A 144,179-nucleotide genomic window follows, 5' to 3' on the forward strand; every position below is an offset into this window, starting at 1 on the left:
ATCAGCAGGAACTTCAGGTCTGTACAACAATATTGTTCACTAACAGTGACAAAAATCTTTCATAGACCAGTTCTCACAAGATTCCATTTTTTTCTTACTGGCTTTGAATTCGCAGTCTGCTCCAAAGATGCCGTGTTCCTTGCTTTTTTGCAGCCATGGCTTAGAAATCATTGTTATACAGCTGTTCCAACGCCCAACTGGATGCTCAATTCCTCCATTTTCTTGGCAAAGGAGCACATGTTGACATTGAGTAAACTGGGAACTGCTAGTCTATGTGGAGCCTGGTCGGTCTGTCCTCCACAGCCCCATGGTCTGGGTCTGCCATCAGCTTGGCCCCATTCCAGGTTCTTAGATGCACAAATAATCCATCTAGGCATCTCATGGATATACAGAAGACAGAATGTTCAGGTTACATTCTAGAGGACAGAATTTGGGAGCGTATGTATATTAAAAGGCTGGCGGGAGAGCTGATGGGACAGATGTTGCACCTCCTCGCACTGCCATCTTTAATCTTTGGTGGTTCAAGCAACAATATGCAGTTTTCATCGAAATTTTGTTCAAAAATATTTTACTAACCAGGTATAGAACCTCAGCTATCACTAACAAGCACAGCATTCTCACATTACGTTTAACGTGATTGAAGTTACACCTTCTGGTGAAGGGAAGACCCATCTATTGTGGTATGCAGCATCATATGTGAAACTGCCTCGTCGTTTTGGTTTTTTCCCCCTCACCATATGCACCATTTATCCATTGCAAGGCAGTCTGCTGGTAGTTTGAATGTGTAATGTGCTCTCTTTCCTTCAATTACTTCTAACTCATGTACTAGGCAGGGCGGGGCATGGAACTCGGTTAAATTCTATGGTCTTCAAAGCCTCCTGTTCTTCCACATTCTCTGATATCCAACCTTAAAAGCTCTTTTTCGTTTACAGCAAAGGAAAAATTCCAATAACAAGCCGACCGGGTGGTTTCCTTTCAGCAATCTGATCACTGAAATGTTAGCACTATTACAGTAAACTACTATACTTCAGCACTCCACTTGTTAAATGAGATATTTATCTTCTTTTTATTACTGAACAAATTGATAAAACAACCACTGTTTAGTGGAGGTAAAAAACCTGCATCTTCTCCACTCCAAGGCTTGAAGTGTTACTTCTGAATGATGCATGGAGGACAGAAAAGGTCATGATTCATTGAAACGGTTTAAAATATGTTTACACAACACATTATTTAATAGACGTCTTCCATTACCTACTCAACACATTTTTCTGTCATCTTTGCTTAGCGAACACAACCGTGTTCAGCGTGTTATGTCAGCTTCAAAATAATAAGTTAAAGATAAGGATAAATCAGGATTCTTTAACACCATTGTTTTCCTTTAAAACTTCTAAAAGGGGGTCTATAAATGAGGTAATAGGTACATTACAATCATTCTCACAGTCTTTGATATCTTTATCAAGCATTAAAACTGCAATAAATCTCTGGATTTTTACCAATTATTCATTTATTTTATGGAACTTCAGTGTGGAACTTTCCACTGTTTTCAGTGCCCAAATTATACAGGTCATAAAATCATAAGGAACTAAAGTCAGTAGTTTGGTAGACACACAGCTTTTGGACAAAACCAGGAACAAGCAGTCAAACTAACATCTGGGTCAGTGCAGATTAACCATCTTTGGTAATTCTGTTTTTCATTGTGTCCCCAAAGTCATGAGCTGCTATCCAGTATTGTTCCGCACAAGATTGAAACCAGCACAAAGAAAAAGCAAGAGCATCACAGCCCAGGCTGTGAAACTATTTATAACCGGTTCATGCTGGTGGCGTTTTTTTGTTTTTTTTCTTGAAAACTTCTGAGTGTTATTTTTCAGTTTGACGGAGGGGAACAATACAAGAACTGACAGAGAACGTGGGTCTCATCTCACACAGAAGAGTGGGCTCAAAAACATCTATAGGCAAATGAAATCTACAGAAGTGGTATGTTACAAGGGAAAAGACACTGTGGGTTGGAGACATTGTCTCCAACAGTTTCAGATGTCTCATTGCATAAGAAAAAAAAAAAAAACGTTTTCACAATTCAGGCAATTTTCTTATTGATGTTTTTCTAAGAACCCCGGAATATTCAATTTCAGTGCCTCCATTGTACTTTGTAATTCAAAGGCGTCAGAATAATTTGCACCTTTCAGGGTCATCTGTGTCAGTGTGTTGGATCCAGCTTGACTTTATTCAAGCTGTCATCTTCAGTGACCTTGAGCTGAAGATGATTGTCAGAGAAAATAAACCGGCAAGCTCACGGGCCCGTTTTGTAAAAGTGCAATTATGTGGCCTTTGTGTCAAAGATGACGCAACTGGAAAGTGCTTGTAAAATGATTTTGCATTTACGTAATAAGGATTATAATTCTATTTATCATGTCCTTATATTATACATATTGTCTCTCTCAACCTTTGTTTCACAGATTAGCAGCGTGTGAGAGGTCCACGCCGCCTTTCTCTGACTGCTCTGTTCATATCTGGCTTGTAAACCTAATAACACTATGTCATTTTGACATGTCAGAGAGGGACATCTATTGTAACTTGTAACCCCTGTCTATTTGGTGGAGGGTGTGGACACAGTACACACAGGAGGGTGTGGAAGACAGTATTTAAGAGATGTCGCTTATAAGATGTGAAAAAAGAAAAGGAGCCAACAGCAGAAAATGCCTGGAATGCCCTGGCAAAGCAGTGAAATCACATTCATTACGAAAATGAAAACACAAACCAAAGATCAAAGAAGATCAAAGAGAAATAACACGATGCAACAGTTTGCTGGTTCACCCATAAGTATCGGCATTTATCATGTTTAAGGTATAAAGATAACATTCACTTTATAATGGTCATAGGTATTTAGAAACAACCCTCATTAACCATTGCTTTATATTAGAATTACAATTATAAAGGTATTGCATTACCTGTTACATTTGGCGGCCATTGTTTTGTTTCATTCAGCGACCTGAGCAGCTGGATGACAGTGGCGCTGGGAACTGGCAGCTAGAAGCATTTTTCGAGATGACAAATTCCCGACTGACATTTACATTGTTTTACACAGAGGACAGCTGAGCTGACCTGCTACGATGCTATCTGCCCTGTTGCAGGTTCACACTGAGTCCTGCTCACTGATGTGGACTCGAATCAATAGCTAACATTACCTTTTCCTGTACAATAAAACCTTTGGCTAATGTTTAGTTTTCATGATCTAATTGAATTTGGCAATGGTGTCTGACTGTTGGGAGCTTTTAAGGGTTAGATTGTCCCAATATGACTGATTAAATAAAGCATCCTTAGCCTGGAAAAAAGTAACTATTTTTTCTTTCTAAAGGTTTTGTCCAAAGGTAGTGTAATATGTTATTTTGTAGTATGCTAATATAGCATATATCCAAATAACTTCACACCGTTATTTCATTTTTCTTATGTGTACTTTAATATTAATAGCTGGTGCTAATATTTGAACTTCAAATGCATTTCTAGGCAGAGCATTGTTTAAATTTATTTATCCATAGTAACAAACAGCAAAAACCTCAGCACACAGACAAACTCCATTTTTGCTACATTTAAACTCTCATCTCATTTGCGTCACTGGGATGTCTGAAGAAGAGTGGCAAAAAATGGTACAAACATGCTCACAAACCAGGAACAACCACATAAGAAAAAAAGATTGTTAAGTTATTTTCTCTTCTGTCAATAAAGTTTTAAGGTACACACATGAAGTTATAAAGCTTTTGTCTGGCAGCAAGCTTGTGCGGTTTCAGACTTCACTTGTCAAGACTGGAAACTGATGAGATTCAGCCTTGAGGTTATAAGATTCACAATGTTTTCTTACTGTGGTGACCCTGAGACAGAATCCCCTTCATTAAACAGTCACAGATGTGTAGCTGCACAAGGAAATGGGGTTTGTCTTTAGACTTTCCTTCCAATTCTTTAAATAATGCAGGTCAATTCTTCATCTTTCCTGGTGCAAATGAATAAAATTGATACTTGCCATCCCACCTCCATTCAAACAGACCAGTAATTGACGTCTAAGAAATATTTCCAGTCCGAGAGCCCAGCTAATCAACACAAAAGCATCAAAAAAGGTGTGTTTTAATTCTTGCCCTCATATATTTTATTCTGTTCGAGAAGGCAGTTTCAACATTGCAATTCCTGAAGTGAAAATCGGTAAATCAAAGTTAATTTTGATGTGCTTACCATATCCAGAGCAGGCAGCCATTATTTCCCCTGTAAAATGGTTAGAATGAGAATGAGTGGATATTTGAAGCTGCCACATTGGGATGTTTAGCTCACAAGTTATGGAGGTGAACAACATGAAGCATTTCTGTTGCTATGCGGGGATAACACAGCAGTACAACAGTAAAAAAAGTAGTACAACAGTATTAAGTTGCATTTAATACTTAAAGAAAAAAACACTCAGAAGTGGAATAAACCTGGAACAATATATGTGGATATTTGTTGCTGCATAAGCTGCATGAAGTTTGGGCTTTAAGACCTTTAAATTTCCGTGAAAGTTATGCCACACAAATTTAGCGGACGTATTTTAGACGTACAGTTTGGTATCACACAGCCTGAAATGTTTAATGCTGTGTGTCAGATATACAACCCGTGCTTTATACCCCCGAGCCTAATTTCGTTTATCTTGTAAACTTCAAGCCACATAAAGAACAACTCATTAACTGGCAAAGGAATGTGCACATTGTGGGTTTGCACTAATAAACAAACACGAGGTAAAAAAAAAAGCTCTATAATTCCTACATCAGATGTGAATCTAAGTGGATATGAATTACTTTATGAGTTTAGAATATGGCACCATTATGAATAAAATACCACCCATGACAGTTAATGTAATAATGTGTTGATGTAATTGCATTTTCTGGCCATCCTGAGGAACATTTTATTACATTGTGACATATTATTACACTATCCAACCGGTTTCACTTAATTGCTTGTTATAGTGTGCAGCAGAGACAGTGGATGAGATACTTATTAAGACTGATAGAAAGAATTCCGCTTCTGACACCAGATGAAATTAACTCTGGCAGATTCAAATTTCCTTTTGGGAATTGATGGAAAACTTTTCATGAGCCAGACGTCATTGTGAAGTAAAAACAGTGTATATCCAGCCATTACTTCCAAGGAATTGTTATAAATAATAATAATTCATGAGAATAATGAGTCTCATTTCTGTATTAGAGTACTGATGTAAAGGGAAAAGTAAGAGTTAAATGTTTAGCAAGGGGGGAAAAAAGGTTTTATATGACCTCTAAGGCTGTGTAATCTGCCTACAGGCTATGTTCAGGCATGAAATAGAAACATTTTAGGATTGTTGGGGTGCAAATGTGGCAACCATGAACCAAATCTTTATGCTACACCTCAGTCCAGGCTAAGATCTCATCACACATCTGCTACAGATATCCTCCACCACTCACTTCTCTCCTATCATATGTACGTCACAGTATTTTGGATTATTACCAGCATTGTTGAATTCACCCTGCAAAGGACCAGAAGTGAGGTTGTTTCCTGATTATTTGTCAGGGTTGTCGTGAGGTTCTGGAGGTCACAGCTTTGTATAAGAGGCTATTCATATTTGCTTATCCCTCTATGACTCTGTGTCTCTGTCCTGATGGCAGGAGGACAAGGACAGACTTGCAGAGTTGCTGCTAGCCCTCCTCTGGTGATGGCTCGGATGGAGCAGATTTGAAAGGTCCAGATTTTAAAGGAGACTTCCAGCAGTCGTGTTGGCAACCAGGTCAGGTTGTTCCTCAGCAGACGCTTTTGATTCAACTTTAGTGAAAATTCACCTGTAGCTCGGTGAGAGTCCGGATGGGACGATCTTCAATACCAAGACGGGCCTTTGTTGACATTACTTCAATTGTGGGCAGGTGTCATTTGAGTTTTGATCCAGGTGAGTGTCCAAACACCAGGGGAACACGTGGTTGAGCTCCTGCCAATACTGAAACTTGTCTTTGTCCAATCTGAGATTGGAAATGTTCCAATAATGTTCCAGGCATGGACAGGGGGTGATGTCATCTGAAAAGGTGCTGAGCTTAGCAAATCCTTACAGAGGGCACAGGTAAAGGTGTGTGCCGCCCCATTCTTAAGAGAGGATCATTTGGTTTGGATCAATCTCTACAATGTTGTGTGTTTCAGTCCACCTTTTGGGAGCTACCATAATGAAAATACAATGATGATTCACATGTGGAAATGTGTGCCATACCATACCAAGAAATACCAAAAGAAAAATAGTTCTGGAATGAAGTGTTGCTTTTTAAAAATTAAATAGACATATGCTATTAAGACACGGGCAAACAACTTCAGCTCCAAACTAAAACCATTGTATAGTCATAAATTAGCATACAACAAGTAAACAGATAGCGTGGACAGTAAATTCTTTATCTTGCAGATCTGTAAAACATTGTTGTTTATCCCCATCACATTGCATCATCAGTACTAAAAAAAGGAATAATGGGAAAATCAGTGTTAAAGTAAATACAACAGAGAACATGTAAAGCAGGTTTGTTTTTTCCCTTTAAAAGCTGGTCCATCGTAACACATTGTGTGTAAATAGTGGCGTCCGTGTTCAAAGGCGCTTGAATCCCTGGCAACTATTTAATGCTACACAAGCTTATCGCTTGTATTTAAAAAACTGTTATGCAGCCACGGCATGCAGCTAATTTGTACTACTCAATCATACAGCAGTTCCACTCCAGTGTGACTGTGTGTGGGTTTTTGAAATGTAAATATGATTATTATGTACAAATTTAAATGTAAATCTTAATGCTAAATGTAAATGTTAAATGTCTCATCAGGTACTAAACTAAAGCTCCACCTCAGGCACAGCCCCATTCATGGAGCCCAGCTCAAATCAGTTATGCTGGCCCTTAAAGCTCAAATGGTGTGCACTGCCCCGCCAAGAGCTGGCTCTGGATCGGTGGACAACATGGCTGTCGATTCTGGTGTTTTTTTCATTTCTGCTACTCTGTGGTTCAGCACCTGGGGCGTACCACGTACGTACCATTGTCTTTGCAACCCATTTTGACTCAAATTATGCAGAGAGCTAATATGTAGCCGACATGGAGGTATATTGGGTTTGGTCTTGAAAATCAAGATGGGATAATTGCGTCGATGGGAGCGTTAGTTGATGGGGAGCTGTTGTACTATCAAATATGTTCCCTCTAAAATATTGATTAGGCCATAGAAGAAAACCATATAACCATACATTGTCAATAGGGTATTTTTAGTGAGAGTAAATGTAAACACATCTAAGGTAAAAGCAGCAGTAGCAAAATTTAACAAGGCAGCAGAGTTTGGTCTATTTTACTTCAGGTTCCCTCCAGCAGTGTCCAGTGATCCAGAGTCAGTTGTGAGTGGGGCTTTGTGCCATTTGAGGTCTCTGAATCATAACTGACTCAGGATCAGCACCATAGGCAGAGCTGTTCCCTGATAGAGGTGGAGCTTTAGTTTTACACTCAACCAGACATTTAACATTTATGTTTAACATTTAGATTCATATTTGACATTTACATTTGACACTAACATTTAAATTTTATATTAATATCATATTTAGATTTCTTTTCTAGATTTCATACTACTTTAATGTGACTTTGTCACATTTCACTATTTATGAGGAAACTACTTCCTTGAGACAGTTTTACACTCGGCACACAATATGTGGCTGCCGTCAGTGAACTGGGAAGCAGAGCTTCATTTACAGAACCAAAATATTTGTTGTTTGTTTTGTTTTTTGTAGATCCTGTCATTAAGGTATTTTATACCCGATGGGCCTTTTGCTTCATGACTTTTCATTGTGACTAGATACAGTAGTATGGGCACAGCATCAGGCAGAGCTCATTTTAAATTTCTGTTTACATTAAACTCTCAAAGCACTATAGAATTGCCAGTAAAATGCCAACTCTTCCAAAATATTATCTGATATTTCAGCTCCAATAAGCCAGTTTACTAAACCCAAAGGTATAGTCTTGTTGCCAAGCTAACAACCGTCTGAAATGGTTCGCCCATTACTTAATAGCTCCTCGCTGCACTGCAATATAAATACCATGTCCGAGGCGTCTTAGCTGCCATATAAAGCAAAAGATGTTTGTGAACACCGTCTATCTCCCCTGAATGAGCTGATATCCAATGTAAAAACATCCCAGAATGTCAGAGAAAATTAAAAAAGAAAAAGAAAAATCAGCTGCTCTCCTCCACCAGTGTGTTGTCTGTCTCCCCTACTGCTCATCTTCTACACAACAGGCTGTCCACATGCTGCCTGACATTTAACTAAAGCACAGTTGATGCATATAGATTAAGTGTTCTCGAAGATGTTTGATGAATTTACATCCTAGCATAATGAGTTTAACGTCTTGAAAAGTGAAGAGATGCCGTGGCCTGTTCAGAGTCTTGTTAGGGGCCATGACATGAGTTATTTTAGTATATAGGCTGAACCATGATTGTCTAAAAGTGTTATTGATTGGGATTCAATTTCTGGTTGAGAATCAGTCCCTAGATGACAACAACGGATCGGAAGCTTTGGGGGAGCCAAACCCAACCTCATATCCTGTCTTACAGCAGTGTCTAGATGACCCTGCTCACACAAGAATTTGATCTTCTACCTTCAGGCCACAGTACCTGTGGTGAAGACAAAACAGAGTCAGCTCAATGTTCTGCCCTCTGCACTTCATTGTAACTTTCACTGGACATTTTACCTAGTTATCTTTTTCTCTGATCTGTTATCGATCTATGCTGGGTTTTTTTTTTTTGGGGTTTTTCCTCGATCTGCTGGCTGCAAATCAGTTTCTTGTGTGGATGAAAAGATGCCATTAACATTTGCAATTTCTATCGTTATCAAACCATCAAAAAATATTTCCAAATGTACATAACATGATAATCAGGATTAGCACAACTTTATAATAAACTACTTTCCTATCTGACATATAGCCTTCACAGAGACTAACAGATCCCTTAATTAAGACTAATTTTTGTTCCTAAAATGATTTAGGTGGGCTCTCTAAGGCAATAATATAACTGCTGCTAACTAGACAGTTTATTCGAATATATTTCCTCATCATCGCTGTCTGTGATTGCTACTTGTCAGGCTGTTTCTCTCTGCAGGATTCCATGTTTGACTGCTCTGTATTGTTGCTTGTCTGGGGTTAGGCCCTGGGATTCTGGAAAGCGCCTTGAAACAATTTTGATTGTATAAGACGCTATATAAATAAGCATAATAAGCATGTGTCATTCTGCTGCCAGCAGATTTCTCAGGCCAGACATGCCAAGTTATCAGACTTTTTCTCTCACACAATATCATCTCCATCTAAACATGTTTGAAAGCAAGATTGAAAGTGAATAGAATCACACGAGCATACACACACACAAAGAGTGTGTCCAAAAGTGACGTCAGTAACGTCAACAGCAAAGCTCCGTAGGTTGATGACCTGCGAAGGGACAGCGTTTTCACGTTTTGTAAATAGCAACCTGTAAAAAGGAATTGGAATTATTTTTTTCCCCCTGCATAACTCACTGTAACCATGGTAACCCAGTATGACACCGTGTCTTTCTACCCAGCCAGTGGGAACAATCACGGGTTCTTTTTCCCTTTCTGTCCATGGACAGCTACTGAAATACATGTGAAAGCAGCACAGAAAAGTGTGTTTTTTTCTCTCATAATCAGTATTTCTTCACAATTTAAAGATCTGAAATGATTTAATACACATTATTTTAATTTGTCGTACACACACAGTGTGGCATATACACCCAAACGATTATGTTCTACATAGATTTAAGCCATTCCCATCCATCAGTCACACTAATTGATGCACAGTTTCTCTGTCAGTGGTTATCACTGCCATTCAGCATTTATGGTGCATTTGTCTGTGGGCCTGCTGTTTTCCAGATGTTTGTAGCTGTTGGTACATGAAGGATGCCACTTCAGCTTCCTTTGTTTCTACCAAAGCTGGTTGTTGGAGGCGGATTTCGATGTTGGGTGTTTCCTCCAGAACCACCGGAAATTTCACAATTTGTAAATTCACGTTTAAAGTCGCATTTAATAAAGGAATCCATTCGGTCTGTTTTGAATCAACAAAATCTCTTACCTCTGTGGCGTTGGTGCATATGCTGGAAGCAAAACAATTGGAAAGTTTGTCATTATGAGACAGTACCTCATTATTAGGAGATATTATCCCATTAATAAAAGATAGCAAGTCATTATTATGAAATAGTATTTCACTTTGAGACGACAAGTCCTTCTTATGAGTAAACAAATCATTATCAGGTAGCCTTTCATTATTATGAGTTAGCAATTCTTTATTATGACATTGTATCTCATTATGACAGGAAGTCATCATTATGCCTTAGCAAGTCTTTATGAGATAATGTTTCATAATTATATGATAGCACGTCATTATGAGTAGGCAAGTCATTGTCAGATAATATCTCATTATAAGATAGCAAGTCATTATTATGAGTTATCAAATCTTTATTATAGTATGTCATCATTGTGAGTTAGCAATCCTTTATTGTGATTTAGTATCCCATTATTATGAGATAAAAAGTTATTATTATGACTTAGCAAGTCTTTATAAGTTAGTGTCTCAGTATTATAAGATATCAAGTCAATATTGAGCTAGCAAGTCATTGGTATGAGATCTCATTATTATGAGTAAACAAGTCATCAGTACGAGACAGTATCTCATTATTTTGAAAACTATCATCACAGTAACAGAAATGCACTTCCATATTGAGCAGCCTCCTAGCAGGTATTATATTAAACTGAAAGGGCATTTTGAACAGCTTTGTCTGGAAAAAGCTGTTACCAATCTTTGTACATTAAGCACCCAGTTGTCATGGGTCTCCTGAGTTTTCAGCGGGGGAATAGCTCCAACATATCACGCAACACTCGGCCCTTGTGGAGATTATATTTACTCTGTGCTGCCGTAAGCACCTTTCCTGACAGATTATATGAATTAAAGTCTTATCGTGGGCCCTTGCCTGGAGCTGTGCGTACCAATGATTTGTAATCAGGGCAATGTTGAGGTGAGTCAGCAGCAACTGGCCTGATTACAGCAGCTGGAGCTCAGCAGGACAACCTATTGCTCATCCGCAGCAATAGAGGAGAGGAAGGATACTCCTTTAGCTTCTCTGTACTTAATTAGAATTAACTTCATGTCTGTAAGGACAAGCATATTTATTATGTAGAAGGAAGGAAAGGAAAATAAGCACACTGACAGTTTGGGTCATTGGAATTGAACAATATTTTATATTTTTTTGTAGCAAAATGTCTTTACACAGAAACACTTTTTTTTAAATATACATATATATTTAATTTGCATTTTTGTCCTTTCCTCTGGTGAGAATCGCGACAATGTCAGATCAAGTTAACACTGAAGTTGTTTTCTTAGTTAGCAGCGAAAAAAATGGGAGTTACATGAAGCCACAGGCAGAGGGGAGACCAGAGTCGCACAATGAAGAAATTTAGAATGCGTTGATAAATATTGGGATCAAGAGTTTAACAATATCACAGACCTTCATTGAAACAAGTCTTTGACTTAATTGCTTCTATCAGTAAAGAAATGTCTCACTTTGAGCTACTTCCTGTGAATCAACAACGTTAGATTGTCTAAAGAACTCTTGAGTCTCCTCTCAAACAACACATCAATTCTCTTTCTAGAACGAGTCAACGATGTTTTCCATAACGTATTAAAGACTCCATTGCAATTATCAGTTGTTTCTTGCTGGGTAATCGGATCTGGAACTGGTCCTTAGTGCCTTGCGTCATGTAAAAACCCATTTTAGTAAGCCAACTAACAATGGCCAAGTTTGCACACAACAGTAAAGCACCTCGCTTCACAAGAAAATATATGTACTACTGCACGAACCACACCCCTCCCCCATTTTCTCACCTTGCTGTACAAAAAAAAATCCAAATATACAGAATAATACAGCCAGGGCTTTTCTTTCATCTTCTTTTTTTTTTTTTTTTAAAGAAAATACCAACCCACATCATGAAATGCAGCGTAAACCCAAAAGTATTGATAAAGGCATCACAATGTGTTGGGAAAGTTGGAGGCATCTATCTGAGCAGCCACGAGTTGATGTTACTGCAATGTACAAACAAATATGAACTGCAATGAGAAACTATGAACATTTCTCCGATGAGTCTATTCATTCATGCAACGTGGGCATTGAAATATACTTTTAAAGTGTTTAGCCCGTCAGCCCTTTTGGTGTGATCTGTTGCCAACGCGCTCAAGCCAAAAAAGGTTTGTACTCATTTGATTGGTTTATGTTTCCTAAATACAGCTGAATAAAATATCCCGCAGTGGCCAATTGATATCAAAGATTACTCATGTCTATTGGCTTGAATATGCGCTGATAGCATCTGAAACTGTAGCCTGGGGCAAATGCTTTGTTAACCTTAATGGGTATTAAGCCTGTAGGGACCTTCAGGAAACTGATGGGGAGAGAATCAGGGTTTGCAATCAAAACATCTACAGCAGGAATTTGACCTGAAGTAAAACCTATTGGCTGAAAGCTAAATAACTGTTTCAATCTTTTGCAACACAGCGTCTTGGGATCTATCTGGCGCAAGTGGGCTTTGTTTGTGTACATCCTTTTGATTTCCTACATGCCATAAGAAGTCGCCAACGATATTCAACCTGAGGTAGAACTTTGGACGTGTTGTTTCTGTGTCATCCTCTAGAGCATGGGCCATAGTCATATATAAAAAAATCAATTTGCATTTACTATGCAATGATTTGGTATACCTAAAGGGGCTGCATGTGTGCTTTCTTTTAGCTTATGGACAATACAAACCTCATTGAAAAAGCTATGCATGTGCCTGTTAATGAATCACCTCAAATAATAAATAGTAAAAATGCTTTTTTTAAAGGTGAACATAAAAATGTATATTGTTTCAATGTTCTCTGAATGTCTCTGGTCATTTGTGCTGTCAGAGTAGTCCCATGTTGTTTTGACAGAGACGTTTTGATGCATTTATGGTTAACTCCAGTCATGGAAACTTCTCTCCACAGTCCTCATGAAGAAGTTTTCGTAAATGAACTTTTTTCTTCTTGCTGTTTGCTCCAGTTTTATCAAAGGACGATGTGCACAATGTGGTTAGGAAAATATTCCATCTGTACAATCCAACACGCCGTGTTAGCATACCTACAGTATACTGTCAGAAGCTGTCAGATATTTGAGATCAGGGCTGGGAGAGTATTGATTTGGCTGTCCAATCACTGTTCAGATAATACTCATGATACACACAGGTAAGCTCCTGCTGGAGACTCCCTGTCCCTTCAATTACTGTTCAGGTCGAGCGGCACCAGTCACACTGTGCTTTCCATCACCCACTCAGAAGGCTCACAAGTGGGTTTCTCGTCCTCGCTTTCATCGTATTGCAGCAACATACCATTTACAGACAAGCTGCGCTTAGTCCAGATGTTACTAATCCTTCGTGGGTAGTTGATGCGACATTGTGCAACCCCGACGTGGCCCATGTCAAAAGAGTGGCTCCTCTTGGGCTTACCCTCCTGGGGAAGCCCCAGGAGACGTCCAAGCATGGTGGTAGACTCAGACCTCCCAAGCAAAGGTTCTTTATCTGATGGTGGAACCATAGCCACTGTCATCATGGTATTAGAAGTTGTGGCAGGGACTAAAGCCCCATGGTGGTCCTTTGCCGCCGCTCTCATCTCCAATGAAGTGAAGGCCCCTAAAAGGTGGTCTAGATTTGTTTTAGCGCCGTGCCTCCTGAACTTCCTGCTGGGCAACGTACTGCATTCGCTGCCCTGCATGCTGTAGCGGTCGCCGGTTCCCCTTCCGGTATGACTGTCCAATGAATTAGAAGAGGAAGAGGATGAAGACAGACTACTCTGGAGGGATCCACACTTGAACTCCACCATTTCTTCACGCATGACCACCACGGTAGACTTGACTTGTGGCGGTGCACCATTAAACCTATTCAACCCTCCGTTGGTCTGTGAGTAAGTGTTGCTCACGTTTGGTAACTTGGTAATCTGGATTCCACTGGTCACCTTATACCTCACCATAAGGATGACGATAAACACAAGGAGTATAGCAACAATGATGCCACCAATTACCAAGATCATGGTGCCACCCAGGAAGCCACTGTGGAGAGACTGACACTGTGGGTAGTCCTCACTGGTGACAAACTGGACGCAACCGACAATATTGGTGGCAGTGAGAGTGGTGGCAGTGTCCTCCCAGATGGCCAAGACACACAGGTCATACTGCATCCCGGGAACCAGATTTGTTACCACAAATGCCCTGTTAGTCATTGGAATCATCCTGAAAAAGACCAAGACATAGACAAAAATCAGTGCTTAAAATGCAGACAAGGGGTTTAAAGGCAGAAATTTTATATAACGCAGTACTGCCTGAGTCTTTCATGCCAAAGAAAATCCAAAATTAAGAATGCTAAATGGCTATTTGAGAAAGATGACAGTCCATTATAGCCCATTTGCTATGAATGAAGTGAGAGTAATGAGATAAATATTCATTGACCAGGTTGCGATTTTTTTTGGGGGGGGGGCCTGATTTCTTGCTCATTCTTTTCATTTCAAGTCTTTATTCTAGATGTTTACACATGGCTGATCAGCTGGGCTTGCAAGAACTTGAATGGCAAACAATAAGTTCTTCAATTGTGGCTTCCAATGAGTGAAAAGCTAGCACTTTATGAGAAGTAGTCAGTCAAACATGTCATTTCTTCAGCTTGCTACATGAGTTTCATTTCCAATTTCAATTTTCGCGAAAGTAAAATCCTACTTGGAGGGATTTCCTTGGTGCCACTATTATTATGGACATTTTGGATCAAATTTTAATGTTTTGATTTAAATTCTGCCAGCTGAGATCTACTGACTGACCTGAGAGTAGATCAGAGTATCAATATAAACAGATCTTTTTACGTTTTAATATTCAATTTGCAGGCAACGCCACCTTCGTAGAAACTGAATATCACCTAGCAGATCATGTACTGTTCTGCAACTAAAATTCGAATATTATTCTCCTAAATCTAATGTAAATAACAATAATAATCACGCACTCTAGGTGGAAATGAACATGTGGGTATTAATGCATTTGTCGGTACTTTATTGAGCTAATCCAGCACTGCTTTGATCCATGTGAAACTCCTTCACCACAGACCCAGACACCATGGGGCTGGACTCCATTATTCCTATTTTAATTGCCTTTTTGGTGAGCTAAGAAGAAGCTGCCTTGCCACACATGTATTTGAGAGAAGTCATGCAAATTGTCCCCTCCCCCATGTGCCTCTGATTGATTTTTAATCGTGCAGTGGCTTGAGTGCAGGCAGCGCCCTGGGAAACTGTGTCAGCCAACTAAAGGAGCACAGTAGGTGTGCATATGTGAGTAATGAAGTCATATCAATATTAATTTAGACACAGTAGTCGGGCTCTTTCTTCTCACTATCTTTTCCCTCCAGATCCTAGTTTTTCCTTAATTCCTTTTTTATTCTCTCATTCTCTCTCTTCTTTGACTGACAATTGCTCGCTGCAGTTTTAAGGTAAAGAGTCATCCTGCGTTGTCATTCATGTGAAGTACACATGCTGAAAACTCATATTGTCCAATTTTGTCTGACACGACCCACCGGCACAGTGTGAGCAAGCATGAAGATGAGATAAACACTACCGGTATTATTGAATTCAGTCATCCTACTTTGAATTCAAAGGGTGTGACTGCTAATCTCACATTCCAAGCTAATAACTGTTTTATTACTTTATCTCTAGTTGTCAGTTATATCTCATTAAATGGCTCTTGCCATTTTGGAAAATGCAAGATGTGATTTATGTGTGATCACAGCATAAACTGAGACAAGAAGACATGGGAGGGTTTTAAAAAATACTCGCCAGTTATTTACTCGTTTTGAATTCCATAGACAATGCTTTAGAAGTTAGTTGATTATTGCTGTTTGCCAAATACGTAGTTATCTACATTCTTCTTTTTCAGGTAGGTCTTGTGTGTGCACACAGCCTTCTAAGGACACCCAAAGTCCAGCTTAGCTTTTATGTGTACTAACTGTAATTCCTAATGGAAATAGTGTGCTTTAGGGTTTTTTGTAGTGGATTTGGGTGAATGCCAGTAGCCTGTCCTGAATATAGATTTATTGCCATGCTAATGTTGATGTTGACTAAATGTTATGGATCCCTCATCTGTGGATCACCTTTCTTCTTTTAATAAATAAATAAATTCGATTTGATTTTAATATGAGTTCTGCTCATCAGCAGGGGAGCGGAATCTTCAGTGTGACGTGCAACTTGAAGCCACTGGGCTTGGTGTGAGTAAACCCCCACATGCCCAGAGAAATCATACCGGCACAATGATGGGAAAGCACAAGTTTGCTATAAATACCTAAATATATGATAAGTATATATGTAAGTCAGTGGATGCACATTTTGTGCAAGGTCAGGTAGCGTTCATCACTATTTAATAAGACAATGTAAACAAGAATGTTATTTTTGGCTTAAAATTTCGTTTTAAAGACCAAACAGATGTGGTCCTGTTGGGATGGCTACGGATGCAGCTATTCTTTAGCTGTATCATAGCATCTGATAACAGACTTGGCTGTGGTGTAGTCATTGCCACTGTTCATCAAATTGATTCCGTTTAAAACAGCCATGCTGTTCTCTGTGATTTTAGCTCATTATCTTGGATGAATGGCATTATTTTCAATGTCTCACTCGAAATAGGAAATCGATTTCACAGAGCCCAAAGATCTTCAGCTGCACTTTGTGGAGTGGAGCAGCTTATGGAGAACTATAAGCCTTTTCTTCCTTGGTTGGTAATTAATAGCTCAGGGCAAGGATTTCACTTTTGGTTCCCCATTTAGGAATGAGCCTGAATGAGGTTGTTTATTCTTTTGGTGGATCTCTCAGAAATAGCAAAATTAATTCATTCACTATTCAGAATACAGACACACTGAAGATGTGTCTAACTTTATGAAAGAAAGGGTCATTATGTAGATGAACGCAGACAAAAATAATTTCTGCAAAGTTAAGATCTAGTTACCTGTAAATCAGGACCTCGTCCTCAGAACAGTTGTACTGAAGCTGATACATTTTGACCTTTGGGGTTGATTTGCTGGCAGTCCACTTTACCAGAGCAGAGACAGCCGTTATTTCTGATACAGACACAACCTTTTCTGGCACAGGTTTGGCCTCTCCTTTGTTGATCTTTGTGGAGCTAGTTATGTCTGACAGTCCCGACTTGGACTGTGTGGTGCGGTTTGTGTTATTGCTCAGATGCGGCAGTTGAATGATGGACAGTTCAATGGAAGCTGTGGATTCCCCTGCAGCATTGGCAGCTATACAAGTAAAGATGCCATAATCCTTAGAAGTTGTTATTGTAATATCCAGCGTGCCATTTTCATACACAGTTGCTCTCGATGAGTTGCTGATCAAACGGTCATCAGGAGTCACCCAATGGACGGTTGGCATTGGATCACCTACTGCTTTGCAGCGAAGGCTGGCTGTTTGTCCCTCCAGCACCAGCAACTTGTGTGTATGCTGAGTTATTAGAGGGGGCTCACAGACAAACTCCTCCTCACGGACAGACCAAAAGTAGCGGCCCTTTAGACTTGCCGGAGAGGCACACGTTTCCATGTCATCCTCCCGATCCAGCCGTCGAAGCCAAAGCACTTCACAATTGCAATGTAATGGGTTTCCACCAAAGCTAAGAGAGAGGAGAGGAGCATAGGGGGTGCTCATCACTATGCTGCTCTGGGATCGTGCAAAGATAGGGTCTGGAGGGAGCTTCTGAAGCCGGTTTGAAGTCAGATCCAAACGGGCCAGTTTTTCCAAATCCGTAAATGTCCCCTCCGGAATGAAGGCGATGAGATTATGATCCAGACTCATCTGATGAAGGTTGACCATCTTGCGAATGGCATCCCAAGGCACACTGCGTAAGTTGTTATATGACAAATCCAGATCCTCCAGAGTCAGCATTAAGTCATCAAATGTCGATTTAGAAATCCGATTCAACTGGTTGTTATTGAGAATCAGGTGCTGCAGGTTGACAAGTCCCCGGAGGTCATCTGATCCCAATTCGGTCAGCCGGTTACTGTCCAGATGCAGGGACCTCAGAGTCTCCAGGTCGATGAAAGAAAAAGGCTGGATGGTGCTGATGGTGTTACGAGACAACGTGAGATCTACCAGGCTTGTCATGTTGGCAAAGTCCTGATTAGATATCTTGAGAATGAAGTTGCCTCCTAGGCGGAGCTCCACAGTTCGCCTGTCAATGTCTGATGGTACAAACAACAGGCCTTTGGAAGGGCAAAGAGTCCCCAGAGACTCTGACAGGTTCTGGCAGACACAGTATTTGGGACACGCGTGGACCATTGCGACTGCGGTTCCCAAAAGCAGGAGACTGATGACCACTTTGTCCATGTTGGTTCGTACAAAGGGCCCCTGCAAACACATATGTCACAGAGCAGGTTAAGTGTGATGACGGGAGTTTCCTATTTCACATTATACTGTATTTCTCTACACTATACAAAAATTATTTTAGTATTCCCTGCTTAAGCTTACAAAAAAATGCAGTTCCTATATGGTTATCATGGTTTATCACTCCTTGCGCAGATTAAATAAACACTATTTCAAAATCGAATCTGCGTCTCTTTTGAAATGCATATGGGTGAATATGATATGCATACGTGAGAGAAGTGACAGGATGATCCCCAAAAGATTCGAGAGATTCACTTTTTTATAATGCAGATGCCTAAGCTGTCATTAAAAATACACATTGGAAATATAGACATACATCCAAACACACATCTGAAAAGCAGTGAGAGAACAAAAGAGTGGGTCCAAATAGCAGAATGCTCATTGTTCTTAATGTAAAATGTGCATGATTCGTCATCCATCTTGTATTCTCCTCTGTGTTTTCACATCCTGTCGTCGTTTCTTCAGTTGTATACCTCCACTGTTTTGGAAAATTAAAATGCGGTGGCAGTAATATTCCACAAGCCGCAGGTGCCAGAACGGACTAATGAAATCAGCATTCATCTGTGAATGTGTTCACACCTGGCTGACTCCTCTGAATGGATGACCACACTTGCTTTCATCGAGTGAGCTTTGGCTCTTACTCCTCTAGACATTTGTGACGCCAATTCTTAATAAAATGGAAAGCAGATTCTCTTTTTCCCCCCTCTCTCTCTTTCAGCGGTGGAAGAGGTTCTTTTAGACTCTATGATTTCCTGGAGATGGTTGATATGCTACAGTGTTTATTGTAACATTCATCATCACTCTCAAGTGTCTGAGATGCTGTCTCAGCATGAGGACTCTCTATCGTCAACTATGCCATAAGGGGGCTTCATTTGTAGACTCAATTTCTCAATGGTGCATAATTGGAAGAGGGAATATCATAAATAACCACTCTCATTTTTGAGGCAAGTTTGCAATTAAATCAAGAAGGGGCACTCCTTCCCCACGTGAAATGTGAAAGAAATGGCAGAGAGTAAAAAACTAATTCACCAAGGCCTTTGCTGCAGTCATTAGCACAATGAAAACAACTGTTTAAGAAAGAGATTATCTATTCACACCCCTGTGAACATAGTCAAAAGAGAATAGTATTTACGCGTAACCTCTTTAAAAGGCTCAATGATATTGCAACGCGGGAGTGCTTTCGGAGCAGGCCTTTCCCCCAGGACGCAGGGACACACAGGGGACATGTACAGGGACATGTACGCTTATTTTAGTGTTTATTTTATTTCTACCCCCAATTATCACTAGCAGCTGGGGTTTTTCTGTGACAGTACACGTCAGGAAAGGTCTCCATCTTGTACCTTGCACATTGGGTGTTGAACACATTTTTATTGGTTCTTAATTATATATGTATGTATTCACTTTATAATATATCACTGTGTAGCTCCATTATCGGTATAATAATCCATGATATTAATAAAAACTTAAAACTTAAGTTTTAAACTTTAAAAGTTAAAATCCCAGTATTTTGTTTGGAGTGGTTAGCCCAGGCAGTATCGTCGTACGCTTCTGTCTTTGTGATAACACGACAGAGTTTAGAGCATTAAGTCATATAGAAATTTATCAAAACTGATAATTAATCAGCAAAACTATCTCTGGGTTGCTAAATATCCAACATTGCCAAGCTTAAATACCTGCCCGACGCTACTCAGTATATTAATATCCACAGCACAGATGGTCAGTTTTAAAAATAAGCCATCTGAAACTTTAGCGCAGACAATAAAACTCCATGTGTGCAGCCAAAAACTGGTGAAAGATGTTTGTTTTAGCCAAATAATTGCCGGCTTCTTGCACACCGTTCTGTTCCTCTGAGCAATCCTCACCTCATCTTCATGAGGCTTCATGGTAAGAGCTACCAACCCTGACAGACCGCTTCTCAGGGCTTCCTTTTAATGGGCTGCTTTGACAACACAAAGCCCAGAATCCATTATTTTTCTAAATCTTTTGATCTCACTTTTTCCTTCGAAAATAAACAATAGTGGGTTGAGTGAGCATCACTAAAGACGGAGAAAATGGGATAGTTTGGAGAGGTGAAAGTCAGGAGATTAGTGGACGCAGCTGAAAAGTTCAGTGAACACCCAATCTTTCGTTAAACCGTGCATTATTTGCGGGCGGAACAGGAGAGCCAAAATAAAGTGGAGAAAGGAAGGAGTGACCTTTAGGGAATGGAAGAGTTTCAGTCGCCGCTGACATAGCATCCTTGTCTACACTTCTTTCTGTTTACAGAGTCAAATGTCTCGTGATTGGTGCGCATTACCGTGTGATGAGTGAAAACAAATAAAAAGCTTAATGTGTAAAACTGTTTCTTTTAAAGGTTTCAAGGGAAAATATCACTGCATAATAATTCTTTTGTGAAAACAAATACACAGGATGTTGCTTTCTTTCTTTGCATCTGAATTCTTTGCCTCCTTTGAATTCCTTAAATGAACACGGGACTTCCTGTGCAGCCAGCAAATTATTTCATTGCTTCCACCTTTGTGCACTCACAAAAATGTGCTGTTGTTGGCTTTTGTCAATATAAAAGTTCAGCACTTCTTCAGCAGTACTGGGACTTGTGAGCAATTCTATTTAAAAAAACCCCCAAAAAAAGCATCTAGCCACATTGCTCCTGTAACCATGTGAGCTAACTATGTTTGTTAAAGCATCTGATCATGAAGGATTACAGCATAAAAAGCACAATTGCACAAAGCAATTCACACAATATCCCAATATTTTTCATTACTACATTTCCCAAAGGCTTGTGTATGAAATTCATCAGTCCGTGTTTATTAATGGAATAATGAATAAGACATTCATTTACTGAAATGGTTTGCACTAAACAATTCCCAGAATGAAAAAAATAACATTCCTTCCTCTTTAGTAATCATCTAAGGATTTTTGTTTTACTTACATACTAAACATAACCCATATAAAGAAAATATCTTGTATACTGTCAGTCAAATTGCTGACATTCAGCAGGGAAAACACTGGAGAAATTGGAGAAAGAGGAAACACTCCTGTTGGAAGGCTTGCTTCATGAATGAAAAAGACTTAAAAGCCTGAAAGAGTGAGATCAACCTATTTAAAAATGCTCCTGGCTGAGGCGGATGAGCAGATCAGCGGGACTTGTGGACAGAACGGGCATGGTAACGTTGAAGCCCTGCTGTCTGGAAAAACACTCAAAGCAGCCAATAAAAAGATATTAATAGGAGAGAAACAGGAACAGCTGACAAGTGAAGGTATACTTGATGAGCCCTTTAAGCAGGGACAAAGCTAACCCACAGTGTATTTGTTCTTTCCTGCACGTCACCAACGTGTAATTAAGGGATCTGACTGACTCGTAGTTGTGGTAATGACCATATGCTGTCTTACATCTTTTTACCTTGGCAGGTGCTTTTTTCATGTCTGAAAGGTTTATTTATCACAAGTGGGCAATTAACATTAATACAAATTACTTGAATTTCTTCTATATTTGTATACCCTATACTGTACAGGTAATTTTCCCTAGTTTACAACATCCAAGAGACAGTAGAGGCGAGAGTGGTCTAAACTCTGGATACTAGATAGGTGAGTATGGCAGCCTGGGAAGAGAAGAGAAAAACTGTACCCAGAGAGAAAGGAAACACCACGCTTGCTTCATTTATGCTAAAGGAGGCTCAGTTTCTTGATATTTGAAGCTACTATCAACATAATTTTGAATATTAAATCACTCCCATGATAATTGTGTAGCTGATCATTAATGGTTGTGTAACGTGACACCAGTTCTCCTCATTATTATGGAAGCGTGAAACCGAAGCATATTTTCATTATCTGATTTAAGTGCCTAGATATCCTGAGAACCTTTGAGAGATTTGACCTGTGACTCTTAATCAGCTGCAGTTCCTCGAATAAACACTTGAGGATGGCTCCAAAAATGAGCCACTTTCTGGGAGCCAGCATCGAATTCAGAACTTTACAGGGGTAAATATGTTTGCTACATATCTAATTTTCCTGCTCATTACAACAAAGCTAATTTCTTTGCGGCTCAGCTACTTCAATTATATTAAGACTTATACATAATTAATGCTGTGGCCGATCTGAGTGGGAACAAGCTGTGTTGCTTGAGCCAATTTAAGTAATTAAAGTTCACATCTTTATTGTTTTTCTGAGATGGTCTGTTGAGAGTTTGACATGTCAATATCAAATGGCTTGATATACCAAAAGGCTTGTGTATGACAATAACCACTGACCCCAAAAGTTCCTGAAGCTGCACGTGGAGCAAAGCAAAGGGCCCAATGAATGAAGATGAAGAAGGTCAAAAACCACTGGAACAAAAATAGTTGATCTCAGCCAGATACAAACCTGTAACTGGATTTCAAAAAGTCTGCTTCTACAGAAACAATGTGAAATTCTGTAACCCTCTTTAATCATGGAAATGCCTTGCGCAATAGAAAACATCACTTGCTTTTGACCCCCTTGAAGATTTCACTTTATACTTCAGATTACACAAACCAAGACTACGTACAATTGATTCATGCGATGGTGACTGGACCGTGACACTATGACCATGTTTGGACAAGCTGTATTTCTGAAAACTAATTCGTTTTTTTCCTTCTGGGAACATGTAATCGCACTCAGCAACTGCCTCTCCCTCCACTTCCAGAAATCGAGACAGTAAACCGTAAAGACCTGGGTACTGTATCGCCTTGTGACTTTGTTTTTGATGTGAGGGTCCTGTTTCTCAGACAGCATTTTGTTTAAGCACAGTCACTTTCACTTTAACGAGCCTACACAGCTTCTGTTTCTAGGCCCGTCTCATCCGGATCATCTGGTGAGTTCAACGGCACCATGCTGTGCTTCACAATAAACAGCTATGTTTCACCCCTTTTTTAGTTTTTCATTTATTTATCTGTGGTTGTTTGTCAGGTGATCTCGAATCTTCAGATTTAACATTTAGATTTAACATTCCGATCAAACATTTAGATTTAAAATTAGTTTTACAATGTTAATTCAGATTCAGCATTTAAACTTTACATTTAGATTTCGCATTCAGATTAAACAATTAAATTTACATTTAATGTTTAGGTTTTGATTTAAGATTTGAGTTTAGGATTTAGATTTTTTTGCATTTAGATTTAACATTTAATATTTAGATTCAACTTTCATATATTTCCAAGATGGCAAATCTTGTTGTAAATATCCAAAAAAAGTGACTTTAAAAAACACACCACTCTTTACAATATGAAGTAGCAAAATATTGTTGTATTTTTATTGCGTAAGCTGCTTTACATACAGCACACTATACTGTCCTATCAATATGTCTGCGCTGTTATGTTTTTGCTGCTCTCGAGGGGCGCTTTGTATGTGCTCCACTCTGATATATGTGATATGTTTTCCACATTCTACTGTCAAGCAACATTTTAGCCTCATTTTTCTCACTGGAGACACTTGTGATACACAGACACAAATGCGAATGTTATGCAGACGTAAAATCCACACAGTGAATTCATAGATATTATTGGAATTACCATGATGGTGCAGTTGTGACAGCCGTGTAAATAGCTCTCGGTGACAGCCCCCATCCATTTACCTGAGACCCTCCGAGCGCTGTCACGTTGTCAGCTACCTCGGCTGGTTCTAATTTTGCAGCACACGCAGATGAAAGGAAGAGATCAGCGCAGTCTCCCAAACCACGTGGACTGAAAACTAGACTTCTTTCTAGTGTTTTCTCTTCCTTCTGTCACACTTTGATGAAACGTGTCATGGGGTGACAGTTCGCTAAACACAAATGTTCTGCACACAATCCACTGATGTCATGTTGCATCTATGCTGGATGTTGTCACTCCAAACGAAGAGGAGCTATCTTTATATTTGAAGCGCCATGGTGCTTTTTCCCCGACAGACTAGCAGCTCCTTTATTTTGAAGTGACAAATCTGCAATCTGGTTTCTTTGGAACATTACCTGGAAATGATTCCACTTAAAAAAATTCATGGGATCTTGGCAGTCTTGAGCATCTTGGTGGAGAATTTGAGATTATCAGAGTGGAAAATGGAAACACGCCCTTCTGGAAGATAACCAAAGCAACTTTTCTGCTCAATCATGTACACTGTAAAAAGTGGGTTTAAAAAAAAAAAAAAAACATCAAGTAAATTATGTCATTACAATCAATTGCAGATTTTCTCTTAATTAAACAGTGCAACGAAGCATTTGAAGCACATTTCAATTTATAAAGAAATGGATACCCGGTGCAAAGATTGTGCCTATTGAATCCTCGGAGGATTGAAGAAGTTATCAGGCTCTTTATTTATTCATGGATTTGTGGCTCATCCAATATGCACTGTTGTGGTTCTCCCGCTGGCCAGCGGGTTCCACTGAGAAAAATGAGGTCACATACTGTAGTTATTAATGTGGGGAGGAAATCATGAATTTCAGAACGTCAACAGGCTGAACTTCGGCATTACTGTCACTACCCAGCGGAGCTTAGCAAAACATTTAAATACACTTATATAAGTTCCAGGATACCAATGACCCAAACATACGGCTCAAAACCTTCATGTGAGAACATTAACTGCATTGTGGATCCAGGTTTTAAAGGAACTATGTGTTGCATTTGTATTTTGTATTTTTTTTTGGATGCTTCACAGATCCTATGTGATTCTTAAATACATCAGTAATTCAAATAGCCTTGAGCAGTACCAAAAACCCCAAAAATGATAATATCAGAAAACATACTCCAGTTTAGAACTCAGTGTAGCCTCATTCAGGTATTCAGCTTAGCTATACTTTGAGACATGTTTGTGACTGGAATCGCTCTTCCCACAGAGATACTTTTCCTTTGTCTTCATCTTTTATCAAAGTCGTGCTTCATTCTCACAAATGATGTAACTGAACTGAAAGAGGCAAAATCACTGCGTCAAATCAGGCCGACAGCATTCTGTTTAATTTCCCCTCTGAAAACAGAGTCGACTTGCTCATAAATCTACGGGCTCTTTGTCTAACGGTCTGTGGCAGCTCTGTTGTCAGACCCATGATGCACTCGCGTGGGCCTCTGTGCCGAATTAGTAATTGGGCCTGCACTTTTAACAACGGAACTTGACGAAAGCGACACCCCAATCATGCATTGTTTACTGGTGTAAATGGAAATGCTCAAAGAATGTCACTGAGAGACAGGGAAGAGGTTTGTTTTTCAATCTCCCTGGAGTCAACACTGTTCGCAACAGAGCTCAGATATTTGATTCAGAGATTAATGTTGACATGCATTTGCTTAGTTTGTGAATAAATAACCAAAAATCCCAATCATTTTTTAATAATATGATTGGGATGTATACTTTAAACTTTGTATATTTTATCAGAGCTTGACCCAATTGGTTCTCGGGTCATCGCAATAGTAGAATTTTATGTATTTTTTTACATATTTGGAAGCATATTTTTTTCGCTTATCTCTTATATCATGTGCATTTTTCCCCAGCAGAGTTTATGTACACATTATTGTAACACTACATGATTCAACAGCTTAGAGAGCTCTGTTGGAGCAAAACTGCAAGTTCTCTCTTCCTCTACTCTATTTTCTCTGTCAGCATGGGTATATTTGGAATGTCAGGTGCAATGGATGTGTAATGGGATATAATGGATTGGGATTCAATCACGAAGACTACTCTGGAAGTTTCAATATGAATACGGATGCAGTTCACAAAAGACTGAACGGGACATCCTACGCAGAGCAGTTCAAGCCCACAGTGTGAATTTCCATGACACCAATATACCAGAAAGCACAACATAAACTGTCAAGATAAATCCTGAATTACACAAATTTAGAACGTCTGTACATAAAAATAGCCTCAACATGGTGCCATATGGGATGGTTCCCCCATATGGGATGGTTCCTGTGCAACTGCTGCAGGTTACACAGCCACAGAATGACAAGATTTTCTCTGAAACTCTTCCTTTTCATTGTTTTTGATTGATGGAAGTGGCTAAAGTGGCTGCGCGAGTGCGCCGTCTTTACATTTTGCTGTGTCCCGCATGGGCGCTTTGCACCAAGATGGCTGCCGTGGAAAAGGCCGTTCGACCAGAGCTGAAGCTCGAAACCCACAAACCAATAAAAATGTCTTTACGAATGGATAGATCATCCTGCCAAATGAAAACAGAGCACGCTTCCAGTGAGCTTTTTTCAGGAGAAAACTGAATTTGTTTTGACATTGTTCATGAAAAAAAAACCCCCAAAAAACCCCTAGATTTCTGCGGTGAATAATAATGCCGAGCATGACAGACAAGTTCATAAACAAACTTTTCACTTTCCCGACTTCTTGTTCTGATCTTTCGTCTGAAAGCTTATTGTCTTTTCATTTTACTGCTATATTTACACAGTCTGCGCAGACTGCCATGTCAACATCTTAATATCATAATATTTGCCAGGATTGTGTGTGTGTGTGTGTGTGTGCACGCTTGTGCTTGTGCTTCGGAAACAATGCAGCCAGAGGATTTACAGACTGTTTGGTGGCTCATCTCTGACATTTCTGCTGATCATTAAAGACAACTACGTCTCAAACCGGCCGTCATGGCTGGAAAAGGTCAGGCATACTGGGACTGGGCATCCTTGTCTCGCTCTAATTGAATACATGGCTCTGATATCTCCGCACAAACACACAGTCGCGTTTGAACGAGTGATTGAATTCCGCCACAACGTGGGGTTTTGTAAATGCCCCCATGCAGAACAAAGAACAGCAGAACTAAAGGGGCTCACCACAGTCGGCTGGTTGCTTTTTTGTGCTGCTCCCCCCACTTTTTATGTGTTTTTAGGTTGAAAGAATCACAATATTTAGCTTGTTGTGATCATATATGTAGGCTCCAGTGCTTTTCATCCATTTAAACTGGGTTGATGAATGAAAAAGTGTGTGCAAAAAAGCGAATGATTTATGAAGTAAAATTAGGAAACAATACATCCAGGGTTAATTGCTGCATCGTGGCGATATTACAACCTGCACCAACTGTCTGCTCTCACAGCTTCATTGAAATTCATAATCAAATGTTTTATTGGAGATAAATTGAGACATTCCAGCAGAGTTTGAAGTTCAATGAAGATGTGGACGGTGGAGATGGTGAATCGGGCATTTACAAAATCGGCGTTTTTATATCAACGGGGATGTCAGCTAATGAAACCATCTGGAGTTAGTCATGCATTGCGGGAATATTTGACTAGATACCCTGCTGGATCTTAATTAATAAGACGTGTGTTAAAAATCAGCTGCGCTCATCGGTAATTTTGACATCTTTTTACTGAATTTCTCGCTGTGTTCACACGCATGCGTGGGGGATTTTTTTTTTCCAAAATAGTCAGAAATTCTTGGAAATTTATAGAGACGTTGACAGAAAAAGAGACATACTTTGCCTGAGAATGAAAGCGCACTCATGATATACTGCTGTGTTTGTGAAGTTCCTGCCTTCGCAACCCACAGAGGTAAACACAGATGCAGCCAAAACAGCTGTTTTCATGTTTAGGCGGCAATCTGTGCCATTCCCACACAACATGAGTCCACACACCCATTCGAATTAACCACTTTGGTCGAGAGTAGAAACATGTTGCATATAATGCAAATGAGGAATTTGTAGAGCTTCATTGGAATACTGTGTGAAGCAGCATGGTGAAGGTAGCTTTTATCGCAGGGGTTTTTATCTGTACTGGATAAAACCCAGAGAACTATGCTGGTTTAAAAGGAAGGGCATAGTCTGGCTCAGCCCAACGTGGCGCACACTGCAGTAATCAAGGCGAGATGTAATGAAAGCATGAATTCAAACCTCAAAGTGATGCTGAGACACTAATGACTGAACCTTGGCCAGTTGTCTCAGGTGGAAGAAGCTGCATTAAACCACTGAGTCAATCTGAGGATCCAGTTTAAGATCAATGTCCAGTGTGACACCCAGATTTGTTGGCAGGAGCGCTGATCAAGTGCTGATAGTAACAAAAAGAGCCTTCCAGAGGTAAAACAGAACCAGGACTAGTAGATCAGGAAGATCAGGAATCCATGTCTGACAAACCCCGTTTGTCAGTATTTCATATTTAATGGGCTTCACATCATGTTGAACCTTTTGGCTTAAGTCTAAATCTTTCAGATAACAGAGGGAGTGTAAGTGTTCATAATTAATGCCAAGCTTTACCTTCAGCATTTAAGAACTGGAAGGGAAATTTGATTGGACGAGTCAAGTCAAACAGGAAAGCAGTTCACAACTCACAGCTCACTATAAAAGCTCCAAGGCAAGAATCAATCTGCTGATGGACAAAAGCAGCTGTAAATCAATGAGAAACAGACTATATATATATATATATATATATATATGTATGTATATATATATATATGTATATATATATACAGTATATATACAGTATATATACAGTATATATTGCTGGGTATATATACATGTGTGTATAGTGCAAAACTCTAAACTCAAACAGGAGGCAGGAAGTTGGAGGAAGAAATAAAATGAATGAAAATGTAAACTCACTGGAGTGTCTGAATTCATTTCTAAAATAATTTTTGTAGGTACCTCAGTCATATCTGCAGTTTTACTTTATTTAATTTAATCCTCCATCTGTTTTTCAGCTTTACTGCCCTCAGTCTGGGCGACGCTGTTAGCTAGTAGCAGTGGTGGTTATGGCTGATTTTGTTTGCCTGTTCTGAGAACTAATGGCACAAAAAATTAGCATTTTTACTTATTAAACTTATTCATTTTCCTATATTGTGAGGAATGGGGGTTGGAAGATGTTGATTATCCCAATTTCATTCCAGAACCATAATGCCGACATTTTGCTACTATAAAATCTAGAGCTCCTCCTCGCAGGTCAACCTGCGGCCTGTGATTCATCCGCATATCCACATGAGGCTGGTCGCGAAGCACTATTCAGTGTGCCTGACTCATTCCTGGAAGACACGTTTGCAATTAATGGTGGATTGAAAATAGTCTGCTTTTTTTGCTTTAATTTCTGCTAATCTGCTTAAGTGAAACCCAGAGCAGAGATCAATCTAGGGGGAAACAAAGCAGCTGTTTTCATTAATCAGGGGCATGCTATCGAACATTAGCGTAGCTGTGAGGTGTTGACACAGACGTTGATTGTAGTCATCCACAGAGATCAGGAACTCGTTCTATCCAAACTATCAATCTGGAGTTCAGGATTCAGATGCACCTGCAACCGCAAGGTGAACAGCATGTGTGACTGGGTTTCTGAAATGGAGTCCTAGACTCTTAAAAAAATAATTTCAGATTACATCTTGCACGGCTGAGGTACAATAATATCACCCATCAGCACCACTCAGGTATGATCAAATGCGTGGATCTCACTGACAATCAGCAGTGTACCTCCATCAAAAAGGTCTCTGTTCATACAAAATCCTATTTTGATATAGCGGATTCATCTAATTATCTGTAATTTAAAATAAAAAAACCCTAATTTTGCCATCAGGTCCTGTAGTTATAGTGGAGATGGTTCAAAATAAAAACCTGCTGCTTTATACAGCCGATTCTCATCAATACATGTTATTGAATTTCACCAATTAAAAACATTTAAAAACATTAAAACATAAAGGTGAATGGGTTTAGAAAATTAAAAACTCTCAACAGGACACATGTTTTCATTTATATTCTCTTCATGGTCATATCCCTATGTATTTTTGTATCAAAATCATGAAGCTATCACATTATAAAAAGGAATTTTGATATTTTAGCACTTAATGAGAGGTGACAGATGGCTGAAAGTTTTACGCTAAACTTTCACATCGACACAGAAAGTGTTATTGGGTGAATGGGATACATACGTTATGTGAATGTTGATAAAGAATAAAAGAGACTTTATGCAACGGGGCATTTACTAGAAGTCCAAAATGCCATTTCCTTAAATGTAGCTGACAGTGAAAAGATTCTTTCATGCTGTAAATCTATTCTATGGGGCTACTTTTGGAAGGTCCTTCAAGAAAAAATAAAATAAAACAACTTGCCAGTGGTTGCCCGGCAAAAAAAAAAAAAAAAAAAAATCAGCTCAGAAGGAATAGCACAGCTCATTCGCTCTCTTATCAGACGCTGCCAGATGCCAGCCCACAACACTATCCCACACACAGCCCGAAGGTGCATCGCAACATAAAGCCATCACATTGGGATGGAGATGCATTGGTGGGAAGAAGGAGGAAAAAAGAGACATAGTGAGGGAACACAGGAGGAAAAGTGGATCACAGTGCGGGGGAGGGTTGATTGCAGAAGAGGGGGCCGGGAGAACCCAGCTGTAGAACGGCCTCTTTTCCTTCACCCCGCAAATCTTGACAGGCTAAACGCAGTACAAGCAGTTCCAAAAGAGATCAGACAGGAAGTTATTGCATCTGATACTGAGACATGAGAAAATCTGGATGCTTCTTTGGCAACTTTGTGAAAGGGCAAAGACGCCGCTGACGTCAACATCAAGCCGCATCCGCCCCTTTCACGTTAAAGTGAAACGTGCGGACACGCCACGGCCGCAACAACAGCTGCCGCGCACAAAATGCATGCAGAAGCCTGCAGGCAGACGTTTAACGTAGGTGGAAGTGCTTTGCATTTGCAATGCAGAAAAGCCAGGCAGTGCTGACTGATCAGGCCATCTGTGGTAAGATTTTGACAGGCTGCTGAGAGTGTGCTGCTTGACAGACTCAAAATTCAATTTTCTTCCACTTTCTCTGGTGCTCTGCTTAAAGACAATTTGTGGCGACATTAAGATGCGTGCACACTTGACGGATTCACCAGCGTACACATGACGGCTGACAGCTGCTCTCTGCTCCAACTTGTTCTGCGGGCTGCCAGTAAAAGCTGATTACTAGCTGCAGCCATCCACAACAACTACCACAGGGAGCTAGCTGATGGTTTTGAATCTAGAATTTGAGTTTAACAGAAATGGGCATGCAAATAGGTGATATAAATACAGCCAGCAGTGTGAAACAAAGAGCTTAATGTGGGAGGTTAATGGTATATTGTTTTATACGACATCATCCCAGTGATGAATCTAAAATATTGTGAGGGGGAAAAAGGGTGCTATTATTGACTAAAATGATGCTGTTTGTTTAAAAACTGGACCTTTAAACTGAAAAGTAGAACTCAGGCAGGAGCAGCGTGTCCAGTATCATATGGTGGTATATCCATTCATAAACATGGAATGTTTTGCTCGACTAATGCAGATCCGATAAGACATAATTCAGACAAGCGTTTTCTCAGTGTGACCTTGCTACTCAGCACAACTAACCAGCAGGGGCTGAGTAGTGGCAGGACAGGATCGATAGGCAGGAAGCATCAGACACAACAGATGTTTTGTGTCTCTCTGAAGGTGAAGGCGTGTTCAGCTTTTCTTTTAAGTCATGAAGGGACCACATTTCCAAGTCAATGAAAAGATGAACAAAAGCAAACTAAGAGAAGTTTGTGGCAGGATGTGTGGAGATGAAGGCACCCTGGTGCAGGTTAACATATATAAAAGGTTAGAAATAAAAGCATTCACTTGCAAAACAAGTGTAAGGTTCAGATTTACTCTACTGTTGCGGAATTATTATTTACATATTTCCATATTTAGGTGTTATTGTGCACTTACAAACCGATTAGTCAGGTTGTTGGATCTGCCTCTTCTAACTCTTGGGTTTATCTGTTTAAATCCGGTCAGGTAACTGGTCAGTTTTGGTCATGTGACAGGAAGTGTTGTGGTTGCATCGACTGATCTGCTGGGAAGAAAAGCTATCCATCCTCACCTTGTTGTCTCATTTAATAAACAGTGATCATCAACCACCTCATGTTACACTTCTAAAAAAAAAAAAAAAATTTTTTAATGCTATCAATTACTCACGAGGGCACGGGGGTTCTAAACATATTCATAACAACGTGTTAGAAAGCCAGAAGCTGAGTTTATAACATGTTTTTTCCCATATTCAACCTTTTCTAAATATATTACACAATATTTGAGACGCAGCACATAGACATCCGAGGTCCTTCTGAGGGACCATCATGTCAGGAAACAGCCGGCCACAGTCGATAAACAGATTTCCAGAGCCTTTAGCCTACCAGGCACAGGCTGACAGCACACACACTCTTCGTCAGTTGGAGTTTAATCAATGAACTCCAGCGACCGGGAGTCTGTGCTCATCACAACAAACCCAGTCAACACTGAGACTCCCTTTATTCTACCCAAATGACGAACACAGGGTCAATAATAGTGTGCAATAACTACAACTTTAAAAGGAAACCATCATTTGGTGGATGAAACACCAGTCAAACATTTTATCATTGTGTCAAATTCTGAGTGGCTTTGGGATACAGGTTTGCTTCAAAGTGCCTCTTTGCTATGAACAAAATACAGTGCAAGAACTCTTCTAACCTTAAAGGTAACAACAATAAAGAACTGAGGTAAAACTGAGCCTTTGAGACAGTAGATGTCTGTCGGTAACAAAGCTGAATCGAGTGAACCTGAAAGGACTAGATTAGAGCTGTTGGTGGTGCACTGTGGCTAAAATAAGAGGCTGGTTTTAAATGTAAAACACACCAATGACACCTTCCATCTGCTGGGGGTCAGTGGGCATGGTTGGAGCTTCAGAGTCCCGGTCATACTAATCACTACAGGAAGTCTTAAAGATGCAGGAAGGCTTAAACCACCGTACATAACGGAATATTAAGACACACCGTATCTATAGCTACAGATCGTGGAGACAAACATTGTCTGCAGTATATCTATGAAAGCTTCCCTGGGTGGCTAGAGGGCAGATTTTATTGATTGTAGCTGTTGGTTTCAGTGTTTCTATGGTTTGAATTTGTTAGTTTGTGGGTTCCCCAGCAGTCAGATCCAACGTTCTTTCATCAAATAAATGTACCCATGTATAAAAGAAATGAATTAATGCAGGCAGAGCAAAACTGTCTGTCACAAGAAAGGCATGCAGACGTCAGTGCTGCTGGCCTCCCTGCTGGACAGGACAAAGAGGGGGAAAATATGTAAATAATAAATAAATATGTACCCTACCTGGTAAATACAGAACTGGAATACCCTGTTACAACTGGGCTTCAATGGGTGTAATAGAAGCTCAGAGCTGCCAAGTCAGTAAAGAAAACCATGTGTGATATGTGGTGCTAAATCAGACACATCTGCCACTGTAAAATGCACCAAGAAATGAATGTTTTGTGAATAATTGCACCCAGACCTGTCCATAGGCTCAGTGGGAGCTGGAAGAATCACCAACAACAGTGTTGCAGGACACTGACAGGAGCGTGCACATCATATTGTAGGTGACAAACCGCCCTGAAGTTGGGTCCATCTCAATAGCTGACAGGACAAAAAAAGACTGAGGAAATATATATTTGCAAGACAGCACAGGAAATGGAAAGAGAAAACAGCTACAAAACCAATCAAAGGGCTGTGAGCCGCATGTTCGGGGCACCACTCGCCCAGAATGTAGAGTGCTTTATCTTTGTGTTTGAAGATCAGCTGCGAGTGCAGATTCTGAGTCAAATCACAAAAATCTGCATGGGATTATGTCAGCTAATATCCTGGTTACAATAATAGGATGAGCTTTTGTTTCCTTCTCAATATGGGGTTTTCTTCCATAGCTTGATAACGGGCCTTGATTTTAATTAGTTTGAGTTCTGATAAAGGAAAAATCCAAACTGAAGGATGATTGAAGTCAATTTGGAGATGCTGGATCCGGCCTTTGATGTGAACTAGGTGGATCCCTGTTCTAGAGCAGATGCAGCACGCCTAGAGACAAAAAAGATCCCCCATGCAGCCGCAGGCTTCTGCCGCAACAGCAGCTGATCATTTACTGCTCAGTGAGCACACGGAGACCTCAACAGCCACCGCCGACACACCTCCTGCTTGGGATCTGTGTGGAGACAGCGCCAACGTTTCCATTTCCCCTTGCTTCACCACAACAGCGGATCATTAATTACTACTCATACAGGGATGCTTCAACTGAGAAACAAGGAATGCCCTAGGATGACCTTGGACGTTGGATGCTAATTGGCTCTTCTCAACATTGACAAATGATTTAATCCACCCGACTCGCGTTTCCCTGCTTCTGGTTCTCAGAGCTCGATCCCACTCACTAACTCTAAAATACATCAGCTTTGAGAATGCTCTTCATGTTCTTCACAAATGTACTGTAAGTTATAAAAAGGAAACAACGCACTGCCTGACGATGGTGCAATTACAGACGCAACTGGGTGAATAAGCACCTTATTTGTCTGGGTTGAATCAGTTCTTTAAAATAGCAGCGAGATATAAGTAGAGAGCAAGAGAATATGTGTTCCTCACAGCAAGGGATAAGAACTCAGACTGTATATCCAGGGGGGGGAGTAACAGCGAATGTCACCTTACTGCAGTATTAAACATAACCTAGCAACCTTCTTACCCCCACACATGTCATTGTTTTTAGGGTTAGAAGGTGTTCTTGTGGGTGTCTGACTGTATTTTATCCAAGATAGTTTAATAAAGCAAAGGAGAGACTGGACCAACCCAATTTCCAAAGGACACCCAATTTACAGTGTTTACAATAAACCTATTTTATTTTCTTACCCAATTAAATTTTTTGCATATTTTTCTTTTGTATAGCTTTACAATGATATTTCTATTTATTTTTGGAAGTCAGAAGTGATCTGAAAACAGTTTTACAGTGTTGTGTAGCTCAAGTACATGTTGTGTTCTTTTCGGTATACAGTGCATTTTTCCTTCCAAGCTGCTGTCAGCGTGTTGGCACTTGGCATCTTCATCATGACAGAAGGTCTAAAAGATGCAGTAGTAAAGGACATGGAAGGGGGACGGTTGGCTTTTAAACTGTCAGTCTTGGTGCCGTCCTGCCTTGATATTTGAGAAACACAGGAGCAGAGAAGGGCAGTGCTAAAAGTGAAAATTGCAGTTGTGTGTCGGGCTGTGCTACAATCAGAAAGCAATACTCCTTGGGCTTTGCATGTATGCAGAGACAAAACCATTGCATTCCCCAAGGATGAAAAACAAGTGTGCTGACACACATAAAGGCTGCACTCACACACTCACCAATTATGATCTCAAAAACATTAGTAGGATGGGAATCCCACTGGACCAAAAACACTCCACCACACAATGCCACGTTCCAAATTAATGTTGGTGTTTGCAATTGTTACACTGTCCATGACAATAGAACACGTTGCAGTGTGGAAAATCCGCCAAACTATTTGCAAGGAATGAGAATAATTCTGATATTGTGACGCAACGCTAGGCAATCCGAAACACACCGCTGAAAGATTCCCATCCTCAAAGCTTCTTCTCAAACCCTTGATGTTATTCGGAAAGGTGACTCAGATAATCCTTGCAGGAAGTGAGGAAGAGTTAAAAAAAGGCTGAATTAAAACAGATTCAGTTTCAAATTCCAACATAGTAATAACAGACCAGCGCAGCCGCGGCTCTCTGATTCACTCGCAGCACTCCTTCCACGGCTGCAGCCAGAAAGCACATCAGACAAAAGCACGCGGCGGATGGTGCAGCTTTTAACAGCATCAGTTCAGCTTCAGTAGGTTTGTCACACTGCACTGGGAGAGGATAGAAATTCACGCAGATTTAGCGTAGATCAGTGCCGGCCTGTCTCGGGAGTTTTGCATTGTGCGAGTGAGTGTCACATGTGGCCTAGTTTGCGACGGTTCACAATGAAACTGCTTAGCTACCGAGATGTGTGAGAGGACGGACGTTTGTGACCTCTCCGCCAGTGAACCGTCTCATGGAGCCATGTTCCAAATATACATTCCTTATTTGTCTGTTGTTCGCTTGAGTTGATTTATATTTGCATTGGTGGAGAACGTCAATGATCCATTATGAAAATCTGATGGGTCCCTCCAGCAACCCAAGCGCATTTTTCCTGTTGTGCACAATTAAACACACTTACACCCATAAATAAACCTACACTATTATGTCTCTACCTTTCACGTAGTTTCATCATGATTTTTCCGCCAGCTGATTTGAGGAGATCCAACCCTGGTTGCCAGAGTCATTTATTTCCTTTTTAAATAGCAGACTCACATATTTCCACATGTTAGTTGTGAGGGCCCTATTTATTTTTCTCTCCCTAATTCAGTCAGACGTTTGATTAGGGACAGATTTCCAAGGAGATGTTCTAACCTTAAAATGTGCATGAGAAATTGCTTCACCTTGGCTCTGCCCGTATCTAGCCGTGCACTGACAATAACAGCGCTTGATTGATGAAACCAGACAGAAATATTGTGAGGTCTCCTGATTTTTGGACATAATGTGTGTTGTCAGATTTAGATCTAAGATGTAGATATGACATTTCCACTTAACCATTGAATATATTTCTGATGGCAACTTTGGTTGAAAATATCTCAAAAAGTAATTTCCAAAAAACTTGAACATGGTTTGAACCTAAATGTGACAGAAACGGTGCTGTTATTTCTAGCACCTCCCCTGGAGATAAACTTCTTTTCAGCTCTCCCATCTCAAATAACAACAATCCTGTACATGTGCTTCGCTTGCAAACATGCAAAGGTTTACTAAATATTGGATGATTTTAGAAAAATGCTTTCAAATATCAACAACAAAAATAATTCCCTTGGTCACTCCACCACTGTATATACATCTCAATATTATGCAATAACAACAACACTGCTTGCTATCATTACTAATAGTATATCTATAACTCAAATCTCTTATCTCCTGCTCTGGAGCTTTTTTTGGGTTGTGTATTTTTAAGCATTAAAGTGATAATCCTGAGACACACCTGTCCATGCTAGCAGTGAATAACTGTAGGCACCTATTGGATGTAAATTGACAATGGAAACAGCATTCACTGCAGTTTGATAACCACTGTTTTAAGGCAATGGCAGAAAAATCTCATTGTAATCAAAATGATGTCTGTAATGACAGGCCCCACATTTGATTGACCCAATAAATGCTCACCAACAACTAGTTAATAAGAAATGCACACGGTCAAGAACTTTAAGAACACCTGCTGCAATAGGAGCTCAGGACAAAAACCAAGCACCAAAGCAGTCACTTATTTATCAGGTCCATAAAGAATTCTTATTGTTAAAAGGCTATGATTTGCTATGGAACACACTGCTGTATGTATAATTTAGTTGGGTTAAATGGTGCTCGGTAAAAATGATCTTTGTTTATCACTGTGATCTTTGATTGATTAATAAGGTTTCTTAATGTCAAGGTTTCTTAATGTTAAAAGGCAGTGTTTCCTCACCATGGGGCATGCTCTGAGGAGTCAAGGTCTGGGCTTCTTGAGGCATCTAATTGTTGTTGATGCTATAAAAAAAGTTTTTGAAATAATTGATCTGAATATGTAAAAGTATTAATATTACAGATAATGTCAGGTATACATTTCATTATACTTATAAATACAAGGAAGTGTGCTAAACCATTTCATTTAAGGCACATTAGAGCAGGAGTGTGATATCAGAACAGAAGTGGGTACAGATCCATTCATTTTCTATCAAGCCAGTGATGTCGAAAAGGCTTTTAGGCCTGTAATAAAAGCAATTGCTTGGTCTTTGGTGTGTGAAGATCTCTCTCGCAACATTCAAGTTTCAACTTGCTGTAGAGTTTGAATCACCTGCTCCAAATACATTTAACACAGACAAGTAAAAGGATTAAGCAATTATATTTATTTACACATATCATTTCACAAACACATAGTGATTTTTTAAGGACTTGAAAACTGAAAGAATGCTCTCGAGCTCTGAGAGCTTTAGAGATACTCTGAGGTGTCTGACCCGACCGCACACGCTCCTCCTGGGTGAAGCTGACCAGGGTGTGGACAGAGCTGCTGTTATTCCCAAGAGAAACTCTACCACCAGACTCACAAGGACATCACCATGGCTCCCTGACGCAGACTGGCTGCGATGATGGACTGAACCAGACAAGCAGAGGACTTATTCTGGGCTAAGGGTCTCAAGCCATGTTTTCAAACAAACGTCCCTGATTCATTTGTTCATCTATTTATCTAACCCTGAAAAAAAAAGTTAAAGTCCAGCCAACTGGATAAAATAAAAACAGAACTCTGGGAGGTCAATAAAAGAGGAGACCGTGTGTGCTGAAAGGTCGAGGCATACGTCCATTGCAATATTTTCATATAGCCACTATCTGTGCCCTTTCTTTCAGTCTGTAGAGGAAGCCCTGAGCACAGTGTGCAGCTCTCTGTAGAGCACTCAGTATCTTTATCTGAACACAGACATTCACCTTTTTAAATCCATAAATCGGTTTTCTTGTCTTTATGTCTGACTGGTATATTAATCTTTTCTTCCCGCTAAAGGCTCCACATTTTTTCACATAATTAAATCCTCTTACAGTAGACTTACATACTCATTACCAGCTTATTGTTGCATTACACCCCACCTCTGACACAGGAAGGAGCATTTCATCTTTGGGTTAAACCTGACTAAATACCTGTAATTAGGTTTTAATCTTATTTTCTGGCAACTTTTGCCATGTCTGCACCGGTCCTGTGAGTTGCTATTGTGAAATGACCGTAGGTGTGAATGTGTGATGACTCGCATCAAAGGGGTAACTGGGATAGGATGGATAGATATACGGATGGATCGCTGGGAACTGAAATGGCATTTTTACAACACAAACTCCACATTTGGACTCATTTTCCTTAATAAATTATCCTTAATGTTTAATCCATTGCTTGTATATCTACTGTTTATACAAATGTGGCTTTCCCACTCACAAACAAATTTTTTCCCAGATCCAGATAATGACTCCGGGGCCATTAAGGCCCTCAGTGCTGCTGTGCTACTTATATTAAGTTGAATAGTTAGGATATATTAGGTGCTACTTCTGCAGTTTATAGAGACACATCATAACAATAGTGCTTTATTGCTGTGTGGAAAAGAGAAAGTCAGCCTATATTTCTTGAGGTGGAGGTTGCAAACAGGCACACTGTTGCTTCAATCCTTGACAGGCTGTGTAAATGTAGAAATATACAAAGCAGCAATTAAAAGAGAATGTTCTCCCTCTGCTTTTGTATTTTAATAAATATACTGCCTGCTTTTCTCTGTTTGAGCCAGTAGTAAACACTTAAAATGGCAGTAATGAGAATGGATGGGATCCATTTATGGTTTTATTAAAGCTTGAAATGGGCAAAAAAGAAAGAGGAGCTCATATGGTGGAACAATTCTGGCATGAAGCACCAGGGAGGCATAACAATTCTGATGTTTCTGTCTATTAACATTCACAACCAACCCAAGAACACATTTACTGCTTTTAGTGCATTAAAAAGGAAAGAAAAGCACATCAGCCTGTGGCCAATGTACAACACACAGCAGGAGGAACAACACACTTCTAAGAGCTAGTTGGATGTGTTTACTTGGTAAGGAACAGAAATGACAGGTTTGACCATTTCAATGATAGATCATAGACGATACAGAGCCCGTGGGTCAGCTGACCCTCTCCTGACTAGGGCAGGTATTCAACCCCTCACTTTAACCTGGTCATCGCGATCCCTCCATGCTGCTATTGTGCTCCATGTACTAATTTCGCTTGTGCTGCTCTGCCTTCTGCTGCCCTGGCTACTGTGCTGCTCTGTTCTCAGGAGCTAAATCCTGCCACTTCTTCAGAATCCTCCACTGGGCTGTGTTACTTCAATATCTGTGGGTGGTCTGATATTCATTCCCTGTAACCTGTCTAGTCAGACTATTATCAGGCAAGACATGAAGACATGAGAGCTGATGCCAAAGCTGCTTCTATGCTGCTACATTGATGTAACTTAAAAATAAATAAATGTGTGTAATAAAGTATTCGAAGGTCCAGGAATGTAAAGAAATGTTGGGTTGAGCAGCCATTTATTTGTGTTTGTGTAATATTGTTTATGTTTCTATTATGAGTTTGAATTTTTGAGCAGTTCGATTAACTGGTCTGATTTTTTTGACATTGTTCTCAACAACTGTTAATAAACCAAAGGTGACTTAAACCTAGACATTTTCAGACTGTACATTAAACTGCAGCTGCAGATAATTTATGGTCTGACTGCTCTATTAAATCAGACATACAGAATTTGATGTTCAAGATCATAAAATCTGATGTGAGCATGTATTGCTATAGAAGAGGCAAACCAACAGAGATAAGAATCCATATTTCCAAAATAACTTTACCCTTGTGAGTATAGGCTGACTGCATTTTAAGCATTTGTCTGCCGTATGACACTATTTTCCACTATTCTTCATAATGGCTGTAAATTTTGTGCATTCCCATGTTCAGAGCAGTGTTTTACATTTGCCTAGTGGCCAGTTCAAGTTTAAATACGGATAATTAATGTAAAAAAGTCCTGGAAAGAGAACAGATTTTTCTCCAGCCAGAGGAGTCATATTAGTCCTTTAGCTGAACCATTTGGCTGACTCAATCTTCTGACCTCTAACTCTAATCCCAGTTGATATTGATATATAATTTACTCATTTCAGATCCAGAACAAACACCCTGTCCAAATCTTACCATATTCTCTCATTTAGCAGCTCACTGATCACATAGAGTGATTTCTTAATGTTGCATGTTTAAACGGGAAGGTTTAATAATATAATTGACAAAACCAGCAGTTCTGGGCCAGCACACACTCCTCTGTGAAGACAGATGCAGAAATGGGCATACCTATGGTCTATTCTCATATGTATAGGCCAGTCGCCTGTCAAACTCTGTAAATGGAGCTCTACGCCACAACACTTTAGAGCTTCGTTGCTGTGCTGGCAATTCAATTCAATTCAATTCAATTCAATTCAATTCAATTCAATTCAATTCAATTCAATTCAATTCAATTCAATGCAATGCAATTCAATTCAATGCAATTCAATTCAATTCAATTCAATTCAATTCAATCTTTATTTATATGGCACTTTTCATACGCTAGGTAGCACAAAGTGCCTCACAAAGGATAAAAACAGCAAAGAGAACAAGAGAATCAAGAAAAGGACACACACACACACACATGCATACAACACACTTACACACACACCCACACACATAAACAAGCTGAGGCAAGCTGAGACATGGCTGGGCACCGAGACCTGAGGCGAAGGAGACGCCACCTTTGGAGGCCCACCAGACCGAGGGAGGTCACGGTCCGTGACCACAGGTGGTACCGCCACAAAGTCCCACCCCAACCCGGACAGACTAGGAGGCTCCACACCAAGGCACGGAGCCCCCTAACCACCCAGGCCAGAGTCGACAATGGGACAGCACCCCCAGCGGTAGACCGGAAACATCTCCCAGCCTGGCAGGCCCCCATGAGGAAACACCATGAGGAAACACTGGAGCTAAAAACTGAAGGACTAAAACAGTAAATGAGATAAAAGGTGTAAAAGCTAAAAACTAGTAAAACAGTACTAAGACTAAAACAGACTAAAACAGTAAATGAGATAAAAGGTGTAAAAGCTAAAAACTAGTAAAACAGTACTAAGACTAAAACAGACTGAAACAGTAAATGGGATAAAAGACTAAAAACTGAGAATAAGAAATGAGGGAGTAAAACAGTACTAAGACTAAAACAGACTAAAACAGTAAATGGGGTAAAAGGTGTAAAGACTAAAAACTGAGAAACTAAGAACTGAGGGAGTAAAACAGTAAAAGTATCAAGTAAAATAAGGATAAGACATAAAAAAGCATGAGGACATAAAATAAATTAAAAATTCTAAATCATTAAGAGAATAAAATCATTTAAACTGCCATCGAGCAACCTCAATCCAATGCAGATTTTAGCACCAGTCCAGGCTCATCTGTCTCTTTATCAGGTAGCTGCGTGGCTGTCAGCCAGTGTACATGAGAGTGCTACAGCCGATTTGTGTTAGATATTTGAAGTGAGTTTTCCCCATGCTGAAAATTGACAGTGACAGTGCAGGATAACTATTTCATCTGACTTTATATTGTCCTTGCTGGAAGTGTATTCCATAGAAATTCCAGCTGCTGATCCCCCCCCCCCCCCCCCATGTATCTTTGTATCTTTGATCACTACTCTTTCATCTTTTGTGAAGCTGTGATGGGCAAATTGCGGTGTAGCATGATATATGACATTTCATCTCAGCAGCGTATGAAAAATAAATTAGATTTCCCTAAGTCATTTCCTGATCAGCCCTCAACCAACAGCAGCTACCCTCTCACATTACCACACCTGCCTGCGTCTGAAACGTGTGACAACTCGGAAACAAACATGGAGCGAGTGTTCATTTTAAAGGCGCTACAGCAATTTTATATTAAAATCTAATTTATTATTTTTTTATAGCAAGCCAGAGGAGAGAGGCTAACTGAGTTCAAACACAGAAACTAAGACACAAATGTAAATTCCAATATAAGACACAAAGGGTGTTGGCTGTGGAAGGTTTAAGTTAGCAATAGCTATAGGTACCGTAGAGGTGTTATTATTAGCTGTGCAACAGAAAAGGGTTTAGAATGAATGTTTAATGAATGAATGCCAATTTATTACCATAATTTCCAGACTATAAGCCGCTACTTTTGTTCAACACTTTTTCACACTGTGGCTTATTCTACGGTGCGGCTTATTTATGGTTTTTTTCGTGGCGCACTATTACAACTATTGTGAATCAGTCATTTTTACTAACCCTCATCAACATGAAAACTACTAGAAGAAAAGGATACGATGCAACTTTTAAGTTAAAAGCGATCACTCTGGCAGTTAAAGAAGGAAATCGAGCTGGCGCACATAATCTTGGCATACATTACGGTAATCAATGGCAAGAAGGTGGAGACGGCCGCCTGAAGAACTGATCCAAAGCAAAAAGACGACAAAAGCTTTTAGACGTAAATATCACAGGTGGCCCGAACTTGAAACCTTTCTGGAAGACTGGGTCAACACACAGAGAACAGGCAGCCACGGTGTTTCCGCTGTACAAATCAGACAGAAGGCAAAAGCAATCGCCACCGCCATGAAAATAGAAGATTTTAGAGGTGGGCCATCGGGGAGTTTTAGATTGTTCATTGCTTGAGTAAAAAAGCATAAACAACGTAATTTGTGTGTAGCTGATACAAAGGTGTATTTCAAGGTAGCTGCATTACAGACACCGTTTGAAAAAAAAAGCATTTACCGGTAGAATATATTTGTTTATGTTGCTAAGCGGATTAAATTAAAAGAAAAGTTAAAAAATCCCGATGTGATGAAAATTGGATTTAAGGACTCTATATAAACATAAAAGTGAAAGGAGTGGCTGTTGTTTCTTACCTGTCTGTCACTCGTCAGTGACTCGTCCCTTACGGTAATAAAAACATATACTGGTACTGAATGTTTTTGATCTAATTTTTCATATTACTACGTGGGATACATGCGGCTTTTAATCAGGTGCGCTCTGTAGTCCAGAAATTACGGTACACTTTTGTGCATGTCTCCTATGCATGTATAGAGGGGCAAAGTCCAATTAAACAGCTTAGTCCAGCTACAACTGTAGCGTGACTTAAACCCTTTTACTGTGTCCTAAGAGCTGCTGTGTCACAACAAGATGAACTGTGATCACCTGAGTTTGAACTGATTACAAATCCCAAATTAACCCGCAATGATGTCATCACCTCACATGCACCTCACACATGCACAACCTTTAGTACACCTATTGAAAACTGGTCTCAAAACAATAAGAAAATGGGATAAAAGATATCAAGATAAAAATAGCCTTTCTACATATTTATTTTACTTAGATTAAAAAACAAGAAAAACAAACTAATTTGATTGTAAAATGTGGACAACATTTACCGACGATTCAGGATGCAGTCAAACTTCTGGCGTAGATGTTATCACACATAGTGATTGTTCCTGTGACATGGAGCATGCCCAGTAATTTAAAAGTTAATTCCTACAGCGTTAGTGCCAGATTTTCATTAAGACATCGAGCTTGCGGAATCATGAGATGAAGAGGGGAACTAATTAAAACAGCACATGATGGATTTCCAGTGTTATTCCTCCTGAAAAAACCCTTCTTTAGTGAGTCTCGGCATGGGGAGCCTCCTTACTGTCACTTACATGTGATGTAAGAGATTACACCATTTGGGTTCGGTCTCACGTTCTCCATTTTTTCAAGGTCGGAAGGGCATTTGCTACTTCTATGAGATCAATTGGGGGGGCCCCCAAAAATAAATAGCTCAGTCCATACACCAAATTCATCAAATCCAAGAATTTGTGGTTCAAAAAAGCATCTCAGGTTTAAACAAAGCAACTTAGCTTAATTCATTTTACACATTTTTGCATTTGTTGTCTGAGCCGACAACCATAGAGCACTTGGCGCTGATCACTTGAAATGTTAGGATCGCTACAAATCTCTTCCAGTGTTTTTTTTTTTTTAATATATTTTATTTTTATCACTTCAGTCGAGGATTTTACACATAACAGATTGCTAAACTAAACTATGAACATTTCTTCCAGTTTCCACAATTGATCAGTTATTATCCTACATGTATTATTTAGAAGTATGTTTTAATTTGATGTAAACTCTTCTGTTTTTACTCTTTTGTATCAATTTCACTGCTAACTGACAAAGCCTGGTTGGTAATGTATTTCTGTATGTATTCTCTATGATCTATGCCTATTCTCTCCTCTCCTCTCCTCTCCTCTCCTCTCCTCTCCTCTCCTCTCCTCTCCTCTCCTCTCCTCTCCTCTCCCTGTCCTCCCCCTTCTCCTCTCTCTCTACCCAGCCGGCCATCAGCAGGAGGGTCCCCCTACATGAGCCTGGTCCAGCTCAAGGTTTCTTCGTGTTAAAGGGGAGTTTTTCCTTGCCACTGTTGCTTCTTGGGGGTCAGGCCCTGGGATTCTGTAAAGTGCCTAGAAACAATTTTGATTGTAACAGACGCTATATAAATAAATAGTGATTGATTGATTGATTGATTGATTGATTGATTGAACAAACAAAAAAAACCAATTTGATCTTAAACTCAGTATCACATGAGCTTCATTATCACTCTACCAAGTGCACTAACAGCCGTTACTTTTCCCCAATGCACAGTTTACATTTTAAAACTCTCCACTCTCTAAAATTTACCTGTATTAAGAGGATCAGACTAATTCAGCCATTGAGCATCAATTTTAAAAATTGCCAAAACATGTCTTGTTTTTCAATCTCTCCTTTCAATCAGGAATTCCTTTTTTGGTGTATCATTTTATTCATTCCATTATGAGATCTTCCTAAGTAGACATTAAGCCATCCCATTTCATTATCTTTGGCGGCGAGTGGATGACATCACAGCCTTTCATTTTTGAGTAACAATTTTAAAAGGAATGACCTCATTCCAAGCACAAATGTTAAATCAAGTCCCATTCAATATGATTGGCTAACAAATATCAACACTTATAAGGGCAGACTCTATTGACAACTGTAAAAAGATTTAAAAAAAAAAAAAGAAGCCAAATTTCAGTTGTTCGGTACTAGTTGACAACTTGCTTTTGCTTCCTGGCCTTTGTCGTCCATTAGCACTATAGCATTGTCCTTCCAGTATAAGATTTATGGATTAAGTTTGACCCCTAGATGAATTTGCTTAGTGTGCTCCAGCTGAGAGAGGAATGCACAGTATTAGAGAGAATATATGGACATATATATAGAAAGAGACATGAGGAGCCACTGTGGATGGGATTCAAACTGTTGGTCATGTCCTTGTTTCACAAGTGTGAATGATGTAACAGTGTCACACCACTGCTTAACCTTGTCCTGTTAACAGGGACATGGACGTGTTTATTATTCTCAGAGGGACAGACATAGGGACCTAGGCTCAGTGGAACTAGAAAGCACAGACAAATGCAGAGAAGAAGAAATTTAACAAGTTATCCTGTATTTTTTTTGAATGGGAAGCCTGTTTGATTACATCATTATGTAGTGGAAAAAGAGAGTAATATTAAATTATATGGATATGAAGTTAATTTCAAACTTCAAGATAAGACTTCAAAGACAGATTGTGTGAAAGACAAACCCATGAAAAGAAGGAAAGTACTCTGAATAACCTCATAGAGCTCGAGGGTATGCACTGTGGACACATGCTCACCTCAACCTACTTCAATATGAAATCGAGTGAGAACATTAAAGAAAGAGCAATCTTACCTATAATATGTTGTATTGTGCCATATGGTCCCTCGAAAAACTCCTCCAGGCCACACATTCACTCTCTGAGAACAAAGAGAAAAGCACTTATAGAAAAAGACGAAGAGAAGATTGGTAAAAAAACAGGGTATGTTATACCTCAAGGAAAGTGGGCATGTTCCAATCATCGTGTTGGAGTCAAGATGTAAGAAACTCAAAGAAAATGTATGAGCATTATAGATGGATCTGTTACATATGCTAAACTGTGTGAAATAACAGAATGGCAGTGTGCATGTAGACCAATAACACATTAACCTTCTTGCTGTGTCAAGTCAATTCATCTTAGGTTATACAGCTTCTGTTACAATCAAAATTGTTTCTAGACCCTTTCCAGAATCCCAGGGCCTAAGCCCCAACAAGCAACAGTGGCAAGGAAAAACTCCCCTTTAACAGGAAGAAACCTTGAGCAGGACCAGGCTCATGTAGGGGGAACCTCCTGCTGATGGCCGGCTGGGTAGAGAGGGAGGAGAGGGGGGTAAAGGATGAAAAGACGAGAGAATAGGCAGATGCCTTATACATGCAAATACAATGTCATGGTCTCACACAGGCCATCTGATGTCTAAACAATGTACGGCTGTGAGCCAATTGGGCCAGTGAGGCATGAAAGCCTTCACTGTTTAGGCAATGATATTACGATTTTTACGTAATTATCAGCTGCTCAACAAAAAGCCCTCCAATAACCACCATGTAGGAGGTAAGGGAGATTAGATTGGTTTATGGAAATAGAGCACAGCAGGTTACTCTGAGATCCCCAGAGACATTATAATCTCAGCAGTGACTGAAGGCCCATGTGTTTTCATTTCATTTCTCTTCTTTTTGTGATCACTTGCCGCTGCCCGAATGCACCGTTTATTTTGCTTTGCAAACTCTGAAAGCATAAACACGCATTTACACGTGCCAGAAAGCGTTTCTGCATGTGTTCCAGGTGAGAAAAAAAAATCTGTTTCATTAATGGGGCTGATAACTTGCAAATGATTGTTGTGATGCATGTGGTGAGGTGAAAATGCTAGGAGTCATCCTGAGTGCTTCCCTCTCCCCCTCCCCTTCTGTTGTCTGTTTGCCTGTTTTCTATACCCTACATAGTGCACTCAATAGTGTGGACGCCATTTTGAAATAGTGTCCGAAATGTTAGTGAGTATCGCTACCCTATGTAGTGCACTCAATGTATCCCACAATGCACTGCGAAAAGTAGTGTACAAGCGAGCACCCTAACTCGGAAAACGTATCCCATCAGCCTTTACGGTATCACGTGACGGTATCACGCTGATTGGATACATTTTTCTTATCGTAATTTCTACTGTGCGGTTTGATATATGAAATTTTTGGAAGTAATATTTTTTTTCAGTAGGGGTCCATATGATCATCTTAAAATATTACAACATAAAAGTGTAAAAAGAAAAACAAACAATCATCACTGATCCCCCCCGCCCCTCACTTAAAATTGTTCTTCGGAATCATCTGTTCCTCACCAGGCGACAGAATCTCAGTAAAATAATATTTACAAAGATGAAAAGTAGCCCTGAATCCATTTTTTGATGAAGAATTGCTTTATTAAATGTTTTCACTACAGCGGAATATGACTTGAGAATGTGCCATCACGTCTTGGCTTGAAAATGTCAAGGGACACTAATTATTTTAGGTAATAAGTAATTATTATTGTATTATTATTGACATTAATATTTCATTTTATTATATAAAGTTAATTATCGGGTAAAATATTGCATTTTCATAAAATGACCGCTGAATGTATTTCTGATGGGTTAAAATAATTAAATGGACCTGGCCACTTTTCCCGGCGACCGGTTCGTAATTATTATGCGACACCATGACGTCACTTTACGTAAATGACGCCGTTGTCCGAATACTAACTTTAAATTGAGTGCACTACGTAGTTCACTCAATCCATGTCCCCCCCATGTGAATAGGGAACAAGTGTGCGGTTTCAGAAACAGCCTTTATTTCCAGGCTGGGCGGGGCTGCTTCCTGGTTCCCATCATGCATTTACACACCTGCAACTCATCTCCTGATGATCAACCACACCTGCCTCCTGCTTTAAAAGCCTGGTCCACTGTTCAGTTGTTGCCAGTTTGCTGTTCAACACCTGGTACAGACTGGCTCCTGAATGATCTGGCTTACATGTGTGTTTTTTTTGCTTTCTGTATTGAGATCTGATCTCATTGTCTGTTGTTCCTGCAGATCGTCTTTTTGGACGCCTGTTCGTGCCACCCAGCCTGCTCCAGCTATGATTGTGTTTTGTCTGTGTCCAGTTTCTCTTGGTTTTGTTCTAAAACTACATCAGTAAAGTTTTCTGTTCCAACTACAAACAGTGGTGTGTGTCTGTCTCTGTTTGTATCTGCAGCTCGTAACAGGACTCTCCCCTTCTCATCTGTTTGCACTTCATTCACTTAAATATTTAGATTTCTGCCAGCCTATGTATGTAGATTACAAATCAGATCTTAAACAATAAAATGGACCCGCTGGTGGATTCCCTGGTGGGTTGTGCTTTGTTACTTGACACTTAAAGTACTGCTACTTCAGTTTGTAAAAGGATCTTGTAAAGAGTGGGACACAGCCTGAACAATAAAATCTGCACAATTGGAACCAAATAAAGAGATGATTTATTTCAGAAGACAAACACACTGAAATGAAAGACCTTTTACTTTTTCATGTGTCTTGTTCCTTATCTTTGCTCATAAACATGGCCTCTCGCAGGACATCATGATGAAGGTGTTTTAATTTCCCTTACTGATGCAACAGGGAGCCATAAACATCACATGGTTAAAAAGCTGTTTAGATGATGATGATTCCCTTATATTGTGACATATGAAGCCATTTGATTATCGTGCAGGTTCCAGTGGGTCCTACACTCAAAGTATTAAGCTCTAGTCTAGAGCAAACAAATGCATTATTTATTCTCATTCCAGGGGTAAGTGCAATTAATTTCAAACAGGATAATTCTGTCTCTCTCTCTCTTTTTGTGTTTCTACTAAAAGAAAGCCTTGCAAGAATCCAAATCAATTCTAAACTTTTACGGTCAAAATACTTGAGGCAATACATGAATTATGTTTTGCTAACCTTACTTGCTGCAGTCATTTACACAGCTACATAAAAACTGAATCCCTCACTTTGTTTTTCACTTTGCGTTTCAGTTCACTGTTAGAGGCTCGAGCACATGTTGTCATCCACGCTAAGCACCATCAGTAGCGTATCACACTGGCCCTCAGAAGCAGAGAGAAATACCTCCTCCACAGCTCTTCCTGGACATGCCTTTCAACACTTTTCCCAGGAGTGAGACAACAAACAAACCGCGGCCTCAAAGACAAGCCAGGGTCCCTCCCCCTGTCACTTCATCCTACATCACACCTCCTGTGGTGAAATGTAATCACATTTTCCGCAAGAGCAGCTTTAGTGCCCGCGAGAAAAGGCTTTATCAAATTCACACACACTGTCATTACCCAGCCCAGGTGGTTTCTGCTCACTATCTGTGGCCACTTAAGTTCAGCCAGCATGCTATAGATAGCATGAAAATCACAGGGCAGCTTCAGTGATGTGTGTTGAGGTTTCTCCTGCAGTTTTATCACCACAAATTGTATCTCCTATTGTGTCCTTGAGGTGCTTAGTTGGATATGTTATTTTTATATTTGCAGTAGTAACAATGCCTCACATGTGATATGTGGTTGAAAAGCAAACAAAAAAAAGATCCATAATTAAGAGAACTTGTGCTGTCCACATCACCTCATAAGTGCTTGAACCCATTTTTTAGCCCTCACGCCCACAACGTTATATATCATGTTGCTCCTCTTGTGACCTAGTTGCTTTGACTAGTTTGTGCTGAGCTAAATTTTGCCAAGTCCTGGGAAGACTGATGTCAGATGTATTGCATTGTCAGGTATGTGATTCACTTTGCAGGCCTGACACCCTTGTTGCCGTGGTTATAGCCCTGTGCTCAACTACCCAACTTCTACAAAATGTAGAAATTCAATTTCAGCATCAGAATCCAGTTATCAGATGACTCTGGCTTTAGACAATGCCGTTTCCCTCTACCTTTGCTATTGACCACAAAATATAGAGTTACTATCCTGGCTACTGTTGCCCACAGAAATGGTCGCGGAATCATACATAGAGCCTCCTGCTGTTGTGTTACAGCACTGGGGGGCAGAACATTTGAGGTGGAACATCTTCACTACACGGTGGTGCATTGGAAGGCTCAGTTGCCTCAGAGCAAGAAGGTTGAGGGTTTGATTCCAACTCTCGTGATGTGCTGTTTACATGTTTTCCCCAGGCACCTTCCCACTGTTGAAAAACTTGTACATTCATTGTTAATCGCCCCCCTTTATTGCCTCCGGGAACGACTAAATGTGCATGGCCTGTGCTGCAGTGAGGATGTGTCCCGGCTGTATTCCTGTCCCTCACCGGGAGACTGCTGGGACAGGAGCACTCCTTGTGGCCCTGCTTAGGATTAAGTGGCGATTCAGAGAAAATGGACACATGGACAGAATTATGCATTACATTCTATAGCTTATTTTTAATTAGAAAACAATGTAATTGCCTTGATTTCTTTGACTGGAGAAGAATACTTACAAACTTTTGGCTGAAACAAATGATAGCTATGTAGGTCCAAGCAATGTTTTGATAAAGCACTACAAATAAAAAAAAAATCACCCTATTCAATTCACTTTCTCTCCTGGTTGTGGCTCTGCCAACAAATTGACTTTGGCACATATCTTTAATGTAAGTGTCAAATATCCATCTTGATGACAGCTGGAATGGATAACGCAGGAAATTGTCTCGACAGAACCCCTTACAAATGATTTGGTTCAACTCTCCAATAATTCCAACAGTGCCATTTAATCCAGCTCATATTCACAAGGAGCTCAAAAGCAGACTTGCTAATAGCATGTCCCATCGACAATTTTCTCAGTTGATGACAATGATACAGCCAAGCATTATATCTGATTCACTTCCTTTATAATGGGAACGAATATCCAACCAGTTGTATGACTCCAAGATGTGAGGGTCTCTAAAAATCTTGCTACCAGAACAAGCAGCATTTTTAAGCATTTGCAATACAGTGTATAGAAGAAAGATTATAGACAGCACAAAGACATTTTAAATCTACTATCTTTACATGCTTTATAGAGACACATCCCTTTAGAATGTATACCATAAAATTCCATTAAGACATTGTAGGCTATGTGCAGTGCAAATGTCTGGTTATGAAGCAATTGTAATTTTTGGCAGTGTGGGATCCATTTTGGACGAATTTTAACTGTAGTATTACATCCTTTCCTCTCCCACTTACTAGAATTCATGTAAAAATAGAACCGTTTATTTATCAGAGAATATTTTTGGCACAAATCCAGAGCTACTACACTTGTGATTCAGTCTCGAAAGTGATGATGTAGATCCCTCCAACCCACCTTAATGCTGTTTATCACTGCATGGGGCCATGGATGGCTGAGCTCCATCACTGGGACTTGTTCTGACAGCAGGCTTTTCTGCAGATTCTGGCACCTCCAAAGCAAGGTTTATGTACTGTTTATCCTCTTAGTATTAGTTGCTGTATGCATTGAGGATTTCTGAGTATAGATCTGTGTAATCCATTGGCAGATTCCTAAAAGTCCATTGACTCAGCAGGATTTGCTTGACCTTTTCTGAATAGTTGTTTTAAAAATGCATCAAAAGCTGGCGTTTGACTGGATCTCCATGAAGGTGCACATTATACAAGGATTATTGGTTATTTGCTTAGTTCTTTACTCTACTCTCCTTGTGAGCTTCTGGTATGGTGCTGGTGGAATAATGAATACATAAAGGCAAGAGGTGTGAAAAGGCCAAAGAAAAAGGGTTCCTCGTATTTTCCCATCACTGAGACAAAGTGAGACCAATTGCATTTCCTTGTGGTTTTTCTTCATCAAAATCCTGAAACACGTGCTATATTGTGCATGGCAAATTCATGACATCTGCACATGCAGCCAAATATGAAAGTCTTGAGTGCAGTACAAGACATGAGGGAATTGATGTACAGTAACAAGAGCCTTTGGACCCCCCTTAATGAGCAGGACAAGTGAACCATGATAAGGCTCTGGAGTGAGGCTGTATGAGAAGTGGTGAGGCTGCAGCAGCAAGCCCTAGATGGCTGAGGGAGCAGGAGTTTGTCAGGTAGAGGACAGGCTACCCTCGGCTCTTAAATGAGGCAGACAGACTGTGTACTAATAGACTAAGACAGCAGTTTTCAAACTGCAAGCCTCCCACCCACCCATAACATACCCCATAGCCACTGTGAGTACTCTTTCCACTGGCAATTTATGTCCAACAGATGCCGCAAATTTTACTACCAAACACCTTAAAATGCCACCGAGGAGGCCTGTTTAAAAATGTTAATAATTTTTCTCTGCTGTCTTGGATAAATTTGTGACTGGACTAGCAGTTAATGCTAAAACAAATATGCAGTACTAGGAAGGAATTCAAGGCTAGATGATATAATTTGCAGATATTTGTTCATTCTTAGGGAGTTGGCAAACTTAATGGGAGAAACAGTTTTCAGAAAATACATCGAAAGCCATTAATGTTGACTCTCATGTACATTTACAAAAAAGTGCATTTTTTTCAAATGTTTTTTTCACAATTTGGGTTTTATGCTGACATTTAACCATGCTTTAAAAAAACAACAAAAAAACTACTTTATTACATTGAAAGCATTTACTCCACAAAATGTACATCTGCAAATGTACATCCTGTCATCTCACGGACACCTGGTGCAACACCGTCTAATTTGCAATTCATCAAATAACAAAGCTTGTTTAGGTGCGGAGCTGGAGCTTAACCCAATCTATTTAGGAGGGGCTGCAGAGCCATACCATAAAACCTAAAGAGTGGGCTTGTGTGCTGTACTGAAGGCAAATTCACCTCTAGGTGAAATAGAGGCAGTCCAAGAGGCAATAAAGATATTCCTTTTGATTTCATCTTTGACCGTGTGGAACAATTATAGTTTAACTTTATCAAAGGTAAAGTGTTCTCTTTTTTTCCCCCTTGAACCCTCCTATGTACAATTTCAGACTTATGATTTCAAACTGAATTTCAGTAGAACCAAGTGTAAGTGGTTAAAATCTCTTTGAAGGGCTGAGGCATTGTGGTTCTCTCAAGCTGAACCTCACAGAAATTGCTGCAGTGAAAATCAAACCCCATGGAGTGTGGCAATTCCAATAAAATGAATTGATTTTTTGCTGTTCTGAAAGCCCACTTTGGGGCTTTGCTCTGATTATTGCTTGGACATCCTTCGAGCACTGGTGTAGTGCAGACTTTCATTTTTATTAGGTAAGAGATATACTAGGAAAGTTCCTGCAATACTTTCTGTACTGTCTTGGGTCAAGCTGGAACCTTCCATGTGATTAGTTTTAAATTGCAGGCAAAATTTAGAGATAATTAACGACTGATGTTTCACAGTTAACATCAGCAGATGGAGGTTTGATCATTGCAATTTAGAATAATGGAAAGCATCTTTGACCAGAGGAAGTCTTGATCTTCTTACTCCATATTCTCAAAATGTTTTTTTTAGCCTATCCGCACATTGAACAGGATTTCTGCTAACCAGTTTGTCCCCAGATTCAAATTAGTTTCTATTGTCGCAAAGTCAACTGCGTGTAATTCGTCCAGCAGACATTGTTTTATTCTTCCTTCAGATTCCTGGCAGTGTTGTCCATTCTGCCTCAGGTACAACGTCTTCTCACCATCACTTACCTGAACTCTAAATCTGTTTTCTTCCCCTGAGAACACAATTTAAATGAGCATGGATTAACTCAGTGTCAGGGCAGCTTTGTGCCCAGGATATTGGTTGACAATGAGCTCTGTGGGGACAGCAGTAAACGATGCCAATTTTCTCCAAAGAAAGGGGTAAACGACGGAAGGGTTTGGGAAGAGAGTTTAAGCTCCTTAATCCCGCATTGAGAGTCAAAAATGCTCCAGGTAGTTGAGCATATGTCTCGTTGAAGTAATAGCCATGATCCAAAAATGAAAGGCTTGATGACAAACTGGTCTGAATGCAATAACAGGATCTGATTCAACATTTTTTATTAACTTGTGAAGCCAACCATTGTTATTTAAGATGTTTTAGGGCAGTCAGATTTACTAATGAATGACTGCACAGGGTCTAATTCTAAGAGAGAGCTAAAATTTGAAAGTTTCGACTGCAACTCCATGTCATTTCAGCCTCTGCATTTTTGTAATAACTCTACTCATTTGAACAATATGTATGGTTGTGTCCCCAGTATAGAATCAATTAAAGTCATTCATCCAGTGTGTCTGTGGCTCCATTGTTCCCTCTTTATAACACAGAGTACCTGGCATAGCAGAAAAAAACCTGAATACATGTTAATGAGGAACTTGGTTGCTCCAGCAACCCCCTCAGGGATCCCACAAGGGAAAAGCAGTCAGAAGGTGGATGTAAATGATGGCTTCTCTATCTCCTAGGTGGTCTAATCTATGCTTTGACTGACTAAATGAAACTATATTTGGTCTCTATGATGTATGTATACTTACATTAACAGTTGATGGGCCAAATCACATGATTTATACCAAGACGGAGGATCAGAATCATGCAGGGTTTTTTCTTGACAGCCGTCACATTTGTCTCTGACCTAAAAAAAAAAAAAAAAAAACAGGAGCCAGAATGAGTTGACAGTTAGAGAAACAAAGTCCATTTCCCTTTTTTGATTTGACCTATCACTAAAAGATCTACCGGTAGTTCTGCTCTAAAATTGAAATCATTAACTGGATTAATTGCTTTGCTCACATTCCTAAAAAATAGAGAAAAAGTCTGTTTACGTTCTTTAACCATGCAAGATTGATTTTGAGTCAAATATAACCACTTGACCTTTGAATTCCCCAGATTCTAATCAAATTGAGCCTTGATCATGGATGAAATAAAGTTCTCAATGAATGAAGACCCAAAGGATCCGCTGCCTTTTTCTGTGCCCTGTACCACAGCAATTTCCTGTTTATGTCCTGAAAGGATGGATTGGTTGGTATCATATTTTAACAAGTATGTCTGCAGCTCCAAACAGTTTAATCAGTATGATAAGAACCCAAAAGGGGGTCACAGCTGTCCCCAGTGCATCACAGAAGTCTCCCTCCAATCAACAGTATGAGGAAACTGGAGTACATAGAGCTTCCTATTACATTGTAGTATGCAACACAGGTCAGAAACAGCATTTATTTTTTTAGTATTTCCCCCCCTTTTGCTTTTTATTACATGATCCACAGCTAGTGAAAGCAGGCCAAGGTAGGTAAACAAAAAGCTGTTTTAAAGTCTCAATGAAATTACCTGGATTTGTTGAACAGCACAGCTTTCAGCTGAAGTGGCTTAAGGTCTGTATCTGCTAACTGTGTGTCAAACAGAGTTTAGGTAGTCCATTTAACCCTGGAACACTCAACGCTGGTTGTTTTTTTTACCCACGTCTTTGTGGTTTTGATGGGGTTGCTAACTGTGACGATGTTCCAGGACACACAAGCAAATCAGATTTGTTTGAGAGCTCAAAATCACAAACATTGTTTGCCTTGGCGGGCCTTACAATCTGCACAGCTCATCCACCACATATTTTCGTGATGCCTGTTGTTTGCACCAAACACTCAAATGGTTCAAATTGCCACCAAGAATAGGAAGCGCTAGTTAGAAAAATTGACATTCGTTTAAATGCTGCAGCAATTTTAATGAACACACAAGATGCAGCAGCTGCTGCCCCGACTTGGAAATTTGCATTTGGAAGAAAGATGATTATTTGTCCTGTTATTTTCTGTTTGAAAAATACCCTTTATTTGTTCCTATGAAGGCTTCCTTTGTATCGGAAAACAGACTGTCACGGGCAAACTGATGTTGGCAAATGATTCAAGGGTCTGGATCAGTTTAGATACCCAAGGGACTGTAGAGAAACAGACTAAAACAGTCACAAAAAGGATTGCTTGATAATTACTACATGCTAAAGAGGTCAAATTGTCTTTCTTTGGTAAATGATTTTAATAATCATATCGGATGGTTTCAGCATCTCTTACATTGACAAGCTGCTATTTTTCTTTTTTCTGGAGGTTCTAAGCAACAAAGATTTCCCGCCTCTCTTAGTTGTGGCAGCTAGCTGCTGCCAAATTCGTCTCTGCTTTGATTCTGGCAGCGCAATCTCCATAATGAGATTCCCAGGCCTCAGAGCAGTGTTTTCCATCTATACCTTTACCCACCTACAGCAGCTCCCACACTGCCTCGCGATGAACTCAAATGTGTAAATGCACATCATGCTGTTAAAGTTCAGCCAGAAATCAAACAGCTATAATTATGTTCCTGGTAATTAAATCACTGCCAGTGTAGGTTTGGTTAGTGACAGCTGCTGTGAGAGATTATGGTCAGTATAGGAGTCTTCCTTTCTGGCCTTTTTGCATGGTATATGTTCAGTTCAACTTTATTTATGTAGTATTTCTTACAATCAAGCGCATCTCTATGTGCTTTGACGAGAAACAATGGTTGCAAGAAAAAAACAAAACAACTCCCTTTAACAGGAAGAAACTTTGAGCAGGACCGGCTGGCGGACCTGCAAGCAAGAACTGACAAAGAGGGAAGAAATCACATTCCTACAGTATGCTCTGGGAGCCTCGGTTTGTCACAGTATAGCTAAGATAGCGCATAATCAGTGATTCTGTAGCCACAGTAATTACTCTAGTTGCATTAATATTCATACTTTGGGGTGGGGAGTAGGACGTAAAGGCTAAGCCACCTGTTCCCCCAAGTAAAACAGCACTTTGAGAGCAGAGCGGTCCATCTCTAAATTGAGCCTGGCCTCTAAGGACCTGATAGGAAAAAAGAAGTCTTGTCCAAAAACATGTACATTAGCTGGATTGGAATCTCTAAATTTGCCCTAATTGAGATTGAGCGGATGAATGGTGTCTGTGTCCTGCACTGGATTGATGAACGGTCCAGGTAGGATTCTCACCTGGCAACTGTTGGGATGAGCACCAGAACCCATCGGAAACGCATGGGGAATTATAAAAAACTGCCTCACTTTTCAGTGCTCTGCTCAGGATGTTAAAAATGCAGAGTCAGCACTGCTGTTATAGTATAAAGGCCTAGATGAGGAATGAATATGAGTGTTACCCACCTTGAAGTTTTGATACACAGTTTAGCATGTTTTTCCTTGAAGAGCTCTCCTTTTGTCACCTTTAAACTGTGGGGGCTTGTGCTTGTCAAACAAACACCAAAAACAAGCCATCAACTGCTAATTGCTTTTACTGGAAGTTCATTAACTAACGTATCACACTTTGCCCCAAAGCAGAGTAATTAATCAAGACTGTCATCTACGTAGCCTTAACAGGCTCAATCGAGGTAGACAGGGCAGAAATCCCTTAAACACTGTGTTCAAACCCTGCGATCACTTCACCATCAGTTCAAAATGAGGTGAAAACTATGTGTGCAAAATTACAGAAGGGAATTTGACGGGGTTTAAAATTAAAGCTGTCATTAAACAGAAAGGCCAACCCTGGGGCTGTGGATCAATCTGCCCTAGGAGACACGTCCGCTCAGTATGATAGATCTTCCTTGGATCCCTTCCTAAACCATAGTTTTACCAGACTTGCCATTTTCCAGTCTTGGGTTTTATTCTTTTCATATATACTGAATAATAAGAAGGGGAAAAGGTGAAAGCTCTATTTTAAAAGGTAGAAACCTTGAGCAGGAAGTGGCCCATATGTGGGGACCCTCCTGCTGGTGGTCAGGAGACAGGATGGACAGAATGAAGAGAGGAACAGACTCAAGCATCAAACATGCAAATGCATTAATCAGTGCCATAAGACCAGGCTTAGTTCTCTCTTTCTTACCGCAGGACTCCTTCACATCCATAAACAAGAGGACTGCAGGAGACACTGAGCCAGCGCTGACCAAGCTCAGCAGCAACACCCATGGGGTTGACTGACTGTGACATGTAAATCACTTGATCTGAGGCACTACTTATCTCATCAGAACTTTGACAGACTGACACACAGTCCTGTTAGTCATTGGGTAACAATTCATGAGTGAAAGCCTAGCTTAAATACCTGCTCTTCCATTTGACTTTGTCTTGTCTTTCACAACTTTCAGTGTATCCTTTTGGAAGACACCACCTTATTATTGCTACAATGTGGATGAAAATCATCGGAGAGACAGTGTGCTCTCTTTCTAAATCACATTTAATGTCTCCCTGCCAACTGAGCTGTCATCGCGGCACTACTATGAAATTATTTCTCTTGACGAATTACTGCACGTAATTGGAGGTTTTTTAAAGATTTGGTGTCGAAGGGCATCCTGCTGTCCTGCTCTGGCTCTATCCTCATCCAAGTGCTGGATGGTTTTTATCTGGGCTGCCTTTCTGAATGCTAATCATTGATGCCTTCACAGCAGCAGTGTAAGTCTTTGTGTAAAAAGACCTTTTGGAAGAAAAACATTGCACAGTTGGTCCCTCTCATAGCTCCACAAGCTGCTCTGTGAGGGCATCCTGTGGTTAATCTTCAAACTCTCGCTCTTGCTCCCCTTGCAATATTAAACAAACTTAGCTTCTCGTTCTTGGGTGCTCCCTTTGTTTACACTCTGGTTTAATAAAAAATAAGCACACAAGTTTAGAATAATCTATTTAAATTACAACTATTTTAATAATGATCGAATCTGTCCAAACTGTCCCTCTCCTGGGTCAGGCTTGACACACTTTTCATGATTGTACATCTGTTTCTGTCAGCTCCTACTGAATTTCTATTATTTTATCTATATTTGCATTAGGTTTGGCAGCGTTATACAGCCCTTCCTTTCCTGGTTTTTGGTTCTGCCTGTATCGAGTCTGCTTGTAGGGGCAGTAAACCTCACCCAGTGACTCTATCTTTAGCTCTGCGGTACCGTTGACACTGTTTGGGAACAACCTCAAGTGAAATATGACAGATTTGATCTATATGTGAACAAAACTCTGTTTGAAAACTGATATCACCCATTTTAAATGCCAGACAACACTTTATTATACCGAAATGCTGTTTCCAGTGTCACTACACTCAGGACTTTGCTGCACAATGTTAAGATGAGTTGATTGAAAGATGGTAAAAATAGCAACATTAGAACTCGGATGGGCCATTTAATGTTATCATCTTTAGCAAAAAAAAAAGCTATTACCTGCCAGAAAATCGGAAAAAGAAATTGAAAAATGGTTGTTGGATGGGACATTTGTGACAGTTCTGACTCAGACAGGTAAGAGAAAGACTTGATTCCATCCTCGTGACGGATTAACTGCAGCTGCCATTCATCTATTGCAAAGTGAAATCACTGTGATGGGGCCATTATTCTACATAATATTGTATAACATAAAGTTAAACCATGTCAGTTTCATTCAAAGCAGTTTACTTCAGTTAAAAGTTTTGTTTCTATTCTGTTTGCTAGCATTTAGTTCATGTTTCTCAATATCTTGCTACTTCTTTTAGATTAAAGTTATTATATTTTACCCCTAAATGATGAGGATGTGAAACATATTTGCCTTTCGTCTGTACTGGTACCACTGGTACCGCAACAATGTGAATGCTGGGTGTTTTGCAGCAGGTGCTATAAACCATAACGATACGTCTGAGAGATGAGTTGGTGTATTTATAGTTCTATTTGCATGCAAGATATATGATGATATATACAGGCAGTGACTGTGCAAATTGAGCTGTTTAGTGATGAAAAACCCCCTGAATATTTTAGCTCATGACAAGCAGACAAGGCAAGAGGAGGCTTAATGTATACGCTGGGGTGATAACATGTTTTAAATTCGGAAACTCTTTGTTGATGTAAAATATATTTGAGGAGACAGGATTAAGAGGACTCGCCTGAAGCTCGAGTTTATCTCCTGTCATGTTCCAATGCGCTTATGTATTTCTCTAAACAAGCTGCGAAAAATAAAGCTTAATATGGTATCTTATTCTCTGCCATCACACAGCCATCTAAACTGTTTCATCCTGCAAGAGATCAAGTGACTGCTGTGGTTTCACACCGTTTCTACTGAATCACCACCTGCGGTTTCAACTTTAGACAGTGATAGCTTTTCTGCACTTTATTTTTTCTCCTTTAGTTGAAACTTCTTAACAGATAGTTCTTTGATGTAACTCCAACCTTTGCAGCTGAAGGTCAGATTATGTTTGTAGGTGGAGGTGATACTCCAGTACCGGGTCAGTCCTTCATGACAAAGATGACATTTTAAAAGGTTATTCTCGACAGAATGAATAATAATAATAACAAAAAAAGCTATCCTTTTTAAAAAAAATCCTCTTCCTCTCCTTTTTCCTCCATTCCTCCTGAATACAACCGTGTGTATAATGATGTTCTATTAGAAAACACCGGAGATGTGAAAAACCCTATTAAGAGACACTTGACTCTCATTCATGCTTGAATCATGCATCTGTTTGCACACTGCATCACTTGCCTGCTCTTTAATCACTTGCAAAAAGCCAATTAATTTGTCATTGAGACAGATAATTATTAACATTGAGACCCTGGAGTTGGTCCATATAGAAGGTGTATGAACTCAAAGACCATTGATGGCAAAATCTGCACCTAATTAAATTGGGTTCTTTCTCATTCTGAGTCTGGGCTGGATGATGAATGATTCTGCAAGTTAGTTTGCGGTAATCCAGCAACTTCAGAGCCCAATTCACGATGCCTTTCAGCAGATTTGTTTAAAAAAAAAAAAAAAAAAAGCTTCTGTTACAATGATACTAATGGCTTTGTTGTGTTATATTTAGGTTCAAAAGACAATTGTAGATAAAAAAGAATTTGAGTATTATTTTATCTATTGCTCCTGCTTTAGTTTGTTCCATTGTAACTACAGATGGTGGACAGATGCCATCTAAATGGAACTAATGACATTAGCGTAGGTGTGAATTAAACAATAAACCATTTCAAAGTCAAATCTCCTCATCTGCAAGTGTTTCGGTTTTGTGTTTTTTGCACAATACAGAAAAACAAGAGCATGCTAAGAACCCTCACCGTAATAATATATGATTGCATGGGTGCTTCAGGGAACACCTAAACCATCTGCTCCCTCCCTCCTCCCTCATTCCTACTTGACAAAGAAAACTGTAGTGATCCTATGGCTTTGACAAATGTCAAAATGTGCATTTATAGAGTAGATTGTCCTCCAATGTGTGTTTGAGATTTTTGAAATCCTGCCTCCCCCCCAAAGGCAGCCCGGATAGTGATCCCGTTAAAGCAGTAGAAGAGGGATAGATGGAACGATATACATTCTTAAATCAGCTATTTATTTATTTTTTTTACAAATTATAACACGCTTTTATTTAACTACAGTATTTGTCAAATATTTTCATAATCTACAATAGTGAAATAATCTTCATGTTTTAGGTGAGAAAACAAAGCTATTTATGAGTAGAATGAACTTGCTGTTTCTTATTATTTGAGTAATTAAGATTTCTATTAATAGATGAACATTTTGTGTAAAAATCACACCATCTCTGGTGGGTTTATAAGCCAAACTGAATTACTAAATACTCCTTCTGGCAGTCTAATACCCTGCCATTTCTAAATGTAATGGCGAGGCGCTCGTCATCTACACCAAAGCTGTCCGTCAGCAGAAGGAGCCTGAATTGCTTTTGTTCCCATCTGATGAAACCCTGAGATTTATTGATAGCAAGCTGGATTGTGTTTGCTGTGTGCTGCAAAAAGAAAAGAAAAAAACAGACCTAAACAGCAGAAAGATGGCGAGACGTGATTGAAGGGTTCTATACGATGCTCCCATCATACATACAGCAAATCTGAATCAAATATTAATTACACAGATTGTATCAATAGCTCGTTTGATCAGCATACTATGATTGCCGTCACAATCTATAAAAAGAACTTGTCATTAAATCTTTTGCTCTGATTGATTAGAAGCGTCTTGCTGGTTAGTGATATTTGTGTTTTTCATCACTCTGTGGCCAGTCGGAGATGAATCCATCTAAAGTGAACAGCTGAACCGCGCGGTGCGCTCGCTTTCATCCTTGTTGACGTCGTTAGACGCTGCAATCACATCGCCTGCCGTGTGTGCCAGTGTTTAGCTTCGTCTGAATTGCACACAGCAGCATCATCAGCGTAGCTGAGATCATTACAGTTATTACCGTTTCTCCTGATGGGCATCATTTAAAAATACGAAGCCACTGGAGGACTGACGTTTTGTCAGCACGTAAAGTCAATATCATTTGTGTAATAGCTGAAGTGAGCCTCTAGAATGCTGTATGGTTACTCCAGGGCATGATGATTGTGGATTGAGGCTTTTACTGTAGCTGTCAGAGAAGAAAGAGAGACGTTATTTCAAGCTGTAGCGTTCTGCAACCTGCCAACGGAGAGCAGGAGCTGCATCGCCACGTGGGAAGAGTCGGGACTTTCATCACATCGTGAAGGAGGCCTAGACGCGAGTGGTTTATTTCACACAGTATTTCAGCCTGTGTCTCAAAGGCATCTGTGTGAATCCAAGGGGATTAGTGGAATTCTGAATGCTGACAATCTCCATTATCCGCTCCTCTCTCACCTGACACCTGACACCTGACCTGACCTGATCAGGGATTCATGTGTTATGAAACACACGAGCACATTATAATGATGACACCTCAACGGAAAAAGGGCTTCTGGGGGCTACGAGGTTAACAGCCACGGAGTTTGCGTTGAGCATTGGTTTTATTACGATTATTGCTGTTGAAAATTAGCGAGGCGTTAAACCCAGGGAGTTTTTCAAGTATCAGTCTGTTTGATGATAGCAACATCTCTGGAATTAAACCAACTGGGACTCTGAGAGGGGAGTTAAGGGAAAATAAAATAAAGGGAATTCTTCTCAGTAGTTATCACAGCGCTAACTCCCACCAAGCTGTTTTGGTGGAACAGTTTGATGTCACGCAGGATCCTCGTATGCCCAGACTTGTGAATGATGGTGCTCAACTTACACAAAGAAAACGAAGCAAAAAGATTACATATTTGACATGTCGAATTCAAGAAGTCCCAAAAACAGTGTTAGCTTAAAGAGAAACACAATTAGTGCAAAAGAGCAAAATAAATACCTCTTAACTAATGAAAGATTTTGTTAAATGGGGGCAGATTTACATATCAAAGGATTTTAATGGTGTGTCTTACTTTCATAATTCTAATTGACCACCAGTTTTAGATTGAAATACATCAATGAGTCACTGATATCATTAGCACTGAACCTTCTAAAATTGTATGTGTGTGGACTCAATGCCCTCTTGCAATGTGTAACGTGTGAAAAAATCTCAGCATTGCAAATGTTGGCGGGCTGCACTCTTGTCTGGCAAAGATTGATGTCGGATCATAGCTGTTGCTCATAAATTTGATGTGTAATTCTTCCTTTTTGACGCTCTCTTGTCCATCTCATCCTTCCTCATACATACGTAACTTCACCCCCCCCCTCCCATGCCTGAAAATTAATGAGTTTTCAAGCTGTGAATTTGATAGCTGCAAGTTGGCAGAGTGAGGTGACATCCAAGCAGTTGGTCCAAAGAGAACCACTTTTGCAATTCCTAACGTGGAATTTAGTAATGTAGCTCAGTAAAAATTAATTACTGTTCATATTTGGGTGCCGTGTTTGAGGCCTTTTAAGTTCAGTTTCCTTCGGCCAATGACATGCAAAGAGTTATTATAAACTAGTAATTGTCTCCCTCTGCTCGCGCTGGTGTGCTGAGCAAATATCTCTTTGCCCTAGTCTGGACGTCTGTCTGGCTTCAGTTGAGCCCTCAGAAACCACATTAATTTACCTGTTTCCTTTCTCATCAATAGCACCACTGCTGAGGCTCTGGGTGAAACCATCTACAAGCTTTTCCATTAGTTAGGAGTCTGGTTAGATTTAATGTTAAGTTCTCCATTGATTTTTGTCTAATTGTATTTCTGACCTAACACCTTGGATGCTGAAAGGGTAGAAAATCGTGTTGGCGTGAACGTTTGGAGTTGTTGCAATCCTTCACATTAGAAAAATAAATGAACAAAAAAATGAAGAAACAAGCTACAATCCCAGTCTTCCTCAGTGCCACCTGGGTAGTTTTAGCCAGCAAAGAAAACAAACTGAATTCCCCCGAGATCTCCACTGCATCTCATTCTCTCTATTGCCATCCGTGCTCTCGCAAAAAAGGGTCCCATGCTGCAATGCAAATTAAAGAATTTCCCTATAGCAGCATTTTTCTAAACCCCAGAAACTGTCAAAGCACTCACAACCACTTTGAATGTAATGATGGAGCATGAAAAACAATCTTCACAACAGCAGACGTCCTCGTGGTTCCAAAATGGATGTAATGGCGAGGCTACTCGGGGGGGGGGGGACAAGGACCACAGAACGGTTCCCGATACGATCTTCTCTCAAAACTCCGTCACTATTGTTTGCGCTCTTGTTCATCAGCCAGAGTGACAGTTTTGGGTCGAGTTCATAAACAGCTGCTGTGGGAGAAGGAGTTATTCAGAGAACACGCCATTCAGACGCGTTCTGATCAAAGATGCTGCACAGAAGATGCTCTGCTTCGGTTTCATCCGTGTTTTTCACAGGGAAAATTCCGAATGACTGACTGACGAGCTCGAGCAAACTTTGTTTGACCATCTCTTTAAACTGAATTTGTTGGGCAAATGTTCAGTCTTTCTGAACGTAAACGGCTTCCTGAACCCTTTTGTATCTCTTGTGCAGCAGAATCTGACATCTGAATTATTCCGCTGACACTAAGTCATGTGACGTGAACCTAAAACTACAATATAAAACGCAAACAAAACAAAGATGAGCTTTTTGTTCTCTATTATTTTAGTACTTCAGCCATTTAAAATGTAGATAGAAGAAGAATCAGGGATAGTATTGGCACAAGGGGACGTTAATCAACAGTTTTGACAGTTTTTGATTGGATGCTTAGAAGTAAATGGAGTCTGGGGCCAAATGATATACTTGTGTCCTCTGAGAAACACACAACTGTACATCTTTGCAAAACGACCCAACATAAGCAACTTTTCAAGTGAGACCCTGTATACATATATTAAAAGCTGCGAAGCCTCGAACAACAAAGCACCTTCAATGACTGCCACAGCAACAAAATTCTTCCAAGCAGCCGCAGACAGCCAACATTAAAGGCCGTCAATATCCATCACATTTGCTGTGGCAGACAGACTTTTCATCTAGCTCCGATTAAAAGGTGGCGGTGAAATGTGAAAGGACAAAGTTGGACTTCAGAGTGGGAAAAAAATGGAAACAAACATTCCGAGAGCTCTTTAATCACTGAACTGCAGCTTGTTACGACATAGCTCAACTCGTCCTCGGGGACTTTATCTCACCTGTTGAGCAGCAACATGTGGAAATTGCATCAGTATTAGTAAAACCATAATATAAAACAGACTGCCAGAGTAGGACGTTTATTATAGGACGGCCATTGTGGAAAACAAATCAATCTGTGTTTGCCCTTGTACGTAGGGAATAATCATGTATGAAATGAGATTCCATAAATAATTACTGAATTATAATTGCAGGTGATTTTTTTATTATTACCATTAACATGGTTAGAGCATTGGTATTTGAATAGTACAATCAGGACATTTTTAGAAAACAGGAGCCTGAGATGGGGGCACTGAAAACACCGTAAACATGGTTGTGATATTAACCATTAAACCTTTTCTAGCTCTGTTTTCTTGATGTGGGCATGCAGGGCAATCTGCGTTGGTGGGACGCCACGCATGTCAGAAAAGGTGAAAGCTGTTTTGTTGAAGCTCTCATGGTCAATACAGGTCGCCAATTATATTACAATTTAAAGGAGCCCTTGTAAGCAGGAGAACAAACAGGTAGGAGCACAGGTGACACAGAAAGGCCAAACACATGGATTTTTAATTTCAACCATTTTTACTGACACTTTGTGCACCCTCCGTTTCTCCGAAGTATCTTTTGTTGTTGTCCCAAAGCCCATTTAACTCAAGGCAACCGTTCCGTGTTGTCATTTCTAAATGTGAGTCATTACAGAGGTGAATATCGTGGTTTATTATTCGTTGAATTCTGATCACCTCAGGTTTCTGACAGGCATGAATATCAAGCAAAAAGTGCGTCAAACAATCTGTAGAATGCAGAGATCGGCTAGGAATGAAAGTAAACCCATGTCAATTCCTGCCAGGATTGAATGTGCTCCGTTCCTATGTGTTTGATGAATATAATCTACCATCTGTCTGTGTTCTGCTGCCCCTGCTTGTCCTTCACACCGCCCTGAGATTCTACATCAAGTGGAAACAAGGTATTATTATCCACAGCCACTCTCATCACGGTGGAATATTCTACAAGGACTCTGCACCAGGAATCAATCCTAAGGGAAATGTCTTTGGGGGCTGAGGATGAGGATGAGGAAAACTCATCCACAGCCAAAGGAACAGTTCTTTTTCGATGAGAAATAATGAAGAAAATCAGTTGGAGGAGTATGGGCAGGGTGAAGAAAAGCATGGGGGGGGGGGGGGGGGGGGGGGGGGGGGGGGGTTAAAGGGGCAGAAAAGGAAGAATCACAGATGCTGAAAATACAAATAGACAACAGCACTAAAGTGGGGAAACTAATGAGACAAGAATACAGGAAGGATTAATGAAAGAGCAAGCAAGAAGGGAAATGGGGTGGAGGGATGGAGAGAGACTAAACAGCCCCTCTAGAAATTCATTGTGTCCCAGCATCAATCAGTTTATGCAAAATTAGCCAGATTCTGCATGCAGCCCAATCGGCAACTTTCAGGCTCAAATGAATAGTCGCTCTAGTTTTCAGGGACTGCAATGCCGTTCCCAGATGAGAATGTGAAGATTTTGGTGATGATGGCGCCTGAGTGGCCACGCACGCAGGCACAATTCTGATACAACACGAAAATAAGGGCACAAAATGTAATGTTGTACTGTCAATTTCACGAAGGTTTGGTGGTTTCACAGGCCTCATTTCAAACAGAAATGATAAACCACACAAAGGAGTCTCTGTGAAAGTATCCTGCTAAATCTGAAGATTATTTGGTTATTTGTCAGTACATTTAGCAGTAGTTTGGAAAGACAACCAGATGTGCTGCAGAGGTGCCTCAGCCTCTTTGTAACCGTGGTAGTTTTGCTACAGTATAAGCTCTTACAAAGAGCTTTCTCCAAAGCATTTTGTTATTTTTAAGACTGAAATATGCATACTAAACGACTGTAGCATCCATGAATGAAGGGCACATGTGGCTCTCGTGTCCTATGCAATTAACCTGGTTTTTTTAGCAGGCAGCAATCTGTGGGGAAGCAATTAAACGGAGAATTCTGCTCCATGTTTGGAGCACTCCTGGCCTTGGAAAGAAAAAGAAAAATCATGGACGTATCAAAAGTCTTGCAGTCTTGAGTAGTGATTTTTAGTTAAATAAAAGAGGTGGATCTAAAGTGGATGTAAAGAAGGGCCCAATTAGGATAGAAGACGTAGGACCTGTGAAATACGTAACAATGGCGGGAGCGTCTCAAAAAGCATCATCGGACCCACAGTCTTGATCGTCGGAATTGAATCATGCAATTCCTGATTTTTGCTTTCCAAGGGTTCATATTTTCAATTGCGATTAATCGCTTTTTTTTAAACTATCAAAAACTCGCTGCTTTGTATTGTAGCAACATGAAATGAAAGAATAAGCAGCATTTTTTTTTATTTTTAATTAACAATGCAACAATGCAAAATCCAAAGATGGGAAGACACATTTCAAAGTAGTAGTTAGTTTAGAAACTTTTTTGTCTCTTCTTATTAACCAGGCAAAATGCTTGAATACTTTGCTGAATAAATCCCCATTACTCTGCCTGAGAATCTCCTACAAACATTAAAAAATACAACCTTTTTAGGTATAAGCCTCTCTTAGACATTTTAAAAGATGGCTGACAGGTCTGCGTAGCTCATTAGCCGTCAGCGTGCTGCCACTGTTTAAACTTGATGTTCTTCCACACCGTTTGACGGAATCTTATGAAAATTCACACAATTACAATAGCCCCCGCCACCCCCACCCACACACAATAAAGTGATCATTTAGCTCAGAATTCCCCCGTATTCAAACACTTGTTAAAAAAGAGACTTTACACTATATGTGTATAAAAAAATTACGGTGGCGAAACGACATGTTACATTTTTTTTCCCCTCTGCGCTGAATTAAACGTGGGAGTTAATGGGAGCCACACCTGACTCAGCTCGTTTTACGGAGCAATGATTGATTTAACGTTTTTCAAAACCGACGTTTGTGAGGCTAGAGCCTAATTTATGGTTGCCCATCTGCGTACCTACAAAGGGAGGTGTTGCTTTTATGTGTCTAAGATGTTCTGGGGCACTGCTATGGTGACTTATTCGTTCGAAAGGGTTTCGCTGAGTAACGATGCGACCCCTCGAGGAGAAGTAGAACAGAAGTGTGAAAGCGTTGAGACATGTGAGACGTGTGAGCAAATCCCCAAAATAATTGTACTCAACATACAGATGTATGATCCAATCTCGATGAGATGGAAAGTAACCCAAAAACAATCAGCATTAACATGCAGTAAAACAATTAGTGTCGTATAAATATCGCGTTACTAGGTTTTTTTCGTATTCAACACCCATAGAAAAGTTGACTCTGTTTTAATAGAACCAGAGCGAGCAGGGGAGAAGCCGCTCCTTCTATCTGCTGAGGTGATTTCTTTTTTCCAAAGGTGAGTGCGCCTGAGCAGCTTTGTGTGTGAGTACACTGTGTCCTGACCTTGAATTCCTCCTGCAGGTAACAAACACTCCCAAGTATTTTCCCCTCCTCCTACGGATGAAAGCCGCAAGAAAGAAGCCGTTCACCACCTCACAGCTGACTCGTTCACCTGAAAAGAAAGGAAGAAGTCCAAATCTGAATACATACATTGCATTGGGATTTTAATTTGATGGGAGCACTTTTAATTAATGACTTATCACTTTTACAGATACACGTGAGGGCGGCGGTAGCTTAGTCTGTGGAGAACTAAGAAGCGGAGGATTCCCGGTTCGAGCCCTAGTGCAGACAAAACATGGAAGGTGTTCTGGTAGTAGGGGAAGGTGCTGGACACCTTTTGAGCACTGCCAAGGTACCCTTGAGCAAGGTACCAAATGCTTATATAGGGCACTGCGATGAAATGGCACCTCATCCAGTGGTGGACCTGCCTTCGCAGATTGTGTACCCTCCCCGTGACCCCAAAAGGGATTACGAAGTGGTTAAGAAGTCGAGACAATATGTGTAAGCATGTATCCAGGATCTCTTGCTACAACCACCTACAGGCAGCGTTAGTTTTGTTCTTACTCCTACACTGCTTGAATTTGGACACCAACTGCCGATGTCCGCCGACTAGCATAACTTTGTTCTAACAATCTTTGGTTAGAACCACCTCTCCCTTGTAGTTGGGGGATCAGGGTTTTGAGATTGAAGACGAACTTGGTCACATTTTTAATCACAAAAGAAGAAACTGGCCTGTTTTGCAAGTGAGTCGGCACGTGGACGCTCTTGTCCGCAAAGTTTCCTTCATCGACAAAGGGCGGCACAACACTTCAGAATTTCAACACTTTCAACTTTATAAAGATATATTTAGCAAATGTTCAGGTATGAAATCAAAAATCCACCTTTATCCTAAAGGAATTGTTAGTGCATAGATATATACTACACAAGCTGCCAGTTTTTTACTTTTATAATAATGTTTATGTGACAGTATTTTCCACTACAGCTTTAGCCTTCACAGACAGCTCCTCTGACCTTGAACCCCCAGCCTGACTCCCCATCCTGCTGCCCCACAGGCCAGGGTATGAGGTTGCCCGATCATACAACCACGGGTCGACGCAATAATTGAGGGCAACGCTTTGTGCCGCGCTGACTTTGCGAATCATGTCAACATGTTTTTGAGGCAGTAGCCTGCAGCGTACATCACTCAGCCACCAGCCAGCTTTAACTCCCAGCTAAAGTGCTGTGCCAATTATTGCATGACACTGCCATCCATATCTGTTCTGGGGGAAATTCATAATTTATGACACATCCTCCTCTCTGCCTCTGGGGAACTGAATGCCATTATCCCACTAAAGTGAGATCTGATTGGGCAGCCGCTATCTCGGTTGCTTCTTTGAAGTGATTTCTCCAAGTGGCCCTTATATAGCTGCTATAATGTATTATCAACTGGCAGAAGACACCCACTGATCCTCAGCAACACAAACTGGCCTTCCCTCGAAATGACAGCACAGCTTTGCTATGTTTGTGGATATCAGGAACTACAAAGGAAAGCATGGAAGTAGAAATGGTAGTCATAAATCTTCAATATTTATTTTCCCTTCTCTAAAGGTCTTTCTTAACTGACATCCAATTACGCCATTAAACCTGTATCAGTTTAATATTCACCTTCTCTTCTCCCTTCTCTTACGCAGCACACATCCATACGGGCTACCTACGCCTTTGATGCTCGGAGCAGGATTAAAGTTTAACAAGGTATATTCAGCAGTTCGCGGCATCAAATCATTAACATAAATTATCCAACATCTTTTCAGTTTTTCGCATTTTGTGCGAAGGAGCTGCAGCCATTCGGTGGAACTCAATAACATGACATGTGAGCGTTTCACAGCTGAATAAAGCCTGGATTTCTGTGTTGATTCACACAGGCCGCAGCCATCAAGATGTTCTAAACGGTTTTAAAGTAGCACACGGTTTTTAGCGCACTGACATTCTGACGCTGATGATCCAAGGCCTTCCTGTCGACACCTGCTACAGAATTTAACTTTGCGTCACTTGAGTTGAGTCCATAACACTTGATTACACCCAGCAACACTTCACGATCGGTTGTGAGTGAAACTGTGTATGTGTCAGATCGTGATGTAACCCTAAGTGTTGGCCCTCCCTGTGTAGACAGGGCTGTCTCACCAAACTAGCATCACAGAAGTTGGATGCCAGCGAAAATACAGTGACATACAGCAACGACAAGACAAAATATCTCCAAAAAACGTTGCAGCCGAGTTCATTTTTTGGCACATTACCACACCAGCTGCCCAACATGGTCCACCTGTGTCAGATATTTCCAGGATAATTATCAGTGCAACCTTTTCTGAATTTTTCTTGCAAGGGGAGGGTTAGTTTTAGACCACGAGTGGAGTACGTATGTGGCTTCTTGAAGCATTCTCCCCGTTGTTCGTTTATGGCTTATTGCCGATGTTTCTCATAATTCTCTTATAACAAGCAGGTTAAAATGAGATCAGCAGAACCAATGAAAGGCAAAGGCTGGATGTTGACATAAACAATGTTAGACAATATGCTAATCTAAAAAAAATACCCAAAAATGCTCATTTAAACTAGCAAAAGCTGCAAAAACAGCTCCTTCTCCTGCACCTGTTATATACAGATAAGTATATGCTTGCCAGCAAGTACATTTAAATTTGAATTAAGTGCGGCGGCAGAAGGAAGTAAACAGACTGAGTGACAATACATCTTTCTTTTTTAAGCTTTTCTCCTCCAATGCCACATTTAGGCCTATTTTCCTTCATCAGTGATAGTCTTCTAGCTCTGTTACTAAGTCATTCTGCCTGCAGAAAAACCTGCAGAACTGAGACAAACTGTTGCAGGCTGCTTACAGGTCAGTCCCAGAGGTGCTCCAACAACTTCCCCCACTTCCAACCCCATGAGAGGCTTTAGGCGACAGACTCAGTTTTCATATCTACTTGTTTTACTGATCTGTTTTGCCTCAGGAAAAAAAAGAAAAGATCCCACCCACATTAATAAAGATATTCTCCGAAATAAATACAGATCTGTTGGTTTAATCTCTTATCTACAGCCACCTTCTGCATCTTAACATCGACGGTACACGGAGAAACAGTTTTGTTTGCAGGCAACTACACAACACCTTGAGCTCGGCGCCAGAATTATTTCTGAGTGTTGACCAGGAGATATGTGTTCCTGTCCCACAGTTCAGTACGCATGATCACGTTTCCGGGTTGAAAAATCTATGGCCACCTGCTGAACCTGCGTGTATGGCCTTGACAGATACGATTCACTTTTAAACAAAGTATGAAAAATCAAATCTTAGTGGCCGCACTGATAGCACCGATATGACAAAACCCGACAGCCTCGGCGTTTTGTTCCAGTCTGCTTTGGCTCCACCCTCCACTCCCCACCACACACATCTTTCTTCACATTTTACTACCTAATAAAGGCAAGATCCCTGAAAAATTGTGAGGTATTGTTCCGTAATGACGTTGTCACACAGCCTATTGTGTCATTCTTCACAGTGCGTTAGCGACAAAAATCCAACTAAAGCTAACGGACCACTCTACGGCAGTAGTGTACAGCAGCAATGGCCCTCAGGGGTAAAAGATTATTTTCTCTTTCCGACAACCACTGATTTAAAAAGGCACCGACAAATGGACCATTCACTGGTAAACTTGCCTATTTTGAGAAAACGCACGAAGCTTGCTTGCTTCCTTGTGACGTTTTATTATAAAGTGTACATTAATTCCTTTGGAGGGAACCTATAGCGCGACAGAAACCCGTTCTGTTTGTCTGAAGGATGAAAAACACCTGCTACTGATTTACCCAACAGTTCATCTTCAGATATATGCTAGCCATCAGGCAGGCTTTTATGTGGCTTTCTTTCTCTTCTTCGTGCTACATGTGAAGCCCTTTCGATCAAACAGCGTGTGCCCCGAGCCTTTGCCAAGGGATTCAAACGATTTCCCCCACAATTCTGAGAGGATGTGTTATTCTTACAGGCAAGATCACAAGTGCAAAGCTATGACCAGGAGTTCTTATTAATCCACTAGAGCCCATAGAGCTCCTGCTATTTCTACTATTTCGCTCACATTTGTCTCCTTCTGAGGCTCCGTTCAGGTCTGAGAAGCACCACTGAGCTCCCAAAGACACAGCAAGGTTCTCAGCCCATCATGAGGCACAGAACCTGTGGCCTTTGTGTCCCAGAGCCCAGGAGATACATCTGAACAATGAGGACTGGGCTTGATCATATCCTGCTGTAATTATTTGTCTGGTATCATTGCTGCTACACAGTGGAATCTGAACACGGGGTCGATAAACCGGACTCGTCAGCAGCTCGTGTCACATTGATGTGAGCTGAACCTCTGCAGTTGGATCCTAAATTTCACCACCAGGTAAAATAGACGCCTATTCTAAACAGCCCATTTGACAACTCATGCTAGTTCCATGCTGTTTATCCATCTAACACTAAATAAATGAGCTGCCATCAATTTATTTCAGTGTAATTGGTTTTAATTGAGAAATGCTCTGTCTTTGAAACATTAATCTATCTCAATATCAGCTCTGCTGGGAGACAAGTAGAGTAGCTCTGTAGTAAAAATTAGAGCATGTTCAACAACAACAGATTCTACGGTCATTGGTATTTTTAGCCTTCCCTACAATTTCTTTTTTGGGTCACAAAATGCAAAACAAGTGACAGAACTTCGAACATAAACGGCCTCATAAGTACAATGAAGGCTAATTTATGTCGCTGTGGTTCTGATCCGTGCAACAACTTGATGGTGTTTAATTTATTCTACAGGAAAACGGCTAATTCCCAGTTACCAGAGGTATCTTCGGGTTCCCGGGCTCATACAGGAAGAGGAGTAAGAGAGCTAATGGAGAGAACACTAAGTCTGATCACAGAGGCTAAAACATGTGCAGACAATTAGATTTACAATGAATGTTTGGAACACTGCCATGTGGCCCTGTTGGGACCGAGTGCTCGGTTAGAGCGCGAGACATTTATTTGCTGCAAAAAAACAAAGTCACCCGGAACCCGGAACACATACAATCCCAAAGTTATTCTATTGGAGCTGCGGCTGAGCTTTTCCATGCTACTGTTTACACACTTATGGCTGAAAACATGCAGTGACATTTGAAAGATTATAGAATTGAATCAATCTGAACATAAAACACGGCATGCCATTAGCAATTAAGTGTAGAGCTATAGATGACTTAGTCATTACATAGTTCATTAATCTCAAATCTGTCCAGTGGAAAATGGGTGGGATGCGCCAACATAGCAGCAAGCAGCTCTTTGATTTGCACGGACAAAACAAACCCCGATGGCATCTGTCAACGCAGCAGGCAGACACAAAAATCGCATTGGCTCTGACTGCCTGTTTGTGACTTTCACACCACGTGAGGTTTAAGTCGCGTGCCCGGCTCTTCCCATTAAGCTAATTCCAGGCTTTTCTCTTTGGCCACCTTAAATCCAGATTAAGAACATTATGTCGTACAAAGTAGGTGGGACGGGCGGATCTGCGTTGTGATGGCACAGAAGAACTTTCCTGGGCCCCCCTTTAAGGTCTCGAAGAGAGCAACAACACTGACCAAAGGTGTGAGTACCTGTGCCCATGGATGGATAAGAGAATGTCCGTCAGTTTCTTTCTCTTTGTCTTCAAACTTTACAGTTTCTCTTTACTTCTAATCTGCCCTTTGTGTCTTTATGAGCTGTTGCCTTTGAAGAATGCTCCTGCACTATAAACATGGCATTTCCTGTCATTCTTTTCATAGGCTGCTACAGGTGCTTAGCTTAGTTTCTGATGTTTTCATTTAAAATTGCAAAAAAAAAAATCATTAAAAAAAAAAAAAAGACTGTGGAAGGCTCTTGTCTAATATTTCATTCAATTATCTCTATTCATCCACTTGGATGGAGCAAAGCCTCTTATGGCCGCCCTGGGATTTCTAGCCACGGGCCAGTCTGGTGTCTGGTGCAATCTGATATGGTTCTTGTGAATGGTTGACATGGAGCTGCTTCAATCGAAGAACTTAAGGGTCAAGCTCTTGTTTCTCTCATTCTATGAAAAACAAGTCTTTTCCAGTAAAACTCATCCCAAAAAAATTAGCTCATGGCTAACATTCCGTTGTTAAGAGAACTGTGTGTGTGTGTGTGTGTGTGTGTGTGTGTGTGTGTGTGTGTCTGTGTGTATTCTCACTTTCTCCATATAATGCAGGCACTTTTACTGTCTCAAGCAAGCGCCATATTAAGGCTGCTAGCATCACAAACCGCCCGGAACCGAACTCCTTACATAAGAGTCTGGCCTTCAAAGATGACACCATAGTTAAGAGCGAGAGTAGACCTCGGCATCCTCTTCCGTGGGTGTTCCCTCGGGAACTAGATATTAACCGTAAACCCCATGAAGCTATTATCGCTAAAATCGCCCCTGTGTTTCCTCTGGCAGTTGTTGGTGTATCGAATGGTTTGCTTATCAAAAATAGAACAAATAAATATTTCCATAAAATCCCAAGGCTAACTGTTTCTGCCAGTGCAGCCTGTACTGTACCACAAAAATGTTCCTCCCCCACTGTATTGGTTTAATCTGCGTTGCCATTTACCAACAAATTTGTGTTTTGAAGCGCAAATAAATCCAAACATCACAGAGTGATTTTTTTTGTACACTACAGTTTTTAACAGGTTGGACAACAAAATGGGCCTGGCTAAGCGTTAGCTCTAACACAAACATGCAAAGTCTCTTCGCCACTGGGAGAAATTGCAGTGAAGTCTGGAGTCGCTCATTTGAAACGAATGAACTCAGAGAGGAAGGCCTCACGTGCACATTCCCACATTAGCCTGTATCGCATAGCTCGCTGGCAGTAAGATACATATGCTGAGCACGCCACCCTGCCCCTGCACGCACATGCGCATGAAGCTAATCTTCCAATTCACCACCTCCCACTAAGCAGCTTTTGCGCGTTTCACTACTACCCTGACCTGTAGGGATTATGACTTTGAGGGGTTTCCTCAGGTCCCACCCAGTATTAAATATCGGCACTGCAGCTGTGATATATTCACCACCTGAGCTAATGAAGGGATTGTGCATGTTCAAAACACGTTCAGCCGTGTTAATTTCGCTCAATTCTGTGTAATTTTGGAGTATTTTGTTACACACTTGGTGCTAAAGACAGAACCTTCCTCGGACATTTTGCACATTTGTTCCTCAGCCACTAGATACTAGCTCAGAAACTTCTGTTGACGCCGAGAACTGAGCGACAGTTTAGAAGCTCCAGCCAAGGAAATCGCTGCACATCTGGTGGAGATGGGCTTTTGAAATCTCTCATTTGTCTTTCAAGAAAAAACAACTGTGACCAGAATACAAAACCTCCTTCGCTTAACAGAAAACTCCATCCCAAAACTCCAGTGTTTAGGTCTTTTGGGGATGGACCCATCAGCGACTCTAACGTGACCGTAGACGTGAATGGGGCTGTGAATGGTTGTTATGCTGCCCTGGCCCGGGGACGAGCGGTGGAGTTGGACCCGAAGGCGTCACGGATCGGCCCCAGCCTACCCTGCAAAGGGTTGATGAATGCTGGCTCTTAAACTTTGAAACCCATTTGACACCCGCTCTACTTATCAGACAGAAAGGCGTCAGGTTATTGATGGCACAGCCCACCGCCCAAGAACAACATTAGCCGCTCCGCTTCACAACCATTCCGTCCAGTTCATCTCACCTGAAGCCAACAATCACGGGGAATCTAATTTAATCACCTCTGCTGTTACTTTTATTGTGGTTTTGGTCATTGGCCGTGCAAAGTTCTCTCCTAACTGAAATGAGAGATTTGAAGCATGCGACTATATTTGGAGTAAAAAAGTAATAAACATCACAATTAATACATTTCCGCCCCTTTATGAGCAACTCTCCCAGTAATCTGCTGTCGTCATGTCTGATGTGAGCCAGTTAATCCCCCATTATCATATCTTTAAGATGTTGTTAATCAGTCTTTAAACGACGAGGCACTTCTGTGCTCACGTAGCCGATAGCAACTGAGATTATGAGATTAAACAGGAAAATGTCAGTAAATATTCTGATGACCTACAGCTTACTCCAGTCTATTTAAATGACGGATGGACGGACAGACAGACGGACGGAGGGATGGATGGATGGATGGATGGATGGATGGATGGATGGATGGATGGATTTTAAGATAATCAACACACGTACATCCTGGTTTCAAGTTTGCTTTAAACCACTGGTTAAATAAAATTGTACATACGGACGCAAGAGTCTTTGGGGCTATCAAGATGTCCACTGTTGGATGCAAAAATATGCTTTTAATGAGGACTTTGAGGACATTCTCCGGTATTACCCTTCACGGCACTGTTAAATCTGTGCAACCAGCTGATCAAAGTAGAATTTTTGAGTGCAGTCAGTGACATAACTCAACCCCGTGGTCATGACCGATGTCCTGAATGTTGCCGATAGTAGGAATCAGGAACATTTTTAACAACAACCTGCCTTTAATGCTGAAGTCTTTTCTGCGATACTGCAAATGGCATCGTGCCTTCGGCTGAGTGAGTCAGAGGTCGTGATCCTGCACAACAACAACCAACAGTGTTTCTGCTGCAGAGCAGCTAACAAACCGTCAGCTACTTCAAATAAATAAAAGAAATAGCGCTAAAACACTTCGGCACTTCTCGTCTGCACTGGAAATGCCAGAATATTTTTCATTCTGGACATTTTACGGCCTTGACATTTGTCACGGCGGGATTAAGTTTGAGGAAATGTGGCCTTTCCTCGTATGGCCTTATAAAACTTTAAGTGTGTTAACCCCAATGTGCTTAAAATTGGAACGCATTATGAGAAGCCACGGCGTATAATGGCTGCACAGTATCCCCATGTGGCAGCAGCTGGAGCTGATACCTGCAGTTTGGAGTTGCAAGTCATATTACCCACGTGGATTTGAGGGGAGAATGGGCATAAAATATGTGTTGCACCTTTAGAGAATATATTTATGCACTTTTCACAGTGTTTTTTTGTTTAAATGGACTGCCTGCATTGATTAATCAGCTCTTCTTATATTTAAATGAATTCCAATTTGTGGAAATGTGCTGTAGTATAGCATAGCTTAGCGTTACATTTATCTTCCATCATTTTAACTTTACGCTACAAAGAAGAAACACACTCACAAAAATGCCAAAACAAACAAACCAAAAAAAAAACAAAACCAGAAGGTATTTTCTCCCGATGTGGTTCTTGACCCTTTTCAGGGTTGATTTAACGGCTTGACCAGGAGGCTCCTGAACAAGCATCACACTCTATCTCTCACCTTTATGAGGCTAATTACAGCTGTGGGTCCTCAGGCACACAGCACTTTGTGAATGCGGCTTGACAATGAAGATTGATTAGGCTTCAGTATATCATAGAGCAAGAGACACCCGCGGGGGATACAGCCTGCTTCGACTCTCACCTCCTTTAAATTGCTCCTGAAAACATCCATCCATTATCACTAGCTGGTTGTCTCGTCGCTGGCTGGCTGTGCTGCTGACAGGTCTGCTAACGCTAAAACAGTTAACGTTTTTTTCAATGTTCAAAAAGAATTTGCTCACTCTCGAATGCAAATGACCCGCTCGACTAATCCGCGTATTCAACGCACACATGCTGCTCCGTATTTTAACTAATTGATACATTTTAATTGCTGCTGCAGACTGACAGGTTGAATTCCAACACGTTCGCGAGGCCTGTGGTGCATGCACACCTTCTGCGTTGACAACGTATAAATGTTCACTAGCACTTCCCTGATGTTGCGCTCTTCTCAATTAACGCGCTGCTTCCACATGACCTGGTGAGCTTCTCTGACGCGTCACACTGGCAAATGAAGCCAGGCAACACAGTTTCCTGCAGGTTTCAGACGGCATGAGGTCGGGTGTAACGGAAACCTCTTCCTGATGTCTTATATGCAAAGAGATGCAGCAACCGAAAATAATAATCAAGTAAGCATTTTTGAATCTATCCTCCAGGCCTCTCATACTGTAGAGTTCCTTTTCTCTGAAGGTTTTCAAAATACTACAAGTATAGGAGGTTTTACAGTAAAGATTTTATTTTCTTGACCACTTTGTCCCTTTCGTGGTAGCATGGAGGGTCCTGGCAGGGGGCACGCCTGGACAGGTCATCAGCTCACCTCAGGGCCCTATGTGAGAATTTCTATATTTAATTAGAATAAATAAATATAAACGGGTACCGTCACATTGCCTTGAATATTGATTTTTTTACCTTATCTCCCAACAACAAACACTTCTCACTTGGAGTTTTTTCCTTCTTGCCTGAAGCTAGCTGGTAAATGCTCAATAACAGCCACCGGCCAAAGCGCACCTGTTAGCAGGAATGAGCTCTGACCGTCTGATCAGTTTGCTGCAGCTACACCTGTGATTCGTTAGGAATGAGAACACTTTTGAAGCATGAGTCTGACCCCATGAGAATATTTTAAACGCTCAATGTGGCCACCTTACACTGAGGAGGACAATAGCAACAGATTTTTGCTCCAGCCTGAGAGTGTGAAGCTAGATGCTGGATGTCATCTCAACCATGTGCCATTTGACTCTCATTTACTGGTTAAATGTAACCGCTGTTGTCATTGCGAAACTGCTTAAGATAACCAAGTTCACTGCTCACAATATGTGGGACCAGATCTGTGCATCTATTGAATCAATTTTACTTGAGCACACACAGCTAAAAAAGTGAATTATTCAGCCAAAGAAGCGCAGAGGTGACTCTTTTCCTCAAAGCACAGGTTCAACCTGATTTTGCACCTTTTATTGCCTGTGGTCTGTTAATTCATCAATTATTTAAGTGACATTTTGTATTTCATTAGCCGAGTGTCCTCAGCGGCTCTTGTAGCTTTGTGACACAGAAGGAGCAGAGAGGCCAAGTCAAGGCTGCCACAACGAGGCTGTTTAATCTCAGCGACATGCATAAAAACTGGCCCTCCAACATATGCAGAGGATAATTTATGCTCCACCTTATCTCTGCCTGGGATTCAAGCAGATGTCGGCTTTTTGTTTCCCTGGCATTTCAAATTGCTCTCATTCTGGAATGGTGTTTGTAAAATCTGACATATTTGTCCCAGATATGAAGATTCATAATGTTTTACTGCTAATGTAGCAAAATATCTGGGATAGCAGTGCCCTCATCCTGCTCTGGTAACACCCGAGTCGACGTAGCAGCAAATGTTAAGAGGAGCTGTGGGATCAAATTCCTGAGATCATTTATTAATTATGAGATTACACCACCGTTCACGACAACAGTTAAGACAGTAAATCCTGATTAATGAGAAGTAAAAGGATATTTGTGCTTTATTGTAAGCATGCAAATTTTTTTTTTCCAAGTTACAAGAGCACATTTGTTTCTGCAAAATCCTGTCGGAAATGGGTGTTTCTCCAAACGGCACGCGCCCTCACGACCATGGCGCCCCCGTGCTCGTCTGCTCAGAATCTGCCATGTTGCAGGAAGTCATTCTGACCAATAAGCACCATCAATAATGCAACAGAGGAAGTGCTTCAAAGAAAAGATTTCAGTCTTCCACAGATTATAATGGACACCCTCGACTTTGAGTTTCACCTCTGCAGTGACAAACGTGCATAAAGAAGGCCAAGGAGCTCGCATACGTGGACCTGTGAGCACTTAGAAGGCCGTCAGAGTACAGCAAACAGACGGACTCAGCTCACAGATGCATGTGTGTGAGTGTGTGTGTGTGTGTGTGTGTGTTTCCCTCAAGGCTTGGTTTATTCATCCATAATTCTGTTAACCTCAATTAGACATCTGCCGACTATAAAAATGCATATAAATGACTCTAAACGAGTGTGATTGTCTGCTGTGGATGAACAGAATGTGATCTGTATCTGCCCCCGAGATCTTCCATTCACTCAATTAAAATTAGGTTGTGTGTGTGTGTGTGTATGTGTGTGTGTAACTGCCCGTGAACCTGGCGGCACAGAGCAATAACAGTCTGAACAGATGATGGTATACTTCAACATGTCAGTGGACATGAGAGACGTACCCCCACCCCCCCCCCCCCACCCCCACCCCACCCCCCGCCCATACACACACACATTATTGCCACTTTGTTGGAAAATTCCGCCAACTTTGTTTCAAAGTGGAATTGGAACTTTTTTACAAAGGTTCCCTCGGTTAACCAGTCTGCTCCTGACTCCTGCACCGTGAAAACTCTTTGGAAGCGCGACCTATAAAGGTCACGCAGTCGAGTCCATGAACGCTCATGTCCTGGTGCACTTATCAAAAATACCAAAGGTATAAAAAAGAGGAAGGAACAACAACAAATCTAATCATTTAACCCAAATCTGAAAGGTTAATCTCAATGGACGCTGCATGATGTCACACACTTCTGGTGACAGATGACTCAGCAAGAAGGGGACAAATAACCCCGAAATCTGCTCGGTTCTTTCTATTGTAATTAATCGGTAGCAATCCACTAGTTAAGTAGAATCAATTAGTCAAAAAGTTAGAAATGACTTGAATTTAAGCAAAGAGTTGTGACCCGGCGACTCTGTGAAGCCGAACTACATCTACGAACTACGACACCGTGAGGGACCTGTAGAAATCACAACGCACATCTGGTTGAAGTCACAGGTGACGGTTGTGTCTGAGTAAACAGCTGCTACAGAAGGGTTTCGCACACATTTACAAGTGTTTTCTGAGAGGTTCCCTCCCCGGTTCCTCTGTGTTTCTGCGTTTGTTTCCGCCCCTGCTTTTCATTTTCTCTGTTTTCTCTGCACAGTGAAATCAAATTCCTGCTAAAATCAACCCCAGCTGTGATTACAGGCCAAATATTATCCGAAAAATGGATCATTTCTGGGGGCGCCAGGTGAAAGAGAAAACTAAGCCGATTCCGAGTCCTCCTGGGTTTCCTGTCTGAAAAGCGATGGCGGCGATTGTGTCGCAGAGCACAAATGACCGCGGCAGTCAGAGGGAAATATGAAAGGAAAATAGAATAACCAGACTATTTTGGACACAATGATGAGCCTGTGGAAAACACCTGAGGTCCACATCTGCCAAAAAGAAAACAGACGCAATATCTGGGCTCCGGTAAACCTCAATGGCAACGCTCTGGCAGTGCTGAAGGTGGCGCAACAAGTCTCTCGTCAGTGCGGCTCCGACACTTTTGAGTTGTTTTTATGAGCTGCCGACGACATTTCAACCGGATGTTGAGACCTCCCAGGTACACGAGGCTAAAAGTCCCATTCCATAAATCACGCAGCTTTGGCTTCCGATAGTCTCCAGCTCCGCTCTCTTCTTTCTTTATCACTGCACACCAGGAGGCCTGTGGCCTCTCATGAAACTGCCTTTAGCATTAGCAGTAAATTAAAAGTTCCTACCCATGTTCACTGTTTAGGATTAGTTTAGATGGAAAGGCAGGAGCCACAGCATGAGCGTCTTCACCAATTGTCTCGGAAGATTAGGCAACTTTTAGTCCTCAAAGGGCAGAAGTAAGGCTCCCTTTTCACTCTGAGCACAATTCCAAAGGAAAATGGCTTCTCTTCCTTCTTGCGTGCTCAATGTTTCTGTTGTATTTCCCCCTGTAATGTTTGGAAGGCACCTATTTAAACAGCATCCTTAAGTGGCGCTGTGATAAATAACAGCACTTGTTTCAAGTCTCAGCGGTGCCAAGACTGGCGCGGGGATGAAACTTTTGCTGGAACAAAAACAACATCTCCACACATCATTTGTCATCTCTGCATAGATTAAGACGATCATATATTAATTACTACCTTCCTTCAACATGTAGAGAAAATGAGCCTGTTGTCAAGAGCCAGCAGCACTGCACCAAACCCAATGAGACTAAATGGCGGACAGTTAGCCTCGTAATGAGCGTTTAATGACGGGTCAGAGGATAGAAGCCTAATGGAAAATAACTGTGTGTTCAATCATTTGCTTAGTGGTGCATCCTCTCACAAATAGAGCCAACTTAATACGAAGGGAGAAGCATGCTGAGGACTCTAAAAGCCAGTAAAAGTGTAAAAGTGTTTTCTTAACAAAAACTCCTACTCCTACTATTTAAGTGTAATAATTGCTACTTTTAGCTTTCTTCTAGCACCTAGATCACCTGTTTCTCTGCTCCGTGGCAGCAGAAGATCATTTATCTCCAGGGTTTCATACAAATTGCCAGTAAAAAGCCTTTGACTCGGCTTTACGTGGACTTTGGAGCGCTAAAACTCTGCCAGGTCCTGACGCAGCCTCCCCCCACAGTTAAAAAAGACAGCTTTAATCAGATGTGATTTGAAATAGACGTCCGAATCCTTTGCTTCAGAAGCAGTTATTGTAAATCCGTCACTTTAAAATAACCAGTTATTTTTATTCACCGGCTGAACTTTAGTGTATAAATTTTCTTTTTTTCCCCGAGCAGAGCTTGTTCCAGGTCTGACCGAGCCCTGGTTTCTACTGTTATGTCAGAAACGGTCGTGCGGTTCAGTAAAAGGTCGTAGTCTGTTTGACCACGGAGTCCACTGAACTCTCTCTGTTTCTTTGAAACTGAGATTCCAGCCATAAATGTTGCATGCCTGTAATTTGATCCTTTCCTTGTGATCTCAAGACGCCTGCTGATAAATTCTGCCCTTTGTGGAAATTGCGTTGCAATACCAAAAAAGCTGGCCAGCGGTCATTTCAAAGAAGAACCAAACTGCGCTTATGGAACAACAGGAGGTTATGAACTCCGCTTGTCATGAATGTGTAATGACACAACATTAACATGACGGAGCCCAAACAGCTTCTGCGTTCTTTCTGGTGCTGTATTCCCGCAGCATCATCTATTATTAACAAGTCCACATCCAGGCTGCGGTAGCTGTTGTTGAGTGGGGGTGAGTCGTGGGCACGCTGGGAAAAACACCGATGACACACGTCTACTCTTATGTTCTGTTGACATGCTCTATCAGAGAAACAGTCAGTAACCTTCAGCTATGGTGAATGTGTGTCGGCCTTGTTTGCCTGAAATTCCGCCCCCATTAGAATATTTTCTATTATGCTCTGCCATCTCCGAGATCATTAACACGGGAAAAGGCTGAACCAAAACAGCAGGAGAGGCTGGAAAACGATGTTATAAGACACGTGTGAATGGGAAAATGGCAGAGGGGAAAATCCGCTGAAAGTTCAGTCCCGCATTTATCCACAGGAATAAAGAGGAGATTTGACACAAAGCCAGGCCTCGGCAGCACCACCCGTGCCTCAGAAAAGAATAGCTACGCAGACGTGTGCAATTGTAAACGTCAAGTTGCAGTTTAGGCGCTATTGTGCGAGTCGCAGGATGCGGCGAGCAAGGCAGCGCTTTGTTGCTCATGAATGCACCTTTCGAATCACATGAGGTTAGCGCCCGACGTTGTTTTAGCATCATCGGCTTTACAAGATTCGTGAGTAGTGAGTAGTGAATCATTGTAAGTGTACGGCTATAAATAGTGGCCTGTGGAGCAATGTGGTGCGATGGCATACTATAACACAGCCAAGAGCTTTTCACCGAAGCATTAAAGTGATGTTTTACACATTTGCTCATCGGTACCCAGTGGCTGAATTTAGTCGCTGGTAAAATTTGAAAGGGTTTTCTCCAAAATACAGCACGTTCATTTGATCTACTAAACCGACGTATCGATGTTTGCTCTTCGGCTCAGTGCAGGATGAAATGTGCTGTTTGTAATCTAGCCCCTCCTTGCTCTTCGGAACGCACAACAACGCAAACACTGTAATGATTGCAAAGAGTTTGCCTTCAGGTGAAGTGATTAGTATTGTTTAGACAATCATTTCCACAGCTAATTGGTTTTTCCTCTTTTACCACCACTAGACTAAAGGTGATATAATGTAAAAGTGGTGGGCCCAAACAACCGTCTTGCATCAGCTTTCCTTTTCTAGACACACTAAAGGTGTTGCTGTTATTGTCTTTCTTTCTTTCTTTCTCGGCACTGCAGGGTCAGGGGGAGGGTGCTGGAGCCTACCCCAGCTCTCTATGGACAACTCAACAGTCCACCGCCCTATGGGAACATTTGGGGGTTGGGTAATGGCTCAAGGAAACCCTGGCAGTGTTCTGAAGGTATCCAGGCACCTCCCCCTGCTACCAACACACCTTTCAAATTTTGTCCGCAACGGGGCTTGAACCGACATCCCTCTGCATCCCAGTCCAGTTCATTAAAGACTAACAAGATACTACAATTAATATTATTACTACATCTAACTACGCTGTATAACAATAACAATAATAACAATGATAATAATAAGATAGGAACCCTTCACACATGTACTCTAATACCAGAACTATGTTTCATGCCCGACAACTCTGAACTAAACCTAAAAAATATACCTTTAATTTAAAACTGCACAATTTCTCTTAATGTTGTGGTAAACGAGTGCTGATGGATTTCTGGTTGTTAATGTGGAAAGGCCACAAACTCCCCAAAGCCTGTGTGGTTGGAATATTCTGTTCAGTTAAAGCTCCTGCTGATTGCTGCTCATATTCTGTCTCCCTGATTCGACATCAGACAGGGTTCAAACTTTCCCCATTGTCTCGTTCGTATTATTCTTAATCAGCCAGTGTGCAGACATGACTGAATGGAATCTGCCAACCTCCTCGGCAGAAGTCTATTGTTATTTCCGTGTGAAGACATTTAGCATTTTGATGTGTGTGCCAGTGATGTGCAGAGACAAACAGAAGTGAAAGGAAGCGATCGAACTAAGGCAAGCGCCCAAGTCGGTCAAGCCTTGTTATCCAAAGGAAAGGAAGAAAAAAAAAATCAATATTCTCCTACTGAGTGGGCCTGCTGCTCGGCAACAGCACACACACTCTCACCTATCACAAGCAGCAGTGGTCAGGCTGAATGATGTGAGTTTATATACAGTCATCCTGTTCTTTTCTTTTGCGTCATGAGATGATCGGCACACGTGTGTGGGTATCAGAAGTTTGTCTTTCTGTTGTGACAGGATCACATGACCTTTCGGTGCTGCTTCCTATTGTTGGCGACAGAGAGGCCCTTCAACCATCTGGTGAAACTTTGTTGCGAACACTACCGCGTTTAAATACTGAGATCAACTGTAGCAGCACCCAGGAGATAAATAAACCCACAATCTGACCTGCAGCAGTGTGGTTTCACTGCGTCAGGATTCCATAGGGTTTTACATGACTGGGCACGCGTGTGAAACGCCCAGAGGAAACTTTGGCTTCAAATCTAAATGCATCCGCCGACGTCAGAGGAGCCTCCAGCCGTAAAGACACGGATGGACGGGGAAATCTCATTTGACACATGAGCAGGAGTTGCTGTGAGTCTTGTGGTGGCGGACTTCTGTTCTGCCTGGTGTTCTGTTGCTCTCCACAAACACTTAATTGGATTGGGAGCTGAGGAGTGAAAGTAGCAGGTCATAGTGTTGGCCGGATTGTGATGTCCTTTAAGCCATTACTGGACTGGATGTGTAGAATGGTGGGGTTGATTCAGGTTGCTGGCTCTGTCCTGAGTTGTCCTGGATTGTTTTTAGCAACAAACTATCATTCACACGATGTTCCCACCTCATTGTAACGATCTATTTGCTGGTCAGCATCATTAAAATTGATTGGTTCTTATGGGTAATTATGGTGTTATTTTCAACCCAATTTGATGTCCCATTGGCTGTTCCTCTGGGTTCAAGGGTCACCACAGAACGTCAATACGTGGTAGGCTTCTTTTCTACCACGTTCTGACGTAGACCGGGCATCTTAACCCAGCACAAATTCCCCCACCAGAAAGTGGACCACTGCTGACTTTAACCTTTAAATTTAGAATCCGCTGTTTTGGTCCCCTCGATAAACTCACCGAGCTACAGAATACACATAATGACACAATTACAACACTAGCTAAAAGGTCATTCTCAGCACTCGTGAATGCTGGGGGCATCGAGCCATTAGTGTTTGTTCTACTGGTCTTTAGGGGAGATTCAGTGAAAGAAAGGATCCATTCAGACAGCTGAACATCACCCCTGTCTGTCCGCCACAGCTATCAATTCAGGCGTGGGCATAAAAGGCGCTGTGTTTTTGTGTCCTGCTCTGGACAGAACCGGCGCGCTGCGGTCCTTATTGGTCAGCGACAGCCCTTCCTGCAATCAACAGCCAGACGCGTTTGAACATTATTGCAAGTAATCTTCAAAAGCCTTGCTGTCATCGGTGATTCTGAGACTCCTCACCAGTTTGGGCAACATTTGGTCCATATGGCTCTGTTGTGGCTTCAGATAAACACATAAAATGGCTCTTTCTAATGACTTTATCACTCCAGCGAAATGCCATAAAAATGATACAGCCTGCAATTTTCTCCTGGAGGGAAACTGCTGCCAAAACTATGACTCAGAGCGAGGCAGCGTGAGGCCGGTCAGGAGCGCCATCCTTCTGCAAGCTCCGGCCTCCAGTTTATAGTTCACATTAGCTTTATTCTCTCCTCTTTCTTTATGTTTATGTCTAGTTTCCTGTATTGCGCGGGCGTGAGTGCCGGAGTCTGCTCCGTCTTCTGTCACCGGGGGAGCAGTTTCCCAATAAGTGACGAGTGTTTCGAGCAGCCTCCCGGTGTCTCATCGGCGGAAACCGACTGAGGTCCAAATCAGGTCCCAGAGAACCCGAGAACAACGACTGCCAATGAACATATGCGCATCTGACAGATGCTCACATTCAAAAGAGGGCGTTTCTTCCCCCAATGTGACCTCGTGAAGTGACAGGATCTTCCCTCAAACATGGAGAAGCAGTCAGCAGCGCTTAGCACAAGCTGAAACAATAGAAATGGAGGCCCGTTTATCCTTCCCTTCTGAGTCCTGCAGATGTCTGCATGTCTCTAGTGTGATTGCTGACTCATTCGGCTCCACAGGAGGATAAAGACCTGATGGCTAACAATACTTTGCATTCACAGGCGCTTTGTTTAGAGGTCAGATTTGATGCCCCCGAGCAATATTAGTACTTGCAAGAGGCTGGTGGAATGTGCTTAAAAATCGCTGCCTGTGAATGAGACGCTTTTTTTTTTTTTTCGTGGCATTTTTGATCTATCGCTGCAGATACTGTCGCAAGCGAGCTGGGAAGGGATTTACTCCCGAAAAGGGAAAGATGAACATTTTCCTGGGGTGATTTCACTTCCATCAAGACAAAATCATTCTCATCTCCACGCCGGGCCTTTGATTATGGCATGTTCAAATGCTTATTTCACACCGAAGAGTTTTAGGCTTAAAACCATGTAAGGTTTTTCATGACATGAATGATGATGGATTCCAAGCTGAATAACCATCATTTTCTTTCTTTCTTACTTTTTTTACTGATGACCTTAACATCCTGCTATAATACAACAATTTCTGGCCTGAAAACCTAGCACTGCAGAACCATTTCGACCTGCTCTCTAATCAATCCCTCCAGGGTTTCACACTTTTTTTGATTGTTGCAGCCAAAGATGCCTGATTTTGTGGCAGGAAAAAAAAGTGAGACTTTTTGTTGGTGCTGTAAAAACAAATTGGTGCTTTTCAGTCGCTCTTTGAGTGGGTGGTGCGGTTGAAAATTTACAATTAATTCGTCCCAGCATAAGTCTTGCATGTGATGTGTTTAGAAAGCTAAATCCACAGTCTCTAATGATGCAAACAATAGAGTTTTTCCAGTAAACGTGACACGCTGATGTGACAGAGGGGTGATCGTGGTCAGATATAGGTTCACGTCTTTGAGGGCCATTATTTTAGAACCGCAGCAGCTGAGCTTCTCAATCCTTGTTTATGTAATCTTTAGGTAAATCTCAGCTCTGAGATACTGGCAAGTGTTGGTGTGCATTAAAATACTGTGCATGTGATGGCGAGCACAAGTGGGTCGAAGGTCAAACCATTAACCATAGCATTGTGAACCTACTGTTAGGGTCCTGGGTGTTTGTTTTGGGTTTCTTTGGTGGCGTTTTCCTTGTTCCTGCTCCATTCGTTCTCCAGGAGGTGTGGTGGAGCCATTTTCCTACAGCTGTTGTTGGTGACAGTCACACCTGCCTATTGCTAATCAACTGGCTATCCTGGTCACCACTGTTGGATTGTTCCATCAGCTTTGTGGTAGATGTGGACTCTGAGATTCCATTCATTTGAGCTTCATGATTTTGTAATTGTTTCTTTGTTCTTTACTTCTCTCTTAAGGTCCCCATGCCTCCCTCCTTTCGTGAAGAATTGTGCATGATCTTTTCCCCGTGCTGAGCAAGCCCCCCCCCCCCGCAACGTTCAAGACTTCTTTCATTTAAAATAAACCCATTTCAGACCGAATTGGCTGTTTCCTGTCTGCATCCGGGTCCTGTTCGAGCTAATCCATAACACTTAAAGTAAACGCTATGCTAAAGCTACATGTGTTGTACACATGTAAAATCAGATTATGTTACAAATACAAAGTTTGTGATGAATGGGGGTGGCTATATGTGGCAGGTTATAATGCCAACAAAACAAAATGAGACTAAAGGAATTGTAGAGTTAACTGATAGCTGTACGCTGACCTGCTGACCTCCGACCCCCACTGATCCACTCAACCATACTACACATCCAGTTATACCAGCAGCTTGTACTATTAATGTATTTCCCTGATCTTTGCCTATTCTCTCCTCTCCTCTCCTCTCCTCTCCTCTCCTCTCCTCTCCTCTCCTCTCCTCTCCTCTCCTCTCCTCTCCTCTCCTCTCCTCTCCTCTCCTCTCCTCTCTCTACCCAGCCGGCCATCAGCAGGAGGGTCCCCCTACATGAGCCTGGTCCTGCTCAAGGTTTCTTCCTGTTAAAGGGGAGTTTTTCCTTGCCCAGGCCCTGGGATTCTGGAAAGCCTAGAGACAATTTTGACCAACTGATTGGTTGGAGGCAAAGAAGTAAAAGCTGCATCATCAGGATTGCAGCCCAAGAGTGAGAGTATTCTGGTGCACCAGTTATGATCCTCAATGCAATCTGTCTGTTCAAAATAAAAAGCAAAGAATTGCAATTCTAAATCTGTTCATGTCAGCTAGCTCTCCTTGGAATCCTGTGAGAACTTGGCTTTACTTTTTCCACTTTCACCTGTCAATTCCAATAATAAAAAAAAAGAACAGCCCAGCCTCACTTTCACTAGAAATGCCACAAGAACACTGCCTGAAATGTCTGGAGCGGCAGACATTTGCAGACATAAATACTGCTGGGAACCCTTCAGCAGCTGCATTGAAGGAAGCATTCATCATTTTAAAATATTCATCAGCCGCTTGCTGGTAAAAACAGTTTGTTTTGATTACCAATTGCCTTGGTAACCACTTTACGTGAAGCTTTGTTACCAATGCTGACATCTAAAAGGTGCTGCCTGCTGTGGGAAAATATGAGCCCAAAGGCTTCAGGCTATCTGGCTTTTCTTTGTGTTTACCTCAGCAGTACAACAGGGGAAAAAAGTGCATCATTCTCGAAAAGTGCAACCATCATTCAAAATCTTGATGGTTGTGCTTTTCTCCCGCATTCGCCTGTTGGTAACAAAAGTCAACATCCTAATGCTGACTTGGCTCAAGGCCGCCAGACAGCTGACACACATCACGCCAGTCAATGGGGTCTAATGAGGACGCAGTGACATGCTCACCCCCACTCATTCCATTCAGGTACTTTTTTGCTTCTGTGTAGCCTTGGTTGAGCTTGTGTTAAATATATTCCTTTTTTTTGTTTTTGCTATCTTGTATTTCTGGCATTTTTTCCTGTATTTCAAGATTGGCTGCCCAGGAGCTCATTAAAACTAATTACGGGACGATATAAAGCACGTAGCACATAGCACGTAGCTTCTAATCGGGTTGCCCATGAGGCCAACTTGATGAATGTTTTCCCACTGAAGGCTAACTCCTTGCTTTGTAAACGCAGTACCCATCACTCAACCCGTCAAAGCAGTCTTCGGTTTGATGTTTCGTTGGCAAATGGCGGCTCTGGAAAATACAAATGTGGAGTATAAACCAACTCAACGAGAGCAGATTTACAGAGGTCTCTTGGATATTCAGTCATTTTTCAGAACAGAATTCTTAGCAGGGGTGGCTATATGATTTTAAATGTGACATTCTACTGTTTAGCAAAAGGAGGAGGAGAACCATTCATATCTGTTTTTAGTCTATGAACAATAATTGAAAGAGTAAATTAAAGTAAAAGTAAATGTGCATTACACAGATAAAGGAAGTGGCCCTCCCAGGGCCTCGAATTGGGACCCTTTGCCTGGTGAGGTGATACCAACCACTAGCCTACTGTGCAGCCTTGTAGATTAAATTTTAATCTTAAATCAATTTTAATTTTACACAAAAATGTATCTCTTTCTTTGGTTTAAGTATCCACCTTTGTTATATTCTTAGGTTGTTTTTTTTTTGTGTGTGTGTGTGTGTGTGTGTGTGTGTGTGTGTGTGTGTGTGTTAACAACTGCATAGTTGTAGAGTCAGCTGTAGACATTTTACCATCTAATCAGTGGAATTTTCCTTCAACTGTTTTAGCAGAGTAAAGGAAAAGGCTGCTGTTCAGCGCCATCACAGAGGATCACTATGCTCACCCCGTGTGTTTATACCGGCTAGACGCTGCACAGTCACCACTGTGAGACAAGGACAGCGATTTGCAAAGAACCCATCAGCTGAGCAATCATCAGGAAGGACCCCAAAGGAGCACAGTGAGATTAAAGACCCGCTATCAATTTATCAAAGCTGCTGCTGGGAGGCTGCTTCAGCTTTAAAGCAGAATTGGGACTCCTTTTTTCTACCTAATGACTACAATTTAAACTGGAATATGTGAGTCAAACTGAAATCTTGGGCACCGATTCAAATGTGAATTGAACCTTTCACTCATACGTCAACCTTACTTAAAGATAATGCATAGATACAGTATATTAACGCCAATAAAGGTAGGGATGCAGGATTTGGCCGTCACACTCATATGGGTTATTTAGGTGCCGTCCATTTATTTTCTTTAGGTTTGAGATCTTCATTAGAGTCCATCTGGGTGGAATTTAATGGATTGGAGCTGATTTTTAAGCCACTCAGCTGTCTTAATAAGGCCTTATAGATATAAAGAGCCTATATAGAGCATATCAGAGCAAAGATGAGATCCATGGGGTGAAAAGAACCACCTGAAGAGCTCAGAGATGGAGCTGTAGCAAGACTCAAATCTGGACATGGCAAGAACATGAATCTGCTTCATTGATTGTTACGAGGAGCTAAGAGGTCTCCATCATTATCATATGAGACATGTTGACCAGGACTCTTCCTACCGCTGGAGGTCTGAACTAACTGAGCACTGAGTCTTGGTCGGAGGTAACTAAAAACCCAAAGACCACTCAGACTGAGCTCCGCAGATCCTGTTTGGAGAAAGCTGGAGATAAAAGTTGAATGGAAACAGTTTCAGACCGTCAACCACAAACTGGGCTGGTGTGACAGAGGCCCAACAGAAGAGTCTCCTCAGTGAAAGACACAAGAAATTGAGGGCAGGGTTTGCAAAAAACACACCTGTAGGACTCCCAGGATGCGAGTAACAGAACAAAAAAGGATGCAATTATAACATCTCTTATATAATTTGAGATAAAACTCAATGTCTGGAAACCACCATTTATACTAGTTTTAAATGCATAGTTTATGTTAAAAAAAAATCAGTCATCCTATCTGAAAATGTTTATCAGTCAGCTATAACCATTTACCATTCGCCTCCCACTATAATCATAATATAAAGCTAATTGTGTACCTTATCAAGTAAAATATAATATATTTTCAATGATTGACATGATTTTTTCATAATATATATGTAATATAATATGTAATTGGAAAAAAGGTAAACTGTTTTATAAAGTAAGTAAGGCGCATGAGTTGTTGATTACATTAAAGTGTACGTATGTCATCAACAATCATATTTGCACGGTTTCAAAAACTGAGGCTCATGGGAGGAAAATGAAGGAAATCTCTCGCCACCAATCTGCTGTTTGCAGGGGGGGTGTAATCGCACAGTAAATACTGCGAATAACAGAGCATGTGGGCTGTAACTAGGTGGATTTTCCGCTTAATCCAACAATCTATGAATAAATTGGTGCCTGCAATATGTCACCAAGGCGACGCATCACAAACACGTCCCAAAGTTGAGACGTATTTGATGACCATCGTGTTACTGCCCTATTTTTCTCAGCTGCACAAACTATAAACAGCAAAAGTCTCAACTCAGAAGATTTGAAGATGTAAAGGTTTGTTGAGAAACATTAGCCCGAGTGGGCTGGAATTGCTGACTATGATGAATGAACACGCCGGTAAATAATGGGGCCGCTGTAAGCTTCAAAAGTGCAACAGCCACGGCAGCGGGACCAAATTTGTGTGGGAGAGGAGAGAGGCAGTTCGGCACGCTCACAGGTCGAGTAAAGCTCTGAACAAAGACGAACAAGCGGCACAATGGAAGGAATAAAGCACACTGCCTTGCTAATCTGACAGACTGGATCATTTTTCCTAATGTACCGCTGCTATTGTCACGCCTCAGACACGCTGTCGCCCATCCTCGCTCCACCATCCTTACAGTAGAAACATGTCTGAAATGCTCGGAGCCGCTGTGTCCGTGTCCCCACTCAGACTGCGGTTCCTCGTAGAAAGCGAGCCAACGTCAACCTATGTGATCCCTCCAAGGATGTTGCAGAATAGTCTCATGTTTGCTGCTGAGTTGTCCAGGTAAAACCACCTCTTTTTTCTCCCTCCCTGAAACAAATGCAAATGCTTCACAATATTAGCTTTTTTGGGTTCGGAACTTCTCAGAAAAACTGGAATAAAGGAGAAAATAATGATTGACATGTGTCCTTAACGTACTTTTTTTTTTCTTTGCTCACTGCTCTGTATCCTGATAGCTTACCTGTTCTGTCACCGTCACTAATAGTCCATTACATATTTTTCAACATCAGACTGGTGTTAGCTCAGTCTGGGGGCTGAGAAGCGGAGGGTTCGAGCAGCAGAAAGCACCAGAACACCTCCAGAGCACTGCCAAGGCACCTTTGAGCACGGAACCAAAACCAATATTGTGATGAACCTGCAATGAACTAGCGATGAACTAGCAACCCATCCAGGGGACCCTGTCTCACCCTTATGTGCACCCTGCCGGTGACCCTGAGATAAAGCGGTCAAGAAGATAAAAACAACACTGCATCCAGTGAGTTTTGCAGCGCACATGTCTCAGCATTAACTGTCAGCTATTTTGTGCGTCCTGTCCTCCTCTGCACCAGCACGAGTCTGCTGAAGCCTGTGGTTTAAGTGGCCGTGCTGTTAAATCCTTCTATCTTCCCAGTAAGCAACTGTGACAGTTCAACTGGGGTATTTTTAACTCCAGCACTAGAAACCACGGTGAATGGAGGACCTGGACATTTTTGTGCACGTACACACAAATGTAACTTTGTCAGAAGCTGATCGTAACTATCACAGTACAGGATGTGCTGGCTTGGTTTCGGTCAGAAATCAGGCCAAGACCTGTGAATTCCAAGCCTTGAAATACACGGTAGCACCCTGACCAGACCATGGCTGTGTGCTCTTATACTGGTGGAGGGTTGGTGTCTGATGGACAGACTGAACACTGGGTCCCTGGTAATCACCAGTCTGAGTTAAACTGCTTATACAGAATCAATCAATCTTTATATGGCATCTGTTACAGTCAAAATTGGCCGTCACCCCTAACAAGCAACAGTGGCATTTTTAGTGTATTTTTGTATGTGTTTCTGTGCTCTGTGCTCTGTGCTCTGTGCCTCTCCTCTCCTCTCCTCTCCTCTCCTCTCCTCTCCTCTCCTCTCCTCTCCTCTCCTCTCCTCTCCTCTCTCTCTACCCAGCCCCCCATCAGCAGGAGGGTCCCCCTACATGAGCCTGGTCCTGCTCAAGGTTTCTTCCTGTTAAAGGGGAGTGTTTCCTTACCACTGTTGCTTGTCTGGGGTCAGGCCCTGGGATTCTGGAAAGCGCCTTGAAACAATTTTGATTATAAAAGACGCTATATAAATAAAGATTGATTGATTGATTGGCAAGGAAAAACTCCCTTATAACAGGAAGAAACCTTGAGCAGGACCAGGCTCATGTAGGGAGACCCTCCTGCTGATGGCTGGGTCTAATTTTCAATATTTCGGTTACCCAGTCTTCCTCATATGTTATTCATTGCTTTGATGTGCATCTGACCCACCACCTCAGAGTCTATAATATGTTGTCACATGGAGGCCCAATCACGCGGCTGTCACGCAACAGCCGATGAAAACACCACCAAGATTCAGGCTGGACAGTTGGAGACACATTGCAAAACCCCTGTTAGCGCTCTCCCAGCGGCTCTCGACGGCTTTCATTTGTATGATTACAACAGTTGCCAGAGCACATTATGACATCAGGTCTCCACCAACACCCGAACGGTCATGAACCGATAGATGGAAGATATAGCTGCCATTAAAGTCCTCGTATCAGCTCTGCCTCTTCCCAGACAGATGAAACTGCCTGAATGAAGGAAAGTGTGTCTTCTAAACTGTGTTTTCAAAGTTGCTATTGTGGAGACCCGACCGTGTCATCAAAACAGAAACTGAGACAGCGTCTTCAGTCCATCCAGCATCTTAAATTCAGATGAAAAAATGTGGAGGTCTCTTCTAATAAGCACTTTATAATATGAAGGTATTTGTGGTAGGGGTGCAGGGCAATAATCTCCAATGCTGCTGAAAGCCTCTATCGAACTAAAAGCCATGATATCAGAGCATCTGCTTCTGCACACAAACAGATTCATCCTTCCCATATGCTCAACAACACCAGGTGGCCTCCTGTCAGCGAGCCAAAGGTCAACTCAGCGGCAATAGGAATGATGATTAAAACGGGCGAGTCTTGCCAGGAACCTGCTGAATCCCGAGTTTGCTGCTTTGCAGCTGCAGGTTTCTCACTAAAAAATAAGCTTTAAAAGCTTGTAGGGTTGATGGAGGGGATTGTTTAAAAGAAATGTTTTTTTGGCTGGGCAAAGACATTTGAGACATAATTTTCCTCCATGTAATATACACATCAATACTTGGCTCATTTGTCCATGTTTCTGCTTCCTTGAGCAGGTGGCACTAATTGCCTCCTAAATGTCAGGTGCCACCCCCCCATCCATTAAAGGAAGGAATAAAAATAGCTGAAATAAGCATTGTGTGTGCAGCGCTGCGGTTCTGGACGGGGGTTGTTAGCGGATCTTTTGCAGAAGTCCCCAATACAGGTTCAAGTAGAAGAAGCGGGAGTGAAATTAGCAACTAGATGAGGAAACAAAGGACCTGGAGGGCTGTCTTTGTCCTCATGAAAAATTCGGAAAATTGCTTTTGCCTGTTTATAGTTTGACAGTGGTCAACTGTTAAACACACACCAGTCAAGAACAATCAAAAGGGTCTTTTATCTCAAATCAGGAGATCCGGTTTCGCCCTCTACGAGACAAAAACTCCATAAAAACATCCAACACTGGTTTCATGAGTGCGGCTGGCTAACGTGCTGTTGCGTTCCATGTTAATGCTGCACTACAAGTGTTTGTCAATCCAGATTAATTGCATTAAAAAAAAAAAAACGCAGTTAACCATCTGGTTTCTTCAGCCTCCACAATAGAAAAGATGGCTTTGTTTTAGAAACGCTCTGGCATAGTCACCATTGCAGCGTTAGCGTCACAAATAGATCCTAGAGAGCCTGCGTATGGAAAGTTCTGAAGTGCCCCCCAGCTGCTTGGGAGGAATTCAGCCTTCTCATCCAGATTAAGCAGTTTCCGGCCTTGATTTTATCATCGTGTTTTCTGTGCATCCGGATGTGTTTATTTTATTTTTTTTGCATCGGGGAGATTTTTCTCTGGGAAGAGAACTGAGCTGGAGCGTTCCTCACATGGAAGAGAGTTGAGCGGAGATGCCACAGGGGGGTTGAAGGCTAAATCCCGTGTTTCGTTTTTCCCCCTTCTGCCTTTCTGAGCTTCAAGTGTTTTCCATACCATGCAAAGCAGAACTGTTAAATCACTCCTCTCCATTCACTCACAATTTACTTTAATTTTACAAAACAACAACTGTCTGGCCTTCTCCGGTTAGCCTCCAAGCATGCCGGACTTCTCCCCAAGGTACAACCATCCTATTTCTGATTGTATCCTTAGCATCCATCTGGCGTCCCAGCAAATTGCATTTTACTGCGATGCAGGTTATCTCATCTGCCAGAGCAGGCCTATCAATTTCAGGGCGCCGTCTCCACAGAAGGCATTAGCACTTCAGCGTCATTCTGGCATCAAGCATTGACAGACAATAACCGCTCCTGATATCATCAACATATCACATGGATACTGTTGACAGTGTCAGTCTGACTGGAGACGTGGATCAAAATAGGTGCAACATGAGTAATCTATGTCCCCACACCAAACCCGGCAAGTCCAGCCAGTCCAGTTAAAAGATTATCAGACTTGTCCAGAGCGATTTCAGAATGGTCACTCTCTCAAAGCCGATGGGAACCAAGTCCAATCAAGTAACTCGTCCATCTTTGTAGCAGCCATTTTCAGATCACAAATGCAGGAGCTTTTTATTTAAATGCTTGGATGCTGATTTTTGAGCTCATTATTTAGCTCCCTGACTTCAGATTTACTCTTGTGCCACACACTCAAAGCTGATAAAAGCTTTTATAAACCATCTGTAAACTACCTGCTTGGCAGCATTTGCGGTTATAAAATCGCTGGCTTGAGAACATTTAACAGCTAAGGTGCCAAAATGTGTCCCCGAGGAGCAGGCAGAGGCCACAGCACAGTCGGAGGAGAGTAAATGGTTGTCTCTGGTACCTGAGGAGCCTGTGCACATTAAATGAATCATTTCCCTCCAACAACAATATTCTTCATTCCTTTTTCAAATTCACAGAAAACATATATTTTAAACCAAACATCCACAAGTGCAAGGATTGTCGAAACGAATAACCTGTCTCTTCTCCTGCCATCGTGAGTCGTCTCGGCCAATAGCATAGAGTCATCTGAGGGAGGTGGACAACTGAGGTACAACGCTTCATCTTATTGGCTGGATTTATGCTACACAAAACACCCCAGCAAGTCCTGTCTGAGCAACATTGTGCATATCATTATTATTCATGAGTTGTTATTGTTTTAGTGGAACCCTCCAATAAAGTTTAATACCTATAGAACCGTCTGTGATTACTTATACAGACTCTGAAGTCCACCTTTAGTTTCATCTACAAGCTGCTCTTTAGTGAGCAGACAGATTCACTTTGTTGTAATAAAGATGTGGAGATGAGTAGGATGATGATGACAATGATGAAGATGATGACAACGAAATTTGGCCTGAAGTCTACTGCACCCTCTCACAGTCCTGTCAAGATGCATATTAAAGTCAGTTTGCAAAGCTTTTGTAAATGATGCATTTAGGTAATTCACAATATTCAGGGAGGCCAATCTATTCAAATAACTGATTTTTTTTTTTTTAATGCACGATTGTGAGATAATATGACGCCGGGCGACACATGTGGGCACTTGCTGACACACACTTGCGTCAGGACAGCTTCGTGTCTCATGGATAAAACACTGTTAAGTCAACTCTGCTGAGAGGAAACTTGCAGCAGCGCTCGCATGTGCGCGGACGCGCTGGTGCGGCGGAGGAAGCGCCTCCTGTCTGCGGTGCTGAAGAGCCTCGGCTGACCACCTCCACTCATCACTGACCCCCACCCCACCCCAATACCCCCCCCCCCTCTCCAGCACATCCCGCGGGAGCCGCCGCACCACTTGTAATCCACAAGAGGGGGGTGATTACAGCCAGCGGCTGCTGCCCCATGACGGCGATCGAGCCGGCGGCCAGGGAGTGATTGTTACTTTGATTCAGCGCGGATTGAGGCAAACAGCAGATTCTCCGCCGTGCGTGCGTGCGTGCGTGCGCGCGGGCACACACGCGATTGGCACTCCAACGGAGTTTGTCCGCTTTAATCACTGGGGAACATTTTGGAAAGTCCGACATTCGCTCCCTCTCACACGCGCGCGCGCGCACACACATACACACAGCAATGGAGAGAATATTATTATGCGTCCTGCGCTGTCAAACTGCCCCCTCTTCTCTCTGCGCACTCTTTCTTCACAGAGGAGGCAAAAACGCCACTAAAAAGATGAATTTCCCCAAAACGAGAGACTTTTTCAGGCATTCAGCGACTGTCCAACATGAGTCACCTCAACTCTGTGACATTATGGGCTGTAGAATCCCACCACGCCAGGTGGTAACCCCACAGACACCATATTTCCCTTAAAGCAGTGGCATTTCAGGCGACCTTGCTGAGTTAAAGATAAAACACACACACAAACGCACACACCAAACGCAATTCAAGCTGCCAATGTATTAAGTGTGAGCGGGAAAAGAATCAGAACTAAAAGATTATTTTAGATTATGTTTATTCCTTACCTTCTACAAGGGACACGTATCCATTGTGCAGCACCGCGAGCTCTGTGTGGGTTATTCTGTGCTTTCGACGCTCCAGCCGCTCCCTTCTCATTCATCCACTAATTCCAGGAGACGAACTGCACCAGCAGCATCCACCGAACCACATACCGCTTCCTCCTCTCGCACTTCTCTCGCCTGGACTATTTCCCCCCTCTCCCAGCAGCAGCAGATGCTCCGGAAACCTGCGCTTTACGCCCAGAGCGAAGTCGCGACTATCACTTCACAGCATATTTGTAGTTTCCCCCCTCAAAGAAAAAGCAGCCTCTCACTGGCGTGTGTGGATTCGGGGGTGTTTTGCAGAGTGTTGTAACACACACTAATTCGGACCCGCAGCGCTGCAGAGTTTTATCAATAACTAAAAATATCCCCATCCGAGAAGACCGGGCTCCGGATCCAAGGCAAAAGTTTAAAAAGGGGAACAAAACAAGCCCTAAAATATCCCCCCTCCCCACCTAATTGATTTGTGAGTTTGTTCTTTGTCGGTGAGCCAGGAAGATGGAGAGGTGCGAGCATCGGTGCCAAGTCTCTACGCAGGAAAGACCGCAACGCCGCGGCGGATAAAGCCGAGTGGCACAAAAAAAGGAGCCATCGCGGGGAAGGGAGGGAGGCGGGCAGGGGCGGACATCTCAGGTGCGATCTCCGTGTCCGTGTACGCGTCGTGTGGACGGAGGAAAGAACGATTTCCACGCGGCTCGGACGCGCTCCAGTCCGCAGCGAGTAGCGCGTCTGCGGGAGATTAAGGAGCGACCAGGGATTAGTAAACGCTTAGCGGTGTTTAGCGTTCACACCAGCAAAGTAGCCTATCAGGACTGGAGCGGGACAGACTGGTCCCGTATTATCGGCCAGTGCACAGTGGAATTCGCACCCCATCACTGTGATGGTTTTTCGAGGTGCTCCTCATCCTGTTTGACCTTCAGAGACGAGGAGCGTGAAGCGGCGCCAGGAACAGACGACAGAAGTCACACCTTGCTCAGTACCCGAGGTCTGGAATAGAGGTCATTAGCACTTCAGAAACCCAAGATCTCTAGTCCTAGACGGATTTAATGAGATAATATTGATCATATTGATGAAGAGGGCAAATAAAACCAACATTGCAAAACAGTCGAATCTGTAAAAGTTGAGACCCTGACACACATGGAGAATAAAAGCTGCTGACTAATTAGATGAAAATCATTAAACTGCCATGTCAAAGACAATCAGAGAGGCTGGGACTTGCTTTGTAGTTCCTTGTTGAAGGTTGCTATGGAGATGGTGCAGATCAGGCTCCAGCCTAAGTCTATTATGGACCGAACTATGTAATAAGTGCATTTGTAACAGGCCTGTCCTAAATCCACAAATAACATCTTGTGTTCTTGCTTTTAGTCCCACGCTGCATGTTTGTGGCTGCATAATAATCCAAACACCCCCACAACAAATCTTTCTTTCAGATGTAAGATTACAGATGCTGGTGCGCACATCTGTGATTCCGTGTGATCCACCTCTATCGACACACCCGTCTCCAAATATTTAGCCGAAGACACTTTACTTCCAGATAGGCACATCCTGACTAGCTCTTATTGGGCGTTAAAATGCTCTAATAAAATCTGTGTTGGGGGGGGGGGAGTGTGTGTTTCCAGGTTTAATGAATTATATTATATAATATATAGGGTCTATTGTGCCAACATGGATGCACATCTTACACAGAACCTGCCCCATGCACCACATCCACAATACAACTTTAGCACATAATTCTCTAATTTCACACGCTGCCTGTCATGCTGCACGTTGTTCCCATGAGGTCTTCCACCTCTGTCACACACATCAGAGGCGTGCCCAGACACTCCGCTCTCGAGTTGCCTGCTCCTGCACCCTCCCTTTCTGCCGGCAACACACACACACATACCCACACACACACACACTGGCTGGTGATTTGCCCAAAGTCCAAATCCCCAACATACACAGCACTCACCCATGCAGTCAAATAAGTGATATACACAATTTACAGCAGCTTCAAGGGTTGGCGTGTCGCCCTGATGCTGCACTCTTAACGTGAAAGGACCTCCATGCTGGGATGCAAAGACGCTGCACCCCAACTGCATGGGATGGATAGGATAGGTTTCCTACCTGTAGCACCGTTGCAGCTGATCTTTGTTGCTAGGGCCTGTACACCTTCACCGACTTCCTGACCAAATCACGTGAGAGTCACCAGTTATGTTGTAGAGAATTATTGGAGTCAGTCACCAGGTTCATCATAACAGAGCTCATGTTTAATTCCAAACATCTGTTTTAGAGTGTAAAGTTGGGCTCTCCACTCCCATATGCTCTAGTGGTCAGGATTCCTGGCTTTCACCCAGGTGGCATAGGTTCAATTCCCAATATGGGAGTTCCTCTTTCAAAAGGCTGAGAAACAAACTGGTGGTTCAATTTCCCTACTTAACTTCACCACTGTGGGCTTGTTAGCATAAACTCTGAGTGTTGCTTGGTAGCAGCTTGCGGCTCCTTAGGGACGGATTGGATAGAGCAAAGTATATGTGCTTTATCCATCTGTCTGTCCGTCGGTCTGTCCATCTATCTGTAAGACAAAATCAAGTCATTATTCACTTGAATATTAATGTGACTACAGCCTCTCACATTAATCTTTCTTAATCTAATAGTGTTACATTCACTTGAAAAAAGGTGCAGATATGGATATTTTATATCTGACAATACAATTACAATTATAAACACTATGATAGTAAGAATAATTCATACAGTTCATTGCTCAAGGCAGGAGTCAGCTTCACTATGCTAGGAATAATATTAATTTCACTGTAGGAAGATAAAGAAGATAAGCGGAGAGGTGAGGGTGTTGCGGTGGGGTGGAGCCGTATCTGCTGGTTCTATCTGCTCCATCCTTCTCCTGCCTCAGATTTCCTTCTTCCCTTTTTATTGATGTGTACTGTCAGAGACATGACTGCTGTGGCACTCGCCACCACTGTGCCATTGATCTGTGTTTAGAACTTGTCTTCAGAGCCACTCAAAGCAACGTTCAGCCAGCTAAAAAGTGTCCGTCATTTCATTTAGATAAAATGCTCCAAAGAAAACAGTTTTCCAAGAAAGAACTAATACATCAATCATGTGTAAAGCTGCAGCGCTCAATGCTGTTGCTCCAACACTTCTGGCCGGCTTATCTTGCTTAGGTTTAAAGCTCCTCTCTGCGGAAGCAGCCACAACAAAGAATCAGATCTTTCCAATGTTTCGGTCCAGTGGACCAGTTTTCACTATCGCAATTACCACGTTGTGTATTTCTGGATTCAAAACTGGAGCAGGATTGGATCACAAGCCTCGATCTTGTGCAGTAAAATGTGCTGAATCACACTATTCCCACGGCTTCCGTAAAACATACTGTTCTTTCTTAAAATCACAAGATTTAATTTAAATTTCCAATTTAATTAGAGTGCTGGAAGGAGCCCGTTGGATATCCTTGCATAAAAAAGAGCATTTGGATTATTTTTTTCAGAATGTGTGATTCTAAAATGTGGGAGAAACAGTAACCAGGGTGACAATATAAGAGACGACAGGGAAATAAAGAAAACAGGACAATATGAGGACGGGTGATGGGAGGACCAAACTGGAGACAGTTAGACACGTCAGTGGTTTTGCCTTTCTGCTGGATGAGTGGCAAAGAAATGCCTTTAGTGAGGAGTCCAACAGCAGAGATGTGATTTCCAGAGACTGAGAGACGTCTAATAAACTCCAAAGCACTCTTTGACCTTAAAACTCAAATCTCTGCGTACGCATCAGCTCGTGTTACTGTCTAGGCAGCTCGCTGCACAATAAAGAGCTGTTTTTCCCATTCTGGTCACTCCGGAAATAATGATTTCTTCCACACAAATATTTTTATATCAATAATGTAAAAGCTCCTTTGTTGTCCAACGGGCAGAATGACTGATCCTCTTCAATAAATGTTTTCACTATTTCACTATCATGTTCTTGCCTGTTTGATTCCCAAACACCAACTTTTATTTCCTTTTTTCTTGTACGGTTGTTAACTTGGGCTTGGAAATCAGTTCATTATAATGTCAAATTACTATAAACATTTGAAGTTGAAAACAGCTTTTCTTGTAATTTATTATCAGTTGTCTGTCCAGGTGTCAGTGACCAGCTGACATACTGGTGTGTGTGTGTGTGTGTGTGTGTACTCGTGTGGGTGTGTGTGTGAAGGTTCTAGCTGTATTTACACAAATAACAGAGTGAACCACGAGCAACCCAACATGATTAAAGGAATTGCAGATGGTCACCACGGCTCGTCCTCGTTGCTACAACAATCAGTCATTTGACCTTCCTGCCAGGGTGGCAACTCACGTCAGCCGCTTGAGACTGATGATCTACCTTGCCGAGACATTGTGATCACGTGGTCGTTACTGAGGGAAACATGTCACAGCTAATTAGAGCACACAAGGATGGTGGTGGAAGTAATGGTGGTGGAACCTTTCTTGTTTCTTTCAAGAACTCACTCACTCACTGCAGAAACAGTGAAAGAGAAGAAATGGACCACTTCTTGTCAAAGTGACAGGTTGACCTTTCCCTGAACCCGCCCACAACTGTCCCCCCCCCCCCTCCACCTCCCTTTCTCCCTCCCGCCTCCCGCCTCCCGCCATTCTCCCTTGCCCGCCTTTTTTTTTAAAAGGGAGGAGTGTGGATCCCCCCCCCCCCACCTCCCTTTCTCCCTCCCGCCTCCCGCCTCCCGCCATTCTCCCTTGCCCACCTGTTTTCAATAAGGAAGGGTGGGAGTTACAAAACAGTTACAAATCAGTTTTGCCATAGTCCTGACATATCCATCTGTCGGCAACATGAGTAGTTCTACATCCGTGATTGGTGAGACGGCTGTGACCGTTATAAGAGAATTGTGTGGAAAAGTAGTTGAAAAATCCACGGTGTTTGTACAGCGTTCTCAGGCGTCACCTTCTGAGTCTTTGCAGCAAGAATGGTCTTTGGAGTCTTATAGTCAAACAGGGAGTTTTGGGTATGTGTTCCGTTACAAGACGGGGGAGTTGATTCTCTATCAGCGGGAAGAATCTTCCAGTGAGGGGCCTATGTTGTCGGCTACGATGTCTTCCAATGACTGGGGTGTGTTGAAACTGATCAAACCGGGAATGGTGTGTGTGACTGAAGAAGGCTGTGAAGAAAGAAACAACACAGAACAGAAACCTTCCACAGAACAAACATTTGTGAGCATTTGGTTGACGAAAACCTCGGGTACGGGAAGATGGTTCTATCGTGCTAGCTACAAGATGCAGATGGAAGAGATGTCAGGGAAACCGAGACAGTATTTTGTCTTGGATCTTTTTAACTCAGACTGTGGGGTTTTCAGCAACGTGTTGACTCTACCTCTTGCAGCATGGATCGAAAAGATGCATGAAATGGATGATAAAATCACAAAATTTTTTCACCATTGTCGTCTTTGGAACAACACTGTGGTGACGAAAAAAAGAGTCCTCCCTCGTGTAAGCCCACACCCATATCTCAAATGTATAAAAGACGTTCGTCTGAACCATACGTTACCCACTACCGGAGTGAAACACTAAGGAGAGCATGTCTACCAACAGAAGCGTCAAGAGCGGATCTGACAATCCGAGCAATTCCTATCTGTGGGATGAGGATGAGACACAAGCGGAATGCCGTCAACGTCGGCTTCGGCCTCGCAGGCTGGACTTTGACTCACTCATCCAACGCTTGGATCCCACGGATTCTAACGAGTCTCTCACTCCTTGGCTAAGCCCTCCACCAACCCCACCCCTCGGACGCTCGGCATCGGATCCTGGGGTGTCCAGTCCTCACTCACCCTCACTGACACCACCCGTCAGAGACTCGGTATCACTTCCAGAGCTGTCCGAGTCTCTTCTCCAAGGCAGAGATCCTGCGCCGTCTCCGGCTTCTTCATGTCCAGGTTCTCCAATCTCTGTGAGCGGTGTGGAGAGTCTTTCACGCTCAACAACCCCTGATCCGCCTTTGCCCGACGACGCATCGGATCTCCCCGGGGCTGTATGTAACGGTGCTGACCAGCTTGACGGCTGGGCATCTGAATTCTTTGGTCTGGTAAAAAAAGGCGTTCTTCATCTACTTAGCGTCGTCCTGGACCTGTACAAGGGTGAGGTTTGCAACGGATGTCGGATCGACCACCCCAGCCAGCGCCAACACCAGTGTTTGGATGTGATCGAACCGGGTTTCTACCGCAACAACTTTTACATGTTGATGAAAAGACTCTACACACCCAAGTTCATTCCTGCTATTCAAAATTTCCTGAAAGCGTGCGGTGTCAACGCTGACTACGTGAAAGTCAAGATCGCCGCAGAGAGCCTTTTGCTCGAGCTGAAATCCAGCGAATTAATCTACACTCCCATCCAACAAATGTACGAGAGTATCGCCGACAACGACAGCGAGATTAAACAGGAACATCTGGACACGGTGACTCAGTACTGGACTGAAAACACTTATATCTGAAAACACCATTTTCAGATATAAAATGGGGAGCTTCTGGGGAAAAGTTGTAAACGATGTAGAAGGTGTCAAGATCCAATTGATCAAGGGTCAGATAATAAACATCTTGTACCAGGCTATTGAGAACAAAACGGCTTCAAACAAAAACATCTTGCTGGAAAAAACCAGAACGTGTGCAGGACCCGCACTTTGGGAAGAGATGGTAAATGACACGATGCTTATGAGCAAATCTGGATTGTCGGATTGTTTTAAAGTAATTTTTAAAGAACTGTCCAACGATGTTGTAAAACCATGTCATATGATAGCCTTTTATGCTTTGCTCATTGATGTGACCAGCAGACTTGTGCAAAACAACCATTCTGTAAGCATCTTGGAAGAACTTGGAAAATTTCACGATGATATCTGCCTCAGTCTAGATCATAAAGTCTTAACTCAAACTCTATTGATGATAACGCATTGGTCTTAGACTAGTTTTTGACTATCTGTACTTTCACATTACAAATGTTACAAATGTATTTGCTCATGTTACTCACAAAATGTATTTACTCATGTTACTCACAAAATGTGTATGCTAAAGATTTCTTAACAGCTAATAAAAAAATAAATACCTCTCAAACGAGCATCCCTTCTCATTCTGTTTTCAACATGTCTGAGACACGCTTCATGGAAAAAGTGTACTATGATCCCGCGCATCCCGGTAGCCTCGGTGGTGTAGAGCGGCTCCATAAGGGGGTGCAAGAAGAAATGGGAAAGACGGTTCCTCGAGAAAATGTTAAAACATTTCTACAGGGACAGGACGCTTACACTCTACACAAACCGGCCAGGATACATTTTCCAAGAAACAGGGTTTTCGCCCCCCGCCCTTTAAACCAATTTCAAGCGGACCTGTGCGATATGCAAGCCCTGTCGGAGCATAATGACGGATATAATTATTTATTAACGGTCATAGACATATTTTCCAAAAAAGCTTACGTCAGGGCTCTGAAGAGAAAATCAGCGGCTGAGGTGGTAAAGGCGTTTGAATCCATTTTTGAGTCATGTCAGACGCCTGAAAAAATACAAACTGATGCGGGGAAAGAATTTTTTAACAAGAGTTTTGAAGCTTTGATGAGAAAACACAATATCGTTCATTTTTCCACCGCCAGCCACCTTAAGGCCTCTGTGATTGAAAGATTTAATCGTACATTAAAAGGTAGAATGTGGAGATATTTTACAGCAAACAACACTCTGCGATACACCGACGTCTTACAAGACTTGGTGAAAAGCTATAATCACAGTTATCACAGCAGTATCAAGATGAAACCCGCTGAGGTAACCTCGGAGAACACTTTTAAAGTGTTTCAAAACTTGTACGGTAAATCTGAAAACCGACGGAAGGTTGAAACCAAGATGAATTTCAAGAAGGGGGACCTAGTTAGAATTTCAAAACTGAGAGGAGTGTTTGATAAAAAATATGAACAGAGTTTTACGAACGAGGTGTTTACGGTATCTGAACGCATCCCTCGCAACCCTCCAGTGTACAAGTTAAAAGATTACGATGGAGAACCCATCCAAGGGTCATTTTATGAGCCAGAGCTACAAAAGGTAACGATGGGGGAAGACAGACTTTTCCACGTAGAAAAGATTCTGAAGCATCGCGTCGTCAGGGGTGAAAAGCAAGTCTTTGTAAGTTGGAAAAACTGGCCGGAGAAATTCAACAGCTGGATCAAAGCTGCAGATTTAAAGAACGTATAAAAATCAACTCGCGATCGCAACGGATATCATTTCATCATGTACGGTCCGAAGGACGAGGGTTTTTTTATTACCCTACCCTCCAACGCCAGCGTCGATGTTTTTAAAGAAAACACGAGTTCCAGTTACCGCGTGGATTTGCCTCAACATATCGATTTAGAGGGAAGCTGGGAAGTAGCTTTAACGCAGATTTCATACCCGCACACCTTTTATCACCTTTCTCAGGAGGATGCCTACTTTTACTGGAGGGAAAACCCTCAAGAACCGGCCACGGAGAGCAAGGTGCATCGTCAAGAGATGAAACAATCATATTTCAACGGCTTCTCAGCCTTTAGATTCGAGATGGACGGACAATTTAGAAGAATAAAGTCTGATATTTACCTCGTCTATGACAGTCTTCTGAAAAGATTTGATTTCCAATCGGGAGGTAAAACCCACGTACTCTTCAAAGGACCCCTGGCATATTTGATGGGTATGAAATCAGGGGAATGGTTTACGTTTGACCAAAGGTATGCGTACTATCCCTGCGATTTACGAGCTGGGTTTTATCACATGTATTGTTACAGCGACGTAGTTGCACCGCAGATGGTCGGCGACGTTTATGCGCCACTTTTGAGAACGATTGATGTAAAAGGAACGTTCGGTGAAATTGTCACACAGTATTTCAATCCTGCTTACTATTTACCGGTGTCCAAAAACCACATTGAAAACATTCAGGTGGCGATAAAAACGGATCAAAACAAACCGGTAAAATTTTCATACGGCAAGACTATCGCGACTCTCCACTTTAGACCTAGAACTTGAACCCCAGGGTTATATATATTCCAATCGCCCGCGTCCTCATCATTCATTTTCAGGAGGCTGATCAGCGATCCACACACAAAGTGTTCAAGGCTAAGAGAAAAATAGAGAAAAAGAAAATGGCTCGGGTAGGTTTGAGAGAAGATCCTCACCGATTTGTACAATATTATGAGAGTCAAGTAGGGGGGAATTTGCCGGGGTTTTACGGTGCACCGGTCATGTACGGTCGGGGGATAGGATCTTTGTTTTCTAAATTATTTCGTTTCGTCAGCCCTTTGGCCAAGAAAGGTTTCGAAATAGCTAAACCTCATCTTAAAGCCGCTGCGAGTAACATCGCCTCCAACGCCGTCAAACACGTGATGGAACGGTTCGCCGGTGATCAAGAAGATGATCAAGAGATGAAGCAAGAAGGATCCGGGGGCATTATGGTGTTGTCGCGTAGGAAGAGAAGACGACCCCCCGGAGAACGCATCCCCTCGAGCTTTAATAAACAGCCGTTCGGTAAAAGGAAGAAATCAGTTGCAAAAGGCCGTCGTGTGAAGAAGAAGTCCGTCCGGAGCTCTGATATTTTTTAAGAATATCTTTTCTTTGAGAAAAAAGAAAATGGCTCTAGTACATCAGAAATCTCCAGAGTGTACTCTGGCCGAATTGGATTTATTTTCAGCACCTATGACGCAGCTGTCTATCGATGAAAAAACCTACACGGAAATTTCTCCCCTGTCAGCCATCACCGACGGGGGACCCATTGAGTTTTTCATCCCCGGAGACGGGGACCGGTATCTGGATCTGAACGACACTCTGTTGCATCTCCGTGTAAAAATCACCAACGCTAACGGATCGAACCTAGCTAATGACGCAGCGGTGGGTCTTATCAATTATCCTCTAAATACAATTTTCAGTCAATGCGACGTGACCCTGGGGGATCGACTCATCTCTCAGTCGAGCGCTACCCACCCCTATCGCTGCATGATTGAGACCCTGCTCAACTTTTCACCGGACACACTCTCCAGTCAGTTTACCGGGGGTCTTTTTTACAAAGATACCGCCGGGTCAGTGGACTCTATCGTGCTCGTGAACGGTCCAAATAAAGGGTTAACGAGGAGAGCCGCGTCCACAGCCCGTTCCAGAGAAGTACACCTGCTCGGTCCTCTCCACGGGGACATCTTTTTCTGCGAGAGACTATTGCTCAACTCTGTCGATTTGAGAATTAAACTGATGCGAGCCAACGATGCTTTCTGCCTCATGGGGGCGCGTGACTCTACTTTTAGCCTAAAAGTACTGGGGGCTTCCCTATTTGTTAAAAAAGTAGCCGTGTCCCCTGCAGTCAGGTTAGGTCACGCCGCCGCCTTAATGAAGGGCAACGCTCTCTACCCCCTTTCACGCGTTAATGTGAAAACTTACTCTATTCCGGCAAACTCTAGGGTTTGCAACCAGGAGAATCTGTTTCTGGGTAGCATACCAAAGTACGTGGTTCTGGGTATGGTACACCACGAAGCTTTCACAGGAAGACGAGACCTGTCGCCTTTTAATTTCAGACACTATGACATCGAATACCTGGCTCTCTGTCAGGACGGCCGGCAAGTTCCGGCTAAAGCTTTCCAACCCGATTTTAACAACGGGGTGTCCGTCAGAGAATTCTACAACATGTTCCTGGCTACCGGGAGACATCTCAAAGATTTACCCCTGAGTATCAGCCGTGATGACTTTAATGACGGCTACTCTCTGTTTGTGTTTAATCTCAATCCGAGCGATGACAACGACGCACTGTCTACCGTCTCAAACGGAAACCTCAGGCTGGAGTTGAGATTTAGAACACCCCTGCAGCACACTGCGACCCTTATCGTCTACGCCTGTTACGATTCTATTCTGGAGATCAACGCCAAGAGGCAGGTGCTGGTGGACTATTATTAAAAGATGGACAACGTTCAACTAGAGAACCTTCTGCATAGCCTGCTGGGAGATGTGTTTTGCGGGGTGTGGGCGTCCGATCAACTGCCCATGCTGAATCCCTCTTTTAGAACCCCGGCCTACTTTATCGTCAACACACATCCGGCTCACATGCCGGGGGAGCACTGGTTAGCTTTGACGCTGGAAAATGGTGGCATAGCCACCTTTTTTGATTCTTATGGATTTCCGCCGGACTTTGATCACTACCCCCCCGAGCATCTTACAGTTTCTGGAAAAACGTTCTAAAAACATTGAGTACCACGACGTTCAGTTGCAGCACCACATGTCGACGGTCTGCGGACAACATTGCATCTATTACCTCTGTCACCACGCGTGCGGGCTATCTTTTGATCAAGTACTGTCTTTGTACAATGATGATGTAATAAAGAATGACTTCATGGTGTACGACTATGTGAGGAAATATCAGCGCTGTATTAGAAATAAAATCAATGGTCCCTCCAAGCAGGGGTGTTGTTTTTTGCAATGTTTTAAAGATTTTTAAAGTTTTTGAATGAATGACTGTACGCTCGAAAAAATGTTTAATAAACGCTTTATTGGTAAAAGACAAAACTTTGTGTATTACATTTATTCACGATGAAATGTTAATCCAACGCGGGGGGTCATTTGTTCGTCTTCTAGTTTTTGACGGTAGATCCGCAGGTGTTTCAGAGTCTTGAGATCCGATCGCATCCATCTTGAGGAGTCGGTATTGATTACGCGCTTTTGGGTTACTTATAGAAGACAAAGGGATGTTTAATTCTGAGAGAGTATTTAAAAAATGTGTCCATCCGGGAGGTTCAGAACCCTCTGATTTTTTCTTTTTAAAAGGAAACAAGAGTCGTTTGAATAGATCGATCATGTGAGACCCTTTTACAACGTTGCCCCGGTACACAAATTCCCCTTTTGTATTCCAAACATCGTGACGGTCGGATAATTTCTTTAAGACGTATTCGGCATTCTTGCGATCTCGCGGTGGGAGGCTCTGCAACACGTCGTCGATGATGCTATCGGACGTCCGTACGTCCGTCCCAGAATCTGCCTCTGCCTCCGTCTTTGTCAGATTCTCTGTCAGATTCTCTGTCTGATCCTGCTTCACAAAGGTCAGATATCTTTGCAGTAACGCGTTATATTTTTTAATTTTTTCATGAGAGCTCAGCCCCTGCTCGTTTAAGATGGCTCTCATCCTAGCATCCAAATCGTCCTCCGCGACATCTCTGATGGACTGGGAGGGCCGCGTCAGGCGGTTGAGTTGATGAGGGGTGACGAGAAACATTTTTTGGGCCTTTTTCAAAGTCATTTTCGTATCAATCCTCCGACGAGGTTCCCGATCAAAGGTACCACCGCTGAGAGGAGAGGTAAAAGAAATCCGCCCGTCTGCTTCTTTAGAACCTGTTGCTTCCTCTTTAAACTGGTTCTTTTATCAGCCAACAGTTTGATAATTTTTTTCTGTCTCTTCAGTTTTTTAAATTGAGAAGGAGTCAGGGGGAGGTTTCCTTTTAGAAGATTTAAAGAAATCTCACACAGTGTCTGGATAAAATCCGGGGAGCTGTGAATAAGAATGTCTCTACGTTTCTTGGGTGTGGCACGGTACAGGGCCTTCAGCAGGGGTGCGTTTCTTTTTATACGCGCTGACATGATGATCTACCTCGACGCTCTGGGGATGTAAACGGCCGCTTGCTGGTGAGGAAGCACACCCGTCCTCAGTCTGTACGGATCTGGGCAGACGGGGGTGAGATCCACTATTAAATACCCGTGAGGGTCTTTTGTGGCGTCTTCAAAACTCTCCAAGAAAAATGTCTTTTGTGATGGAAAAATCTGATGAGCCAATATATTCATTTGTAGTTTATCCCGTGAGTTTTTAAACATGACCAAATAATTGCTGTTCAAACTGATGGTGCGACTGTGTTTACCCTGGTGAAACACGTTTTGAGTCAACATCATAACACTCATGTTTCTGTGGTGGCGATACTGTGTAAAAATCTTTACCACTTCAGGATGGTCAGAGGCTTGAAAAATAACATCGTCCAAAATAATCAAATGCTTTTGATCAGGAGGAAACAGTGTTTCATCTTCAAAAGTATCAGGCAGACCTTTGACAAATTTAATGTTTTTAATCATCTTTTGCAGTTCAGCGTACATAGGTTGAAAAGAGGTATAAATCCACACGATATTGTCAGGTACAACATTTATTACACGGTCACAGTTTTCCAATACATTTTTTACAAAATAGGTCTTTCCACACCCGCTCGGACCCACGATTAAACAAGAAAAAGGAAAGATAAACCTAGGATCAAATTCAATTTCCTGCATTTCTAATACCCGAAAGGCAGAGTTGTTCCGTCAGCAAAGAGTCGTCTTTTGTCATACACCACCCTAAATTTTTTATCAAATGACACATTTCTCAATGCGAAACCCTTTTTATCACGTCTGATGCTGTGTTGACGGATCTCGATCGTGTTTCCCTCTTGTTTATTACTCAGGTAACCCTCCACCAGCTCTCTGACACTGTCAAAGCTCACACGCTCACAACATTCCCGGGTCTGAGTGATACCTTTCACACGCATGATGACTTTCTTTTTATTTCGTGTTTGGTACGCGTAACTCTTGGGACCCGCCGCTGCAAACTCTTGAATGCTGTCACCATCCAGTTCATCCGTCAGGTCACCTAAATAGTTACCCAGCTCTAGAGGTTTCTCACCCTCTTTGACCAGATAGATTAAACTATCTGTGTCGATGTAAAACACTCTGTCTTGTAGTTTTTCCAGATAACTGTACAGCTTCAGTCGTGCGTGTGCTGTGGTGAATGCTGCAATAAAAACATTACTCTGTTTACCTGGGGGTTGAACGTACCTGTCGGTGTATTTCCACCTGATGAGAGCTCTGTTGCTGTGGAGAACGGAAAAGTATTCGACTTTGTATTTACCTGAAAACATGTAACTAAAGAATTCTTTAGGATCTGAGACAATGGTGGTTTTAAACAAATTATCTCTCTGTGCAAACTTTCCCCACAAACTGTTGAGACACAATTTAGCAACCTGTCTTTTCACAGGATTGGTCTCGATTTTGCCAGCATCTAAAAGAATGCCCTGATGCTCCTGATAGTCCCTGATGTATTTTTCCCTGCTCTCTCGGTCCGTCGCCTCAGCGGGGTAACCCGAGGCTTCCTGCTTTCCTTTCAAAAAGGTGTGTATGTAGTCGGTAAACACAGTGTCGCTGCTCTTGTCAAAGTGCCAGACTTCTGTAATTTTACCCACCCTGTACCCCACATCCAGAGCTTTGATGAATTCAACGGTGACCCAGACCCCCGTCAGAGCTCTGCCCTCATCGTCGTGTTCGCAGGGGCCACCCTCATTGTTAGTTTCGGCACAGGTGCGACACAGTGTAAAGAGTAATTTACCTCCCTCACTTTTGTGCGGTAACACGGGGAATAAAAGACCTCGAGGAGGATACACAGTGGCTCTGATGAAGCCGTAGTAGCTGCGTGGGTCCTCGAAATCTTTGTAGATGATCACGGGGTGACCAAAGGGGTAAGAGCAAGTACTGTTGACAAACGGGTACAGTGAGGTGACATCAACATAGTGGATGGTTTCATCGGGCGCTGCCGTGTGTCGCAGTTTTAAAGCGCTCGTTCTACCTCCGAAAAGTGCTTTTCGGGGGTTGAGAGGCTCAGGAGCGTTAAAGCAACGGAGAAATTCTTTAACCTCCGTGCATGTTGTTTTCATCTGGTTCCACGTGTGTTCTCTCATGACTACAACACGAACCCCATGTGTGGTCTGTAGCTCACTCACCCTCTTCTCACTTTTGTAGTGTAGTTCACCAAAGGTGACGCCTCTCATATCGCACTGTACTGTGGGATCAAAGCAACTGGGACAGCCGTGGTAAAAACATCCATGAAATTCCCAGACATGTTTTACACCGTCAATCTCAGCATATCCGTCTACGAAAAATGCACCAATCTGTTTTTCACCCATGTTTAGAGCATGCTGTATAAAGATTTTTTCTTTGTGCATCAACCATTCTAACCATTGAACCGATGCGCTAGAGAATCTTTTGCTCCAATTCGGCCAGAGTACACTCTGGAGATTTCTGATGTACTAGAGCCATTTTCTTTTTTCTCAAAGAAAAGATATTCTTAAAAAATATCAGAGCTCCGGACGGACTTCTTCTTCACACGACGGCCTTTTGCAACTGATTTCTTCCTTTTACCGAACGGCTGTTTATTAAAGCTCGAGGGGATGCGTTCTCCGGGGGGTCGTCTTCTCTTCCTACGCGACAACACCATAATGCCCCCGGATCCTTCTTGCTTCATCTCTTGATCATCTTCTTGATCACCGGCGAACCGTTCCATCACGTGTTTGACGGCGTTGGAGGCGATGTTACTCGCAGCGGCTTTAAGATGAGGTTTAGCTATTTCGAAACCTTTCTTGGCCAAAGGGCTGACGAAACGAAATAATTTAGAAAACAAAGATCCTATCCCCCGACCGTACATGACCGGTGCACCGTAAAACCCCGGCAAATTCCCCCCTACTTGACTCTCATAATATTGTACAAATCGGTGAGGATCTTCTCTCAAACCTACCCGAGCCATTTTCTTTTTCTCTATTTTTCTCTTAGCCTTGAACACTTTGTGTGTGGATAGCTGATCAGCCTCCTGAAAATGAATGATGAGGACGCGGGCGATTGGAATATATATAACCCTGGGGTTCAAGTTCTAGGTCTAAAGTGGAGAGTCGCGATAGTCTTGCCGTATGAAAATTTTACCGGTTTGTTTTGATCCGTTTTTATCGCCACCTGAATGTTTTCAATGTGGTTTTTGGACACCGGTAAATAGTAAGCAGGATTGAAATACTGTGTGACGATTTCACCGAACGTTCCTTTTACATCAATCGTTCTCAAAAGTGGCGCATAAACGTCGCCGACCATCTGCGGTGCAACTACGTCGCTGTAACAATACATGTGATAAAACCCAGCTCGTAAATCGCAGGGATAGTACGCATACCTTTGGTCAAACGTAAACCATTCCCCTGATTTCATACCCATCAAATATGCCAGGGGTCCTTTGAAGAGTACGTGGGTTTTACCTCCCGATTGGAAATCAAATCTTTTCAGAAGACTGTCATAGACGAGGTAAATATCAGACTTTATTCTTCTAAATTGTCCGTCCATCTCGAATCTAAAGGCTGAGAAGCCGTTGAAATATGATTGTTTCATCTCTTGACGATGCACCTTGCTCTCCGTGGCCGGTTCTTGAGGGTTTTCCCTCCAGTAAAAGTAGGCATCCTCCTGAGAAAGGTGATAAAAGGTGTGCGGGTATGAAATCTGCGTTAAAGCTACTTCCCAGCTTCCCTCTAAATCGATATGTTGAGGCAAATCCACGCGGTAACTGGAACTCGTGTTTTCTTTAAAAACATCGACGCTGGCGTTGGAGGGTAGGGTAATAAAAAAACCCTCGTCCTTCGGACCGTACATGATGAAATGATATCCGTTGCGATCGCGAGTTGATTTTTATACGTTCTTTAAATCTGCAGCTTTGATCCAGCTGTTGAATTTCTCCGGCCAGTTTTTCCAACTTACAAAGACTTGCTTTTCACCCCTGACGACGCGATGCTTCAGAATCTTTTCTACGTGGAAAAGTCTGTCTTCCCCCATCGTTACCTTTTGTAGCTCTGGCTCATAAAATGACCCTTGGATGGGTTCTCCATCGTAATCTTTTAACTTGTACACTGGAGGGTTGCGAGGGATGCGTTCAGATACCGTAAACACCTCGTTCGTAAAACTCTGTTCATATTTTTTATCAAACACTCCTCTCAGTTTTGAAATTCTAACTAGGTCCCCCTTCTTGAAATTCATCTTGGTTTCAACCTTCCGTCGGTTTTCAGATTTACCGTACAAGTTTTGAAACACTTTAAAAGTGTTCTCCGAGGTTACCTCAGCGGGTTTCATCTTGATACTGCTGTGATAACTGTGATTATAGCTTTTCACCAAGTCTTGTAAGACGTCGGTGTATCGCAGAGTGTTGTTTGCTGTAAAATATCTCCACATTCTACCTTTTAATGTACGATTAAATCTTTCAATCACAGAGGCCTTAAGGTGGCTGGCGGTGGAAAAATGAACGATATTGTGTTTTCTCATCAAAGCTTCAAAACTCTTGTTAAAAAATTCTTTCCCCGCATCAGTTTGTATTTTTTCAGGTGTCTGACATGACTCAAAAATGGATTCAAACGCCTTTACCACCTCAGCCGCTGATTTTCTCTTCAGAGCCCTGACGTAAGCTTTTTTGGAAAATATGTCTATGACCGTTAATAAATAATTATATCCGTCATTATGCTCCGACAGGGCTTGCATATCGCACAGGTCCGCTTGAAATTGGTTTAAAGGGCGGGGGGCGAAAACCCTGTTTCTTGGAAAATGTATCCTGGCCGGTTTGTGTAGAGTGTAAGCGTCCTGTCCCTGTAGAAATGTTTTAACATTTTCTCGAGGAACCGTCTTTCCCATTTCTTCTTGCACCCCCTTATGGAGCCGCTCTACACCACCGAGGCTACCGGGATGCGCGGGATCATAGTACACTTTTTCCATGAAGCGTGTCTCAGACATGTTGAAAACAGAATGAGAAGGGATGCTCGTTTGAGAGGTATTTATTTTTTTATTAGCTGTTAAGAAATCTTTAGCATACACATTTTGTGAGTAACATGAGTAAATACATTTTGTGAGTAACATGAGCAAATACATTTGTAACATTTGTAATGTGAAAGTACAGATAGTCAAAAACTAGTCTAAGACCAATGCGTTATCATCAATAGAGTTTGAGTTAAGACTTTATGATCTAGACTGAGGCAGATATCATCGTGAAATTTTCCAAGTTCTTCCAAGATGCTTACAGAATGGTTGTTTTGCACAAGTCTGCTGGTCACATCAATGAGCAAAGCATAAAAGGCTATCATATGACATGGTTTTACAACATCGTTGGACAGTTCTTTAAAAATTACTTTAAAACAATCCGACAATCCAGATTTGCTCATAAGCATCGTGTCATTTACCATCTCTTCCCAAAGTGCGGGTCCTGCACACGTTCTGGTTTTTTCCAGCAAGATGTTTTTGTTTGAAGCCGTTTTGTTCTCAATAGCCTGGTACAAGATGTTTATTATCTGACCCTTGATCAATTGGATCTTGACACCTTCTACATCGTTTACAACTTTTCCCCAGAAGCTCCCCATTTTATATCTGAAAATGGTGTTTTCAGATATAAGTGTTTTCAGTCCAGTACTGAGTCACCGTGTCCAGATGTTCCTGTTTAATCTCGCTGTCGTTGTCGGCGATACTCTCGTACATTTGTTGGATGGGAGTGTAGATTAATTCGCTGGATTTCAGCTCGAGCAAAAGGCTCTCTGCGGCGATCTTGACTTTCACGTAGTCAGCGTTGACACCGCACGCTTTCAGGAAATTTTGAATAGCAGGAATGAACTTGGGTGTGTAGAGTCTTTTCATCAACATGTAAAAGTTGTTGCGGTAGAAACCCGGTTCGATCACATCCAAACACTGGTGTTGGCGCTGGCTGGGGTGGTCGATCCGACATCCGTTGCAAACCTCACCCTTGTACAGGTCCAGGACGACGCTAAGTAGATGAAGAACGCCTTTTTTTACCAGACCAAAGAATTCAGATGCCCAGCCGTCAAGCTTGTCAGCACCGTTACATACAGCCCCGGGGAGATCCGATGCGTCGTCGGGCAAAGGCGGATCAGGGGTTGTTGAGCATGAAAGACTCTCCACACCGCTCACAGAGATTGGAGAACCTGGACATGAAGAAGCCGGAGACGGCGCAGGATCTCTGCCTTGGAGAAGAGACTCGGACAGCTCTGGAAGTGATACCGAGTCTCTGACGGGTGGTGTCAGTGAGGGTGAGTGAGGACTGGACACCCCAGGATCCGATGCCGAGCGTCCGAGGGGTGGGGTTGGTGGAGGGCTTAGCCAAGGAGTGAGAGACTCGTTAGAATCCGTGGGATCCAAGCGTTGGATGAGTGAGTCAAAGTCCAGCCTGCGAGGCCGAAGCCGACGTTGACGGCATTCCGCTTGTGTCTCATCCTCATCCCACAGATAGGAATTGCTCGGATTGTCAGATCCGCTCTTGACGCTTCTGTTGGTAGACATGCTCTCCTTAGTGTTTCACTCCGGTAGTGGGTAACGTATGGTTCAGACGAACGTCTTTTATACATTTGAGATATGGGTGTGGGCTTACACGAGGGAGGACTCTTTTTTTCGTCACCACAGTGTTGTTCCAAAGACGACAATGGTGAAAAATTTTTGTGATTTTATCATCCATTTCATGCATCTTTTCGATCCATGCTGCAAGAGGTAGAGTCAACACGTTGCTGAAAACCCCACAGTCTGAGTTAAAAAGATCCAAGACAAAATACTGTCTCGGTTTCCCTGACATCTCTTCCATCTGCATCTTGTAGCTAGCACGATAGAACCATCTTCCCGTACCCGAGGTTTTCGTCAACCAAATGCTCACAAATGTTTGTTCTGTGGAAGGTTTCTGTTCTGTGTTGTTTCTTTCTTCACAGCCTTCTTCAGTCACACACACCATTCCCGGTTTGATCAGTTTCAACACACCCCAGTCATTGGAAGACATCGTAGCCGACAACATAGGCCCCTCACTGGAAGATTCTTCCCGCTGATAGAGAATCAACTCCCCCGTCTTGTAACGGAACACATACCCAAAACTCCCTGTTTGACTATAAGACTCCAAAGACCATTCTTGCTGCAAAGACTCAGAAGGTGACGCCTGAGAACGCTGTACAAACACCGTGGATTTTTCAACTACTTTTCCACACAATTCTCTTATAACGGTCACAGCCGTCTCACCAATCACGGCTGTAGAACTACTCATGTTGCCGACAGATGGATATGTCAGGACTATGGCAAAACTGATTTGTAACTGTTTTGTAACTCCCACCCTTCCTTATTGAAAACAGGTGGGCAAGGGAGAATGGCGGGAGGCGGGAGGGAGAAAGGGAGGTGGGGGGGGGGGGGGGGGGTGATCCACACTCCTCCCTTTAAAAAAAAAGGCGGGCAAGGGAGAATGGCGGGAGGCGGGAGGGAGAAAGGGAGGTGGAGGGGGGGGGGGGGGGGGAACAGTTGTGGGCGGGTTCAGGGAAAGGTCAACCTGTCACTTTGACAAGAAGTGGTCCATTTCTTCTCTCTAGTGAAAGCACCTCAATGGTGCAGTAGCCCTAAAATCAAGAATCAGCTCATTCTAAAACTTTCTTTCTCTAAATACGGGTGTGTGTTATAGCACTACGCTTTCCATCCCCAGTAGAAATATTATCATGATGAAGACGGACAGTTGATGGGTTATTAGAGAGGATGTGGGGAGGGTTGAGCTGAAGAGATGCCTGTAAGGCAACGTGTGCTGTGGGACCTCAGATGTGATGTTATTTCCTCATTTCACACTGCTCTTCGTGGCAAGGACTGTAGATATTGGCTGATTTAACGAGATGCTTTTCCCTTTTCTGTGCCTTAGAGTTAAAATGTTCCTGAACAAAGGGGTCTGCTGGATTTTAAGCATTCATTGAAACTTGACCAATAAAGTGTAGCTCAAACAACTCAATAAAGTGTTGATTGGTATCATTTTTAGGATAATGGGCAGTTTTCACTTTATTCCTGGCACTTTAATATGGGGCTTTGGTGTTTATGATGGTCTAATCCTTTTTCACGACAAGTGCACATGTTCCCCAGATACTCTGGTTTCCTCCAACAGTCCCAATACGTGTGTGAGTAAATGAAGAGTTTGCCCCCATTTTAGACTGATGACCTGTCCAGGAGCCTCCTTTTCTTCATTTTCAGACAGTCTTTAGTGGTTTTACTGTTATGTTTTGGAGTCAGCATCATGTTGCTTACATTTTTATCCCAGCTGATCTTACATGTTCCTCAGGCATCACTGCCACAAAGCATCTCCTCCCCACTTAGCAGACTCAGAAGCTGCTAGAACCATTTTTCTGATGGTCTGAGACATCTTTTTATATCCCACCAGTGCTGCCTCCTTCAAAACCCGGTGTATCAAAGTAGTAATCATGTGTGATACTCCTGTGTGTGACTTTGGAGCCATTGTACATGAAAATAGGTATTGGGGGTGTCCTATTTTAATCCTCACCAGAATTCTTTTTACTTGACTTTTTAGGAAAAAGGTTGTTTTTTTTAGTTTTATTAGTTACATTTCTCAGTCTCTCTCTCTCTACCTATCTCTACATCGATGAAGGTCAGTCCACAGCTCAGAAACTTAACTTTGAGGAGAGTGACACAAAAGCAAAATTTGAGAAGCAAAATTTTACTGTAAAAGGTGACAAAACAAAGGCCCAGCAGCAGGATGACACTGGCTGGGAACGTTCAGCGGTGGTGAATGTCAGCAGAGAAAATAAAAATTAACCAGCTAACGCAAATATCAGAGGTACTGTGGCCCAGACGCTCAGCACTGGGAGAGAGGTCGCTCTCTGATGACTCGTAATGGAGAAATCATTGGTCTTAAACTGGAGAAGCTGAGATGAATCAAGACCTTGTGATTACTCAGGAATCCCACACACACCTACACAGAGAGAGACATATAAAGTTATATATATTATATTAGGCCTGTCAAAATGAACAAGATTAATCCATCATCATGACTAAACTCATCTATAGGCAGCAGAAGCAGCCGCTAGAGATGGAACATGTTAAATATTGTAAATAATGGCCCTCTTGATGTAGAAAAATGCACAAGATGGAAAATTCGACCAACAGAATGTTTAATGCACACTGCAGAAAAGAGCAAAAGGTTCAGCTTCAAACACTATGTTAACTGGAAGAATATTAGTCGGGGATTCGGCTAACACTTCGACAAAACACCCTCCATTCTTTCTTGAGTCTGTTTGCTCAAAACTATAGATTATCTTTAATCACAATTAATACAAATGAATCCATAGAAAAAATGTGATTTATCTGAATTTCTACTCATAGGACATAACTAGATTTTAATTGGTTTCAGACTTTTATGTTTTCTTTTTTTTTTTACTTGCTTGGAAAAGCATCAACCCAATTTCTGAAGATATTAAATGCATAGCTTCAACTTTTATTGAGATTATTAAGCCCAGGGAATGCCAAAAACAGGACCCATAATATAGAGATGGACAAACTTGACCCTGAAAAGGTTTAATTTTAAAAACAAAAGGTTACAAAAGGGTAAAGCTACAGCAGGAGAGCAATGTACAGGTGAGCAAGGCTGATCTGAGCAGCAGTGAACTGGGAGCTGCAAAAAGATAAAGGTGAGGCAGGTAAAACTCACAAGGAAGCCAGACTAGCAAAAGTTCAGTCTGATCAAGAAAGGACAGAGGACCTACAACAATCTGGTAACAAGAGGAGGAACAAGCCGCACTTTAAAAGCTGCCGAGCCAATCACACCAGATGAGATGGAAGTGAAGGAGGTGCTGATTCTAACCTGCCTGCCAGAGAGAGCAGAAAGAACCAGGAAGACACAACAAAAACACAAATCTAAACAGAGATTTCCATTTTATTTATAGGAATCTGACCTATAGCGGTGAAGAAAATGAATCTCAGGTGAATTTTTGTTGTGTTGACATCTGTCAAATCACAGCAAAACCCAGTTTGGGTTGAAGAAAAGATGGCTAGCACTGTGCATCAGTGTAAAAACCGAGCGATGAGGTCAAAAGAATAGCTTCCAGAGCTCAGAGAGAGAGATGAATAATGCACAGATTTGGGGAAGGCAACAAAACATAAATAAAGATTCACTGAACGTTTACAAGAGCAACGTGGCCTCCATCACTCGAAAACAGGCAGTCTGGAAAAAGGAGGACTCAACCTACAGCCAGGCTATCTCACCAAACTGATCAAACTGGGGGAACGGGGAGACATTACAAAGAACCTAAATGACTTTCAAACTGTAAAAAGTTCTCTTTAAAAAGTTCTCTTCTGGTCTAAGTCTCATCTTTGGAGGAACTCTATACCTATAGGCAGTCTGCTGTCACATGATTCCTAAGACCTGCGACATTTAGTTGGGGGGAACAGGAAGTGACATTGCAACATTAATTAGAAATGATGGAAAGTGAGTATTCAAAAGCTTCGGGGGAGGCTGCACATAGCAGGTGTTCCAAAAATAATTAAACACATTATCCATACACAGTGAAGAACAGTGATTTTTTTTCTACCTCTTGTTGGAACAAGGTCCTTAATTTGAGAACCACTGGCTGTGATAGCTAACAACTAGCATTGCTAAAACCAAAGACACGGATAACTACTTAGCTTCAATACCGAAGCTATAGACCAAACTCCCCAGTTAGCTATGTTTCCAGTAATATCGTTTCACACTGGTCAGTATTTTGACAACCTTAGCCAGCTATGTAGGTAGTTTTATTACTGTAGCCTTACAATGAAGCGGCCATTGTGTATACGGGCATTATTTGACTCCCCTGAGGTTTTTAATTCACAGCCACCACGGTCATCGCAAACCTTTGATGTGAACTCTGCTTTTTCTTATGGGAAATCACTTCCTGTCCCCCATCTGCATTCATATCTTCACGTGAAAACCACCTATAATGAAGTGTGGTGGTGACAACATCGTGGCGTGGTGGCGTTTTACAACAGCTGGGACAGGGATGCCGGTCAAGAGGATTCCTTTTCTAACAGAACAATAACCCTGGGGGAGGCAGGTGCACAACACAGACACAGGCTTTCAAACCTCACAAATCATACAATAGACCATTACAAACCCAGACCTCAGCAGACAACATCAAAACAGACAATATTATTACAAACCTTTTTAATCTGCAGTTACAGGTTAAAAGGGTCATGAACCCTGGGAGCAGCCATCTTATATGAGCAATGATTTGCTTTCAACCAATGTTTATTTTTTATTTTTTTTTAAAGTAAGCAGTCAGTAAACTTTCAGATGTGTCCAGGAACTTGTTCCAGGAATGTGTTCCTCTAACAGATTCAACCATTTGAGATAATTTAGTCCTATGCTTTCAGGTGCATTACAATTGCCTCTAGTTCAAGCTTCTGTTCTTCAAATGTTTTTCCATGGATGAGTTCATTCAGTGGTTGGGAGACATGAGTATTTAAAACTTTAAGCATGAGACAGACAACATTGAAGATAATATAGCTTTCCAGGTCAAGAATATTATAATAGTTTTTTTTAATTACAGTAATGAAAATGTACAGGTTTCTTGTCGCTTTGGACCTGACATTGCAGTTCCAACAGAACAGTCTTCCATCCAACCTCACAAAGAGTCTCTACAGAGACGAATGAGGACAAAATCCACAAATAAAGATGTGCTAAGCTTGTGACATCATTCTCAAGGAGCCTGGAGGCTGGAATTGTTGCCAAAGGCGATTAAACTAAATACTGAGAATAGGGTCTGTTTTATCAGTTCATTTCATTTATTTTTATTTTTTATATATTCCCGGGGTTGATCTGGAGGCGGTTCTGCGGGCACCAGCCTGAAGATCCAAGGAGCTGGTTGTGGACATCCTTATCCACCTGCACTGATCCAGGGTACGAACTCCACGAACAAGTACCTTGGTGTTCATCTGAACAGGACTGGTCCCACAACACGGATGCTCTGTCGAGGAAGGATCAGAGCCGACGCTTCCTCCTCAGGAGACCGAGGTTTCTTTCTGTGGACACGCCTCAGAGCCTTCCATGAATGTGTGGTGACCTCAGCCATCTTTTGCAGTGTAGTCTGCTATGGAAGCATCTCAACCTGGGACAGAAAGAGACTGGACAGGTTAGGCAGGAGGGTTAGCTCTATCCTTGGCTGCTCCCTGGACTCTGTGGAGGAGGTGGGCAACAGGAGGATGGTGGTTAGGCTAACAGCTATAGCTAACAGTTGGACAGGCATTGATGGGCGTATTCATATAAATATATATATATATATTCCTTCTGTCATGTGAAAAGTTTTTTCTGTTTTTTCCTCCATGTGTACACCCCCCTTCCCCCGATAATTTCCCCTATATTTTTTATATTCTGTGTTTGGTGATACTGACCCCTTTTTAAATTTCTGTTCAGGGTTTCTATGTCTATTCACAGTTAATCTTAGCTCATCTTACTTTTTTCAATTTTTTTTTTCTCATTCTGTTTGCAGAAAGAGGGGACAATAGATATATTTTTTAGATTATTATTGTTATTGCATAAGGTGGCAAAATATAGAAGTACAAAAGGTAAAAGGGGCTGGAAATGTTCCGACTCCAGCAGTATCTGCTGGACTTTGAGTGAACAGAATAACACAATACCTCACACTCCAGCTCCAGTAAAATATTAAATCCCACTCGCAGATGACGAGCTTTTTTTTTGGAAATTGCAGGAATAGAGAGACTCTAACCAGAAGACATTCACTCTGACACTGCTGAAGAGTGGATGGCACATGTATTTTACAAGTGAAGAAAAGTAACAAGTAGGATTTTTTGATTTTATCAGCTTTATTATTGTGTCCCATCTACCCCACCCACGTACGCATGCCCCCCCCCCCCCCCCCCCCCCATGCACACTTTCTTCCATATGAGTGATCAGACCGTTTCAATGACATAAAATGACATATTAACTCACCGGGTGATGGTCAGGACCAAAAATCAGTCAGCCAGTCTTCCACCCTGGGGAGACATCCATCTTCTCATGATACTGGATTTATTTACTGATCACTGACCACTTGATTCCCCTGGGAGGGTGCGTTTGTCCAGAGTAATGGACAGAAGCTCGCTGCTGAATGCAAAAGAGAGCTGAAGTTCCCCCGAAGTGATTCTGAAATCAAAAACCTAAGCAAGATGCAGCAACTGATCAGGGTCCCATACTCTTCTTTTCCAGAAGGATCCCCTGTACTTGATAAGGATTTAGTAATGATTAAAAAAAGTCAATATTCTGCAGTGGCCTTCACCTGAAGTCACCTCCTGCTAACAATTTAGCTAATCGTCGCGCACGAACAGTTTCTCACTGTAATGGGAAGCATAAACTGTTGCCGCACGTAGTCGACAACAGATCAATCAAATAAAGATTAAATTTGACTGCGCTCATGTTCTCCTCTGCTAAATGCAAGCTGAATTACAGATGTGGGGCTGATTAGACCATCTGTTGGTCGGCTCATTGTTCGCCTTGAAAACCACATTTGAGTTTCAGTTGGTCTCCAACAGCTACGTGGGGAGGATGGGGAGCAACTGAGACAAAGAAAGATGAGTACAAAATTTGAGCTAAGTGCAAAATACAGTTATGTAGAATCTGAAAATTAGCCATGCTATTAACAACTTTTTTTTGCATCCTTAGATGCAGCTGCTCTGTCACCTTTCCAAGACATGACATGTAAATTCATTAAATCTGCTGTTGTCGTCTAGCATAGCATCACACCTCAGACCGAATGGCTGATGCTGCATAGGCCTCCTGCTTCATATGACGCTATGCTGACACAACGTTTGTGGTGTTGATACAGTAAACAGCAACAAATGTCTATTGCTTATTGCAGTTGGCAATTACCTGCTCTGCTTAGAATGCTGACAAAGCATCGTGTGGTGGCGGCGCTGTATGTAAAGCCGAACGCAGCACGGACATGTCCTATATGTTCCTGCTCATCAATAGGTCTTCAGAAAATGTCACGTGCTGTGTTGCAAAAGAGTTAAACCTCATTATTTAAAGAGCCACTGAGGCTAACAGGCAAACCTTTATCCAATATGCAGTCTTCAGATAAGGACAAAACAGGAAGTGGATGTCTTTAAATGCCCTGGTACAAACCCCAGTTGCAATGAAGTTAGGTTATAGTGCAAAACTAGAAAAAAAAAAAAAAATAGATATAAAAACAGAATACAAAAATAGAACCAGAGCATAATGATCCTTTTCAAACTGGAGTCAACTGAATGAAATATTTTCCCTTTTTGAAACTGATGCCTGCAATACGTCCCAAAACCACTAGGGCAGGAGCTGCATATAGGCTGGGAGGGAAACACCTGTTGTGAACCTTCCACAGGCGAACGGGTTCACTGGAAGCAGGTGAGCTCAGGCAGTCACATGTTCACCACAACCACGGAGCACATAGTCACTGTTCCTCAAGCTACATCCTCAAACATGTTAGCGATTTTGTCAACTAACGCCATATCTTCAAATTTTGGGTAACACTACTGGAATGTACCTGTTGTGCATTTGTTAGTGTGACAATAAATTTGATATGTTTAGGAGAAAAGATCCTTTTAAGATAAAGCTAGGAAATCACCCTTAACGCTCCACTATAATTTATTAACACTGCAGAGAAAACTTCTATTAACAGTCAGCATTTATTTATTGATTCATTTATTTATTTATAGCTAGATTCTCTTGTATCTGAGGTTTGAAGTATTATTTGACATCACATTCATTTATATTTGGTCACTCACTTCTCCACTGAACTACAACAATAATAATAACAATAATAATACATACTGACATTTTTTTCCAAATATATTTAGCCATAACAGGGTTATTGTTGGGTGGCACGGTGGTGTGGTGGTTAGCACTGTTGCCTCACAGCAAGAAGGGCCCGGGTTCGATCCCCGGTTGGGACTGAGGCTGGGGACTTTCTGTGTGGAGTTTGCATGTTCTCCCTGCGCCTGCGTGGGTTCTCTCCGGGTACTCTGGCTTCCTCCCACAGTCCAAAGACATGCATGATTGGGGATTAGGCTAATTGGAAACTCTAAATTGCCCGTAGGTGTGAGTGTGAGAGAGAATAGTTGTTTGTCTATATGTGTTAGCCCTGCGATTGACTGGCGTCCAGTCCAGGGTGTACCCTGCCTCCGCCCATTGAGCTGGGATAGGCTCCAGCCCCCCCGCGACCCTCAGTGGAGGAACAAGCGGTAGAAAGTGAGTGAGTGAGGATTATTGTCATATGCATCACCTATAAATGCCACATTTTAATGTAAACAAACACCTTTTTGGATGAAAAGACACAATGTGGACTTTTCCCCAGGACACTACTTAAACATTTGTCTTGTCTTATAATTCTTGCAGCCTGGTGTATGTCAATGATTAGTAGCCACTGTGCTTTACATGCATTATTATTTTTTACAGTCAAACATCAAGGCCATCAGCAGCAGCCTACAAAATGCACAACTGATAAAATTCACATCCTGGTTTATTTTCATGGTTTGCTCTAATCATACATATCAAATAAGCATTCAGTTTACATCTTCAACGCTGGGACATCCAGCCCAGCCCGGAGGAAAAGACTGAGAGCCAGAGCATCACTACGGTCGGTGGCGGTCTCCACGACCTCACAGTCCCAGAATGTTGATGAAGAGGGAAGGAAGGAATGTGTGGCACTGGCTTAAAGGGGTGTGTTGGGGGGTGTATTTGAACTTTGAAAATAATACTTTTTTTTCTAAAATGAAGCATCTTTTTTTCTAAAATGAAGCAAGTGTGCATGTTTTACCCCCCCCCCCCCCCCCCCCCCCCCCCCACCCCCACCCCCACCCCCAGATACCAGTGGGTTAACTTGTTCTTCCAGCTCTTCCCCCGTCATCGTCAGGCTGGCCTGGAGATGTGAAGGACTGCTGAGGGAAATATAAATACCCAGTCAGAGCCTGCAGGACATTTCTGGATCATGCTGTGTCTAACAGAGGCCACAGCGCTCCCAGTCAGCAGCGGCGTTGACAGGATACGATTAAGAGAATATCGCCAGCATAAACAAACAATCTGACTCTGTAAACATGGTTGTCGAGGTTAAATATTACGTTTGACAAAAGCAACATTTAACTGCTTTACAGTATTCTGAGCAGCATTAATAAGGTGTTGGTTAAAGCAGTGATTGAAATTGTCGCTACTTGATGTTGTCCATTGTACTCACAAAGAAGTACTGAAAATACCAAAATGGAAAAGGAAAATAATTATCTGTTTGACATTATATTCAAAATGTCTTTCCTTGACCTTGAGCGGCTGCGATAAATGACTGTCTGGCTCAACAAATTGGTTTATGGTGGTGGTGATAATGGGGCAGCTTGGCGGGGAGGAAGGACGGGGCTTTAACAAGAGCATCAATTTTACCTCGTGCTGCTTTTACTTATTACACTTGACCCGACAACAAAAGCCAAGAAACGGTTGGCAGGACTGTGAAAGGACTCCATATCCAGCATTTAAGAATTTGTTTTTATCAACAGTAGGAAACTACTCATAAAAGTCAGTAGAAATAAGAAATTATGAAAGATTTTACCACTGAGAATACGATGAAGACATATCTGCTATTTGTTGTCCCCCATATATTAAATATGAAAAGTCTCAATCACTTATGGAGGCATGTGCATATCTCCTGAATTAATTTAAAAAAATAATTTAATCTAATGTAAAGTGATGACAAAACCTCTGTTGATGATTTCTGCTTTGTCGTGTCTGTTGTAGGGCCAATGTTGAAGATTAATGTTCAGTAAAATGGGTGTTAACTATCCATAAATCATAAATACTGTCAGTTTATATTTGCAACACCATAATATTCTGGTATAAAATGGTAAAGCTGAGGAATCCTTGAATTACCTTCAGTGCTACTTCTCTCAGATTCCAAACTGGAGCTGAAAAGTACAAAAAGATCAATAGATTTGAACAGCAGAAGGTGCCTCGTACTGGGATGTTTCCTCTGAGGGACTTTTTCTCTCTCCCAGCTTTCTTCTGCATTTCATTGCCATGCTTGTTAAAAACCATGGGGTACTCATTTAAGCTTGCTGAACTGTATCGGTTTCTATTTTCAGTATGTTCAGGAGGGCTGCTAGGAAGTGCTTCAGGATCCTGCTGCGCTCTGGAGGGAACACGGACAGGTAGACTGGTCAAAAAGCGTTGCCAATCAGCACCATTGTGAACCTGAAAGCTACAGTAGAATGCCTGTCTAACAGTTTTTGGGCCCCTTGTCTGCTTTTACCAAATGATCTATAAAAAAAAGTTGGTTTAAAAAAGAACAACTTTTTTGGCTTTTAAAATCACTTCATGTTGTCAGGCATTATTGTCAGGCATGGTATTAAAGAAGCTTCTTTAATACCATGCTCTTTATTTTTATTGATTTATATTTTGGCCACAAAAAATGAAATGGACGTTTCCTTTCATGTGGGCTGTTTTGCAGAACTTTGATATGTCACTGGGTTTTATTTGTTTTTTATTTGAGGCTGTTTGGAGGCTACAATGAGTTAGAGGAAGTTCTGTTTAACCTTGCTGTTTGTCCCTCTAATCATTGTGCTTCAGTATTTTTTGTCTACACGACGGAGTGCTACACAATAGAACAACGGTTCCACTGAGAAGCACAGTGGAAAGATGCTCCGGTGTTGCAGCCGGTTGATAATTAGCCTGTTAAAGGCGCAAAGGCAGTTTTGTGCTGAATCTCTTTCAGCATTGAACGCTCCGGCGTCACTCTTTTGTGCTGACTCGTGACGACGGTACTGCGACTTCTACAAACCTGTGGAGATGCGGATGATGTCCACTTCCATGTTTCCATTACACCCTCATTCCTGCGCTTTATATCATAAACGCATGAGGTGGCATTGTTATGAAATCCATTTTAACGTGTTGATTACTGATTCACTGTACAGTCTCAGTCGGTTACATGGTGTGACATGCAATATGGGAAAAAAAAGATAAAATACATGATTGTATTTTTGTCTCTTGTATGTAAAAGGTTGATATTTGCATATAAATTGACCGCTTTATTCCCCTGGGCAGACCTTGCAACCTATATTTAATTTGCAGTCTTCTTAATGAGTTCTGCGAGAACAGCAGAATGGGTGACTTTTGAAAATACTGAATATCTGAATCAGAATGTTAGAACAGTGAGTACTTGATTATAACTGAAATTCTAATCTTTTGATGGACTTTTTCCCTCAGTATTTTTTTTAAATGCCTTTGTAACACTGTTGTTATTTTGATTTTGAGCTGCACGGAGGGATTTTGTTCTCTGTTATTTTCTTGACATTTGAAGAATTGAACTTTTGAGCTGTATTGGATTTGGTTGTTGTTTTTTTGTCTTTTTTTAAAAGCTGCATCCGATAAAAACATGAACAGATAATGAGTGAATTAACATTTTTGGGTCAGCTATTCCTTTAAAGTGTTTTAATCATATGCTTGTTTGAAGATGCAAAGCAGCATTTGCACAGCTCCGCATTGAAGACAATATTGGCCAAGAATTTGGTGTAAAAACTCCTCAACCGTGGTCTCAGCAGCCTCATTCACAGACCTGACTCACCCCACTGTCTCTCGTCACTGGGGCACCCCAGGGCTGCATCCCCAGACCCCTGCTGCACATCAACTCACCTTTCCAACACAATAATAAAACTGACAGGTGACGCAACAGGGAAAGGTCTGATCACAACCAACAATGAGATGGTGCATGGGCAATAATCTAACACTAACAATAATAAAAAAACCAAAAGAAATCCTCTTTTATTTTCACAACAGCAAGGGCGACCACACTCCCCTTACCCTGGTCTCCACCTTCAAGTTTCTGGGTACCAGTGACTTTCTCAAAAATTAATTTCATTTTCATGAAAATCACTGGTCTGTAGATGCCACTGCTCAGTTTAATTAAGAGACCCCCCCCCCTTAAAATGATAAAAACCTGTACATATCTATTAAAGGGCTTCTACCACTGCACCATTGAAGGCATCCTCACAGTATGACTGCTTCGTACGCAAACTGCACAAACATTAACAGAAGGCCAGAAACGCCTCCTCAAGGTAATCAAAACATCTCAAAAAGTAATTGCCCCACTCCCCACTCTGGACAAAATCTTGACAGTGCGCTGTGCCTGAGCAGCCAACACCATCCTTACAGGCGCACTATGTGATCTTACATGGGTTCAGACCGATTTCGTTTTTGTCTTTCATCTTTGTCTTTTTGTTGAAATTGTTCATCAGCTAGCTCCCTGAATACAAGAGGAAACTTCTATTCTCTGGACACCACAGGAGGTGTAGACATAAATAAGAAAACTACAAGGATAGGCTGTGCACCAAAACATAACACACCATGTTCCAGCCAATCACCAACAAGATGGTTGGGGAAAGGGTGGGGTGAACAGTTGGAGTTAGCTCAGCCATCTTATTAGCATTATAGCAAAGCACGGACCCACTTTTGATCTCAGGCTGAAAAGCATACCGAGAATTGAGCCAAAACACCACCCCTCCCCCACCCCCATACAGGCAATATTGTAATTTACAGCTTTGGATGTTTTTATTGTGGACATTATGTGCAAAATGGAAGCTGAGTATTGTGGTGTGACGCGTGTCTGTGCACACTTTTAGCTTATTCACTGAAATGAGTGCATTTGCACATGGGGATTGTGTGTGTGTGTGTGTCTTTTAGGTGAGGCACAAGCAAATTTTATTGTCCCATTTGGCACAAGGACAATAAAGCTTTCTGTTCTGTTCTTTGTTCTGTTACCAGGTTTTTTTTTCGCTATTTGAAAGCAAATCATCATACTTGATGATCTGATGAGGTGCAGCTCTGTAAATCAATCACACCCCCAATGCTGTTTTTTGTTGTTCAAACAGGACTGATTGATTAGGATGAGAGCAGCAGTGCTATAGGACGTCAAGGCTGATTTCAAACTGCACAGATATTTGTTGTCTGTCCCTTCCTGGAAAGAACAAACAAGAGCCCAGATCTAAAATTAATACTGAAATCCTCTGATCTTGGTCCGAGGAGCATACAATTGAGGGACAAATGAGGCTATGTACTCCGCCTCTGATGAGTTCCTCCACTGACCTCATTTCACCATGCTATACTAAAAACTGTGTCTGCTTTGAGCTAGCATAGGTCATTTTATTTTCTCTAGTTATTCTGAGACCACAAACCTTTGAAAACAATTGTGAAGCATAACCAGATGGCATAGTAAGTATTCCATCGTCTGCTCTACGGTCTCAAACTTGGATTGAAGTGAATGCCTTTAAGGCAGAGAAGGGAACAGGCCAAGCTGGTGGGTTACCAGTGGTTGGCAACGACTCCCTATTTGGATTCGGGCAATTATCCTCTTGTTTTACTCTCACAGTTTCCCTCTCGGCTCTGTCTAAATGAACAGGCACTCTGTGATAAACAGCAATTATACAATATTTTGTTCGTTCTGTTAGAAATATTCATGAAACACTTGGGATCAGAAGTAGTCTGCTGGTCGCTCACAACGGCAGGTCTGGATCCGAAAGGAGCATCTCTGATTTCAAGTGAGCAGCGAGGCCATAAATTACTGCCGTACTACTGAAGTCAAAAGGCACTTTTCTGGATCTAATTGTCTTTACCGCAAAGTAGTCTAAGTTTGATTTTACAGTGTTGATCAATGTTATGGGGGCCAACCCGTCCGTCCATCCGTCCATCTCCTAACCGCTTTTTTCCTTGCAGGGCCGTGGGGACTGGAGCCCATCCAAACTGCCTTTGGGCAGAAAGTAGGGTAGAGCCTGGAGAAATAGCCACCTCATTGCAGGGCTAACACATGCAGTAACACACAGCCGTTTAGATTCACATCTAATTTAGAGTCACTGATTAACTTCTTCTCAAAATGCTTGTTCTAATCAAAGGCTCAGAGATACTCCAAACCAGCAGAGAACATTCAAACTGCAGAGAAAAAATCCACCAGCTGTTTAGGGGACTCAAACCTTGGGCCTGTGAGGTGACAGTGTCAACCAGTGCAAGTCCATGCTGCCCTGTTTCAAGACCCATTGGTATCAAACATTATTAACATGATTCCACACGTCATCATAGGTGTGGCACTTCAATTCACATGACCCAACAAGCCAGTTGAGGAGACAGGTCTGGTTAGTTTCAGCTAAAACAAAGTCCAATTTTAATTCCCTTTCCCCCTCCAAGTATAAAAAACAAAACGTTGGCGTCTCCTGTGGACACATTCCTTCTTGGTGTATTCTTGTTGGGCACATTTTCACATTGTTTAAGGGATGCCGCTTCATGTTTATGCACAGCCAGGCTCTGTTGTCATTCTGAATATTTTCAGTTTCTGCTGTATTTAATTGATTTGATGTACAGTTGACAGTATATAGGCTTTAAATATTAGATTATGACCATAGAAACAGTCATCTAGTCATACAAGACATGCCTGCTTCTTGAGGTAACATTGGCAGCCACAAAAAAAAACCTAAATATGGAAGTTGTTGATCTGGGGGCAATTAGACCAACACCATTATACCAACAACAGTATATAAGTGTTACACTTTATAACTTAGGATAAATAAACATTTTAAAGCAGCATATATTTACACTTCCACGCGTTTCTCTAAATTCTATTATGTAAGCATTTAGTTGTCACTGCTGTGATGTAATAAGCGGTTACTTGTGATAACATAAAGAGACCTGACAGAAATGACACAATTGTGACAACAACGACAAAAGAGGAGGCGGGGTCTTGCTTATTAGCGCGCATTGCAGTGATACTTGGTAAGCTCAGTGCCAAGAATGGGATGACCCATATCGTGGCCCGGTCACGTCTGACTGCAGCGCTGTTGCACGGGCTTGATTAAGTGTTTTCAGTCACTATGCAGTGCTTGAAGTCTGGTTGGAGAAGTGCAGGCCAACATTTGACTTTTAAATGAGCGCCACAAAGGCAAACGTCGAAGCCACATATAGGGTAAGCGTTTCTGAACACCTGAACCCGAGGAGATGGAGAAGCTGAAAGAGGAAACAAGGATGTAAAAGCATGAGAGGAACCTTTTGTTCGCGTTGCATCATATTGCGAGGAAACCGGAGCGAGCCTGTGTGAAAAGTTGGAGCAAAGAGACGAATGTGCTGCATCTATTTTAATCATGTGTCATTGTGTTTTCTGCGAAGACATCTTGTTTGTGTTCTCTGGTGGGAAGCTGTTATTCAGTGTTTTAAAATCTCTAATTCTGTCAAATTAAGCGTGAGCTCACACCAAGACAAACAAACTTGAAGTTATTGAATATAAAAGCTCTCAAAATAAAATGATAATTACATGTTTTTTCATAAAGCACCATAATAATAAAAGCCGATATGATACATAAGAAGAGATTCTAAAGAACTCAATGACCTTGCCTGCCTTATTTCTGAGGGCAAATCATTCAAGTCAAAGGGTCCCACCTCAAAGGTCCAGTCAGCTTTAATCTTTAACCTTGACGTCAAAGGTTATCCAGGGCGCAACTTTAAATCTGATTAAAACAAATTACAATGGCTGTTGACACACCCTGGGAACCCGCAGTGAGTGAGAGCTTAGCACCAAGCAACCATCTGATCCTATTTTGAAACACTGAGAGGAAATAAATATTCATGCAGCACAGTTGATTCATGTTTCCTGCTGTTCAGTGGGGACTTTTGTGTGTGTGTGGGGGAGAATATCAACTCTTTAATGCAAAGATTAGACACAAATATACTTCCATTTTCACCAATTTTAAAAGACTTGCAGTCATTATCATTATCCAGATCAGGCTGATCTAAAGACCTTTAACCTGCTTGATATTATGTTTAGTCCAGATCAAATGTTAATTATTATAATACATCCAATAGATCACACCAGGTTTTCTGGAAAAAAAGCTTTCCCAGAACCATTTTGGCAAACTATAATTTTATAGGTACTTATGACCTTGAAGCTTGAGTAAGGAACCTCTGCCTTTCTCAGATTTTTGCATTTTATAGATTTCAGGATTCATTTTCTTTCTCATAACTGGCTTAAAAAGAAATGTCAAGGTAACTAAACAGCGTTCTAGTGTCTCAGTATTCGATCCATTAGATAAATTGCTTTTTCACCCACGTCCTCACCCTTTCTGCCCTGACAGTCGTTAGTTATTTGCTGCTGGTTTCAGTTTTAAAAGGACTTAAGTGCAGTAATAATAACTTAACCACCTGTGTGTTGCTCCTTCTATCTGTTTGCTGTTTTCTTATAATGTGCTGCTGGAATTTTTTAATTTCCCTGAGGGAGTCATCCCAAAGGGATCAATGAAGTGAAGATGATGTTGAAATTGAAGTTGTCCCTCACTCGTCTGTGCATTGTGGCAGAGCGGCGACACGATCAAACTCACATCATAAAGAGCAGAACTGCTGTTCTGCTACCAGCACCTTGGATAGGAAAAAAATGTGGCTCGTACCTGAAATTTGGGGCCGTATCACGTTACCTAGTTAATTTGAGCGGACGATTGTTGGAGTCATTACATCGGTTCATCATATCAGATAAATTTGATAAAACTATGAGGGGGTCCCAAAGCAATATGGCTGAGGCACCAGAGATGAGGGAGTGTTCTCAAATCACCATCCAGGATAGCATTTGGAAAGATGGCCAATTTCTTTCAAGAGTGCTTGGATTTTCAAGCTTTATGCCTGCAGGTGAGATAACTATTGGGCTGTTTAACATCTTTGGAGGGCAACCATGTGCCGACGGGTATAAGATCACCAAAAATCCCAGGACCCTGAGCACATGGTTGACATGGCAACATCAAAGGAAAATGAGCAACAACCCGCAAATTCAAACGTGTTTCTTTTTTAACTCCACGTAGATTAATGGTTACACATTTTCCTGTTTGATTTTTTTTTAAGTCGCAAAGAAATATTAATATCTATTCATCATTGTCTTTACAGTAAGTCAATAATACACAGCTAATAGGATTAGTGCTGGAAAACTGGACTAGGCGCTACAAGGGACTCTTATTAACATAAAGTTTCTTGTCATTTTTGTTAATTAATTGGGAGCCTGGCCTTTTCTGTTGTGCCAACCTCACAAGTAAAGCTCCAGAGCACGATGGCGCAGCCCTCTGGGAACAGTCTGTTTCTACTTAAATTTGACTGCAGAGCCAGTAGCCTCGTATGCATTTAGACATGCCTGATATCAGTGACTAGAATAGTAAACTTACAGTATTCTCTTATTTAGTTCATGTAGACCTTTGAAAGGCACCCAAACCCCAGGGCCCGCTTAGCTTTATCCACCAACCACAACATTAAAGTATTAATTAGAACAATAAAAGTTGTGCTCTGCATTATTAATGCTACATGATATTAAACACTTCATCCAGAGGGAAATTTTAATTTGAATAGAAATGTGATTTCCAATAAAGTCAATGCAAACATCGAATCACCCTCATTCTAAAATAAGTTGGTAGGTTCTTTAAAAGGAGTAAAAGATTAAAAGCAATGCCGTCATCTTCAATTCTCCTACAACATGTCATTCCCTGGAGAAGGTAAACGTCAGATTTTTTAAATTAAGATGTTTTCAACTAAGACGTTTAATATTGTCATGGACAATCTCAGCTCATTTCAATTTGATGGCGGATGTTCCTCGATGTGGAATTGCAAAATTCTTGAAGATTCCACCACCTGCAGTGTAAATCACTATCATCCAGAAGAGAATTTGAGTAATCTGAAAGTGCCCAAGGTCAAAAATGGATGTTTTTGATCTCACATTGCATTGCATTAAATACAGTTACGATTCTTTCCTGGAAAACCCTCCATGGGCTCAACAACACTTCCAGAAATCAATGCTTTGATGAATGAGAAGGGAGGGGGTCCCTTCTCAATCATCAGTAATGACGTCAGTACGGTAGTTTTTTGGTAGTTTTTTCTCCTCCACCCCCTGCATCCACCCACTGGTGTTAGTGTTCGGCATTTTTTTAGCATTACTTTATAGATGTTTATTTCCCCTCCAGACATTTCCATTTCTGAGTGCTGTAGCATAAATATGGAAAGCAAAATTCTGTTTAATGTTCATTTTATGACCCTCAGTCACCAAAGACCATTTTGTGAAATGCTGGCCCACCACCGTGGATACCACAAGGGAGTGCATGGGTGTTCATGTGACATACAATTGCATTTAACCTCTTACCTCACCTTTAACCCATTATAATACAAACACAAGAAAATAACTGTTTCATCCATTCCAGCCAATGTTTAATTACACGCTTCAATGTGGCACATATGATGAATTAATTTAGGTTTAATGCAAAGTAGTGGGCATCATTGTAATTCACAATCATTCAGGTTATTCCTGGCCTGATAAAAAAACATTTTTCTTGTAAAGACAAAGGTGAACTTTGAACTTCGGGCAATCAAACGCAGTCTGACTCCAACTGCATGTAACTAACAGCCTGGCCACTAGTAAGCAATAAAGTGCTCCCAAACGATCCTCTGTAGAGGTAGAATATATGTTTGGGAATTAGTGGACCAACTGAGCTGCATCAATATCAGGAGTGATTTATTCTAAACATCTGAAGGGGAACAATGACATCTGACAAGACATGTGAGAACAAACACTATTTTATACAGTCGGGCGATGGTGAAACAACGAGACACAAGTGAGACAGGACAGGTGGGAGTAATCCAGACGACTGGGAGGGGAGGCAGACAAACACTGGGAGGAGACACCGGTGGAAAAACAAAACATCCAATAAAAATCATGAACAAAAAGTCAAATTACATATACACATGTCCCAATAAACTTAAACTGTTCCCTGAACCAGATATGGTGAGAATAAGAAATGTGGAAAGTCAAGTCCAAAGTCATCTGCAATCCAGCGTAGTTAGGATTGAATTATTTATAAATGTTGCGCTTATGAATAGGCGCAGACTCACTGGCCTGTAGCATGGACGGCAGTCAATATGTTGTCTGTGCTATTTTACAGCTATATGCCAGCATACATATTTAATGCTTTAAGCAATATTGAACGTGTCGGAGGAAATACATAGAAAAACAGCCAAACCGCCGCACCAGTGTCTACATTTCTGTTACATTCTGGGAAGGTGCGTATCTTTGCAGGGTCCCTGACCTTCAGTCAGACGCATAGGTTTTACATGAACCGATGCACCATAAAAGTTCTAAAAAATATATTCATCAAAATCAAAAACCCTAGTCGATATCAGGCTTCAAACACAACACAGCACCCCCCCCCCCCCCCAAACAAATATTAAGGTAAAAAATCAGCAGCAATCACAAAAATTGAGGCAAAACCTGCAGCATCTTTTGTAATGCCAGGTTTGACCTGAGTGATACATGGTGCATTTTTCAAAATTGATTTAGAAACCCTGAGGGCTTTTTAGAAGCGTTTATGTTTTCCCTCCTTTGAGAAAGGTTGGCGGAGTTCATGAACATCGGATGATTAAATAATAAAACCTGAATGACCAAAACTGACTGGAAGAAAAAGAGATTTTCCACATGATAAAGATAAAGACAAGGAGAACCACAGGGGGGCAAAGGGTTTGCACTGTTGCCTCATCGCAGCAATGTTGGCCTCCAGGAACAGGAGCCCTCAGGACAAAAGTCCGATCAAGGCAGCAGCTTTCCATCACAGGAGGAGGCCTCACACACTCACCCCGCTGCCTCTGTCAGCCATTTTAAAATCCCTCTAATACTGTATGGTCTTTGGTAAATCAGATTTTTACTGAGTCTCTTTGTTTAATGACTGACTCAAATCTAAAGGCATTTTGAAATGAAATCATGAAACTGATCATTTGGTGAACATTTGTGAGGGCAATGTGGCCTCAGTGACATTCTGATTTAATTTTAAAATACGAAGAACGTGGAAGAGCAGATGGACTTAGTGAAGGCTGAAAAGTGCAATCGCACTAGCAGAAATTCCTGTAAACAACCCTGCACTTTTCTAATCATGTTTAAGAAGGATCAAGATGTTCAGAGTATAGGGCAACTATACCATACACACTCGGTCTATCCATGGATGTGCCCGAGTAAAAAGAGTCAACCAGAGAAAGACCTCTCAAACCTGTCAAACTAAAACATAATAAATTTGATTAAAGCAAAATGTCTCACAACTACAAACACAGCTGCAGATGGAACAAAGGTAGTGGTTCCCAGCACATCTGTGATGTTTCAGGTCTAGAATGCCTTTCCTCCCACCAGCACATTGGTTGGCTTTCTCACTGGAGCACTGATCTAGTTTAACACCAGTCCTTCACTCTGACTGGCATTCAATTAGAAAGGAAGAAGCCACTCGGTGACGAGTACCTGCACTAAGATAGATTTTACTTCAGCTTCTTTGGAACAGGCCCAGTTTGACATCACTTCAAAAGGGAAAAATCAACAACCAGTCAAGTATTTATTGCCCACATATGACTGTTAACAGCCTTTTCAAACAGGATTAATGAACCTTTTACAGATAAATTACAAAGAAATGCATGATCAAGGCAAATGTCCTTTTTAAAAGCTAAAAATAGCATATTCTTTACTTGCCATTGCAGTTGACTCCTTCACAATGTCTGTTAGGGCAAATAAAGGCACCCTTTTGGTTCTGAATCCATATAGTTAAATACTAACTAGATTAGCAGTGAAAACAAAGAGAGACGTCTGTACTTTGACAGTAAACATCTATCGCCAGTCTTTTATACATTTCTTTCATTTACTTGGACCAGCACCGGAATTTACATATTGCTTGCATTTGTAAAGATTTTTCACCACGCAGTCAGTTCCGTTTTTATTTTTATTTGGGTTGATTTCCTTTCACACTGTCGGAAATTTCATTGTCGTCTATTTGGTGGAGAAAAGGCCTCCATCTTGCTGCTCTGCATTAAAGCTCAGATCAAAAGTGACACCTGGTGTGTTCTATGCGAGCGACTTTTCACTGATGAAAAAAGAAGGCACAATGCCAACGAGTGACAATGTTTATCTGTCATGTCATACAGAGCCAACCCCTCTTGATGATAAGTCGATCTGCCACGTCTCCAGACCGCCACGCTGTTACGCCACTCAGCAGATCAGATGGAAAATGAGATGTGACTGGTTGCGAGACGTCCCACTTAACGTGTGAGCGAGTGTCCTGCTGAAATCTTCACTCACCTTCTTGTGCATGGTTCTCATGACGTCAGGTTTACTTTGATTTGATGGTTTGGACACGTTCACACAGCTGGCCAACACCTGGAAGCATGACGTTAACGCAGCCACTCCGACTCACCTTTGTGTTCTTAAAGATACACTTGTTTTCATTTAATTGTCACATCACTTCCAGTTATCTGCACAGTTGTCTGAGGTTTTTACATACATGTGACTTCTTCCATTGTTTAGCGCTCTTTTCCGATTTATAGGGATGGAAAGCGTTAAGTTGCAGCATCCTGAATAGCATCAAAGCAACAATTCGTTCATTCCAATTCAATGTTTCTCCTTTTTTAGAGTCCAGAACTCGAAATTATGGAGGCAGGCTAGTTCTGAAAGCAAAACGTTATGGACCTCGATAGTGCTCTACTGCAACGTAGCGAACAAACAAAGTTTTTAAATAAAGCATTTCTATCAAGAGACGACAGCCAACTACAAAAAGCAAAGTTTAAGTATGAACGTACGTCACTGCGAGGCCACGGGCATATTTGTCACCAAATTGAAAACTTGAAATCTAATTTAATTAAAAATGGGTTTTTAACGACTGGAATCGCTCAAACATGATAATTTTAATGCAGAAGCACTGCAAATACTCAGATAGAGCAGGTTTTCCTTGTAGCTGTTTATTTTTTAAATGATTAACATTTGTCTTATTGAAGGGAAAAGAGGAGAGTGAGATAAAGCAGACATGTTGCACATAGTTATGTTTTGCTTTGGCATCTCAATGAAATCATTAATTAAACCAAATGCAGTGATAATATTATATTATATATAAAATCATTGATTTGCTTGAAGTTTGGTCCAATTTGTTTTCAGGAAGAGATAATCGAGGCACATGAAATTAAATTCATCTGGAAATGTAATCATCACCATTTTTGTCTCTTGCTGAAAGTTCTATAAATTCATTATTTAGTTATAGGCATTATTTATTATCTGTGATAATATGGTCTAAATGACGCACAAGGCAGCTTTGGTTTCTCTGATGGTTTCTTCTTTACTTTGCTGCATTCAGAGAGGGATTATTCACATTTTAATTCATAGATGAAAAGCATTCCCTCATATAATTAACCTCCAAGATTCATTTTAATTGTCTGACTTCATGTTAAAGGAAGACAATTCCAAACTGTGCTTAGACATGAGGCCCTTTTAGACATACAAAAATAATGTATTCTGAGAAAATCTGCTTCAGCTGGGTTGCTAAAATCCATTATTGGTGTTACCTATTTAAAGTGCGTCAGCAATGGAAGCTTGCTGACACACCACTAATACCATTTGTGTTCTAAATATTCAGGTGTCTGTTGAAAAGCATCCACTATTTGAGGTCTGAAGACTTTAATTTAAGGCGAGCCTACAAGATAATTGTGTCGCTCCCACACTGTATTAAGTCACAGTTGTACATTATCTTCCTTGATCACTGTCACAACATAACCTCGATGCTTCCCCCAAGCTGCTCGGCTTCATTATAATCAGAAACTCTTTATAACTGAGCATTCCCCTAGATGAGTATGGGTGAGAGCTGTTTTTATGTGGCACCACAACAGGCCATTTAAAATCAGTGCTTCTCTTCATATCGTGATCTACAGCAGATTATTTATTACTTTCAAAAGCTCTCTGGTACCATTCTTGCAAAGCCAGCAGGCCAGGTGACTGGGCCAGGACCCATGGGAACGTGCACGTGGTTCCCAGTCCTGACCGGTGTTGTGGGCTCTTTCTGGAGGTACTGGCAGGTTTTGTCCTAGAGACCTACAGAAAGATGATGAAGCCTCACCACATCCCGTTAGAGTCAAGGAGGACTCACGAGACTGCAGGTGCATGCACCGTGGGTGTGAGGCCAGGTTTGATTCATGATGTCCTGCATTGATTTTGTAGTTTTTAGTGGTAATTTATGTGAATACATCCTGTTTGGTTTCTTCCTGCCTCACACCTGCTGACTGCTGGGATAGGCTCCACACCTACTGTGACCCTGATTAAAAATAAATAAGATTCGATGAAAGATAAATGAATTATTTTAAAGATCCACGTGGAATGATGCATATTTATGGAGTCAGGTCCTGACTCCTGAGCCACATATGCATGTAATTGGCTGACAGCCTACTGGAACTAGATTATGTATTAGAGTGTAAACAATGTGAACAGTATCTCCTCCTTTTGCACCGAATCTCAACCATGATGTTTGCCATTGCAGAGCCAAAGCCATCCTTTGTATTCATGCGATGTTCCTCCAAATACACAGCCTACTGAACAGCAGAGCAGAATATCAGCAGATAGTATGAAAAAGCACTTGTTTGTAGCAAAAAATTAGTAAAACGTTGAGGGCTACGCTAACTCTTTTTAACCCTGTAATGCTGTAATTGTAGTATTAATGTTCAATTTTATTAATTGGTCTGTAATGTGTGTGAGAATGTGTGTGTTTATCCTTGACTTGGGAACTTAGGAAACAGACAACACTACAGGAAGGCGCTAACATGATCATAAAAATTAAAAATAGGAGTAAAAGGACAGTTCAATCAGAATTTTGGGGGGTCAAACCATCAACAGAAAATAAAAAAGACAAAATCAGACACCACAGAATTTCAATATTAAATTACCTGAACTGAACATAGAAAATAATAATCACACATCAGCTAAATTATCCAATCAAACAATTGGCTCATGTTTCAGAATAGTGGAAGCACAGAACAGAATCACAACAGAAGAAGCAATGCCATCAATGTCCTATTGTAAATATTTAACACTTGGAACAGTCATATTTTAAGGGAAAATGTAATAAGGATCACGTTGTGTCTCTAATGACATCAGACAATCTTTTAACCAGTTTTTTATTCTTAATACTGTTCAGTAGTTGATAATGTCATTTTTCTCTTGGTGCTTTTCCACCAGCTTCCATCCGTCTGTTTATCCCCAGAGCACCTGAATATAAAAGTGAACCCCATGAGTGACTAAGCAGCCTGAGCACCCTGCAGTCCCCGGGAGCACAATAGGTGTGAGGCCAAGTCCCCCAGCAACAACCTACAGTGGTGAGGGTTGCCATGGAAGCACCAACCGAGAGTTTGAAGTGACCATAAGCACCTCCAGTATGAACCATGGGACCATACGGAGAAAGTAAAGTCAAGGCAACCCAGGAGCCACTGCATGCCCATGTTGTAAAAGAGCAAAAGAGGTTCCACGCAGAGCCGACGACTGGCCCAGGACAGAAAGAGCAGCTTTCCTGGGTCCTGTCAGCAGAGTAGCAGCCAACCTGCCTTCACCAGAATATAGAGAATTCATTTAATAATTGAATCCAGGTACAATTGGGGAGGTGGCAGCTCAGTCTGTTGAGGTACTGGGCTGAGAAGCGGAGGGTTCTCAGCTCAAGAATCCAGAGTAAGGTGTTCTGGTAGCATGGGGAGGTGCCAGAATACCATCAGAGCACTGCCGAGATGCCCTTGGGCAAGGCACCGAACCCAAAAATGCGCTTTCAGGTTTGATTTTGATCTGAAGTATTCTACATTTTATGTGCAATGAGTGATTCCTGTCTGTATTGGAGCTCTGCTCCACGTTGGGAAACAGGATGTGATGAATTTACAACCGTTCTGCCCGTCATTGGATGTTATTTTAAAGCTGCCACTGCAACCGAACAAAATTCAACACATGACCGAGTCGATTTTTAAATGAACTTTTACGCAAATGCATTTATTGACTGTGTAAACCATGCTGTATTACACGGGAGCCTGACATTAAATGTGTGTTAAATAAGATGGAGTGCTGCTTACATGGTGGTTCACTCAACAGATTATAAA

General features: G+C 41.8%; 1 protein-coding gene, 1 long non-coding RNA gene and 1 other non-coding gene across 4 annotated transcripts; 2 read left to right on the forward strand and 1 right to left on the reverse strand.

The window, feature by feature from the left end:
• Positions 1 to 12,003: 12,003 nt before the first annotated feature.
• Positions 12,004 to 100,583, reverse strand: LOC101067531 (leucine-rich repeat and fibronectin type-III domain-containing protein 2). 2 transcript variants are annotated; one of them, XM_029832921.1, is made up of 6 exons: positions 99,644 to 100,583; positions 69,305 to 69,413; positions 55,114 to 55,211; positions 46,540 to 46,604; positions 17,065 to 18,461; positions 12,004 to 14,328 (listed from the first exon to the last, which is right to left on the reverse strand). In XM_029832921.1, exons 5-6 carry the CDS (start codon positions 18,438 to 18,440, stop codon positions 13,350 to 13,352), a joined length of 2,355 nt encoding a protein of 784 aa, XP_029688781.1. In that variant the 5' UTR covers positions 18,441 to 18,461; positions 46,540 to 46,604; positions 55,114 to 55,211; positions 69,305 to 69,413; positions 99,644 to 100,583; the 3' UTR covers positions 12,004 to 13,349. The 2 variants fall into 2 exon arrangements, with proteins under 2 accessions (XP_029688781.1, XP_003962353.1); XM_003962304.2 differs by lacking the exon at positions 69,305 to 69,413.
• Positions 48,605 to 48,898, forward strand: LOC105417875 (uncharacterized). Its single transcript, XR_965350.2, has 2 exons — positions 48,605 to 48,682; positions 48,775 to 48,898. It is a non-coding gene; the product is annotated as an uncharacterized lncRNA (long non-coding RNA).
• Positions 100,584 to 101,973: 1,390 nt separating the features above from the next.
• On the forward strand, positions 101,974 to 102,045 carry trnae-uuc (transfer RNA glutamic acid (anticodon UUC)). Its single transcript has one exon. It is a non-coding gene; the product is annotated as a tRNA-Glu (tRNA).
• Positions 102,046 to 144,179: the final 42,134 nt, after the last annotated feature.

This window comes from Takifugu rubripes, chromosome 2, assembly GCF_901000725.2.
Source record: "Takifugu rubripes chromosome 2, fTakRub1.2, whole genome shotgun sequence".
NCBI classification, from domain to species: domain Eukaryota; kingdom Metazoa; phylum Chordata; class Actinopteri; order Tetraodontiformes; family Tetraodontidae; genus Takifugu; species Takifugu rubripes.

Excerpts from the sequence above, each read along its gene's own strand:
- LOC101067531 (XM_003962304.2), bottom strand. The coding sequence starts at position 18,440 with ATGGACAAAGTGGTCATCAGTCTCCTGCTTTTGGGAACCGCAGTCGCA. Across the intron at positions 14,329-17,064 it reads GACGAGGTCCTGATTTACAG|GATGATTCCAATGACTAACA; the intron begins GTAACTAGATCT and ends GGTCTTTTTCAG.